Source organism: Pituophis catenifer, unplaced genomic scaffold, assembly GCF_029215685.1.
Source record: "Pituophis catenifer annectens isolate HBS135680 unplaced genomic scaffold, rPitCat1.0.hap2 SCAF_5, whole genome shotgun sequence".
Taxonomy (NCBI): Eukaryota; Metazoa; Chordata; class Lepidosauria; order Squamata; family Colubridae; genus Pituophis; species Pituophis catenifer.
Genome location: NW_027256885.1, coordinates 68887123 through 69031301, shown reverse-complemented (window position 1 = coordinate 69031301; position 144179 = coordinate 68887123). Strand labels below are relative to the sequence as shown.

The window sequence follows — 144179 nt, the reverse complement described above, 5'->3', positions numbered from 1 at the left end:
ATTATCCATGAAGATAATAAAGCAGCCATAGAAATATCAAAGGCCGATGCCGTGGGACAGAGGTCAAGACACATCGACATTAAATGTAAACATGTTAGACAATCTCGGAGATTGGTTTTATTAAGGCCATACTTACCAAACCTTTACCTCACAAACAACACGCGTACCTCACGTCAAAAATATGTGTCTATATGTAAATCATGTAATCTTGTGCATGTAACGTGTGTATGTAAATATCATGTACCGGCCATCAGTTAGACATTTAGAGGGGGTTTTGTCAGGTTAAATGTCTAACCCATTCATGTCACATCCCCTCACAGTCCTGAAAATGTTAACACAACCACACATCCCATCACTCCACCTTACCTCTGACTCCTCCCCCTGGGTATAAGAGGTCTCACCACGAGGCCATCCAGCAGTTCCAGATGTGTACCTGCAAGAGAAGGACAAGAGGTCAGTTGCTATCAGAGGAATGGGCCTAGGAACAATCCAGGCCTGCAATAAAAAAATTTCTTGAAAACATTACTCTGTCTCATGAGTTATTTATTTATTTATTTATTTATTTATTTATTTATTTATTTATTTATTTATTAAATTTATATCCCGCCCTTCTCCCCGAAGGGACTCAGGGCGATGAACAGCCGAGAATTAAAATAACATACAATATAAAAGTTAAGATAATTAAAAATAAATTAAATTAAACGGCCTCCCAATTTAAAACCCCTAGCTATACAATTAAAAAAAACTAACCCATAAAACCTATTCAGGCCAGGCCGGCTTGCTGAAATAAAAACATCTTCAGGGCCTTACGGAAAGTGCGGAGATCCGGAATCAGTCGTATTCTGGGAGGTAGCTCGTTCCAGAGGGCGGGTGCTCCCACAGAGAAGGCTCTCCCCCTGGGGGCCGCCAGCTGACATTGCCTGATCAACGGCACCCTGAGGAGGCCCTCTCTGTGAGAGCGTATTGGCTGGTGGGAGGTTATCGGTAGCAGAAGGCGGTCTCGTAAATACCCTGGCCCTAAGCCATGGAGCGCTTTAAAGGTGAGAACCAACACCTTGAAGCGCACCCGGAAGACCACCGGGAGCCAGTACAGCTCGCGCAGGAGAGGTGTTATATGGGAGCGCCATGTTGCTCCTGTAATCACCCGCGCGGCCGCATTCTGCACCAGCTGGAGCTTCCGGGTGCTCCTCAAGGGGAGCCCCATGTAGAGAGCGTTGGCGTTAGCATTATTGGGTTAGATCCATCACTATATCATCTATCCACTATTTATAGCTACAGTAGCGGCCAAAATTATGGAAACCTTTTGGGAAAAGTGTATTTTTGAGGTTTGATGGCTTTTTTTGGAGTTTCAAGATAATCATATTCCACTGCTGGAATGGTCTGGGAATAGCCCAGACCTTAACCCAATTGAAAATTTATGGGGAAGTTGACGCCCCAGCGAAACGGGACACGCAATTTCGGGGGTCCAGAATCGCCGCCGATAGCCCCGCTGCCAGACGGTCCAGTTAGGACCCCACAGTCTAGGTTTGACTGTGGTAGTGGAGGGCACCTCCTGTAGATCTCAGGGACATCGCAAAGTCCCTGACTGATCCAGGAAAGCCCTTTTTCCGGCAGCGGGGACACAGCCATTGTGGCTGCCAAGGCTGGGGCAGCTTCGGAGGAAGAAAGAGGAACGACAGCTATCCGATCTGGTGAGAGAGCTCTATTTTGACTGACAAGTTCACCTTAAGGGATGAGTGAGTGGATGATTATTAAAAGGAAGCTAAGCAGCAAATTTATTTTGAAATAGACTATTTGAAACCCGATTGCTGATTGGAACTCTTTAAACTAATTGTTTTTTTTTTAAGACCGAGGCTGGACTGAATGAGAAGAGGAGGGAAGGCATTGATCTTTGGGACTGTGTTTTGTCTAAAAAAGGAAAAGAAAGAATTCTGTCTGAATTGTGATTGATCCACTGTGAAGCCTTTTTTTTTCCCCTTTCTTTTGATTTTTTTTTCTTTTAAAACTTTTCCTTTCAATAAAGAGAATTTGGACTTTTAAAGTAGGAAAGCTAAGAGAGTGAAAGTGCTGCCATCTACTGGGGAAAAGAAAAGAAGAGAAGAAACTCAGTTGCAATGTACCCAGGCAGAAAGATTAAAGATATATTGTAGCCAAAATAATAACAAAGTGGCTCTGAGCTCCAGCTTGTTTAGCATAAGTGAAGAGAACATCTGAGACAGTATCTATCTGCATTGTTGATTCAGGTGTTCTTGGTGACTTTGAAGTAGGAGCCTTGGAAAAGTGTGAAGGGGAATCTTTCCTCTCTATTATCATCACTCTTTGGGGCAGCTACTATTATTAACTCTTTTTGAGGCTTGTATGAGAGAGAACTCTCTGTACGCTTTCCGGAAAAATATAAGGAAAGATCCTTTTTTATTTTAAGACCTTTTAAGGATTGAATCAAATTGGATTTAGGCATTCAAGAGCCTGAAGCTTTTTTCTTTCTCTTTTTCCTTTTTTTTTCTTCTTTTTTAATTTCCTATGGTTCTTTTACTCCCCTCCATATTGTTTCCTATTGTGGATTTTTGATCTTGGGCCTCTATATTTTTGTAATTTTTGTAATTTTTCTATCTCCTTGATATTTTGCTTATACAAGAATTTTTTTTCCCTTTCCTTTTTTTCTCCTTTCCTTCCCTTTTCAAGGGAATTTTAGTTGGATTAGGGTTTGGAAGAACCTGAAGAGTTGGGCTTTTTTTTTGTGGGGTTTTTTTTTCTCTCTTTTTTCCTTTTCCATATTTTTTTTCTCTTTTTCTTTTTTTTCTTTTCTTTTTTTTTTTTTTTGCCCTTTTGCCTCTCCTTTTTCTTTTTCCCTTTTTGGCCTCCTTTTTGCTTTTTGTCTTTTAATTTTTTATCTCCTCTTTTAGCCTTTACGCCAGTGGATTATAATAAAATGAGTAAAAAAACAGTAACAGTGGGAGCAGCAACCACATCTTTTGCATCTCCATCTGGAGGACAACGTCCGGTCCAGACCATGACACAACAAGAGAAAGAGAAAGAGAAAGAGAAAGAGAAAGAGAAAGAGAAAGAGAAAGAGAAAGAGAAAGAGAAAGAGAGAGAGAGAGAGAAAGAGAAAGAGAAAGAGAAAGAGAAAGAGAAAGAGAAAGAGAAAGAGAAAGAGAAAGAGAAAGAGAAAGAGAAAGAGAAAGAAGCGTCACTACAAGCAATTTTGAATGCAGTTCAGAGGATGGAACAGCAATTACTTAAGACAGATGAGAATGTTCAACGGATGGAACAACAATTAATAAAGACAGATGAAAAAGTGGTTAGCATACAACAGGCAATGTCAAAATTTGAAGGAAGACTACAAGAGCTTGAGAAGAAGGATGACCAAAAGGGGGAAAAAATGAAAGATTTTGACAATAGACTAAGAGAGGTGGAAAGCGAAAGAAGTGCAGTAGTGGAATTGGAAATGGATAGAGCAGAATTCTATCTTAGATTTCAAAATGTGGAGGAAGAGAAAGGAGAAAATCTTGCGAATGTCATGATTTCTATGCTTGCTGATGCTCTGGAGATACCTAGAGAGGAGATGGCATACAGCGTGGACGAGATTTATTGAGTTTACACTAGATATGCTATGCGCAATAAATTACCAAGAGAAGTTCATATAAGATTTACTAAGAAATCGATCAAAGCACAAATTCTTCAAGTGGCGAGAGAAAAAACATTGAAATTCAAGGAGAAGGAAGTGGTAGTCTTGAAACAAATACCAAGGAAAGTGAGAGATGCGAGAAAAGAGTATAAATTTTTGACTAAAATACTAATTCAAAAGGGTGTTAATTTTAGATGGCTGATACCAGAAGGATTGATTTTAACATGGCAACTGCAAAGATACAGGCTAGATACAATTGATAAAGCGAGAGCTTTTTATGAAGATTTTTTAAAGGAAAAGGAAGTGGCAATGGAAACAGAAACACAACCTACACTGATGTCGACAAAACCTACAGAAGAGGAAATGTTAATGATTGAATCAACGGAAGGCGCTTTTGGCGGGACTGTGGAATTCAAAGAACAACGGGAAGTAAGAACAACTAGAGCAATAAATCCTACATATAAAATTTGAATATGGATACAACGAAATTAATTTCAATAAATATAAATGGACTCAATTCGGCTGTGAAAAGAAGAAAAGTCTTTCATAAATTAGAGAAGCTAAATTTTGATATAATTTGTTTGCAAGAAGTTCACATTAAAAAGCAACACAAAAACTTATTGGCACAAACCAAACTTGGGAAAAAATTTTCATCACTATCGCAACACAAAAAGAGAGGCATTGTTCTATATATTAAAAATTCAATAAAAGCGGAACAAATATATGCAGATTCAGAGGGTAGAGTTTTGATAGTGGAGATAATTGATAATAACACGAAGATACTTTTAGTTGCAATATACGCGCCAAATAACAATCAGAGTGACTTCTATCGAAATTTACATATGAAAATAATCGAAATGGACTATGATAATATATGCATGATGGGAGACTTTAATGGAATAGCAGATGAAAAATTGGACTATAAAACAACAAAAACAGGAAAGCATAATAGAAAGACACTGCCAAACTCTTTCTTTAAAATGACAAAGGAAATACATTTGAAAGATATATGGAGAATTAGAAATGGGAAGAATAGACAATACACTTTCTATTCAAACAGGCACTTATCTTGGTCCAGGTTAGATATGATATGGACAACAATGGACTTAATTCCGAAAATTGAACAGGTGGAAATAGACACTAACTTATGGGCTGACCATAACCCAGTGATAGTAACTTGGAAAGGTCAAAAAAGGAAAGCTAGATGGACTTTGAATAATACAATTTTAAAAGAAAAAGAATTTGTACAGAAAATGCAAAGAGAGCTGGAGTTTTTCTTTAAGGAGAATAAAAAAGAAGATACAGCGATACAAAACCGTTGGGATACAATGAAGGCCTACGCTAGAGGTATAATAATAGATTATATAAAGAAAAGGAATGTGAAAAAAAGACAAACTTTTACAATATTAAAGAATGAATATAAGAGATTTGAAAAGGAACTCCAGAAAGATCCACATAAGAAAGATGTAAAAATGAAAATGGATATGTTAAAACATAAAATGGACTTACTGGAGAAGGAAGAGCTAGCCCCAAAAATAAGAAGTGTTAAACAGAACTATTTTGAAAATGCAAATAAACCAGGAAGGTGGCTAGCATATAAATTGAAAAAAGAAAGGGATTCAAAAAAAATAATGCAACTGATTGATGACCAAGGACAAAGTAAATGGGAAAAATAATACAAGAATACTATAGGCAACTTTATAAAAGAGAGCAGGTTGAAGAGGGGAAAGTTAAAAAATACTTACAGAACGCAAAACTACCTGTGATCCCTAAGAACATTGAAGAAATGCTAAACGGGCATATAACAATGATGGAACTAACAGAAGCAATTAAGAAACAAAAAAATGGAAAGACACCAGGACCAGATGGATTGCCTGTTGAATATTATAAGACATTACAAGAATCCTTATGCCTCCCACTTTTGGATGTCATGAATGAAGTAATGACAAATAAAACAATACCCCACTCATGGACTGAGGCTTATATTACACTGATTCATAAAGAAGACACAGACTCAGAGCAAGTTAAAAACTATAGGCCTATATCCCTGCTGAATTCGGATTATAAAATCTTTGCCTCAATACTGGCAGAAAGACTTAAGAGATACTTGAATAACTTTATTCATTCAGATCAAAATGGATTTCTTCCAAAAAGACAAATTAGAGATAATATAAGAATAATTTTGAATACTCTAGAATATTATGAAGCGCACCCTGAAAAACAAATGGCTTTGGTATTTTTAGATGCACAAAAAGCATTTGATAATGTGAACTGGCGATTTATGATGTTACAAATGGAAGAGATGGGCTTTGGAAGGAAATTTATTCAGGCAATTGAAGCTATATGTACAAAACAGACAGCAAAGGTAGTGATTAATGGAGAATTGACTGATGCTATTGAAATAGAAAAAGGTACTCAACAAGGATGTCCCTTATCCCCATTGTTATTTATATTGACATTGGAAGTGTTGAATAGAAAGGTTAGAGAAGAAAAAGAGATAAAGGGAATGAAAATTAGAAAGGAAGAATATAAATTACAAGCCTTTGCTGATGACCTGGTTTTTATTATTGAAGAACCACTAATATCAATAAATAAATTGATAGAAGAAATAGGTGAATTCGGGGAGGTTGCTGGTTTGAAAATTAATAAAGAAAAGACGAAGATAATGACTAAAAATATGTTAAAAAAACAAAAAGAAGAATTGAGGGAGATCTCCAAGATGCAGGTCACAAATAAGGTAAAATACTTGGGGATTCAATTAACAGCAAAATGTAGTTCTCTTAAAGAAAATAATTATAATAAGCTTAAGCAACAGATAGGACAGGATTTGGGGAAATGGGGAAACTTGCAGTTATCTTTGATTGGTAGAATTGCAACTATTAAGATGAATATTTTACCTAGAATTTTGTATCTTTTTCAGACAATTCCTATAAAGCTGGGTAAGGAATTTTTTACAGATTTAAATAAAATGGTTTTGAAATATGTTTGGCAGGGAAAGAAGGCAAGGATAAAACTTAAACTGTTACAAGATGCAAAGATGAGGGGTGGTTTTGGATTACCGGATTTTGAATTATACTATCAAGCGGTTTGTTTAATGTGGATTAAAGAATGGGTGATATTGAAAATTACTAGATTATTAAATTTGGAGGGACATGATTTGTTGATGGGATGGCATGCTTTCTTATGGTATAAAGGAACTAAAATTCAGGGGTATTTTAGAAGGCACCAGATACGTGAAGCTTTGTTTTTGACATGGGAGAAGATCAAAAAATACCATTATCTGAAGATTCCAGTCTGGGTATCTACAATTGAAGCTTTTTCTTATCCAGTGGTATTTGAAGGGGAACAAATTGTTAGATATCATGAATTATTGGATGAAAAGGGTGAACTTAAATTGAAACAAAACTTAGAAGATCAGGGAATTAAGATAGATTGGTTTTCATACATGCAAATACTTTCCAGATATCGAGAAGACTTTAAACAAGAAGGTATTTATAGTGTTTCGACTGGTTTAGACAAGATATTAATGGGTTCAGATGACCATATAATTAAAAAGCTATATGGATATTTACTTGAAGCAAAACTGGAAGAAGAACAAGTTAAAGAATCAATGATAGCATGGGGAAAAAATTTTGGTTATAGTATTGATTTAGAGAAATGGCAAAAATTTGTGGTCACATAATTATAAAATGACAATGTCAACATCATATAAAGAGAATTTGTATAAGATGTTTTACAGGTGGCATCTACCCCCAATGAGAATAGCCAGGATGTTTAAGAATAAATCGGAGAAATGTTGGAAGTGTCATCAAACTCCAGGATCGTATTACCATATGTGGTGGACATGCGTGGAAGCAAGGAGATTTTGGACTAAAATACATACGTGGTTAGAAAAAATGACAAAGAGACATATTGACTTTAAACCAGAAATATTTTTATTAGGAATTTTACCAGAGACATTTAATAAAGAATTACAATACTTAATTGTGAACATTTTAACAGCGGCCAGAATTGTATTTGCCAAAAACTGGAAAGGAGAGAAGATAATTACCGATGAAGAAATTATTATGAAAATGTTGGACTGTGCTCAAATGAGTAGATTGACATTTGAAATAAGAGAACAGGAAGATAAACAATACTATTTGATATGGGAGATATTTTATCAATGGTTTGATAAAAAAGTATGGAGATGAGATAGCATATATGAAATGTTTAAATATGTATTTTTAGTTTAAGTAAAGAATAATTGTTATATGAGGAGATTTGGAGAATTGTAAGCACGAAATGATTTTAACCGATTGAGATGCTGTCTATAATTGTTTGTAAGGATGATATTTTTATGTTATTGTTGTTGTGTTTTTTATTATTATTATTATTTTTTATTTTTAATCTAAAATAAAACTTTTTTTCAAAAAAAAAAAAAAAAAAGAAAATTTATGGAGCCAACTAAAGAAACTTGTTAGTCGGAGGCAACCCAGCAATAAAACCTAGTTAATAGAAGCAATCATTCAATCTTGGTTTCACATTATAACAGCTGCAGAACTAAAAGACTTGGTTCACTCCATGGGAAGACGTTGTAAGGCCGTAATTCATGCTAAAGGTTACCCAACTAAGTATTAACTGACATGGTGATAGTTTTTGTATATCTCGTTTTTTCTATGTGTTTCACTTTTCTTCTTTATACTGTAACTGCTATTCTAATAGCAAATCCTTCATAAAAGTTATTGCATTACATTCTTGATTAAATTATCTTTCCATTGATATATAACTTTATGGTACTACTCAAAAAGAAAGTGGTCTTATTAGCTAGTTTTAGAAAATACACTTTCCAAAAAAGGTTTCCACAATTTTGGCCACTACTGTAACAGCTAATTTGGTTTTTATTTATGTGCCTACATATGAGCTGTGTTTTTAATGAAAATCTCAAATGTCAGCAAAGTGGTGAAGCTGCTTTACTATTTCTGTATATACAGGTGAAACTTGAAAAATTAGAATATTGTGCAAAAGTTCACTTATTTCAGTAATGCAACTTAAAAGGTGAAACTAATATATGAGATAGACTCATTGTCACGAGTGTTTTCAGGATTGCTGTGACTACTTGATCAGTCACAAACAGTATGGTTTCAATCAAGCCATCTCCTGTTTGCAATTACCTGCAAGCCTTCCCCGCCCTAGATAATTGCAGGTTAACTCCCCATATAAGCAAGGACCTTTTCTCTTGCTACTCGGGCCTAAATGTGTGTTTGCTCATGAGCTGGTTCACGGTCCAGGGTACCCCTCAACCCCACTTCATAACAGTTGGTAGCAGAGGATGGTTTAACGAATCTACACTCATGTGGTAATGCGCTAGACTGAATGTCTGCAGTTGAATAGATGTTGACTAGGGCAGCAGCAGCAAAAAGCATGAAGTCACAAAGTGGACTGTCTGGGGCTCAGGCCAAAAATGCTTTGGCTGAAAAACCCTAAACCTTAATTGATTTAGAGTGTAGTGGAGCTGTAGGTTTTGAAGCAGAAGCTTTAACTTCTGAAGTGCCTAAGGCAGTGAGTAAACCATCATCACCAAAAGAAGTAGAGACTGGAAGAACGCCACTTCAGGTCTCAAAAACAAAATTAGAGGTGGATGATGAATTTAGGAAGGCAATCCTTCAATTTTTAGGATTGCCCATAACAAGTCAGAATCCGATTGCTGACTTTAGCGAATCATTAAAGAATCCAAGGTCTTTCAAGTCTTTGGGTCCAAGTTTTTCAAGATATTTCAAGAGAGGAAAGATCGTGGAGATATTTTTTGAAGCCAATTACTAAAATATTAAGAGATAGAGGTATTAAGTACAATTGGAGACCACCACAGCGAATGAAATTTTTCTATAAAAATAGAATGCATATATTTACAATAGAAATGGATGCGGTTCAATACCTCCATGAGCTTGGCTTTTTGGAAAAAGAGGAAGAACAAAATGAACTAAGATCACAATTACTCAAAATGGGTGGAATTGAAGTATATACATCAACACCAGAGGAAGAAGGAGGGGCGGTCGGAGGTTTAGGTCCAAAACCAAAGAGGAAAAGAAAACCAATGAAAGATATTTCTCCATCCTTGGAGGAGGTACAGAAGAAAAGTCGAGATGTTACTGGTGAAGGAGTGGAAAGGATGATTACATTGGATTCTGAACATAAAAGGGAAGATGAGCCCGAGTGCGGGGATGAAGAACTTGTAGTTGTTTAATTGAAACCAGAATTATGCCAATGAAGAGACGACCCGGCTGATGGACGGGGTTCCCTCTCCCCCACTCTTGGAAACGAGGCGTGTCTTAATGAAGATGGTGGGAGATGAAGATTTTATGTGGTTGTGTGTTATGTTAGTTTTTGTTTTATGTTGTTTGCATGTTTTACATTATTATTATTTTTTTATTATTTTTTTATGTTATGTGTTGTCTATATATATTTGTTTGGGTTTTGGGTCACGGAAAGGAAAAAGAGGGAATAGTTAAAATTAAAAATATTAATGGGGGTAATTAAGGTAATGACTTGGAATGTTAAAGGTACTGGGAATCAGATTAAGAGAAGACGTTTAGAATTTAAGATCAAAAGAGATTCTCCTGACATACTTTTTTTGCAAGAAACTCATCAGAAATCTGAGAATATAAACAGGATGTATTTAAAAGGGATGCAGGTTTATGAAAAAGCTTTTGGGTCCTCCAAATCTAGAGGTGTTGCAACATTAATATCAAATAGAGTCCAATTTGAAAAAAACAAAGTAATAGCGGATATCAATGGACGATATTTGATAATAACAGGATGTATTAATGAGGAAAAAATAACATTAGTTAATCTATATGTATCAAATGTGAATCAAAAAATTTTTTTGAATAAGATTACTGATTTGCTGCAAATTGAAAGGGTAGGGAAGGTAATCATTGCTGGTGATTTTAATTTAATTAGAAACCAGATGGATAGTACCAATCCTACCCGCTATGGTGGAATAAGAAAAATGGGGATACTTGCTAATTGGATGTTGCAAAATGGTGTAGTAGATGTTTGGAGGGAGATTAAAGGTAATGAAAGAATTTATACTTTTTATTCAAAGGTATTTAATTCATATTCAAGAATTGACTATATTTTTGTATCTAAGAATCTGATGGATAACGTGGATAATATGGATGTTGGAATATTTAAAGACTCTGACCATGCAGAATTGTTACTAGAATTAGATATGTTTTTGGAGAAAAAAGAAAATTGTTGGAGATACGATGAAAAATTGTATAAAAACGAGGAAGATAAGAATCGTATTCTTAAGAAATGGGAAGAAAATTGGGATTGGAATGATAATGGGGAAGTCAATTATGGAACAGTTTGGGAGACAATGAAAGCAATTTTTAGAGGAGAAAGCATTAAATTATCAAGTAGAAAGTATAAGAATTATAAAGTAAAAATAGAGGAAAAGAAGAAATTGATAAAAGAACTGGAAAATAGATTTCTAGTGACTAAGGATAGGAAATTATGGGAGGAACTTAAAAAATTGAAAAATAAACAAATAGTGGAAGATACAGAAATAGTTAAAAAAAAATAAGCTATTTAAAAAGAGAATTTTTTGAATATGGTAATAAAAATTCAAAATTATTAGCAAGAATGGCGAAAGATAAAAAAGAAAAAAGAGAAATAGGTGTCCTAATAGATGAAAAAGGTAAGAGATGTTATAAAAAATTAGAGAAATGCGAAATTGTTAAAAATTGATAATTGTAAATTAAATTTTTTTTTAGAAAAATATGGTCAGAAGAAAATTGATAATAAATATAAAGAAAAAATGGAAAAGGATATTACCTCTGAGGAAATTAAAGATGTGATTCAGAAGCTAAAACTTGGAAAATCTCCAGGTGAGGATGGGTTACCAGCAGAATTTTATAAAGAGTTTAAAGAAACTTTGATCCCAAAACTACAGAAATTGTATAATAAGATATTACATGGAGGTGATATTCCCATGTCCTGGAATAGAACAATTATATCCTTAATCCCGAAACCAGGTAAACATTTAGAAAAGATTGAATCCTATCGGCCCATTTCCTTGATTAACCAAGATGCTAAGATATTTACTGCAATTGTTGCAAATAGATTGAATAATTTTGTAGATAAATATATAAACCACAATCAAGTAGGTTTTGTTAAAGGGCGTTATATGTGTGATTTAGTTAGAAGAGTATTAAATGTTATTGATATTGCTGAGAATAATGGTGATAAGATAGGTATTCTTGCCTTGGATATTTTTAAAGCCTTTGATTCTATACAATGGGATACTATAAAAGAAATGATTTCTGCATTAGGATTTGGTAATAAATTTATTCATATTATTTCTAAATTGTACCAGAGGGGTACGGCAAGAGTGAAGGTGAATGGTATATTTACACAAGATATAAATTTGGAAGCAGGGACGAGACAGGGTTATCCCCTGTCTCCGACCCTATTCTTGTTAGCAATGGAAATTTTAACAACTTTGATTGAAGAGGATTCAGAATTAATAGGTTATAAAGGTATTAAAGTTAATTTATATGCAGATGACACTCTTGTCATTTTAAATAATATTACAAATGATATAAAAAGAGTTCACAGAGCCTTGATAGTACAGTGGTCTATGCACCCTGTTATTAACACAGCTGCCTGCAATTTACTGCTGGTTCGAATCTCTCCAAGGCTCAAGGTTGACTCAGCCTTCCATCCTTTCTAAGGTAGGTGAAATGAGGACCCAGTTTGTGGGGGCAATAAGCTGACTTTGTATAAATATACAAAAGTATGAAGGCTATTGCTTAACGCATTGTAAGCCGCCCTGAGTCTCTGGAGAAGGGCGGCATATAAATCAAATTAAAAAAAAAATACATTTGGAAGAACTTGAAGATATGACTGGTTTGAAAGTAAATTGGGCAAAATCAGAATTATTAATGGAAATTGATAGGGAAAACAAATTAGAAAAATTACAAAATCAATTTGGAATTAGGATAAAGGATAATTTAAGATATTTAGGTATTATACTTTCACTTAAAATTAAAAATTTAAAGAAACTAAATTATGACATAGTAATAAAAGAAATTGAAGAGAAAATTGGGAAATATAAAAAACTAAAGTTATCTTGGTTTGGTAGAGTAGCTATATGTAAAGTGATGTTACTTCCTAAATTTAACTTTTTATTCGAGATGCTTCCAATTTTTTTAACTGAGAAGGACATTGAAGTATATCAAAAAAAATTAGATAAATTTTGTAACGGGGATAAAAAATCAAGATTGATTAAGAAAATGTGGTATCAGAACCAAAAACAAGGTGGTTTAGGAATTCCAAAATTATTAAACTATTATAGAGCATTTAATATAAGAACAGTAGTAAAAATTTTAAAAGGAGATGTTGAACTTTGGGGTAGTTTGGAAATGAAGGAAATAAAGAAGTTTGGTTACAAATGGTTTTTGGAAAATTTTAAAGGTAAGGTTAAAATTTGTAATTATTGGTTAAATAGTTTGACTAAAAATTGGGACAGAGTAGTAAAAAAATTAATACCAGACCTATTGTATTTAGGTTAACTGAAAGAGAATTGCCCAATGAAATTAAATAGTAACAGAGAGAGGATTATAATAGAAGAGAAAGTGGAAACAATTAGTGAATGGTTGAAATTTACAGAAAATGAAATGAGGAAAGAGGAAATTTATAGAAAATTAAACATTAATTGGTTCGAAAGAATTCAAATGAATAAATGGAATAGGAAATGTAAAGAAAGGAATGATGAGAGTAGAAAGGAAACGGAATTTGAAAATTTGACATCTCGAATAATAAAAGATGAAATTGGGCCAAAGGGATTAGTTAGCAAAATTTATAAAATTATTAACTTTGATAATAATTCACAAATGGTAATGAAAGAGAATTGGGTAAAAGAACTGGGTATTGAAATTTCTAATCAAAATTGGAATATGAACTGGGTTAGCAGAATAATGAGGACATTATCAATAAGGATTAAAGAACATAATTATAAAGTTATTTGGAAGTGGTATCTGACCCCAATAAGACTTTTTCAAATGGATAATAAAGTGGATAAAATGTGTTGGAGATGTAAAGTGGAACTCGGGACATATGCTCATATGTGGTGTAAATGTAATGGGGTTGAACTTTTTTGGTCTAGGATAGAAAATGAAATATTTGAAATGATTAAGAAGAGGGTCAAATTGAAATCGGAAACCATATTATTATTAATACTGAATGAAACAACATTAACAACTGGAGAAAGAGAATTGGTGAGGATTTTGGTTATAATGGGGAGAATTATAATTGCTAGATATTGGAAATTAAATGTTGACTTAAAATTAGAAGAATGGTATAATGAAACATGGAAATTTGCATTAAATGATAAATTGACTTGTGATATTAAAATTAGAAGTGGTATATACAAAGAGAATGTTTTTTGGAATACTTGGCAACCATTTGTGGACTTTGCACTTGGGAGATTGGATGAATCGGCGCCAGTACCTTATCAAAGAGATTTCTGGAAGAATTGAAGACTTTAATTTCCTAAAACTTCCTTTCCATTTGTATAGCACGTTGGGGGGAAATTTTTTTTTCTTTCTTTACTATTGATTTTTGTATTGTTTTTTTTTCTTTCTGTTATTCTTTAACAATAAAAATATAATAAAAAAAAATAAATAAAAAAAAATAAAGACATAGTGCTTTTTAAATGTTTTAAAGTAAATTATATTTTTACACAAGACGCCTCTGTCAGATTTATTTCAGTCCTAGTGTGTTTGCTCATGAGCTGGTTCACGGTCCGGGGTACCCCTCAACCCCACTTCATAACAGTTGGTAGCAGAGGATGGTTTAACGAACCTACACTCGTGTGGTAATGCGCTAGACTGAAATGTCTGCAGTTGAATAGATGTTGACTAGGGCAGCAGCAGCAAAAAGCATGAAATCACAAAGTGGACTGTCTGGGGCTCAGGCCAAAAATGCTTTGGCTGAAAACCCCCAAACCTTAATTGATTTAGAATGTAGTGGAGCTGTAGGTTTTGAAGCAGAAGCTTTAACTTCTGAAGTGCCTAAGGCAGTGAGTAAACCATCATCACCAAAAGAAGTAGAGACTGGAAGAACGCCACTTCAGGTCTCGAAAACAAAATTAGAGGTGGATGATGAATTTAGGAAGGCAATCCTTCAATTTTTAGGATTGCCCATAACAAGTCAGAATCCGATTGCCGACTTTAGCGAATCATTAAAGAATCCAGTCGTAACGACAGCTAAAGGAAAGAAGATCGAAGACTTAGAAAACACCGGATCGGTAAGAGACTTTCAATCCCTTCCTAAAACCCCTATTTCAGATGATAAGTGGAGAATGGGGGATAATAGACTGCCTGATTCAAATGTTCCTGCTTCTTTGTTAAACCAACATGGCCAAGTTGATACTGCGCCACCTGCTGTCGAAGCCATTATAGATCAGGCCATAAAAACTTTAGCTCCCTTGATGACGTCAATGACTTCTGCTAAAAACTTAAGAGACTCTTATGTTGAGTGTAAGATTGCAAATGTGATAGAAACCTTAGCAACCATTTTGGACGATGGTTTGCAGGCGCCATCGGCTCAACGAATAATAGCTGCACGTACCAAAGTACCCCTGATGTCTGCGACTAACTCAGCGCATGCCACGAGTGGGACATATCCATCCGTGACTACATCGACATCCAGGGTGGTTCCAGAGGCTGCCTCAACTGAAGATAGGAATTTAGGAGCGCATCCGAAAATTCCTAGAAATGTGCACCAGAGAGGACCCTCGAACTCTTGTAGTCAAACCAGGACAAGCTTTGCATCCGCACAATGTGAGGTTTTAATCCCTCCCATTGGGGAGGAATGACCGTCAGAATGCCAGATGGAAGACACTGTGTTGTGTGCTTCCATTCCAATGCCTTATTGCCCGTTCCAGGACGGACCACACCCTGAACATCAATTAATGTCTGTTTCCATGTTTAATAATGTACAGGTTCTTCCTCCTAATTTTAAAAGTTTAAGTGTGAGTGGAGGAAATTTTAAGGAATGGGTTAAGAGTATTCAAGTAATGTTAATGAAAGAGAACGTTTTATCATTGTTGTTAAAACCCCCACCTAGACCATGGTCTTTGGAAGTTGACCTTTTACATCATAAGGCCTTTTGTATCTTATTGATGTCCATTAACCCTGCACTATATCCCAGTATACCTGGTAACCTGACTGTAACAGAAGTCTGGGTAAAACTGCATAAGTTATTTTATTCTAAAAGCTCCCATGCTACAAACAGAGTTTATAGGGAGTTCTATTCCGCGAGGTTGAAGGTGGGAGTAGATATTAATGAACACTTATGTGAGTTAAACAGGTTAAGGCAGGAATTGATGTTGAGGGGGGAAACAGTGTCTGAACAAACCCTCATTACTGTTATACTCAATTCCCTTGATTCTAGCTGGGATAATTTTATATCGCGACTGGATAATGTTGATTGTAATAACTTATCTTTAGAAATGTTATCTGGCAAATTAATAGCAGAAGATAACTTGCGAAAATGCAGAGCGGCTTTCCACAAAAAGGAAAAACCTTTAAGAAGGCCCGATAGTTCAGATAGAGCATATACTATCGGAGAATGCTTCAATTGTGGTTCAAGAGAACATTATAGAAGGGATTGCCCACAAAACGTGAATGCTAGGGCAAGTTTAAAGACACCTTCTGATAGTAAATGTAAAAGGAGGTCATTTCCCCCAGGCAGAAAGCCAAGTGGAAACAAAGGGAACAATCTTAGGTTTAATGATGATTCTGTAGGCATAGTGGAAACTACTGAGTCAGAGCTTACGAAGGAACAGCGAGAGCAACTATGGTTAATGGATAGTGGGGCCAGTAACCATGTTGTCAGTGACCGAAGGTTGTTTGTTAATATGAGAAGGCATCAATCCATGGTCAAAGTTGCAAACGGTAAAAAGGTGAATGTTGTTGGCATTGGAGATGTTTATATCCCTGGGATAGGAGAGATTAATGGAGCATTGTATGTACCTGAGATAGATCATAATTTGCTAAGATTAATGAGGATATGTGAGAACCCCAGAATGGAGATTCTGTTCTCAGGAGGAACAGCTGTGATCAAAAATAACGAATGTGTGATTGGGGAGGTTTTGAAGATAGGTGGTTTGCCTTATTATTCCCCCAATACGAATGCTGAGACATTTAGTGCTAGCAATTATACTATCTCATCTGGTAGTAACAATGAATCACAGTTAGAACTAGATGATGAGGATCAAGACTTTCAACAGAGGAAGCCTTGCAATGATGAATGTAAAGTTAATAAAAAGTTTACAAGTTTTAATTTAGAGTCAGATAATAGGGAACCTGAAAATGCTAATGCAATTTCTATAGGTGAGCCGTTGCACAATGAATGTGCTCACTTGATGAATCGCAGGTTAGGTCATGTGAGTTTTCCTATAGTGAAAAAGGTAACCGAACACTCAAGGGGAACCAAGATCAATGATTGTAACACATTTCTAGATTGTTCAATTTGTAGGAGTGCAAAGTTGAAAGTGAAATCTGCGCCCAAGAGGTCTCAGAGGTACTCCGAACACCCGTTTCAGCTCGTCCATATGGATTTGGTGGGTCGATTCGCACCTTCCATTGGTAAGAGACGGTACTTCCTTACCATAGTTGACGACCATAGCAGATTTGGGTTCGTTTTCCCCTTGATGTCCAAAAACGAAACGTTGACTAAGTTTAAAGAATTTTGTAACTTAGTCGAGAACCAGCATAAGGTCAGGGTTAAGAAGATCTTAACTGACAGAGGAACTGAATTTAATTCGAGTCAGTTCTCTAGCTGGTTGAGGAGTAAGGGCATAGTCCACTTACGCACCACGCGTTACTCTGCGTTTCAAAAGGGCGTCATAGAATGACGCAACGGCGTATTACAAATGATGATGTGGTGCACCCTAGAGGATGCTGAATTAAACTTCGCATACTGGGTGGAAGCAGTTAGATACCCGAATTACACCTTGAACCGAGTGTGGTCTAGCATGGTGCAGAAGACCCCATACAAGGTGCTATATGGCCATAAGCCCAGCTTGGCACACCTCCACGTTTTCGGGGTGATGGCCGATGTTCATGTCCCAAAGGAGCTCAGGAGGAAAGGAGACCGAATCTCAGTTAAGCTGAGATTCATTGATTACGAGCAGGGCTCCAAGGCATTTAGGTTTGCCTACCCTAATGGGAAACTGGTTACATCAAGGTCTGCTACCTTTCATGAAGGGGCCAATTGGAGTAAGATCCATGCCAATGAGATTATTACTCAGAACCCTTCCTGTAGTTGTTGTAAACAAACGGAGGATGTATCAGAGAACCTACCTGATGATAGGGATACATCTGGTTCTGGGAAGCGTGCATCCCAGGTACCCTTGAAAGGGATATTAAAGCGTAAGATGGGGGTGGCCGGGAAGGATAGGCACCCAGCTTTTGAGACGCATAGCAAGGGTCAGGAGGAAGATGACTCATCAGATGACTCTGATGTGAGTGACACGCCTAGAGACAGACCAGTTAGAACTACCAGAGGCAATAAACCTAGGAGGTATGACGATTTTGTTACCTCAGTCAACCAGGTTTCGGCCACACCTCAGAAATATGAGGATGTGCTGGCCTTACCTAACTATGAACGACAGAAGTGGCTTGCCGCTATGGATACAGAATCAGACAGCTTGAAAAGGCTAGACGTATTCATGCCAACAAGATTGCCCAAGGATAAGAGGGTGATCGGCACCAGGTGGCTTTTTAAGAAAAAGCCCATTGAAGATTGAGGTTTTGTCTATAAGGCGAGATTAGTAGCGCAGGGATTCTCGCAGAGATTCCCTGATGATTACGAGGACACCTTCTCGCCCACGGTGTGCCCTGAGAGCGTGAGAACAGCTCTCACTATTGCTACCATGCGAGGCGAATATGTACATCAGTTCGATATTCAGACCACGTATTTGCACGCCCAACTAGATAAAGAGCTGTATGTGAGGATTCCTCAGGGAGTAAGCCATTGGGAAGACGATGTTTGGTTGTTGAACAAGAGCCTATATGGCTTAAAACAATCTGGTAAGCGATGGTACGAATGTCTCACTAAAAGCCTGAGAGAGATGGGCTTCTCACCATCGTCGGCTGATGAGTGTGTTTTTGTCAAGGAAGATCAGGGCATTAGGGAAACGGTACTGTTGTACGTTGATGACATCTTATATATTTGCAAATCAGAGAACAGGTATAAGAAGTTCTCTGAGGACCTAAGCAAAAGTTTCGCTTTAAAACCATTAGGTCACATTAATAAATTTCTAGGGGTGCGATTCGTAAAAACCGAGAAGGGGTTTCGGCTCTCTCAGGAAGATAAGATTCTGGAATTGCTTAAAAAATGTAGCATGGTAGAGGCGAAATCATGTGATACCCCTATGGCAACAGACTTCCTTAAGAATATGTACACTGAGAGCACGGAGTTTGAGGATAAGACCCTTTACAAGTCCGTGATTGGGTCACTGTTGTACATTGCAAATTGGACTAGACTGGATATCAGTCTAAGTGTAAATGTGTTATCTAGACATTCGGAACATCCCACACAGTACCATTGGAGTGGAATCAAACGACTCCTGAGATACTTAAAGGGTACTGTGAACTATTCATTGTTGTTGGAACCAGAAACAACTAGAGAACTAAGATTGAGTTGTTTTTTGGATGCCGATTGGGCAGGGGATGCTAGATCTAGAAAAAGTACCTCGAGGTACATCGTATACCTGAATGGTAGCCCCGTGTATTGGTACTCTGGGAAGCAGAAGCTAATTGCAACTTCCACAGCGGAAGCTGAGTATGTGAGTTTGTCCAAAGCTTCCAATAACCTAGTTTGGTTTGACGATCTTTTGGTAAACTTATGGAGGCACCCCATGCATCCTATAGATATCTATGAGGACAACATGGCTGCCATTAACATATCGGAAGCCGATGCTGTAGGCCAGAGATTGCGCCATATTGATATCAAAAACAAACATGTGAGGCAATTGGTGAAAACAGGTTTCATTAAAACTGTATATTGTGAAACTAAGGAACAGGTAGCGGATGTGTTTACCAAACCGCTGCCCCGTGACGAACACCACTATCTCCTGGGTAAAATATCGATGGCTATGTGAATGTACTTACCATTGATGTGTACATGTACCCAATGATGAATGTATGTTTTGTTAACAAATCAAATAGCCGCAGAGAAGGGGATTGTCACGAGTGTTTTCAGGATTGCTGTGGCTACTTGATCAGTCACAAACAGTATGGTTTCAATCAAGCCATCTCCTGTTTGCAATTACCTGCAAGCCTTCCCCACCCTAGTTAATTGCAGGTTAACTCCCCATATAAGCAAGGACCTTTTTGCTTGCTACTCGGGCCTAACGCTGTTTAGGCCTAGATGCAGAGCTCCTGCTGGAAGCTGGATGCAGAGCTCAGTGCAACGTTACAGAAGTGAGGAGAACACAGATAAGGACTCCAGACGCTGTTACAGAGATACTCCTACGGATGCTTGCCTTTTGCTGTTTTGAAGCACGCAAGCCATCATCAGAACTGCTGCTGCTGGACATTCTTCCTCCCACAAGCTTCAAGCTACGTTTGCTGATTGAAATTGTTTTTTCTTCAGGTGACTTTTTTAGCTGTGAAGTTTATGCTGCTGCCCTTCTACTACCTCGATGATGTATAGACACCGAAGCTGCTTATTGTCATGTTAACCTTTTTCTCTTGTGAACTGTTTTGGTATTGTGGAGAGGAATCTAGGGAGATAGCCTGACTTCACATAACCAAGATAAGACTTTGTTACTAATGTGCTTTTTTAAAGACATAGTGCTTTTTAAATGTTTTAAAGTAAATTATATTTTTACACAAGACGCCTCTATCAGATTTATTTCAGTCCTAGTGTGTTTGCTCATGAGCTGGTTCACGGTCCGGGGTACCCCTCAACCCCACTTCATAACACTCATTACATGCAAAGCGAGATAGTTCAAGCCTTGATTTGTCATACTTTTGATGATTATGGCTTACAGGTCATGAAAACCCCACATTCACAATCTCAGAAAATTAGAATATTGTGAAAAGGTTCAATATTCTAGGCTCAAAGTATCCCACTCTAATCAGCTAATTAAGCCATAACACCTGCAAAGGGTTCCTGAGCCTTTAAATGGTCTTTCAGTCTGGTTCAGTAGGAATCACAATCATGGGAAAGACTGCTGACCTGACAGTTGTGCAGAAAACCATCACTGACACCCTCCATAAGGAGGGAAAGCTTCAAAAGGTAATTGCAAAAGAAGTTGGATGTTCCCAAAGTGCTGTATCAAAGCACATTAATAGAAAGTTATGTGGAAGGGAAAAGTGTGGAAGAAAAAGGTGCACAAGCAGCAGGGATGACCGCAGCCTGGAGAGGATTGTCAGGAAAAGGCCATTCAAAAGTGTTGGGGACTTTCACAAGGAGTGGACTGAGGCTGGAGTCAGTGCATCAAGAGCCACCACACACAAAAAAACTAAGATGATAGTTAAAAATATGACACAAGATCAAAAACACGAACTTGAAAGGAGGGCAGGTTTTGAGATTGTACCTAAGGTAAAATATCTAGGAGTTCAGGTTGCAGAATCAAATATGAAATTGTTTCAAAATAATTATGATGTGTTGTGGCGAGATATACAGAAAGATATGGAGACTTGGAAAAAACTGCATCTGTCTTTACTTGGAAGAATAGCAGCAGTTAAGATGAATATTTTGCCAAGATTTCTTTTTTTGTTTCAAATGATTCCGGTGCTTAAAAGTGATAAACAACTGAAAGAATGGCAAAGTGGAGTGAATAAGTTTGTCTGGAACGAGAAAAAACCGAGAGTGAAATTGAAAATTATGCAAGATGTTCCAGAAAGGGGAGGTCTTAAACTTCCAAACCTACAGTTATATTATGAAGCAGCAGCTTTGACTCAAGCAAGTGATTGGTTTGGAAGGAAAAAGTCTGGAATATTGAATATAGAAAGTTTTGATCTTGAATTTGGATGGCATGCTTACTTATTTTATGAAAACAAAGTGGATAAAGTATTTAAAAGCCATATACTTAGAGATTCTTTGATGAGAGTTTGGAAGAAGCACCGACTCAAATGGGATTACAAAATACCGCTATGGCTGGATCTTGGTCATATCATGTGGAATACAAATATAATGTCACTCGGGGGGTTTTTATATAAAGAGGTTCTTTTTACAGATGCGGGCAGATGGCAACTGAAGACATTAGAGACACTGTTGGATGAAGGGATTAATTTAACTTGGTTACAGTATAATCAACTTCAATTGAGATGGAAAGAGGACCAAAATATTGGTATTATGTTGCATGAGGAAGAATTGGTTAGACATATAAAAGAGAAAGGTCCAATGCATATTAAAAGGCTTTACAATGTTTTGTTAGAAAGGGATTCAGAAACTGAATTGGTTAAAGATTGTATGATTAAGTGGGCACAAAATTTTGCAGAACCAGTGATGTTGGAAATATGGGAAAAAATTTGGGTTCAGAATGTTAAATTCACACAGTCGCAGAATTTGAGGGAAAATTTTTATAAAATGTTTTACAGATGGCATTTAGATCCCAAGAAACTGTCGTGTATGTACTCTAATGTTCAGCCAAAATGTTGGAGATGTGATTGTTTAGATGCTACATATCATCATGTTTGGTGGACCTGTAAGAAAGTTAAGGCTTTTTGGATAAAAATTTGGTGGGTCATGCAGAATGTTTTGAAGAAAAAAATTCAATTTTCTCCACAATTGTTTTTATTGGGGATAGTTAAGGGTTTTACATTGGATGAAACAAAGTTGATATTGTATATGATAACAGCAGCGAGATTATTGATAGGTAAATACTGGAAAAATGAAGCTTTGCCCACTATCGAGGAATGGACTTTGAAGATGGCCAGCTTTGCAGAGATGGCGAAGATTTCAGCATATCTAAAAGATCGCTCACAAGAGACTTATGAATGGGAATTGAAAAAGTGGATAGATTATGTGCAGAATAAATATCAAACTAGGAAGTATCAAATAGCTTTTTACTGAAAGTATTATATAAAAATAGAAATATTTGAATTTTGTGAAGATGAAAAATTATATGGGGGTTGGAGGGGTTCAGGTTTTATAAAAAGGGGATTTTGATGGGATTATATTCTGTGGAAGTCAGGGGGGAGGGGGGGTTAGGTTGGGGGGTTTGGGGTGGGTTTGGGGGGGGAAATGGGGTGGAAATGTAATTGTAAAACTTTTGCAATAAAAAAAAAAAGAGCCATCACACACAGACGGATCCTGGACATGGGCTTCAAATGTCGTATTCCTCTTGTCAAGCCGCTCCTGAACAACAAACAACGTCAGAAGCGTCTTACCTGGGCTAAAGACAAAAAGAACTGGTCTGTTGCTCATTGGTCCAAAGTCCTCTTTTCTGATGAGAGCAACTTTTGCATCTCATTTGGAAACCAAGGACCCAGAGTCTGGAGGAAGAATGGAGAGGCACACACTGCAAGATGCTTGAAGTCCAGTGTGAAGTTTCCACAGTTTGTGTTGATTTGGGGAGCCATGTCATCTGCTGGTGTTGGTCCACTGTGGTTCATTAAGTCCAGGGTCAACACAGCCATCTACCAGGAGATTTTGGAGCACTTCATGCTTCCTTCCACAGACGAGCTTTATGGGGATGCTGACTTCATTTTCCAGCAGGACTTGGCACCTGCCCACACTGCCAAAAGTACCAAAACCTGGTTCAATGACCATGGGATTACTGTGCTTGATTGGCCAGCAAACTCACCTGACCTGAACCCCATAGAGAATATATGGGGCATTGCCAAGATAAAGATGAGAGACATGAGACTGAACAATGCAGAAGAGTTGAAGGCCGCTATTGAAGCATCCTGGTCTTCCATAACACCTCAGCAGTGCCACAGGCTGATAGCATCCATGCCATGCCTCATTGAGGCAGTAATTGATGCAAAAGGGGCCCAAACCAAGTACTGAGTACATATGCATGCTTATACTTTTCAGAGGTCCGATATTGTTCTATGTACAATCCTTGTTTTATTGATTTCATGTAATATTCTAATTTTCTGAGATTGTGAATTTGGGGTTTTCATGAGCTGTAAGCCATAATCATCAAAATTATGATAAATCAAGGCTTGAACTATCTGGCTTTGCATGTAATGAGTCTATCTCATATATTAGTTTCACCTTTTAACTTGCATTACTGAAATAAATGAACTTTTGCACGATATTCTAATTTTTCGAGTTTCACCTGTATCTGCTAAATTTACAGGTAGCCCTCAATTTACGAGCCTGAACTATGGGCTCAACTGAGCCCAAAGTTTCTGTCGCTAAGCAAGACATTTGTTAAACGAGCTTTGTCCCAGTTTATGACCTTTCTTGATGCATTGTGAATCACTTCAGTTGATAAGTGAGTCACACGGTTGTTAAGTGAATCTGGCTTCCCCATTGATTTTGCTTGTCAGAAGGTCACAAAAGTTGGATCAGATGACCCCGGGACATTGCAACCGTCATAAATATGAGTCAGTTGCCAAGCATCTGAATTTTGATCAGGTGACCATGGGGATGCTGCAATGGTCATAAGTGTGAAAAATGGTCATACGTCACTTTTTTTCAGTGCCATTAGAACTTTGAAAGGTCAGTAAATGAACTGTTGTAGATCGAGGCTTGCCTGTATTTAGTTACTTGTTTGATTTATGGCTTGACTTTCTTCCAGAAGTTGAAAGCAGGGTTCAAAAACACACTCTACTTCTGTTTTTTCCATAACAACAACCTTGTGAGATCAGCTGGTTTGAGAGAATATGTGGGCAGAATCAATCAAGGAACTCCCAAGACTGAAGCTGGACTTGAATTGGTGCATCAGAAACCTATCACAACTCCATGCTAACTCTAAATTTTGGAATTCTGAAAGTCTAGGATTTGAAATTGCTTAAGATTCTTTCCGAAAAGGACAACTTGTGTCTGTCCCAATATTGGCGAAGTACAATACCCAGCAGCCTCAGCAATCAAGTATATGGCACTGTAGTTAGGTGACATCTTTTTTATGTTGGAGGTCTTTGAGGACCGTGAGGGGCGTGGCAATGATGGAAGATGTCCACAGAGTGGGTGGGGCCACACGTTCAGCCCTCCACCACAACTTTAGAGTTTGAGGATGTCACGAGTGTTTCCAGGATTGCTGTGGCTATCTGCCTACTCACAAACAGTATGGTTTTAATCAAGCCATCTGCTGTTGGCAATTACCTGCAAGCCTTCCCCGCCCTAGTTAATTGCAGGTTAACTCCCTATATAAGCAAGGACCTTTTGCTTGCTACTTGGGCCTAGTCTTCTAGGCCTAAATGCACAGCTCCTGCAGGAAGCTTCGTGCAACACCGCAGATGGGAGAAGAATGCAGATAAGGACTCCAGACGCCGCTACAGAGAGACTCCCACGGATGCTTGCCTTTTGCTGTTTTGTAGCACGCAAGCTATCATCGGGACTGCTGTTGCTGGATCTTCTTACTCCCACAAGCTTCAAGCAATGTTTGCTGTTTGAACTGATTTTATTTCAGGTGACTTTCAGCTGTGAAGCTCGTGCTGCTCCCACCATGATGGCCTTGATGATGTATCAACGCCGAAGCTGCTTACCTTCATGCTAGCTTTATTCTTTTGTGAACTGTTTCGGTATTGTGGAGAGGGATCTAGGAAGATAGCCTTGCTTCACATACCCAGATAAGACTTTGTTTTTAATGTGTTTTCTTAAAGACATAGTGCTTTTTAAATGTTTTAAAGTAAATTATATTTTTACACAAGACGCTTCTGTCAGAATCATTTCAGTCTCAGTGTGTTTACTCATGAGCTGGTTCACGGTCCGGGGTACCCCTCAACCCCATTTCGTCTCAGAGGAGAAACTCATGTCTGAAATGTAAAAGTCTAAATGACCAACAGAGGGCAGCAAAGTCATATCAAATTCCAACCTCTGCTGCCATCTTGGGATAGTCCATAGTTTTGCGGTGATTGTGGGAACTCATTGGAACTTGCCAATACAGGTAGTTCTTGACTTAACAAACATTTAATGACTGTTTAAAGTTATAATAGCATTGAAAAAAGTGACTTAAAGACTGTTCCTTGTACTGCAGCACCCCCATGGTCACGTGGTCAAAATTCAGGCACTTGGCAACCAGCCTGTATTTATCATGTTTGCAGAATCCTGGATCATCATTTGTGACCTACAGCTGATTTCGAACAGGCGAAGTCAATGAGGGAACTTGGATTCACTTACCAACTGCAGTGATTCGCTTCACAACCATGGCAACAAAAACAAAACCATATAATTGGGTGCAACTCAGTTAACTACTACTTTGCTTAGCAGTGGAAATTCTGCATGTAAACCAAGAACTACCTGTACCAGGGGTGGTATTCACTTACTTTCCCTACCGGTTCGCAAATGTGAGCACAAGTGCGTCCACGCATGTGCCCGCCCTTCCGCTCATGTGCTTTGCTGATGCACACACCTTCCGCACATGCACCCTGCCTCAAAAATGTGCCTAAATAGGATGGCATAGAGGCGGGGCGAGTGGGCGGGGACATCCGTGATTTCCGCTACCGATTTGGGTCCGAACTGGCTGAATACCACCTCTGAACCTAAGGAACAATCCAATTGAAAAGTCACCCCCTTATTTTGTAGAAAAATGTGTGTTTGGTGGCGAGGGGATTGCACCAGGGGTGAAATGCTACCGATCCTGTGAGGGATCTCACAAAGATCGATGGTTCGTTGAGGGCGCTTCCAAGAAAAGGCAGCACGCAAGGATGCAATCAACTTAAATCTTTATTTCAAAATAAAGTAAGTAAAATGAGTTCCCTGGCATGGGGGCATCCATGCCTGGATTGAGCCCATGGTTCAGTCCTGTAGGAAGTTAGAACAAGAGCACAAAGAGCAGCCCCTGTGCAGGGGTTCTTATAGGGCCCCCTGGCCCCTCCCTTACCAATGTGTGAGGGGGCCGGAGGGCCATTAACTCTCCCCAATGGGGCTGCAGGGGCTGGAGCCCCTTGACCCACCAGTGGGATTAAAAGTCCCTCTTTGCTCCCATCTGGTGGCCTTTTAAGAAACTGCTATGGCTGGCACAAAACACCTAACAGATCCGATCCGGTTCGCCTGAACCGGTAGTAAAAAAGGCTACTGGTTTGCCGAACCGGTACTAAAAAATGTAAAAAAAAAGTTCCGACGATCAGCTGAGCGACATGCGATCGTCAGAACTTTTCCCCCCCTTTTTAAGCATTTTTTTTACTACCGGATCTCCAGAACCGGTAGTAAAAAATGCTTTTAAAAAGTAAAAAAAGAGGCTCCTACGATCACAGCTGTGTCGCACAATCGTCAGAGTCTTTTTTTTACTTTTAAAAGCATTTTTTACAACCTATGTTGTAAAAAAATGCTTTTAAAAGTAAAAAAAGAGGCTCTGAAGATCGCACACCACAGCTGATAACCCCCTCCGCATGCTATTCTACTTACCCAATGCCTCCTTTTGGTGCACCTCGCATTTCGTGCATGGTGCATTTTGTTCATACGTGCGTGTAGCGCACCTTTGGCGCACAGCGCGCCTGCGCAGCCAGTGAACTGGTAGTAATCCGATTCAGATTTCACCACTAGATTGCACTGTTAGATTTCAGTACTTCATTCCTAGCAGCTTTGTAGCTTGGAAAAATGGGGCTGAGGTATGGGATACTCCACCCCCCCACAAGAATTGACCAGTTCTGAGTTGGTTTGTTATGGAGAAGTGAGTTTTTGCAGAAAGATCTATTCCATCAACCAGCTGGAATTCTTTGTCCAGAATTCTTTGCTGTCATTCCTTGCTGTTACGTGAATGCAGCAGGATGAAGGGATGGACCGCAGACGCTGCCTTGCAGATACATAATAGGAAATCAATGTCTCCTTTTATCAGGATGTGAAACAATCTGCAGAGGCACACTGTGGTGGCCAGAATGTTCTTTGCATAGCTGGAGTGAGAAATATCGGTGTACCTTTGCTAAGTAGAACTGTGCAGGGCCGTTCAGGACCCACAAGGCGTGCTTCTGTCTGTCTGAGTACAAACGGGTCTTTTATTTTAAAAAAAACACCACAACAATCTGAAATGCAATTCAAGGAAACTCATGCCTAATTGTAATTATAGTAATAATAGCAACGGCAGTAGCACTTAGACTTGTATACCACTTCACAGATCTTTACAGCCCTCTCAAAGTGGTTTACAGAGTCAGCCTATTGCCCCCAACAATCTGGGATCTCATTTGACCCACCTCGGAAAGGATGGAAGGCTGAGTCAACCTTGAGCCTGGTGACATTCAAACTGCCCAATTGCAGGCAGCTGGCAATCAGCAGAAGTAGCCTGCAGTACTCCATTCTAGCCACTGCGCCACCACGGCTCTAATAATAATTAGTTAGGTAATGCAAACATAATAGGGAACTTTGCAAACAAAGCCATGGTGGAAAGGGAAGAAGTGGACCAGCGAGGCAGCGCCAAGGGAAAGGCACTCTGCATGTGTGTTATGTATATAGTTTTGGTGGGAGATTTAAACAACAATAGGTCACTTGTGATTGGGCAGCTGCCCGGCTGGCCAGGTATATAAGGTGGGCTGTTTGCCTGTAACTATTGCTGAAGTCTCACTATACATTAAAGAGCTGTTGTCACTACTTTGCTTCTGCCTCCTCAATTGCCCAACTCAACATTGGTGACGAGGATGGGATTGAGGCACTGAGAAGCAAGCCGAAGAAGAGCTACCTACAGCGGATTCAGCCAGGCTGACGAGCCGTACATAGAAGAACTACCACGATGTTTGCATTCGTACCACCAAAGCCTTTCGACCCGGCCAGAGAGAAGTGGGGGTCGTACATGATCCGGTTCGAGTGCGCATTGGAAGCCAGCGACATGCAAGGCCTCCTGGGGAACCGAAAGAGGGCCCTGTTCCTGAGCCACTGCGGACTGGAGGTCTTTGACATGGCGGAGTCACTTTCGGAACCGACCCCGGTCCAGACCGTCTTGTGGGAAATGCTACAAGCCATGCTCAAGGCACACTACGCCCCGGTACCATCGAAGTTTGTGCAGCACTACAAGCTCCAGCAGCGAGTACAGCGTGAAGGAGAACCGATCAGCACGTACATGGCTGCCCTGCGTAAGGCTGAGACGCACTGCGAATACCGGGATCTCGATGACGCGCTCCTAGAGCAACTAATCTGTGGAGTGAGAGATATACGCTTACAGAGAAGGTTGCTCGCGAGACAGAATCTGACTCTACCCATCGCTCTTGACGAGGCCAGGGCGCACGAGTCGTCAACCAAGTCTGCGGAGACACTGCAACGACCAGCTAACCCGAAGGAAACCCCGAGGTCGGCGCCGGTGCACCGAGAAGCCACCCAGACCAGCAGTGAGGAAGAGTCGGAAGAGGACGTCTTCCAAACTGAGAGGCAGACTCGGGGGCAGAAAGAGTGACGTGGAAGCTGTTCGAGCTGCGGAGGGGCACACCAAAGGCAAAGCTGTAAGTTCAGGGATGCCATCTGCAGGCGTTGTGAGAAGAAGGGACATTTGGTGAGAGTCTGCAGGGCAAGCATACCAGCCAGCCACAAGCCCCGGGACAGTTTCAGCCAATCAGAGCTGGCGCAGCACAAGCGGACCAGTAAAGATGGCGACCAGAGGAAAAGGCACGAATTTCAAAGCCACAAGACCTGCAGCACCTTGGTCGGCCAGGCCAGCACGACCATGGAGAAAAAAGTCCACACAACGGTCGAGATCAAAGGACAACCCTGCGAGATGGAGATCGACACCGGGTCGTCCCTGTCCATCATGTCCTGGGCTACCCTGAAGGCCGCCCTTCCCAACATCAGGAAGAGCCGGCTCCAGATCCAATGAATCCGGCTGTGAGACTACCAGGGAAACAACATCCCTGTGGCTGGAGTCGGCACATTCCAGGTCACCTATGGTGAGTACCGGAAGGAGCTACCCCTCACCGTGGTCAGCGAGACACTACCGAGCCTCCTAGGGCTGGACTGGTTCAAGGCCCTAGGAATGGGATTCATCGGCGTCCACAGCGCCAGCGGCAGCACCCTGAAGGATGACCTCATGCAGGAGTTCCAGGACGTCTTCGACGACCGGCTGGGCAAGTACGTGGGGACCCCTATTTCCTTTAGCCTAGACCCCAACGTAGCTCCGATCAGAGTGAAGGCTAGGCGAGTGCCTTTTGCACTCAAACCCAAAATTGACTTGGAATTGGATAAACTAATCAAGCAAGGGGTGTTAGTCCCAGTAGACCACGCTAAATGGGAGACCCCAATAGTGACCCCGGTCAAATCAGACGGGTCTGTGTGCATCTGCGCAGACTACAAATGTACCTTAAATAAGGCCCTTCAGCAGAGCACATACCCTGTCCTGATTGTGCATCATCTGCTCCATTCGTTGGGCCCTGGCAAGATCTTTGCGAAACTCGATCTTGCGCAGGCGTACCAGCAACTACCGGTAGATGGTGCTACCATGGAAGCACAGACTATAGTCACCCACAGAGGTGCATTCAAGTGCACCAGACTCCAATTCGGAGTCAGCATAGCCCCCGGACTGTTTCAAAGTAACATGGAGCGTCTTTTACAAGGACTGCCAGGGGTGGTGCCCTACTTTGATGATGTACTCATTAGCGCAACAGACGAGAAACAGCTAGGGGACAGACTAAGGCGGGTGTTGGCCAAATTCAGGGAGGCTGGACTGCGTGTAAAACGGACTAAGTGCATGATTGCAGTCCCCTCTGTGGAATTCTTGGGGTACCAGGTGGACGGATCGGGAATACACCCCACCGAGAGCAAAATAAGGGCCATCCAGAATGCGACCACACCAAAAAACAAAGCGGAGCTACAGGCTTTCTTGGGTCTCCTCAACTTTTACACCATATTCCTAAGAGACAAGGCAATGGTTGCCGAGCTGCTATACCAGTTACTGGCCAAAAATGCACCTTGGGTCTGGGGGAAGGCTGAAGCTGCCGCATTCAACGCAGTGAAAAAACTTCTATCCACGGACAGTTTCCTGATTCAGTATAATGCGACGCTACCGCTTGTTCTAGTCTGTGATGCGTCCCCCTTTGGCGTGGGAGCCATCTTGAGCCATAGACTACCGAACGGCCTAGAGGCACCCATCGCCTACTACTCGTGAACCATGTCCAGCGCGGAACGGAACTACAGCCAGCTGGACAGGGAAGCCCTCGCAGCAGTGTCGGGGGTCAAGAAATTTCACGAATATCTATTCGGCTGACATTTCGAATTGGTCACAGACCATCATCCACTTTTGGGCCTCCTGGCTGGGGATTGGCTCACCCCTGCTGCCTTGTCTCCACGCATGACACGGTGGACCATATTCCTGGCAGCTTACTCCTACCAACTTGTCCACCGACCGGGACTGAGTCTGGGACATTCTAACGCCCTCAGCTGCTGCCCGCTACCGGACCTCTTAGAAGACCCAACCCCGGAGGCACCAGTTCTCCTTATTGATGTTTTGGACTCGAGGCCTCTTACTTCAACGGAAGTAGCGAGAGCCTCAGCTAAAGACCATGTGCTGAGAACTGTCATGAGTTGGGTCACAAGGGGTTGGCCAGCAAAGACGGAGGGCGGGGAATTCAAAGCGTTCTTTACTAAAAAAAATGAACTGTCTATGCAAGGGGGTTGTTTGTTATGGGGTGACCGTGTCATTGTGCCCTTATGCTTAACGGAAAAAGTTTTAAAACTGTTACATGAAGGGCACCCGGGAATTGTACGAATGAAGGGTCTAGCTAGGAGCTATGTATGGTGGCCCCAAATGGATAACGACATCACCGAGTGGGTGGGGAAGTGTAACCCCTGTCAAGAGTCCAGGCCAGATCCCCCCACAGCACCGGTCAGGGAATGGGAGTATCCCCAGGGGCCCTGGTCAAGGATTCACATAGATTTTGCAGGGCCTTTCCACGGCCAAACCTTTATGGTGATCGTCAACGCCTTTTCAAAGTGGCTCGAGATCATTCTCATGCCATCCATGACTGCCGAAGCAGTCATAAAGGCACTCCGCAAACTCTTTGCCACCCACGGGCTGCCCGACACCCTAGTGTTGGATAACAGGCCCCAATTCACCGCCACACAATTCGAGGGGTACTTGGCAGAATTAGGCATCCGGCACGCACTCTTGGCCCCATTTCATCAGGCCAGTAATGGATTGGCTGAGAGATTTGTAAGAACGGCCAAAGAGGCACTGGCACGGCTGGACGCGGGAGACTGGCAAGCCCGAATAGACAAATTCTTAGCAGTCCAACACACCACCCCTTGTACAACCATGGGGCGCAGTCCATCCAAACTCCTCATGGGTAGAAAGCTCAGGTGTACCTTGGACTGATTGCACCCCAACTACTCCCCGGACAGGTTTAGAGGGGCCGGCCAGAAGTTACACGGGTTTCAGATAGGAACACCAGTGTTTGCTAGGAATTACTCAGAGGGTCCCCTATGGGTGACCGGGGTGATCTCTGACATAAAGGGGCCCAAATCATACACAGTGGACATGGGAGATGGAAGGATCTGGCATAGGCACATTGATCAACTTAGAAAGAGGTTGGCCAGACAGCCAGAAATGTACTCAGAAAGACCAGGCCCTGACTACCAAAGTTTTCCTACAACAGCTAACTCAAGCCTGAGAAGGTCGGAAGACTTAGCTGCGGACTCTGGGTTCCAGCGCCGCCCCAGCGAGACGCCACTCCCAGCCGAAGACTCCAACGCCCCCAACGAAATCCAGGAGGTTCCATTGGCAGAGCTGGGAGAAACAAAAGGTCCCTCCGACTGGTTCGACGCCACGCCTCAGACTGAACTGCGCAGGTCAACTAGGGCCCGGACACGCCCTGGTCACCTGCGCGATTTTGTATGCAAATGTATAGACTAAGTGCATTCTGGGAGGGGAAGGGTGTTATGTATATAGTTTTGGTGGGAGATTTAAACAACAATAGGTCACTTGTGATTGGGCAGCTGCCCGGCTGGCTGGGTATATAAGGAGGGCTGTTTGCCTGTAACTTTTGCTGAAGTCTCACTATACATTAAAGAGCTGTTGTCACTACCTTGCTTCTACCTCCTCAATCGCCCAACTCAACAATGTGCTCAGAGGCTTTGTCTTGTTCGGTGCGTGCCTGGCATGTTCTAGTCAGTGGACTACCTCAGATGCAAAACTCCAACTGAGCACAAGTGGCAACACATTAGTGTTTTTTTTTCCCCTTTGTTTCACTTTGCTGTCATCCAGGGGTGGGTTGCTGGGGGTTTGCAGGGGTTTGGGAGAACCTCTAGCTAAGATTCTGTGCAGTTCGGAGAACCCTCAAATCCTGGCTGGCCCCGCCTACCCCACCCCTCCCAGGAGTCCCCACATGGCCCGTTTTGGATGCAGGTGCACGCAGAGGCTCAGGGAGGGCGAAAAACAGGCCTACCAGAAATTCGGGAAGGCTGGAAATGGCCCCGTTTCCAGCCTCCAGAGGGCCTCCGGAGCTTGAGGAGGCCATTTTTGTCCTCCCGGAGGCTCGAAGAAACCCTCCGGAGCCCGGGGAGGGCAAAAACATGCCCCCCCCCCCGCCGTGGTGCAGGAGGCCGACTAGGCCATGCCCACCATGGCCACACCCACACAGCAACCAGGCAGAGAACCCCTTGCATAATTTTTTTTTATTGAAAAAGTTTTTTCTCCCTAACCCCCCCTCCCCCTCCCCTCCCCCTGTGGCTTCTCCAGAATAAAACCCAAATTAATAACAAATTATATAATACTTTACCATCCTTTTTACTCCACCCCCCATATGCTGACCCTTTCTTTCTAACAATATTATTATATCCCTCTTATACTATACATTTCAAAGCAACATTCAGCTGTAAAATTATATAATAATTTATAATTATATAATAAATCCTAATTTGGCAATTTCAACTCATAATCTATCCATTTCCTTCTCCCCCATACATATATCTCTTAATTCAAATCTTTTACGTATATTAATATAACATAACACCCCTTTTCCTAAACTAAACAATCAGTAAGCTAGCCTATCTCCACCCACTTTCCTTCAGGTCTACCATACATAATATTTTCAATATCTTTGTTCTTCTGCCCACACCACTAAAAAATATTTCCATATATAAATAAAATCCTCAAATGACTTTAAACTTGTAATCCATATGGTATCTTCTGTAATGTCTTTCAACTGGATTGTTAATTCCATCACCCATGTTAGGGTAACATCAAATTCTAGTTCCAACAGTATGTTCAGTATCTTCAATTACCATCTGCCCCCATCAATAATAAATGTTTTTGTATATAAAAAAACCACCCGAGTGACTTTATATTTATATTCCATATAGTGTCTTCTGTAATGTCTTTCATCTAGATTATTAATTCCAACCACCGTATTAGGGTAACAACCAGATCTTCTGCATGCCCCAGTCCCATAGTTCTCTTGCCTTATAGCTCAGCATAAACATAATCCATTTGTCAAAGAGTCCAAAATAGAAAGTTCCAATCCACTCAGTTAGAGGCCATCTTCCACATCCCAAAAACACAGCACTGCAGAGATCTGTCACTCTCCTCAAAATAGTATAAACCAATACTTTGCCTCAGCTATATTTTCATGTTTTTAATCGTCTCTTAAGTAACTGGCATTACACTGTTGTTTAGTCTAAAAATTTTTATTTTTGTAGGACCTGCTTCTTCTTTTCTTAACTTTTTGTGGTTTAGATCTCCATCCTGGTTGCCTTTCTAGGAGTTGTATATCAACTGATTGATTTCCATGCTGGTCTGTAACTTGATAAGTCATCACATTAGAATCCAAAGCCGCCTCTCTTGTATTTATAGGTAATCCAACTATAACCTCTGAAGGAGAATCCATAAGCGGCTCGTCCACAAAAGCCTCTGTAACTTGTTGTTTTTCCATTAGCTCCGCCTCCATCTGCTTAGCCTGGGTTTCAATCTCTTGTTGATTTTGCTTTTCTTTATTCCCCTCGTGTATTATACATGGAGATGTTGAATCCATTTTAAGAACCTTATAATAAAATTCTTCCGCTTTTTCAACAGTATTTAGTTGATATCTTTCTCCTTGATATCTCAATATTATTCCAACTGGAGCATCCCACCTAAATGGGATGTTTTGTTTCTTTAGCTCAGTCACCAAAAAACCAAAATCCTTTCTATCTTTTAACATCTTGGGCGGCAGCTCTTTAAATATCCAAATCTTCCTTCCATACATTTCAAGAGTGGAGTTAAAAGACTTTTGCACAATATCATTTCTTATTCCTTTATCGGTAAAGTAAATCACCACATCTCTAGGCAACTGCCTTTGCTTTGCCACCCAAGAATTTGCTCTGTAGGCCTTATCAATCTTACAGGATACCTCTTCAGGACTAACCTTTAAAATCCCAGCCAGAACTTCAGCAGACATCTTTCTCAAATCTTCTCTTTTATCTTCCTGTATTCCTCTAATTCTGACCGCAAATTCCATAAATCTGAATTGCATCATTATGACTTCATTTTCAATCCTTTGTTTTATATTATCTGCATTGTAAGTCTTGTAGTCAGCTTCCTTTATTTTTGACTATACTTCTGAGCTATTTTCTTGAATCATTGTTAGATCATTTTCAATTCTTTGTATTTTATTATCCAAATTATGAATCTTATAATCAACTTCCTTCATATTAGACTCTATTTCTGAATTAAACTTTTCATCCATCTTTATCATTGCGTCTAAGAAACTTATCATATGTTGCTTGAATTTATCATACTTTTGTTGAACCAACTCTTTAATTTCCTGTCTAAATTTTTCAAGGTTCTGGTTCACAATCTCATCATGTCTTGCCATCTCCTCCAATACAAATTGTGTTAGATCTTTAAAGCCATTCCTCTGCATCTGCAAACTCAAAGCTTGTTCATGTGATTTATAAATGGGGGATCCCCCCCACACAGCTTGGTTGTCTGGCTTTGTGAGTTTTAATGCCATCCTGCCACACAAGCAGATTTTCCTTTTTTTCCCCTTTAAAGAAGAAAACTTCTCTCCAAGCAATATCAATATCAAGTCTCTAAGAAGGAAGAAGCATGAAATAGGAATTTTTCTCTTCACTTCTAGACAGCACTGTTATCTCAGTTACTTTGTAACATATTAAACTAGTCAAACGGAAGGACTTTCGCTTTCAGCTTTTCTCAAGCCTTAGCCAGTCGCCATTTTAAACTTTCTTTTTCCCCCCCTTCCACTCTTCTTTGCTTTTAAAATCAGTCTTAGGGTTGTTAGAAGTACTTGCAATTTAGGGTCCCAGGTCCGGATTTCATCCTGCTTATTCAGAAAGTCTGTTAGTTTTCTTTAGTTGGTCTGGTCCCATCGCCTGGCTCTGCAAAGCGCAGAGTTCTCCCGAAGCCTGGAGCAGCAGCGAGGAAAATGGGGAGCCTCATCCTGCTTCCTCCCCAGAGGTAAAAAAGAACTCTGGGGACTTCGCAGAGGGCTCTACCTGCCCTCGCCGGCTCTGTCTCACGTTTCCTTACGGAAACGGAGTTTTTCGAGCCACCTTTCAGCTGTAAAGGCGGCTCTTTACGGGCGACGGGCCTGGCGGTCTCAAAGGACCGTCTGGCGGTGACAGAAGCCAGACCGGAAGCCTCTGCCTGTAACTTTTGCTGAAGTCTCACTATACATTAAAGAGCTGTTGTCACTACCTTGCTTCTACCTCCTCAATCGCCCAACTCAACAATGTGCTCAGAGGCTTTGTCTTGTTCGGTGCGTGCCTGGCATGTTCTAGTCAGTGGACTACCTCAGATGCAAAACTCCAACTGAGCACAAGTGGCAACACATTAGTGTTTTTTTTTCCCCTTTGTTTCACTTTGCTGTCATCCAGGGGTGGGTTGCTGGGGGTTTGCAGGGGTTTGGGAGAACCTCTAGCTAAGATTCTGTGCAGTTCGGAGAACCCCCAAATCCTGGCTGGCCCCGCCTACCCCACCCCTCCCAGGAGTCCCCACATGGCCCGTTTTGGATGCAGGTGCACGCAGAGGCTCAGGGAGGGCAAAAAACAGGCCTACCAGAAATTCGGGAAGGCTGGAAATGGCCCCATTTCCAGCCTCCAGAGGGCCTCCAGAGCTTGAGGAGGCCATTTTTGACCTCCCGGAGGCTCAAAGAAACCCTCCGGAGCCCGGGGAGGGCAAAAACATGCCCCCCCCCGCCGTGGTGCAGGAGGCTGACTAGGCCATGCCCACCATGGCCACACCCACACAGCAACCAGGCAGAGAACCCCTTGCATAATTTTTGAAGCCCACCCCTGCTGCCATCTAGCGGATGTCTATGGAGATTGTCAGAGCTGAAGAAGCTTCTTGGATGAGAAGCAAAAGTCTTCAAAAGAAACAAAAACAAAAACAAGAAAGTCCAGTTGCCTCTTGAAAAAGCACCTTGGGCACATCTAGTGGATGCTTCTGAGTTTGGTAGCAGGAGCCGCAGGCTTTGCAAACAGCTCCAAGGGCAAATGCTGGCCCAGCCATATTTAGAAAAGGTGGGATGGCTGGACTTTGGATGCTAAAATCAGGTAGGACTGGTTTTGCTTGCTGGGTGAGGAACCAGGGCTAGGCAGCATTTGTCTGTTTGCACGACTGTCACCGCACTGAACATTAGTCTTGTTGCTGGCTAAGGGCCAGCAGTAAATTTGTCCCTGCTATCATGCAAATGAGAGAGAGAAAGAAAGAAAGAAAGAAAGAAAGAAAGAAAGAAAGAAAGAAAGAAAGAAAGAAAGAAAGAAAAGAAGAATTAAAAGAGAAAGAGAGACCTGCAAAAAAGCCAGGTAACCCCCAGGATACTGTGCAATTATTTGCTAGCCTCTTGGACCCAAGTCCCAAGCCTGGGACATAATTCTAAATAAACAAACAGTTCCCTTCCTCTTCCTGTGTTGACCTCAGTAGACCGATCCTGCTGTAGTACCTTTCCACCTTTTCCTTCTGGGACCTCCCTGAGCAATGTGTAAAGAAGCTGGCAGTCCCCCAGGTTCATTTATATATTTGGCTCCTGGCTTCACAATCCAGGCAGAGCTGGGAGAATCCTGATCTCCTGGTTTTCCACTCTGCATGTCCTTCTTTGACCTTCTCGGATCTATCTTTGGTTTGCTGTGCTCTGCAGAGGGAGGAGACATGTGGACAGGGCACAGAACCACTGAGATGAGGTTTAGGCTCACTCAAGATTTAACTGCAGCTTGGGTAGGAACCTTGCTTGTCCTGGATTATTAAGGCAGGAGATTAGTAGGATAAGTGGATGGGTAGAGTTGAAATTAATCTTGATTCTTTTAGGGCAGTGTTTCTCAATCTTGGCAAGTTCAAGGTGTGTGGACTTCCAACTCCAAGAATTCCTCAGCCAGCCATGATGGTTGGAGAATTCTGGTGGTTGAAATCCACCCATCTTAAACTTGCTTGCTAGCTGGGGAATTCTGGGAATTTAAGTCTACACAACTTGCTTGCTGGTTGGGGAATTCTGGGAGTTGAAGTCCACAGAACTTAAACTTGCATGCTGGTTGGGGAATTCTGGGAGTTGAAGTCAACCCATCTTAAACTTGCTTGCTGGTTGGGGAATTCTGGGAGTTGAAGTCCACCCAATTTAAACTTGCTTGCTGGTTGGGGAATTCTGGGAGTTGAAGTCCACCCATCTTAAACTTGCTTGCTGGTTGGGGAATTCTGGGAATTGAAGTCCACACAAATTGTTTGCTGGTTGGGGAATTCTGGGAGTTGAAGTCCACCCATCTTAAACTTGCTTGCTGGTTTTGGGAATTCTGGGAATTGAAGTCCACAGAACTTAAACCTGCTTGCTAGCTGTGAAATTCTGGGAGTTGAAGTCCACACAACTTGCTTGCTGGTTGGGGAATTCTGGGAGTTGAAGTCCACCCAAATTAAACTTGGTTGCAGGTTGGGGAATCCTGGCAGTTGAAGTCCACCCATCTTAAACTTGCTTGCTGGTTGGGGAATTCTGGGAATTGAAGTCCACAGAAATTAAACTTGCTTGCTAGGTGGGAAATTGTGGGAGTTGAAGTCCACACAACTTGCTTGCTAGCTGGGGAATTCTGGGAGTTGAAGTCCACCCGTCTTAAACTTATTTCTGGTTGGGGAATTCTGGGAGTTGAAGTCCACACAACTTGCTTGCTGGTTGGGGAATTCTGTGGGGTGCCGCAAGGGTCGGTCCTCTCACCGCTCCTGTTCAACATTTATGTGAAGCCGCTGGGTGAGATCATCCGTGGTTTTGGGGTGCGATGCCATCTGTACGCTGATGACACTCAGCTGTACATCTCCACCCCAGACCACCCCAATGATGCCCTCGAAGTGATGTCCCAGTGTCTGGAGGCCGTGTGGGTCTGGATGGGGAGGAACAGGCTTCGACTCAACCCTTCCAAGACCAAGTGGCTGTGGATACCGGCGTCCCGATATAGCCAGCTGGTGCCATCGCTGGCTATTGGGGGTGAGTCACTGACCCCCACAGAGGGGGCTCGCAACTTGGGTGTCCTCCTGGACACACGGCTGTCTTTAGAAGAGCATATGACGGCCGTGGCCAGGGGGGCTTTCTATCAGGTCTGCCTGATACGCCAGTTGCGCCCCTTTCTGGATTGGGACTCCTTGTGCACGGTCACTCATGCCCTCATCACGTCACGCCTGGACTACTGCAACGCTCTCTACATGGGGCTCCCCTTGAGGAGCACCCGGAGGCTCCAGCTGGTGCAGAATGCGGCCGTGCGGGTGATTATGGGAGCGACGTGGCGCTCCCATGTAACACCTCTCCTGCGCGAGCTGCATTGGCTCCCGGTGGTCTTCCGGGTGCGCTTTAAGGTATTGGTTCTCATCTTTAAAGCGCTCCATGGCTTAGGGCCAGGATATTTGTGAGACCGCCTGCTGCTACCGATAACCTCCCACCGGCCAATACGCTCTCACAGAGAGGGCCTCCTCAGGGTGCTGTCGGTCATGCAATGTCGGCTGGTGGCCCCCAGGGGGAACGCCTTCTCTGTGGGGGCACCCGCCCTGTGGAATGAGCTGCCTCCTGCAATACGACTGATCCCAGACCTCCGGACCTTCCGTAAGGCCCTGAAGACTTATTTATTTCACCAAGCTGGCCTAGCCTAAATGGTTCTTAATTGGGATTTTAAAATTTTATAGACTTGGGGGTTTTAAATTGGGAAGCCAATGATTTAATTCTTTTTAATTATCTTAACTTTTGTATTGTATGTATTTTTAATTTTGGCTGTTCACCACCCTGAGTCCCTTCTGGGAGAAGGGCGGTATACAAATTAAATTAAGAATAAATAAATAAATAAATAAATAAATAAATAAATAAATAAATCCCTCTCTTTTAGTTCCCACCATTGTTGTCTCACAAATACCATGAAATATTAAAAGAATATCGAATAGTGATAAATAAATCTGGGTGCACAGCCAAGAATTAGAATTATAAATATTGATTAGTATATGAAACTCTGGGAAATTATAAAAAAAAAATACTAATGGCAACCACAGGCACAGCAACAACAACCAAAACTAGTAAGAAAATACCATCGAGCCAAATGATACTTATGGCCTCCCCAGCCCAACAAAAAGTAACTGAAACTACAGAAAAGGAAAAGACGGGTCCTGCCCTCAACATACAGAACATTCAATCCGCACTAGCAATGATCCAGGAAGGTATGAAACGATGCAGGAAACGATGGCACATAACCATGAGGAAACGAGAAAAAACCACGAAGAACTGAGGTCAGATGTAAGCAAAATAAAAGATAATATCAAAAATATGGACAAGAAGATAGAACAAATCCATCAAAACATAGCGGAAAATGAGCAGAGGATTAATAAAGTGGAAGAAAAAATAGAACATACGACCAACAGAATGGAAAGAATGGAACAAGATCAAGGGGCATTTAATAAGGAAACTGAAGACACATTAACTTACCTCGAGATGGAGAAGGCATCATTTTATTTACGATTTCAGAATGTAGAAGAACAAAAAGAGGAAGACCTAGGCGAAACAATGGTTGAGATACTGGCAAAGGCAACCCAGATGGACAAGGACGAACTGCGAAATGGAATTGACGAAATATATAGGGTGTACACGAACTACGCAAGAAGGAATAAATTACCCAAAAAAATTCACATAAGATTCATGAAGAAATCTATAAAGGAAGAGATTTACAGAAAAATGAGAGAAGAGGCAACCATGTATAAAGGAAGAGAAATCTTAACTCTCAAACAAACACCGAGGAGAACAAGAGTCCAAAGAAGAAATTATAACTTCCTAACTACCCAGCTGAATAAATTCAAAATAAAATTCCGCTGGTTACTACCAGAAGGTCTACTCATCTCGTGGGAGGAAAGAAAATATAGAATTGATAATCTAGAAAAGGCTCAAGACTTTTTTGAACAACATTTCGCTTGTGAGGAGGAACAGGAGATGAGAGGAGAAACAGAACCCAGGAGACAAGAGATACAGCGGATGGAGAGAGAGGAAAAAGATCAGGAAGATAAAAGAAACGCGGAGAGAGAAAGAATGGAGAGAGAGGGTACGAGGGAAAAGACCCAAAGAGTTACCAGAAACACAACAAAGTTGAAAATAACAAATAGAAAAATTCAATAGAGATGGAAGGAGAACTGAAAATCATATCGATCAATATAAATGGACTCAATTCACCAAGGAAAAGGAAATATATATTTACAAAATTGCAAAAACTGGATGTTGACATTGTAACACTACAAGAAGTACATATTAAAAGACAGCATCAAAAACTTCTGGAGAACCAAAAATTAGGAAGACTATATGCATCTTTAGGAGATAGCAAAAAGAGAGGAGTAGCAACATACGTCAAAAATCACTTAAAAGTCAAACAAATATACACAGATACGGAAGGACGTATTCTAATAATGGAAGTACAAACAGAAACAAAGATAATACTACTAGCATCTATATATGCTCCTAATGGAAACCAGAGGGAATTCTACAAGAAATTACATTACACAATCAAAGATTTGGAGTATGAGAATATCTGCATTGTCAGGGATTTTAACGCAATTGCGAACATACAAGACGATTATCGAAGTAATAAACAAAGTAAAGCTAGAAAGAGAACTTTACCGGATACATTTAAGGATATGACTGAAGAATTGCAACTACACGATGGGTGGAGAGAGGCCAACAAACAATCTAAACAATATACATTTTACTCAAATCCACACCAGTCATGGTCTAGGATCGACATGGCTTGGATGACATCAGATCTTAGAAAGGAACTACAAGAGATTGAAATCATGCCAAATACATGGGCCGACCATAACCCCGTAAAAATAATATGGAAAGGACAGCGTAAGCAAAAGAGATGGATGATGGACACTGGAATAATAAAAGATAAAGAGTATGTACGGATGATAGAGAACGAACTCAAAATATTTTATCAAATAAACACAAAGGAACAGACCTCATTACAGAATCTGTGGGACACCACAAAAGCCTACATAAGAGGCCTCACTATAGTGTATACAGCAAAAAAAAAAAAAGATAAACAACAAAAAAGGAAAAACCTATTAGAAGAACTTAACATATACGAGTTACAACTACAGAAGCAGCCTGATGATAAAACAATAAAGGCAAAATTGAACCTTACTAAACATAAGTTGAATTTAATGATGCAAACAGAAATCGCGCATAAAATAAAGATGGCAAGGCAGAAATACTTTGAACATGCAAACAAAACAGGACGTTGGTTGGCGTATAGACTGAAGAAAGAGAGGGAGAGGAGAATAATATATCAACTACAAGATGAAGCAGGACAAATATACAATATGAACCTAGATAAAAAGCGCATAGTGAAGGAATTCTATCAAAACCTTTACACACAAGATGAGATTCAAGACCAAGATATGAAGGAATACCTGAAAAAAGCAAACATCCCAAAATTGGAAGAAAACCACAGAGATATACTAAATAAACCAATCACGATGATAGAGTTGATGGAAGCCCGAAAGAAACAAAAGAATAATAAGGTCCCAGGCCCAGACGGAATTCCAACCGAATTTTACAAAAACTGTCAGACTGCAATAGATGAACTACTCCTACAGGTCCTCAACAATGCACTGCTGGAAGCAGAAACACCTAAATGTTTTTGGGGAGACTTAGTGCGGCCACATGTTTACTAGACCCGTGTCCCTCCTGGTTGGTACTGGCTTCCCGGGAGGTTACACGAGGCTGGCTCCAGGGTGTTATCAACGCTTCATTGAGTGAGGGTCACTTCCCCGCTGCCTTGAAAGAGGCGGTGGTGAGGCCTCTCCTCAAGAAGCCGTCCCTGAATCCGGCAATATTGGCCAACTATCGTCCTGTCTCCAACCTTCGCTTCATGGCGAAGGTTGTTGAGAGTGTGGTCGCGCGACAGTTTCCACAATTCCTGGAGAAAACATCTTATCTAGATCCGTTCCAGTCGGGTTTCAGGTCTGGGCACAGCACGGAAACGGCATTGGTTGCGTTGGATGATGATCTCTGGAGGGCTCAGGACAGGGGTTGCTCCTCTGTTCTGGTCCTGTTAGATCTCTCAGCGGCTTTTGAAACCATCGACCATGGTATCATGCTGCACCGGCTGGAAGAGTTGGGGGTGGGAGGCACCGTGTTGCGGTGGTTCTCCTCCTTTCTCTCCGATCGGTCGCAGTTTGTGTTGGCAGGGTGGCAGAGGTCGACCTCGAGGCCTCTCATCTGTGGAGTGCCGCAGGGATCGGTCCTCTCGCCCCTTCTGTTCAACATTTATGTGAAGCTGCTGGGCGAGATCATCCGTGGCTTCGGGGTGAGATACCACCAGTACGCTGATGACACCCAGCTGTACATCTCCACCCCAGGCCACCCCAACGATGCCCTTGAAGTGATGTCCCAGTGCCTGGAGGCTGTGCGGATCTGGGTGGGGAGGAACAGGCTCAAGCTCAACCCTTCCAAGACTGAGTGGCTGTGGCTCCCGGCATCCTGATATAGTCAGTTGACTCCATCACTGACTATTGGGGGCGAGTCTTTGGCCCCCACAGAGAGGGCTCGCAATCTGGGAGTCCTCCTGGATATGCAGCTGTCCTTGGAGGAACATCTGACGGCTGTAACCAGGGGGACCTTTTGTCAGGTTCGCCTGATTCGCCAGTTGCGGCCCTTTCTTGATCGGGATTCCCTGTGCACAGTCACTCATGCCCTCGTCACCTCTCGCCTTGACTACTGCAACGCTCTCTACATGGGGCTCCCCTTGAAGAGCACACGGAGGCTCCAACTGGTCCAGAACGCAGCAGTGCGGGTAGTGACAGGAGCAGCATGGCGCTCCCATGTAACATCACTCCTGCGCGAGCTGCACTGGCTTCCGGTGGTCTTCCGGGTGCGCTTCAAGGTGTTGGTCATCACCTTTAAAGCGCTCCATGGCATAGGGCCTAGCTATCTTCGAGACCGCCTGCTGCTACCGACGACCACCCATCGACTCGTGCGCTCCCACAGAGAGGGCCTCCTCAGGGTGCCATCAGCCAAACAATGTAGGCTGATGACCCCCAGGGGGAGGGCCTTCTCTGTGGGGGCACCTACCCTCTGGAATCAGTTGCCTCCAGAGATAAGGAGAATCCAAGACCTCAGTGCCTTCCGCTGTGCCCTTAAAACCCATTTTTTCCAGCAAGCCGGGCTGGCTTAAGAAGAAATTTTTAAATGTTTTTTTTTTTTTTTTTATATTGAAAAAGTTTTTCAAATACAAGTTTTCCCCCCCTTTTCCTCCCTTCTTCCCTAACCCCCCCTCACCACCCATCCCCCCCTGTGACTTCTTCTTCACAACAATAAGCTAATTCATAATTAATTACATAATATTTTACCATGCCCTTACTCACTCCTCAAAGTACTGACCCTTAGCATAGTATTCTTATAACTCCGCTTTTCTCCGCTTTTCACAATCTACCCTTTTTCTCCTCCCCCAAACTTATAAAATATTATTATTATTACAACAACATAACCTTTACTTTTATATATATTAATTTAACATTTCAAAGCAGCCTTCTCCAAATTTAACATTTATTCAGTTCTATCCAATTCTTCCACTCCCCAAAATATATGACTTAAAAATCCTTTTTCTTAAACTAATCAATCACTAAACTAGCCTATTTCAACCCAGTTTCCTGCAAGATTACCATGCACTACAATTCTAAATATAATCCACTGCCCACTCTGCTAAAATATACATATGTCTATATATACATTCCATTTTATAAAGAGAGAAAAGACAATAACTTTAAATTTATAATTCATTTAGTATCTTCTTTGATGTCTTTCCACTAGATTGTTAAATCCGTCATCCATAATAGGGTAACATAGCATCCTGGTGCAACAGTTTATTCAAAATCTTCAGTCATCTTCTGCCCCCATCAATAATGAATATCCTCATGTATATATAAAAGTAAAAACAACCACCCGAGTGACATTATAATTATATTCCATATAGTTGTAATTGTGGTTTTCATCAGGATTATAAATCCCCATCATCTTAGTGGGTAACAGCCAGATCTTCTGCATGCCCCAGCATGACTCTCTTGCCTTGTAACTCAAAATAGATATAATATATTTATCGGTAAAAGAAATCCAAAATAGATAGTTCAAATCCAACAATGTAAGGCTCTTTCCACATCCCAAAATCACGGCATTGCAGAGATCTGCCACTTTCCTCAAGATAGTATTAAACGATAATTCGCCTCCAATATCTTTTCACATATTCATTTATTTTTTTAAAATCCCTGGCTTCACTGTTGCTTGGTTTAGAAACTACTATTTCTACGAGATCTGTTTCTTTTCTTTTTCTTTTGCGGGTTGCATTTCCATCCAGATTTCCTTCCTACAAGTTGTGTATCAGCTGATCGGTTTTCATTCTGCTTTGTAAATTGATCTTGTTGGTTTTGTTTTATTATCTCATATGTCTTTTCCATCACTTGTATATCAACTGGTTGATTTACGCACTTGTCTGTAAGTTGATAGTTCATCACATTAGAATCAGATGACACTGCTCTCAAATTTATAGACAGTCCAGCTGGGGTATCCAAGGAGTCCAAAGACAGTTTATCTACCACAGCCTCTGTAATTTGATGTTTTCCCTTTATTTCCAACTCCTTTTGCTTGTCCTGTGTTATGCCTAAAGATGTTAAATTTATTTTTAAAATTTTTTGATAAAATTCTTCCGCTTTTTCGACAGTATTCAGTTGGTATCTTACTCCTTGGTGTCTCAATATTAAACCAACTGGGACGTCCCACCTAAATAGAATATTCCTTTTTTTTAACTCATTCACTAGAAAACCAAATTTCTTCCTCTCCATTAACATCTTGGGCGGGAGTTCCTTAAAAATCCAAATCTTTCTTCCACGAAATTGCAAAGCAGAATCATAAGAATTCTGGACAATATTATTTCTAATTTCTTTGTCTGTAAAATAAATCACCACATCTCTAGGCAATTGCCTTTGTTTTGCCAACCAGGAGTTTATTCTATAAATTCTGTCAATCCTGCAAAACACTTCATCAGGTTGAACCTTTAAAATCCCAGCCAGAATTTCAGAAGATATCTTCCTTAAATCATCTCTGTCATCTTCCTGCAAACCTCTCAGTCTAATTGCATATTCTGTAAAATTGTATTGGATCATTAAAACTTCTCTTTCAATCCTCTGTTGTACATTTTCTTCATTAACAGTCTTTTGATCAGCCTCCATTTTAAGTTTGTCTTCTGAACTATTATCCTGAATGTTTGCCAAATCCTTTTTAATTTTTTGGATCTTGTCATCCAAATTCTCCTCAGTTTCTTTCATTTTAGAGTTAGTATTTGCTTCCAACTGAGTCATAAAATCTGCTAAGCCATTAGCTACTTTTAAAATCTTTCGATCCAAAAAGCCAAACTTAGATTTCACCAATTCACCAATTTCTTTGATTTCCAACTTAAATTTTTCAAGTTGCTGATTCACAATCTCATCCCTTCTTACAATCTCCTCAAGAAGAAATTCTATTATATTAAAGTCAGGTTTCTGAGACTGGAGAGTTAAAACTTGTTGATGTAATTTATTAATGGGGGAATCCCCCCCACTGCCTGTTTGTCTAGTTTTATAAGTCTCAGTGCCATTTTTCCACGCAGACAAAATTTACTGGAAAAGAGAGAGAAAAAAAAAACTTTTTTCCAACCAAGATCAATATCAGATCCTCAAAGAGAAGAAAAAAAACAAGAAAAAAAAAACAAGTGAGAGTGAGATTTTGCCTTCAGTTACAGCCAAAAGTATTCATTCCGCTACTTTGTAATTGAAAACGGAAGGAGTTTCCCTTTCAGCCTCTCTTCAAGCCGCAGCAGCAATCGCCATTTTAAAAAAAAACTTTTTTCCCTTCACTTCACTTCTTAGGCAAAATAGAATAAAAAGAATACTTGCGCTTCAGGATCAGAGGTCCAGCTCATATCTTCTTTAATTAATTTATTTGACAGATTTACAGGCTTGCTTTTGCCCCCTAGCTCTGCGTGTAGCAGAGATTTCCCAGAGCCCGGAGCATCGGCTGGGGATACGGGGAGTCTCTTCCGCTCCCTCCCAAAAGTAAATAAAAAACTTTTGGGATTAGGCAGAGGACTCTACCCACCCCAGCCGGCTCTATCTCCGTTTCCTAATGGAAACGGAGTTTTTTCGAGCCGCCATTCCGCTGAAAAAGGCGGCTCTTACAGGCAGTGGGTTCGACGATCCCGGAGGAGCGTCCAGCGGGGACAAGCAGCAAACCGGAAGTCCCAAATTTTTAAATGTTTTAATTGGTTTGCGATTTTTAATTTCTGGGCCAAATTTATATATATTTTAATTGTTTTTTTAATATTTGTATTTCATGTTCTTAATTCTGGCTGTACACCGCCCTGAGTCCTCAGGGAGAAGGGCGGTATATAAATTGGAATAAAAATAAATAAATAAATAAAAATCCTAGGCAGAAACTATTATTTCACTTATCCCTAAAGAAGACACGGACCTGACCAAGGTTAAAAACTATAGACCGATCTCTCTGTAAAACGTCGATTATAAATTATTCATGACAATTATAGCACAAAGACTGAAAACAATTATACATACAGAACTTAAACTTGCTTGCTAGCTGGGGAATTCTGTGTGTTGAAGTCCACCCGTCTTAAACTTGCTTGCTGGTTGGGGAATTCTGGGAATTGAAGTCCACAGAACTTAAACTTGCTTGCTAGCTGGGGAATTCTGGGAGTTGAAGTCCACCCAATTTAAACTTGCCTGCTGGTTGGGGAATTCTGGGAGTTGAAGTCCACCCAACTTAAACTTACTTGCTGGTTGAGGAATTCTGGGAGTTGAAGTCTACCCATCTTAAACTTGCTTGCTGGTTGGGGAATTCTGGGAGTTGAAGTCCACCCAATTTAAACTTACTTGCTGGTTGGAGAATTCTGGGAGTTGAAGACCACCCAAATTAAACTTATTTCTGGTTGGGGAATTCTGGGAGTTGAAGTCCACACAACTTGCTTGCTGGTTGGGGAATTCTGGGAGTCGTAGTCCACCCAAATTAAAGTTGCTTGCTGGTTGGGGAATTCTGGGAATTGAAGTCCACAGAACTTACACTTGCTTGCTAGCTGGGAAATTGTGGGAGTTGAAGTCCACACAATTTGCTTGCTAGCTGGGGAATTCTGGGAGTAGAAGTCCACCCGTCTAAACTTATTTCTGGTTGGGGAATTCTGGGAGTTGAAGTCCACCCGTCTTAAATTTGCTTGCTGGTTGGGGAATTCTGGGAATTGATATATGTGCGAGGGGAACCTTTACCTTTACCAATCTTGTACCTTTCATATGGATGCTTATCATAAGACAATTTGGCCAGTTTAGTACTTTCTTGTGCACTACTCTTTTACAATTGAACACCTGTTGCAACTCACGAAAATAGGCTGCAAATTCCATTCCTAACTCACTGTCATCCATCCATCCATCAATCTATCCATCCATCCATCCATCCAGGGGTGGGCTTCAAAAATTTTAGCAAGGGGTTCTCTGCCCAGTTGCTGGGTTTTTTCACCCTCCCCAAGCCTCAGCGCGCGCCCTGCACTTCCCTGCATCCAAAATGGGCCATGTGGGGACTCCTGGGAAGGGCGGGGTGGGCGGGGCCAGCCAGGAGTGGGATTTGGGGGTTCTCCAAACTGCACAGAATCTTAGCTAGAGTTTCTCCCAAACCCCTGCGAACCCCCAGCAACCCACTCCTGCATCCATCCATCCAAGTTTCAGAATTCTAAGGGAAAGGCACACCCTTTCACTAAGCAGCAGTGAGGGATACCACAACTTCATCCCCTTTGCTGGATTTAAGAGATTTGGAAAGCTTTTAAAAATAACGGCAAACTCTTGGTGGAACCAAAGAAGAGCTAAATCCAATAAATTGGAATTTCCAAGAAGAAGAAATTTCCAGCTAACAACCTGAACAGAGGCAGCATTTTGTTTCAAAGGGTCTTACATCCCCTGTAGCCGTGATGGTGAACCTATGGCACGCATGCCAAAAGTGGCACGCAGTGCCATCTTTCCAGGCACGCCAGCTGTTGCCTGTTGCTCTTCCGGGTTCCAGTGTGCACATGCGTGCCAGACAGTTGGACTTCAGGCATGCATGCGCATGCCGGGAAGCTGAGCTTTTGGTTTCCGGCGTGCACATGCATGCTGGCCAGCTGGTCTTTGCACGCGCATGCATGCCAGAAACCGGAAGACCAGGTGACCGACGCACATGCGCCCGCCAGAAAACAGAAGCTCAGAAGGAATTGCTCTTCCGGTTTCGGCTGCTCCCGCGCGTGCATGCCGGGGAGCTGCTCTTCCGTTTTCCGGTGCACCTCCCAGGTGCGCGCTCCTGTTTCAGCACTCAGTGCCAAAAAGGTTCGCCAACACTGCCCTATAAGAATAGGAAAACATTTGGATAAGAATTGTGCTAAATTTCTTTTTCTTTTTATAAGGGTCCACTGTTCCTTTTTTTAACTCTCATCTGAGACCAGGTCTTTTTTATATATATAATTTAATTGATTTTCAGAAACACTAAATTAAAACATAAGCAAAGAAGAAAAAATAATTTAAAAAAGAAAAAAATTAAGAAGAAGAAAAAGAGAAGATAGAGGTTCAAAAAGAAAAAAAAGAAAAGAAAAATAGAACAAGAATGGCTTCCAATTTTCCTAGGTACAGATATAAACAAAAAGGAGACATCAAATTCTTACTCTAGGGTTATAATCCCTTATCATTCTGATCATCAAATTCCAAAATCGACATTTCATTTTCTTCAGGCTTTCACCAAAAAATCCCAAACTGATTTCCAAGTAGAAATAAAATTAGTCAAAGTCTTTTCTTTAATCAAAGCTGTCAATGTCTCCATCTCTTCCAATTCTATCAGCTTCCTCACTCATTCTCCCGTTGTAGGCATCTGTGAGTCCTTCCATCTTTGTCTGTATAAAAGACTCAATACTGTTATGATACATAAAAGCAAACTTCCATAAAACTATCTTCTGAGCTGAAATATAGTTTGGAAGTAGGAAGAAAGGGCTTGCTAATTGTTAACATATGAGCACCATCTTGTGGTCCATCAGTTGCATTGTTTTTGATGTTTGTATCTTTTCTTTAAGTTGCTGTCCCTAATTGGTACATTTCTAGCATCTATCTTTATCTACTTTGACTTTTGTAAGAATATTTCAAGTTAGGATAAGAGCTTCACACTTTATCTTTCCTTCTTTCTTAATAAAGCTTGATTTTGCTGATCATTGTGAGGTTAGGCATCTTTAACTGGCCTTAGTTAAGTGTTGTCAACCTAGAAATGAGTGGAAAGGCTGCAACCTCTAGTACAACATTTCTCAATCTTGGCCATTGGAAATGGATGAATTTCAACTCCCAGAATTCTCCAGGCAGCTAAGCTGGTTAAACCAAGATGTCTATAGAATTCGGGAAGTTGAAGTCCATTCATCTTCAAGTGCCCAAGTTTGAGAAACACTGCTCTGCAATGCTGCAGAGGGAGGAGGTTATAGTACAGTATAAAAATGATTCCACCTGTAACTTTGTTAATAGGTAGTAAGGCAGCACAGGCTGGGGGAGGCCAATCTCTCTCCCATATTAAATTTTGGGGGAAAGATTTAAAGAAATACATCTCCTTGAAGAGAGCTGATGGCATTAATAACTGTTCTGACCCAGCCTTAGCAGAAACAAGAAATAGACTCCTTTTCATGAAAACCCCCACTTTATTTACCATATTTTTCAGATTATAAAATGCACCAAGATTTCAAAGAGGTAAACAAGAAGAAAAAAGTTTTTGCCTTCCCCGGCCCCCAGGGGCACTCTGCAGGCCTCCCAATCCCTCTGTGTGTCCTGTTTTTGCAAAAAACAGCCCTGTTTTTCACAAAAATGGGATGCCTATAGGGTTTGGGAGTCCTGCAGAGTGCTCCTGAGGGCTGGGGAGGGCAAAAACGCCCCCGTTTTTGTAAAAATGGGCCTGTTTTTGGCCTCCCAAACCGTCCATGTGTCACGTTTATGCCCTCCCCAGCCCCCAGGAGCACTCTGCAGGACTCCCAAACCCTCTGCACGCCCTGTTTTTTTGCAAAATATGGCCCTGTTTTCATGAAACCTGCTAACTTTTGTCTTGGGTGAGATCTCTCTCTCACTCTCTCTCTCTCTCTCTCTCTCTCTCTCTCTCTCTCTCTCTCTCTCTCTCTCTCTCTCTCTCCCCCTCCCTCCCTCCCCCACACACACACGCACACACACACACACACACACGCCATCCTCCAGTGCTGGAAAAACTCTGAACAGGGTTCGCAACTTGGATGGCATCTGTCCAGACTTTCTATAGATTTGCTGTTGCTGTAAATGGCGCTTCTATTTCAAGCCTTTCCATCCATTTGCCTTGCTGCTTTCACGCGGTGGTTGGTGGGGGGTTTCCCTGACACTTTCCCCCCCTCTTTGTGACAAACGGTGGGGGTTGCGTCTTGGCTTGGATTGCACGCATTTTCTCACGATCTCTTTGCCCGCGGATTGGGGTCTGCCTACAACCAGGGGGGGAAAGGATGAGGAGATTGTGGTTTGTTCGGCGCTTGCCAAAGAAGAAGGCTGCCTTCGTTCTGCCATCGAATTTGAAAATGAAACGGCATGGGCCGGTTTTTAAACGCGTCAACTTCCAGGGTAACAGTAACAGAGTTGGAAGGAACCTTGGTTGTTGGCAGACCAGATCCTGTCCTGTTTTCCTTCTTTTAAAAGCAAGTTTAACCCGGAATGAAAATAACAACCAGGGCACGCTTTAGAGAGGTAGTTTAAATAAGCAACTCTTAAAAGACAGGATTAAAAGAGCCCAGTTTTGAAATTGGCACATTCGAAAAGGGCAGGGAAAGTGAGGAAGGAGAAAACTAATCAATTAGACTTAATTCTTTAGGGATTTTTTTTAAAATTCGGTTCTTCCTTTTTTTAAAAAAAAAAATTGAATAATATAACAGAATAACAGAACAGAATAACAGAGTTGGAAGTGACCTTGGAGGTCTTCTAGTCCAACCCACTGCTCAGGCAGGGTTGTTGTTGTTGTTAGTTAGTTGCGAAGTCATGTCCGACCCATCGCAACCCCATGGACAACGTTCCTCCAGGCCTTCCTGTCCTCTACCATCAGGGGTGGGTTCTACTTACCTTTACTATCGGTTCTCAATGGGAGCATGTGTGCATGCTTCTACGCATGCGCAGAAGCTATTGCGCATGCACAGATCATCCATTATGACGTCCAGTCAGATGGGCAGAGCCTCCTGCCACTTTTACTACTGGTTTGCAAGAACCGGACAGAACTGGGAGCAACCCACCACTTTCTACCATCCTCTGGAGTCCATTTAAGCTTACACTGACTGCTTCAGTGACTCCATCCAGTCACCTCATTCTCTGCCGTCCCCTTCTTCTTTTGCCCTCAATCTTTTCCAGCATTAGGCTCTTCTCCAGTGAGTCCTTCCTTCTCATTAGGTGGCCAAAGTATTTGAGTTTCATCTTCAGGATCTGGCCTTCTAAAGAGCAGTCAGGGTTGATCTCCTCTACGGCTGACCGGTTTGATCGCCTTGCAGTCCAAGGGACTTGCAGGCGTCTTCTCCAGCACCATAGTTCAAAGGCCTCAATTCTTTGGCGCTCAGCCTTCTTTATGGTCCAACTTTCACAGCCATACATTGCAACTGGGAAAACCATAGCCTTGGCTATACGCACTTTTGTTGGCAGGGTGATGTCTCTGCTTTTTAGTATGCTGTCTAGATTTGCCATAGCTTTCCTCCCCAGGAGCAAGCGTCTTCTAATTTCTTGGCTGCAGTCCCCATCTGCGGTGATCTTGGATGGTACCCTATACCATTTCAGACAAACAGTTATCCAATCTCTTCTTAAAAACTATCAGTGTTGGAGCACCCACAACTTCTGAGGTAAGTCATTCTACTAATTAATTGTTCTAATTATAACAAAATTTCTCCTTAGTTCTAGGTTGTTTCTATCCTTGATTAGTTTCCACTGGGGTGAAATCCAACAGGTTCTGACAGGTTCTGGAGAACCAGTAGTGGAAATTTCAAGCAGTTCGGAGAACCGGTAGTGGAAGTTTTGAGTAGTTCGGAGAACCGGCAAATGCCACCTCTGGCTGGCCCCAGAGTGGGGAGGGAATGTGGATTTTGCAGTATCCTTCCCCTGGAGTGGGGTGGGAATGGAGATTTTTCAGTATCCTTCCCCTGCCACGCCCACCAAACCACACCCACAGAACCGGTAGTAAAAAAATTTGGATTTCACCACTGGTTTCCACCGATTCTTCTCCTGCCTTCAGCTGCTTTGGAGAATAGGTTGACCCCCTCTTCTTTATGGCAGCCCCTTAGATACTGGAACACTGTTATCATGTCTCCCCATAGTCCTTCTTTTCATTTAGCTATCATATCCAATTCCAGCAACCATTCTTTATATGTTTCAGCCCCTCCGGTCCCCTAATCATCTTTGAAAATATAAAACAAAACTAATGGATAAGAGACAAACGCACACACTGTTTGTCTAATCAGATTGAACAATAGTTTTCAAAATGTAGTCATCTGTTTCCTAATAATACAAACTCTGAAACAAAAAATTGGCCGCCTTTAGAGTGACATCATTCTTATGATCTATGAGAAGTGAAATCTAAGATTTCATCAGGGAGTTCACTTAGAAGTGATGTGAAATGTGAGCAACAGGTTTTATCATCAAATTGGCAGCATGGTAGGCATATTAATGAGGTCAGAGGTGAATCCTACAGTAAGCTCGTTGAAAATATGTGTCAATGGCTTCCTAATCAGTAGCTGTTAAACTTCATATGGATTGTGATGTTCATTGTGGGCAATTTTTTAAAAAAAGTTTTGGCCTTTTGGGATGACAGTGTTTCAGTGTTGCCAAGAAAAGAGACTGAGAGAGGGAGCTTTTTAAAGTACAGATGCAAACTAAATAAAATACCTAGATTATAAGGTGCTTGGTGCTCTCTGGGTTTGGGTTGTTGTTGTTTTTTGCAGACATTTAATTATGCAACTAGATAACATCATCAGTGCTGTCAGAGTATATTCATGAACTGGAATAGGACATAGCAACAAAGTCAGCCAATGGGGGCTATTTGCTGATTCAGACAGAAAGGATCCTGGTCATGGCTTAATTGTTCTGTATTAAGCTCTGAGTTCTGAAACTGAAACTAGTCTGCTATTCTCTCCTCTGCCTGTGTTTTTTGCCTGTAACTCTCTACCACGTTGGAAGAATCTGCTGTTGATATTGTACAGGTGAAACTCGAAAAATTAGAATATCATGCAAAAATTCATTTATTTCAGTAATGCAACTTAAAAGGTGAAACTAATATATGAGATAGACTCATTACATGCAAAGCGAGATAGTTCAAGCCTTGATTTGTCATAATTTTGATGATTATGGCTTACAGCTCATGAAAAGCCCAAATTCACAATCTCAGAAAATTAGAATATTGTGAAAAGGTTCAATATTCTAGGCTCAAAGTGTCCCACTCTAATCAGCTAATTAAGCCATAACACCTGCAAAGGGTTCCTGAGCCTTTAAATGGTCTCTCAGTCTGGTTCAGTAGGAATCATAATCATGGGAAAGACTGCTGACCTGACAGTTGTGCAGAAAACCATCATTGACACCCTCCATAAGGAGGGAAAGCCTCAAAAGGTAATTGCAAAAGAAATTGGATGTTCCCAAAGTGCTGTATCAAAGTACATTAATAGAAAGTTATGTGGAAGGGAAAAGTGTGGAAGAAAAAGGTGCACAAGCAGCAGGGATGACCGCAGCCTGGAGAGGATTGTCAGGAAAAGGCCATTCAAAAGTGTTGGGGACTTTCACAAGGAGTGGACTGAGGCTGGAGTCAGTGCATCAAGAGCCACCACACACAGACGGAACCTGGACATGGGCTTCAAATGTCGTATTCCTCTTGTCAAGCCGCTCCTGAACAACAAACAACATCAGAAGCGTCTTACCTGGGCTAAAGACAAAAAGTGCTGGTCTGTTGCTCATTGGTCCAAAGTTAAGGTGACCAGATGTCCCGCTTTTGGCGGGACAGTCCCGCTTTTGAGCAATTTGTCCCGCGTCCCGCGGCGTTTTAAAAAAGTCCCGATTTTTCATTCTGCCTCCTGGTTCCCGGCTGCCTCCTGAATCCCCGCTGATGGCTAGAGGGAAAAAACCTGTTTAAACTCTTGCCGCGGGGCTTCAAAGGGCCGCCCTACATTAATTAGCTCGGCTTCCCCCTCTCAGCTGATTTGCACAGGGCTCTGCTCTTGCTAAATTGCTCAGTTTTTTTTTCCTCTTTGTGCAAACCAAGCTCAAAACGAAACTGAAAGTAAAACAGGCTGTTGGCTTTGCGGTTTGCTTGCAACGTTGGAAAATTAGGCAGCAGATTTATTTTCCTTTTCCTCACCAAAAAAGGTAAGTGCAAACAATGGAAAATTATTTAGGGCAAAAGAGGAGAGTTCAAGATTTTAAAACACAAAAGAAAAAAAAGCTCTTTTTAACTAGGGAATTGTAATAATTGAGATATTATTAATTGTATACTGTGTTGAAAGCAGAAATGGTTAAGTTGTGGTTTGGAGGAATATATGGGGGAAATTATTTGGTTTATTATTATTGGTAAGTATAATTAATTGATTTGTAAGAAATTGGATTGCATGGAAATAATTGGAATATTCATGTTCATATTGATTAATATACAAAAAAGATAGTTATATAACTAATTGATTTATATTAAAATGTTGAATTTGTATTAAACAACTGTATTACATAATTACATAATTAACCAATGTGAGGATGGATATAAAAATAGATGACAATGGGAAGGGGTATAAAATAGAATAGAAGGGAAAAATTGAATTTGATTAAGATTAGAGATGAGGATGAAGGGTAATATTGTTTTTTTAAAAAAATAGATGAGGAATAAATATGGCAAAAAGGAAATATAGAAATTGTAAATTTAATTGAAATGACTAAACACTGTTTAAATTTGTGAACCAGCCAAATATTCTGTTCAAAGAAAATACATTGTATGTATGTGTGTTTCTAATTATTGCTATTTATTCATATTTGTTCTCTTTTATTCTTTAAAGTTTAACAATTCATTCTTTATCTTAATATCTTTATATTTGTTTGGGGTTGGCTTTCTTCCCTTTCATCTTTTTTATTGTACAGCAATCTTTCTCCTCAAACCTACCACCTCTCTTTTCTTTCCTTCTTACTTTCTCTTCCCCCCCTCTTCTTCTCCTCCCTACTTCCTCTTCCTTTCTCCTTCTCCTCCTCTCTTCCTCCCTCTCTTAACCATCACTCCTACTCTAATTTCCCTTCCCTTCCTTCATCCCTCTCAATTACTGTATCCTTTTATGCATATGGACTACTCAGAGGGCTGAAAAAGTTATTTTTGACTGGTCCTCGCACTTTTGACCAGTCCTCGAACTTACGACTGTCCTCACATTTTACATTTTTGCCCTATCTTGTCATCATGGTGAAGAGAAGCAGTTGTGAAATGAGTGACGTGGTTGTTAAGAATGCTGCACGGGCATAAATGTGAGGATGGTCATAAGTGTGAGGACCAGTCAAAAGTGTGAGGACCTGTCAGAAATGACTTTTTTCAGCCCTCTGGTTAGTCCTTTTGTGCATATGGACTACTCAGACGGCTGAAAAAGTTATTTTTGACTGGTCCTCGCATTTTTGACCAGTCCTCGAACTTACGACTGTCCTCACATTTTACGTTTTTGCCCTATCTTGTCACCATGGTGAAGAGAAGCAGTTGTGAAATGAGTGACATGGTTCTTAAGAATGCTGCACGGGCATAAATGTGAGGATGGTCATAAGTGTGAGGACCAGTCAAAAGTGTGAGGACCTGTCAGAAATGACTTTCCAGCCCTCTGAGTAGTCCCTATACACATAGCCATGGCCACCCGGTCACATGACCAGCTAGCCACGCCCACCCAGTCACATGGCCTCCAAGCCACGCCCACACAATAAGCCATGCCCACAATGGTGTCCCTCTTACCAATGTTAAAATCTGTTCACCTTACCCTATACACATAGCCATGGCCACCCGGTCACATGACCAGCTAGCCACGCCCACCCAGTCACATGACCAGCTAGCCACGCCCACAAAATAAGCCACGCCCACAATGTCCCTCTTTACCAATGTTAAAATCTGGTCACCTTATCCAAAGTCCTCTTTTCTGATGAGAGTAACTTTTGCATCTCATTTGGAAACCAAGGACCCAGAGTCTGGAGGAAGAATGGAGAGGCACACACTGCAAGATGCTTGAAGTCCAGTGTGAAGTTTCCACAGTCTGTGTTGATTTGGGGAGTCATGTCATCTCCTGTTGTTGGTCCACTGTGCTTCATTAAGTCCAGGGTCAACGCAGCCATCTACCAGGAGATTTTGGAGCACTTCATGCTTCCTTCCACAGAAGAGCTTTATGGGGATGCTGACTTCATTTTCCAGCAGGACTTGGCACCTGCCCACACTGCCAAAAGTACCAAAACCTGGTTCAATGACCATGGGATTACTGTGCTTGATTGGCCAGCAAACTCACCTGACTTGAACCCCATAGAGAATCTATGGGGCATTGCCAAGAGAAAGATGAGAGACATGAGACTGAACAATGCAGAAGAGCTAAAGGCTGCTATTGAAGCATCCTGGTCTTCCATAACACCACAGCAGTGCCACAGGCTGTTAGCATCCATGCCACGCAGCATTGAGGCAGTAATTGATGCAAAAGGGGCCCAAACAAAGAACTGAGTACACATGCATGCTTATACTTTTCAGAGGTCCGATATTGTTCTATGTACAATCCTTGTTTTATTGATTTCATGTAATATTCTAATTTTCTGAGATTGTGAATTTGGGCTTTTCATGAGCTGTAAGCCATAATCATCAAAATTATGACAAATCAAGGCTTGAACTATCTCGCTTTGCATGTAATGAGTCTATCTCATATATTAGTTTCACCTTTTAAGTTGCATTACTGAAATAAATGAACTTTTGCACGATATTCTAATTTTTCGAGTTTCACCTGTATAATGTGAAACCAAGATTTATTTTTATTTATTTATTTATTATTGAATTTCTATACCGCCCTTCTCCCTGAGGACTCAGGGCGGTGTACAGCCAAAATTAAAAAACATGCAGGACAAATATTAAAAAACAATTAAAAGATATATAAATTTGGCCCAATTAAAACTCATTACCAATTAAAATGTTTAAAACATTTAAAAACAATTAAAAATTTCTTCTTAAGCCAGCCCGGCTTGCTTGAAAAAATGGGTTTTAAGGGCACGACGGAAGGCACTGAGGTCCTGGATTCTCCTTATCTCTGGGGGGAGCTGATTCTAGAGGGTAGGTGCCCCCACAGAGAAGGTCCTCCCCCTGGGGGTCACCAGCCTACACTGTCTGGCTGATGGCACCCTGAGGAGGCCCTCTCTGTGGGAGCGCACGGGTCGATGGGAGGTCGTCGGTAGCAGCAGGCGGTCTCGAAGATAGCTAGGCCCTATGCCATGGAGCGCTTTGAAGGTGATAACCAACACCTAACAGATTGAGTGATTGCTTCTATTAACTGGGTTTTATTGCTGGGTCGCTTCTGACTAACAAGTTTCTTTAGTTGGCTCCATAGATTTTTCAATTGGGTTAAGGTCTGGGCTATTCCCAGGCCATTCCAGCAGTGGAATATGATTATTAAACAGTAACAGAGTTGGAAGGGACCTTGGAGGTCATCTAGTCCATCCAGGAGACCTGTACTAGGGATTTGAACTGCCGAACTGCCTACCTTTCTGATCGACAAGCTCAGTGTCTTAGCCACATCTTGAAACTAAAAAAAAAAGTGGTGTTATTAGCCATCAAACCTCAAAAACACACTTTCCCCAAAAGGTTTCCACAATTTTGGTCCCCTCTTCTTTGTGGCAGATGGGTAGACTTTAACTCCCAGAATTCCCCAGCCAGTAGGGAATTGTCCACATATCATAAGCTTGCTGAGATCAAGAAACACTGACCAAGAGTTTGGGCTCATATTGATCAAAAATTTTCTCATCCTCATTTGACCACCAGAATTCAGTGGTTTAACCTTGGGAGATGTGCAATTTCTCAGCTAAATCTACCCCCGAGGGTTGTTTGGAGGAATAGAGAGTGAGATGAGGAATAGATTATCTTTCTGGAAGAGCCATTGTCCTCTTTTATAGGGCTCAGCAGCCGGGAAGGGTTTTACAGATGGCTCCTTCAAAGGACAGAAGTTCTTCTCCTGTCATGAGAACTGCGGTGTCTTTGTACCCATCAACCAGATTGAACCTGACAAAGCGGTTGAGGGTAGTCCAGCAGCACCTCGAAGAGGAGGGATCCGGGAGTGTACAAGAGTCCATCTTACAACAGGAGATCTGTTGTCGTCCCCAGGGCTAACCGTTGGAGACCGGGTCTTTTTCAAGATGGAAAACAGCACCCCTACTGGCAGTGTGGTATACTGCAACCATCTTGCAGGGAAATTTGAAGCCGGAGTGTTTGTGGGAATATTTCTAGTAAGTACTTGTCCAGTTGAGATACACTCCTGAACATTAATTTTTTTTTCAATTTTTTTTACAAACATATCAATGCGTGAACAGTATGGCACCTGGGTATCATGCATTCTAATACAAATAGAACTAGTAAAATTAATCATAGTTATTACATTCAATCAACTTATATATTTCTAATAATAATACACATTTATATTGAGTTACAGTCTATCATGATTCAATTATTCCATATTTTCTCTTACTATTGCTTTTATTTTATTACATAAAAGTGTGTACACTAATATTCCCCCTCTCTTATTTCTATATCTTATTCTAACTTTTAATCATATCACCCTTTATTTAAAAAAATGTTTTCTTTCTATCCTACCTAACTTCTAGTCATGTCACCTACCTAAAAAGAGAAAAGAAAGAGAGATAAAAAGAAAAGCAAATCAGAACAATAATAAAAAAGATAAATCATTTATCCATCGTCTCTTGCCCGCTTCAATACTTTAATTGCTATGCTTTTTTTGACTTGCCTCCCATATTCCTCTCTTGGATCTTTAATTGGACACACTTTTTCAATATTCAGTATTTCCCCCACTGTTTCAACATTTCTAAAAATGTTGAAACAGTGTGGGGGAAAGTTAGGTGTTTGTTTGCTCCACCATTGGAAATTTGGGCGAAAATGGAAAATGTTTGTCACGCTGAATTATCAATAGCTTTTCAATTATAACGTCATGCTAGGACTTTGTAGACTTTGTTAAATGTCATGGTTTTTTTTTCCCCAAACGTTTTGTGTTGTGGGTACATGTCTGTATAACTAACTGAAAAATATTGTTGATTCGGGCAATTATGCATATATATATATTTATTTTAAAGTAAATATTGATTACTGTATTTATTGATTAGATTTGTAGGCCTCTCAACACTGTGTTAATTCTTGGCTCCTTACAGAATAGAACCACTTTAAGAAAGCAGTTTATATAGCATAGAAAGGAACCAATATTTTTCTTATTTTTGTTGTAGATAGAGCTACAAGTAGCTGAAATGTAATAGCATTGGAGCCTTTTCTTCTTGTTTAAGAGAAATAAGCAGGAAAAAAAATTGTCAGCATTAAAAATAAAGAGGTTATCATTTTTGGATTTAGATCTCAGGGGTGTCAATTTGGCCCGTGGGGTGCTTACATTTGGCTCGTGGGACCACCCTGGAAACAGTGAAGGACCGGCCCGTGGTGCCTCTGCCAGTGAAAACGGAGCTCAGGAGGGCTGCATGCGGCCTTCCCGAGCTCTGTTTTCACTGGCAGAAGGTTGCAAGAGGCCATTGCAGCCAAAAACTGAGCTTGGGAGCCCACTTTCGCTAGTAGAGTGCTCAGGCCACTACAGGTGCCCCCGACACGAGTGCCATCGAGCTGACCATGCCCACCATGGCCACGCCCACCCCAGCCTCCCAAGGTCAAACACAACCCCGATGCGGGCCTCAGCAGTAGTGGGTTTCACGTACCTTCGCTACCAGTTCGGAACTGTGAGAGCATGTTCGCATGGACGCGCTTGCTTCCTTTGCTCGTGCATGGCGCTTCTGCGCATGGGCCGAACTTGTGCATGTGCAGAGTGTCCGTGATGATGTCAGGATGGGTGGGCAGAGCGTCCCGCCGCCGCCACTACTGATTCGCCTGAACTGGGGCAAACCGATAGAAACCCACCACTGGGTCCTCAGTGAAATCGAGTTTGACACCCCTGCTCTACATCAAACCAAGAAAGGTTTTCAGGAAAAAAAAAAGTTGAGAAAAATGGAAAGAGGGAAATGAAATTAGGGATCTGAAGCCCAAAAGACAGTTTAATGTGAGCACACAAGACGTATCTGCCAGCATCTTATCTGTGTCTTTTCCTGGACTTGCTAGGTTCCTTAACTTAAATGTCTCTTCATTCATAATTCTGGAACTACCATATGAACCCAAGAAAAAATGCAGCATCTTTAGAGAGGTGCCAAAAAGTTTGGTCTACTCCAAAACATCTGGATTTTACATCCAATGTTTTTTGATGGCTGGGGAATTCTGGGAGTTGAAATCCAAGTTTTCAAGGTTGAGAAACCCTAAATAAAGTATGGTTATTCATCTATTGATCATCTCGATTAGTTTTAAATCTTGCTATAGGATCAGCCCGTGGAATCCTGGGATGGTTACTTCAAAGGCAAACCTCTCTGTCATTTCCCATCACCCAAATATGGGATCTTGCTCCCCCTTTCTAAGGTGCATAAAGGTAAGATTCATACTCATCAAGGTTTGGGAATATTCTTGCATTTTTCACATTTTGCCAAAAATTGATCCTATGGGTTTTTTGAATGAACTTTGATTGTGGTAATAATTCATTATTGTCCCTGTTAAACACCAACATCTTCATTAGTGATGCATTATCCATTGCATATTACAATATATACAACATTTTCTGCAAATTATTTGGGCTTTCAGCCAACAATAGAGCCTTGTCTGTCTCCATATGATTTGTCTCCCCAACCAGCACATCTTTGACCAAGGCACAAGCATTCCTTATATATCTGTTCATAAAATACTGTACTTTTCGGAGTATAAGACTCACTTCCCCCCCCCCCAAAAGTGGGTGAAAATTGTGGTGCGTCTTATATACCAAATGTTGCTGAAGCCCCACCCACCTGCCGGCCCCCACCCTTTGGCCATTTTCGGCCTCCTCACATTGCGTTTTTGGCTTCTGCACGCCCCATTTTAGACCCATTCCAGGCTGCAGGGATCGCCACAGCACATAGCTGCCTCCTTGCATCGCGTTTTCGGTCTCCGTGCGCCACATTTTCGGCCTCCACATACCCTGTTTTTGGCCTCCACATGTTGCATTTATGAACCAGCCATAAATGCAACGTGCGGAGGCCAAAAACGGGTTGTGTGAAGGCCGAAAATGCGACACATGGAGGCCAAAAACGTGACGCACGGAGGAAGAGATTGGCAGCGATGTGCTATAGCGATCCACACAGCTTGAAAGAGGTCTAAAATGGAGTGTGCGGAGGCCAAAAATGTGATGCTCAGAGGCCAAAAACACATCACGCGGAGGCGGCGATGGACTGTGGTGATCCCCGCAGCCTGGAACAGCTGATTGGTGGTATTCTGGGAGGCTGATCCAACTGCCAATCAGCTGCTTGTGCTGAATCAGGCTGCGATAATGTGCTGAAGCTGACCAGGCTTTTTGCTGTTTGCTGCAAGGACGCTAGCCAGATGAATACCGATGGATATTGGTAGAGGCAGATTTTTTTGTTGTTGTTTTCCTCCCTAAAATCTAATGTGTGTTTTATACTCCAGATTGTTTTATAGTTCGAAAAATACAGTAGGTTAAATAACCAAGTGGGCTTTCACACATCCTTTTCCTTGTGAGATTTTATTAGCTACAGCAAAGTTTTAAAAGCTAGAAACTTTGATCTGGAATTGTTGAGTTTTTTTCATTTTAATTCAGATTGTTACAATCATAAACGGTGTGTCCAAGATCCCAATTGCACATTGGGAATAACTGAACACCAAATGCATTACACTCTCTTAAAAGTACAGGTATTCCTCTACTTACAACAGTTCATTTAGTGACCATTCAAAGTGACAATGGCACTGAGAAAAAGTGACTTGTGGCTGTTTTTCACACCACAGTGGCAGCAACCCCCCCCATGGTCACATGATCAAAATTCAGGTGCTTGGCAACTGGTTCATATTTATGACAGTTACAGTATTGAGATAGGTAAATCTTTGGTTTGAATAAATGTTAGAAAATATTGGGTCTGAATCTTTGGCTGGTTCCTCTTTGTCAGTTAGACAAATTGCTGTATTAGCAAGGATGTATTTTTATCTTGCTGACCCAGACAGATGTATCCTGTTGTTTCTGTAACTGCTGTCTCAGATGTCACATGCCAGAGGACGATAACATATGTTACTCCCCTTATCGTATATCTCAACCCCCATGTCTGGAAGGAACGGTTTAGTTCCTTATCATACCATATATGTCCAATGTACCAAAACCCTTGACTATGCTTCCGTATTAGATAGTATAAATATCTATCTTTGTAAACCCTTTGGGGTTCAGACATTTTGCTTGCTTTTGCTGTTTGAACCTGCGCAAATAAACTTTCCTACAATGAAGAGCTTGGCCTAGTCCTGTCATTCCTACAAAAGTTACCTGGTGACCGCGGCAGGACTACGGTCAAGGCGATATTTCGCTGAGCGCCGTTTTGACCCCTCGGGCCCACTGGGTGGTCGCTCCTGAACATTCTCCAGGCGCCACAGGGGCTTGGATCTCCAAGAGACGGCAGCAACAACCCTCTGGTACCGACGGTGCTACAAGCGAGCCCAAGAACCCTGCAGTGTAGGAAAGGAGGTCTGAACAATTCCTGTCCAGGACGTAAGAAGTGAAGACGCCTCAGGTGAGTATATATTAAAGTGTGTAGTACCTGTCTCGCTTGAAGACAGAAGAGGGGGACTGATCACCCTCCTGGACTTGGGGCGGAGGCCTTAAAGTAGTCCGTGTCAGGTTGTGTGGGTGGTTAAGCCACTGCAGTTCTCGTTAGTGACTGTGAGCTCCGGGGCTGCGAGTCAGTGGCAGTGTGATAGGATGGGGGGGAAACAGAGTGTGCCCAACCCGCCGTTGGCATGCATGCTAAAAGTAACCCCTCATATCCGAAAGGAAAAAAGGATAGATTGAGATTTTTGTGTGAAACTGTATGGCCACAGATGGGAACAGGATGGCCACCACAAGGTTCTTTCAAGAAGGAGGTAGCAGATGAGTTATGGGGTGTAATAGCAGTAAATCAGAATAAGTACCCTGACCAGTTTCCATATATAGATCAGTGGGTGAATGCTTTGACTGAAAAGTCTGATGATTTGTTACAATGTCAGGCGGAGATGGTGCGACTATGCGTAGCTCGACCAGGAAATAGGAGGGTAAAGGCGAAATCGGAGAAAGGAAAAGATAAAAAGGTTGAAAGATATGTTATGAGAAAGAAGGTTCTGGCAGAGGAGCCGGAGGAAACTATGAGGCCCCCTCCGTGTGCTCCGCTGCTGCCACCCGTGCCCCAACAAGCACAGGGGCCGGTTGGAAACAGGAATGGGCAGCAAAGGAGAGATAGTAGTGATGATGGAGGAGTAAAGGTTAAGATGGGTCCCTCTGCCAATAGTAGTGGGCAAAGTGAGGATGATGAAGAGATTTTAGGGGCAGTAGGCGGAGAGGTAGTAGTGGGAGTGCAAACTCGGTCAGCTACGGCGAAGGCGGAAGCCGCTGCTAAACAAGAGTTTCTTGCGCCACTGCACCAAGTGGATCAACAAATAACAAATGCACAGGGGCAGATGGAATATATAGCTCTTTTTCAATATGTGCCGTTTACCACTACCGATCTTCTGAATTGGAAACAGCATTATGGGCCACTGACCACTAAGCCTACAGAGATGGCTGATTTATTCCAAACTATTATGCAGACACATAATCCGACTTGGCAGGATGTGCAGCAATTGTTGAGTACACTGCTGACCCCTGAGGAGAGAGAGAAATGGAAGGCGGCTGTTCGGAAATGTGTAAGGGTTAGATTCCCAAATGATAATGATGATGCTTTTCTGCAGAGGTTGGCAGATCGGGCCCCAACAACAAACCCAGGATGGGATCCCAGGGATCCTCAGCAGATGACCCAATTGAGAGAGTATCAAAATTTGGTGGTAGAGGCTCTGAGACAGGCAGGAAAACCTCCGGTGAATATGTCAAAGCCTTCGTTGGTAACCCAGGGAGCAGATGAGAGTCCGGAGAGTTTTCTTCAAAGGTTGATAGAGGCATATGAGCTCTATACTCAGGTGGATCCGAGGCATGCGGATAATGTAAGGATGTTAAATGAGAGGTTCATAGCTCAGAGTTATGATGATATTAGAAGGAAATTGCAGAGAGTAGAGGGAGCCTTGGGGAAAAATACGACAGAGTTATTGGAGCTTGCCAGGAAAGTGTATGTGAATAGGGACAAGGTGGAAAAGAAGGAGAAGGACGCAAGAATGCAAAAGAAGGCTGATGTTAGGTTCAGCTTGTAGCTTACTCCTAACTTGTTGGTCAGGCAATATATCTGTTTCTTTAAGAAACAACTGAGCCACGTAATCAGGGTTTGCTGAACCCTGTAATTAGGCTACAGTGCATAAATAAGCAGTGCAGAGAAGTGTTCCTTATTCCTGATTGATCCTGTTTCTGTTGCTTCCTGCGTCTTTCTGCTGATTGGTGTTAGACTGAATTGTTATATGGTACTTTATACCGAGAGTTACTAAAGTCTGTTTGCTTTGGTAAGGGAAGATACTTACTGGACTGATATTACTGTTTATGACCTTGGACTGTTTTACTTACACCGAGACTGCTTATTATCTTGTATATAAAGTATTTTTCTCACACGAGCTGCACGTTTATCTCCTTCCCTGTGTGTTTCTGCTCTGCTCGTTGCACAAGCAACAAATACTTTTTACACACACCCTAACAGCTGAGTTGTTGGCATTGGCTTTACAAGGAGGAATGGCCATAAGCCCTACTCAGGGTGAGCCCTTGGGCCCAAATCAATGTGCTTATTGTAGAGGAGAAGGTCATTGGCAGAGAGAATGTCCCAGGAGAATGATGAGGGGAAAGGGAATGATGCGAAGACCAAGAGGCAGATTGAATGCTGGATTTGGAACACGTGGGGGAATGCTAGCAGGAAGGTTCCAAGGAAGAGGGGGAGAACGAGGATGGCACGGAGGCAGAGGCTTTGGCAGAGGCTTTGGAAATGCTACTCAAGGACAGGAGGCAGAAAGTATTGGATTAGCTGAAATGGGCTAGTCAGACTGATGGGGACCAGGCTTGGAGGAGGCCCCACCCGAGCCATTGGTTACCGTAAACATAGGAGGCCAGCAGACAACATTTTTGGTGGACACAGGGGCAGGAAGATCAGTTGTAAATAAACAAGTTTCAGCACCTGGACCACATAAAATTCAGGTCCAAGGAGTATCTGGACAGGTCCTGGGGCATCAGGTCCTGAAACCTGTTACATGTGATTTTAAAGGGACTGAAGTCCAACATGAATTTCTTTACATTCCAGAGTGTCCAATTCCGTTATTAGGAAGGGATTTGCTTTGCAAGTTGGGTGCAACTATTGCATTTGATGAAGGTCGGCAGAGGGTGACAGTCAGACACTCACCAGAAGAAACTTGGAGGTTAATGGTGGGGAGACAGGTTGACATAGGAGAACAAGAAGAGAAGTGGATCCAGTTTGATGTGCCTGGATTATGGGCAGAGGATAATCCACTGGGCTTTGCGGCTCATCATCCCCCTGTGGTGGTAGAGGTAAAGCCTGGGGCTATGCCGGTGCATATAAGCCAATGACCAGTCTCCAGAGAGGCCATTTGTGCTATTTACGAAAGCATTCAGAAATACTTAAAGGCAGGTGTTTTGGTACATATTCAGTCCCCCTGGAATACTCCAATAATTCCAATTAAAAAGCCTGATGAGTCTTATCGCCCAGTGCAGGATCTAAGACCCATAAACAGTCTGACGGTGACCCTACATCCAGCAGTGCTGAACCCCTATACACTCCTCAGCCTGATCCCCCCACAAGCGGGCTGGTTTTCAGTAATTGATTTAAAAGATGCCTTCTTTACCATCCCAATACATCCCATAAGCCAGCCTTTGTTTGCCTTTGAGTGTGAACACCCTTGCACAGGAACAAAAATGCAATACACTTGGACTCGGCTTCCCCAAGGGTTTAAGAATTCCCCTGCCTTATTTGGAACAGCATTGGCCACTGATCTGCAATATTATGTCCCTCGATAGCAAGGGGATACAGTTTTACAATATGTTGATGATGTGTTAGTAACAGGACAGTCAGAGGATTTATGTTGGGACAATACAAAGGCATTGTTAAAGTTGTTGCTTGAGTGTGGGTACCGGGTGTCAAGGAAGAAAGCTCAGTTGGTGAAAAAGCGTGTTAGGTATTTAGGATATGACATTGAGAAAGGAAGTCGGGCTCTGGGACCAGAGCGGAAGCAGGCGATTTTAGCTTTAGCCGAGCCCCGAACTAAGAGACAGCTGAGAAGTTTCTTAGGGTTGGCAAGTTTTTGTCGTATCTGGATTCCTAACTTTGCTTTGATAGCAGCTCCTTTATATGCCGCCATAAAGGGACCAAATGTGGAACCCCTTGAATGGGGAGGGGAACAGAAGAGAGCTTTTAGTGACATTAAAGAAGCTTTAACACAGGCACCAGCTTTAGCACTACCAAATTTACAGAAGTCTTTTAATTTGTATGTAGACACCAGTAAAAATATTGCTTTGGGGGTACTTACCCAGCCTCTAGGTAGTTGGCAACAACCGGTAGCTTACTTATCAAAGCAGTTGGATGGAGTAGCAAAGGGATGGCCTCATTGTTTGAAGGTGTTGGCTGCAATTGCAGAGTTGATACAGGACTGTAATAAGCTTACCTTCTCCTGTCCCATCAATGTGCATTCCCCACATGCTGTGCAATCCATACTAGATACTAAAGGTCATTTGTGGATAAGCAGTCAGCGGTTAGCAAAGTATCAAGCAATAATGATTGAGAATCCCCAGGTAAGGCTGATTGTGTCCAATCGCTTGAATCCAGCAACCTTGTTGCCTACTGAATCAGTACCCACACATGACTGTCTACAGGTGCTTGACAAGGTTTATTCCACCCGACCTGATTTAACTGATATTCCATTGATTGATGCACAATTGAATTGGTATACTGATGGTTCTAGCTATGTTATGGATGGAAATAGGCTATCGGGATATGCAGTTGTGGATGATGAGAAAGTAATAGAAAGTGGCCCATTGAGTAAAGGTTACAGCGTGCAAGTAGCTGAATTGTGGGCACTGATAAGAGCTTTAGAGCCGGCGGAAGGAAGAAGTTTGAATGTATGGACAGATAGCAAATATGCATTTCTTACTCTGCATGCACATGGAGCAGTGTATAAAGAAAGAGGTTTTAAGGACTCAGCAGGCAAAGACATTTTACATGGACATCTTATCAGCCGCTTGATCGAAGCTGTTAATAAACCAAAGAAAGTTGCAGTGATGCATTGTAAGGAACATCAGAAAGGAGATGACAAGGTGGTGTTGGGAAATAGAGCCACTGATGTGGAGGCTAGAGAGGCCGCTAAGCGGGAAGAACCTTCTACAGACTTGTTTGTCCAAGTTGCTATGATCTTGGGGGTTTTGCCTCCAGAAATTAAACCTTCATATACACAACAGGAGAGCGTAAAGGCAGTTACTGACTTAAAAGCAAAGATAGAGGATGGGTGGTATGTATTACCAGATAAAAGGATTTTTGTGCCGTCGTCAGTAGCCTGGACGCTAGCTCAACTAGCTCATAACACTACTCATATGGGGAAAACAGCTTTGGAAACAGCATTAGGCAGGGATTATTATATTAATGGTCTTGCTGGTATTGCTGCAGGGATTGTTGCCAAGTGTGTTACCTGTGCAAAGGTCAATCCGAGACAAGGACCGCTGTTGCCCCCTGGAGCAATACCCAAGTCTTACATTCCAATGGAGTATGTCATTATAGATTTTACTGATATGCCAAGGTGTGGGCTCTACAAAGCAATGTTAGTTATGGTTGATATGTATACGGGTTGGCCAGAAGCATTCCCTACTAAAACTAAGCAAGCAAGGGAAGTGGCTCGGCTTTTGTTGAAGGAGATAATTCCCAGATTTGGAATCCCTGGTCATATAACTTCAGATAATGGCCCTGAATTTGTCCACCAAATTAATCAAGCGGTGGCTAATGCAGTAGGTATACATTGGAGGTTTCACAGTGCGTCTCACCCCCAGTCGGGAACTTCTATAGAATGTATGAATCGGACTTTAAAAGAACGAATTACAAAAATATGTACTGAAAGCCACCTTAAATGGCCAGATGTCCTTCCCTTGGCTCTTTATGCAATCAGAAGCTCTTCTTGAGGGCAACATAAGTTATCTCCCTATGAATTGATGTTTGGCTATCCTCCGCACCTCTTGCGAAGGAATTTAACTGGATGGCCAGATTTAGGTCATAAGGGGGGTGTATGGAATTTAGAAATGGTACAGGAACTTAATAAACAGGTGGAGAAGCTCCAACAATATGTGATGGAACAGGTACCCCCAAGATTGATTACACGCTGTCATCCCTATAAACCGGGAGATAAAGTTTGGGTGAAGCACTGGAAGAAGGAACAGTTAGAGGGAAGATGGAAGGGACCATACACTGTTATTATGGCCTCCCCGCTTGCTATTAAAATTGCAGAATGCAAGTCGTGGATACATTGGACACGTGTCAAAGCAGCTGCTGATCCTGGTTGGACGGTGACTGTGGACAAGCAGAGGCCAACTAAATTGACCTTTAACCGCAAGTAGTTCCAGTGGGCAGCCCTGCTGGAGCCTTACTGGCAATAGGCTTCTCTACGCACGGCAGTGAAGAAGCCCCTGCTAAGCCACCCCTGGAAACTGGCTTTCTACACACGGGTGAAGATTAAACGACGATGGAGCTGCTACTGGCTATGTGTTATATTTTATTGTATGGAATGAATGTGCAAAGTAATAATGTATGTATCACCAATTTAGGTCAATGGAGCAACCCCGATGAACGACCCCGCATTGTGCAGGCCTATACGGTAGGATCCGGTAGCTGTGATGGAGGTCCACCCTTGTCATTTACTCCTGAATGTTGGAATGGTATTTTACCACACCCTTGTCAAAGTCCGCAAGCCTTTGATAAGATTATAATGATAGCTTGCCAGATCCGTGGTTACTCAAACCCAGGGGCCTGTCAATATGTGGGTTATGCTTTTAGAATTGGGATATGTGAGAAGGCCCCTTATAAAGACGGGAGTCCTCCAATTGTCGTGGAATGCGGGAATCCATTGTATTGGGGATGGGAGCGAGTTACTACCTTCACTCAGTTGAGACTTGGGTGTCAGGGAACTTGTGTCTTACATCTGAAGCAAATAGAATATGGGGTGACCTTGAGAACTTCTAAGAAAGGTAATAAGAAAGGGCGGAGACCTAGATAAATTAAGTTGGGACAGGGCCCTTGTGTCCCGTGTATGCGGGAAAATTATGCAACCATCTATTTACAAATTGGGAGACCAGAATCTTGTATCTTTGACCTTACTACTTGTGTCTGGGGATGATCTGTCCCCGTACCCACACACACACAAACACAGCCAGTCGAGGGTTAAGGAAACACTTTGGAATGCACCCAGGTCTTATCTCCCACTTGGCAGCGATAGACACACCGTCTGCCAAGTGACTTTATTTTCAAAGTAAAACAGAAAGATAAATACTCAAGAGTCCAAATGTCCGACACTTTAAATCTTTCTCTCAGCAGTTCCGGACGAGGCTTTAGTGACTATCCAGGGTTTGCTTTGTTCGTCACAAAGATCCTTGACCACCACCCTCTATTATATAGTCTCTGGGGTGTGGTCCAGTGACTCAGTTCTAATCCCTAGCATGCCTCCTAAACTGCTGCAAACGTTTATCACGCCTTCGGAGTCGTGCGTCCAGGAATGATGTTTCCTCATCACTCTGATCCAAATCAGCTGTCTCCTCTCCCTCGGCCGGCACTTGAGACAATGCCAGAGGGGAGGGGCCTGGAGAGGGAGGCCTGGCTGACTCCTCTTCCTCATGCTCGGAGCTTTCTTCCTCCGATGGGACAGGCTCAGAGGGTGGGGCCACAACAGGGGAAGCAAGAATGAGTTGATTTATAGGTGTAATGGTACGGAGGGAGTTTTGTGTTATAGACTAAGTAATGATAATAGGTTTCTGGGAAGCCCGACCCCAACATCACTTAACATTTCTAGAGTCTCTAGAGAGGTTGAGGATAAGGAAAGAAGAGGGAAAGAAGTTCATCAAGAACTAGATGCGTGTGCTCCCTGTGTAACAAAAGCGAGGATGGGAGAAAAAGTCATCAATACATTAATATACCATACACAGGCACCAAAAGGATGTATGGCTTCAGGAACTACATGTGTACATAATCACACCATGTATAGCTTATGCTTGCTTAAGAACAAAACTATATGCTATAATCCAGCAGTGCCCATTCGTCTTAATGTAACCTTGTGGGCCGGCTTAGCTAAGGATGGAACTCGTCAGAAACCAGAAGGTGAGGGACGGTTATATCTGTTGAATTATACCCTCCAGTTGAAACAAGGGAAGCAGCCTTTGACATTAGCCTTTGATGCTTGTGTGGCAATGAGTAAAGGTAAAGGAACCTCATGTGGAGATCAAACATGGGTAGATTCATACATACATAATCACAAAAATTTATGTCACTCTAACCTTAATTGGGCATATGGAAACCCGAATCAATGGCTTCCGTGTGCTGGTAGTACTCAATGTTCTGGTTGGAAGTGTGTGTGTGATTACACCAGAGGAGGCTATGCAGGTTGCAAACATATTAGTTCATTCAGAAGAGGTCATGGTAATAGAGTGGAACTGGAGATAGCTCGTACCCACCCATTGGTAGCAAGCTATGGGTTTGGAATTGATGGTACAGGAAAAGATCCGCAGACGTACCTAACAATTAAAATTGTACAAGTTTTTGAAGGGGAGGTGAGGTCATTAGGATGGTCGGTGTATGATACCTTGCAGAAGTTACATAAGCCGTTACCTGTTAGTACCAAAGCAAACATTTTGTTCATAGAATTGGCTGAAGAGGTGGCAAAAACACTGATGGTCAAGAACTGTTTTGTTTGCAGAGGCACGAATATGGGAGAACAATGGCCTTGGGAGGTGATGGAAGCCAATCCTGTAATTTACAACAACCTCTCACGTGCCGGGAACATTACAAAAAGGACACAACTCTCAGGTATTGTGTGGACACTTACCACCAACTTGGTAGGAAGAAATTGTTTTGTCAGGGAAGGATCAGAATATGTTGGGGAATTGATTTGTTTAGGGTCTTGGAATACCGGGTACCGGCAATGGACGTCTCCTAGTAATTTATCTCAACCTGATAAATTTGACCTCACCTTTTTAAGTTACCTTGCTGATGTGCAACCTACACAGGAATGGATAGCACCAAACAACATGTATTGGATTTGTGGTAAGTTAGCTTATGAGGAACTCCCTTACAACTGGTCAGGCTCATGTGTTTTAGGTTGGATAAAGCCTTCCTTCTTCCTCCTTCCTATACAATCTAGGCAAATATTAGGGATTCCAGTATATGAACAACTTGGGCATAGGAAAAGGAGGGAAATCTCTACTGCTTTTTCGGACTTCCCATGCAAAGAGCTGTCTGCCTATGAAAAGGAAGAAGACGTATGGACAAATGAATGAATAGTCTGTACGTATGGTAGAGCAACCTGGGCTGAAGATGGTTCGTGGGGATATAGAACACCAATATATATGCTAAATCGAATCATTAGGCTCCAGGCAGTGTTGGATTTGGCTGGGATAAGAATAGATAAGGCACTTAATATCTTGTCTGAAGTCACCGACAAAATTAGGACAGCTGTATATCAAAACCGACTAGCTCTAGATTATTTATTAGCTAAGGAAGGAGGAGTCTGTGGAAAGTTTAATTTGTCCAACTGCTGTTTGCAAATTGATGAAACTAGGAAAGTTGTTAAACAACTTACAACTGAAATTAGGCATCTTACACATAATCCATTCCAAGTGTGGAAAGGTTTTGGTCTTAAAGGGATGTTTGGTGAATGGTTCCTGAAGCTTCTGGGCTTACAAGCCATAATGGCACTCATTGGACTGATTGCAGCTGGATGTGTTATAATACCCTGTGTGCTACCGATTATGATTAAAACCTATCCAATAGTTTATCTATGTTAGTGGAAAGGAAAGCTACTGCTCAAGTAATGGCCATGTGGGAATATGAACGTCTCCAGAGAGAAGAACCTGAGTATGTGACTCTTCTGGAAACTTCAGATGAGTCACAAAGGGGGGAAATGAGATAGGTAAATCCTTGGTTTGAATAAATGTTAGAAAATATTAGGTCTGAATCTTTGGCTGGTTCCTCTTTGTCAGTTAGACAAATTGCTGTATTAGCAAGGATGTATTTTTATCTTGCTGACCCAGACAGATGTATCCTGTTGTTTCTGTAACTGCTGTCTCAAATGTCACATGCCAGACGACGATAACATATGTTACTCCCCTTATCGTATATCTCAACCCCCATGTCTGGAAGGAACGGTTTAGTTCCTTATCATACCATATATGTCCAATGTACCAAAACCCTTGACTATGCTTCCGTATTAGATAGTATAAATATCTATCTTTGTAAACCCTTTGGGGTTCAGACATTTTGCTTGCTTTTGCTGTTTGAACCTGCACAAATAAACTTTCCTACAATGAAGAGCTTGGCCTAGTCCTGTCATTCCTACAACAGTATCCTGGGGTCATGCAATTACCTTTTGAGACCTTCTGACAAGCAAAGTCAATGGGGAATCCAGAGCAGGGGTGGGCTTAAATTTTTTTAGCAAGGGGTTCTCTGCCCGGTTGCTAGGTGGGCATGGCCTAGTCAGCCTCCTGCACCACAGTGGGGTGGGGGGATATTTTTGCCCTCCCTGGGCTCCGTAGGCTTTCCTTGAGCCTCCGGGAGGGCAAAAACTGCCTCCCCAGGCTCCGGAGGCCCTTTCTGGCCTTCCCAAACTTCCGGTAGGCCCATTTTTTTTAATTTATTTATTTTATTTTATTTTGAATTTGTATACCGCCCTTCTCCCTGAGGACTCAGGGCGGTGAACAGCCAAGTAAAAACATCAAGTACAAATATTAAAATACAGTTAAAATATACATATATAAATTTGGCCCCATTAATTAAAAACAATAAACAAAACACTTAAAAACACTTAAAAAAATTAGGCCAGCCCGGCTTGCTGGAAAAGGAAGGTTTTAAGGGCACGGCGGAAGGCACCGAGGTCTTGGATTCTCCTTATCTCTGGAGGCAATTGATTCCAGAGGGTAGGTGCCCCCACAGAGAAGGCCCTCCCCCTGGGGGTCACCAGCCTGCACTGTTTGGCTGATGGCACCCCGAGGAGGCCCTCTCTGTGGGAGCGCACGGGTCGATGGGAGATTGTCGGTGGCAGCAGGCGGTCTCGAAGATAGCTAGGCCCTATGCCATGGAGCGCTTTAAAGGTGATAACCAACACCTTGAAGCGCACCCGGAAGACCACTGGGAGCCAGTGCAGCTCGCGCAGGAGCGGTATTACATGGGAGCGCCAGGCTGCTCCCGTCACTACCCGCGCTGCTGCATTCTGGACCAGTTGGAGCCCTCCCCGAGCCTCTGTACGTGCCCTGCACTTACCTGCATCCAAAACGGGCCGCTTGGGGACTCCTGAGAGGGGGAGCGGGTGGGGTGGGGTCAGCCAGGAGTGGGATTTTGGGGTTCTCCGAACTGCACAGAATCTTAGCTAGAGGTTCTCCCGAACCCCCACAAACCCCCAGCAGCCCACCCCTGATCCAGAGTCACTTAACAACCATGTTACTGACTTAACAAATGCAGTGGTTCACTTAAGAACTGCGGCAAGAAAAGTTGTAAAATGGGGCAAAATCACTTAACAAATGTTTCACTTAAGCGACATAAATTTTGGGCTCAATTGTGGTCATATCTCGAGGACCACCTGTATGTTGGCATGAGATTATGGTTAAAATATCTAATGTTCTCCCCCCCCCCCCCCCGGTCTCATTCAAGAACAAGTTGATAAAAGTCAAGAAGTCCTGAACAGCAACTCCTTCACCCCTACCTCTGATGAATATGAAGACTGCCCATCCCCTTCCTCCATCAGATATCCTCCACCGATGAAGGAGTGTTTATCCCAGAACTCTCTTCCTTTAGCTTCCTTTAGCTGTCAAATTTGGAGGACCTGAAGGAAGAAATAGCACAAGTTTTTGAGAGGAAGAAGAAGAAAAGCGAGGCAGAAGGATCCGAGAAGGACCAGGACAGCAGAGAATATGACCACCATCTCTTGGAGATCAATTCCATGGTGGAGGTTTATAATCCATCCATCTATGGTGTGATACGTTGGATTGGAGACCTACCAGATGCAGATGAGACAGTTGCTGGCTTGGAGCTGGTGAGAGTAAAAAAATGGGAGAAGAGGCCCACCCAAAGGTGCTTTTCCAAAATGCAACTGGACTTTCTTGTTTTTTCCCTTGAAAACATTTCACTTCTCGTCCAAGAAGCTTCTTCAGTTCTTCAGTTCAGAAGTGAAGAAGTTTCTTGGATGAGAAGTGAAATGTTTCAAAGAAAAAAACCAAGAAAGCCCAGTTTGCCTGTTGGAAAAACACCTTTGGGACTACCATGATCAGGATGGTTGAGAATCTCCATAGACAAGAAGAGGCACATTTGCATATTTTATTCTTACTAGTCTAGCTTTCCGTAGATATGCAGCAGGGTTGAAATGCTCCCGGTTCAGACTGGTAGCAATGGCGGCTGGTGGTTCGGAGAACCGGTAGCAATGGCAGCGCGAGGCTCTGCCCACCCGCCCGGTTGTCATGTGTTTTTTTTTCCCTCTGCGCATGTGCAGAAGGGTTTGTGCATGCGCAGAGGGTCCTAGCACGCATGTGACACGTGCGCGCACTTCCGAACCGGTTGGGAAGGTAAGTAGATTTCACCTCTGATATGCAGTGATTCCACATCACCTTCAGAAGGTTATTTCCCAGATGAGTTAGATGCTAATTCCTTGAGGCTAATCAAAATACATCACTAAATCAAAATCAGGCCTATTATGGCCATTCCACTAGAGAATAATAACATAGTGTTTCTCAACCTTGGAAACTTGAAAACGTGCTGATCGCTTGCTGGTTGGAGAAATTGAAGTCCATACATCTTCAAACAGATAAGTTTGAGAAACACTGGCATATTTTAACATATTATGAACATAGGGTCATCTGAATCCTCCTTTCCACTTTAGGTCAACAAGATGTTCTTTTGAAGTAGTCCTCCACTTATGATCATAATTGAGACCAGAAATCCTGTTGCTAAACTTCAGAATATCTAGACTGTTGGTTTGAGCTCTGAGCTTGGTAATTTGATTGCAAACATTTTATCACCATTCGAGGAGACATCGTCAGGGCATTTTGAGTTGTGCTTGTCGGTCAGAACACGGTGTTGTGGCCCACCAGCGGCCTGCGTGGATTATTGCTGATCCCGACGACGAGGAGGCTGGTGTGGTGCTGCGCCAGCAGCCTGTGCAGCCGGCGCTCGAGTCGGACAGCGAGGAGGCTGAAGAAGATGTGGTGCCAGAGGCAGGGATTCAGTCAGGGCCTTCAGAACCTCCAGAGGCTCCTTTAAGTGAAGAGGATGAAGAGGAGGAGCCTCTTCTCAATGCACGGGCACGCAGAGCTGCCAAAAGGCAGGAGTGGTTCCTCAGGAGGAGGTCTCCTCGAGAGTAAGGCTTGGGGCTAATTGGCCACTCCCTTAGCCTATTTAAGAAAGTACGCAGCTTGTAACAAGCTGCAGGAAACAACTTTAGTTCGCTAATCATCGCGTTGGGACATCTCTGTAACCTTGCTTCTGGGCTTTCTGCCAACTCCAGTAAGACTCTGAATATCTTATCTGTGGAATTCTGGCAGGCTGTTAAGAACGCTTTATTAACAGCCGGCATTTGCTAAAACTGCGTTATTTGAGTAAACTAAGTTTTGTTCAGAGTTTGTGTGTGCTGTGTTCTTTGGGATCCATAGCTGGGGCAGAACACACGGATCTTTAAATACCTTTTTTATGAGATGTGTTTTGACTGACGAGCACAACTTAAAACGCACTGACGATGTCACCTTCAATGGTGATGAAACATTTGCAATCAAATTGCCAAGCTCGGAGCTCAAACTAATAGCTTAACTACCAACCCGAGCTACTAATATTAAAACACATTTCAGTATTTCTGAAGCCCTACCCAAAAATATTTAAATGCATGCTCAGCTGGTCCCCACCATTTCCTCTAGTTAGGGTTAGGGAGACAGAGCTGGAAATCAGGTAAGATGGCAAGAGGAGCCCCGTCTTGCTCCACGCGCCCCAAAATACTGTGTTTCCCCAAAAATAAAACCCTGACTTATATTTTTTTTAACCCCAAAATAAGCGCTTGGCCTTATTTTCGGGGAGGTCTTATTATTTTGGGGCACGTGGAACAAGACAGGACTCCTCTTGTTGTCTTACCTGATTTCCAGTTCTGTCTCCCTAACCCTAACCAAAGGAAATGGCGGGGTGCCATTAAATATTTTCAGGGAGGGCTTATTTTTGGGGAGGGCTTATTTTAGGGGGGGCTTATTTTAGTGCATGCACTCAAAAGCGTGATTGGGCTTATTATCAGGGGATGTCTTATTTTCGGGGAAACAGGGTAATAAGACCTCCCCGAAAATAAGGCCAAGCGCTTATTTCGGGGTTCAACAAAATATAAGACAGGGTCTTATTTTTGGGGAAACACGGTATACATCTGTGTTGGAGAGATGAGGGAAGCTCAAGTTCAAGTTTTCACTTGACCATGGTGGCTATCAGAATGGTGTATGACAGTGATGGCTAACCTTTTTGTCGTTGCGTGCTGGCACCCATAATGCAATGCGTGCATGATGCCCCCCCACCCCTTGCACATGCGTGCGCAACCCCCCCATGTTTCCCGCCTGTGCATGTGTGTGTGACCCATGCGCTTCCCCACACCCCAGCAGATGCGCATGCCAGCCCCCCATGCCCTGTTTTGGGCCTAGCAGGCCTCCCTGCAGCCTCCTGGGAACAAAAATGGGCTGTGGGGGGAACCTGACACAGCCCCACTCCCCATTTTGGGCCTAGCAGGCCTCCTTGCAGTCTCCTGGGACCAAACACGGGCCATGGGGGTGTGCTGCACCCTGTTTTTGGCCTAGCAGGCCTCCCTGCAGCCTCCTGGGACCAAAAATGGGCCGGGGGGGCGCAGCACCTCCCTACGCCCCATTTTGGTCCTAGCAGGCCTCCCTGCAGCCTTCTGGGACCAAAAATGGGCCACAAGGGGGACGTGCGTCTCCCACATGCGCCCTGCGCCCTGCACGTGCATGACAGAGACCCTGAAAACCAGCTGGCCAGCGGGAGGCGTGCACACATGTGTGGTTGAGTTGAGCTGGGACGACAGCTCATGTGCCCGGAAAGAGGGCTCTGCATGACACCTGTGGCATGCATGCCATAATTTCGCCATCCCGGGTGTATGCTGTCTACCTTCCCTTAAGCTCTCAGAGCACAGAGATACACATGTTGCATTATGTCAAGCTCCCATGTTCAGGGCTTTACATGACTTCTCCGTGGTGCCTCCTGCTGACCAATGTAACATGACTGTGGAGCTCTCTGGGTGAATAAGTAAGTAGTCCAGTCAATCAGTCCAGTATGAACAATTAGGAATCTTATTTAGACAAGATTTCCCCTACTAATATGTATAACCATATGAATGCAGTATCAGTATTGTATCTATTTCTTTCATTGTTCAATGAGGTCTGGCTAGATTATTTTGCAAAATACCTCACTGAAAAACAATGGAGGTAGTCCTCAATTTATAACAGTTCATTTGGTGACCATTTGAAGTTACAACGGCACTGAAAAAAGTGACTTATGACCATTTTTTCACACTTATTGCCATTACAGCATCCCTATGTGATTTACATATGGATGCTTGACAACTGACTCACTTTTATGACAGTTGAGTGTCCCTGGGGTCATGTGATCCCCTTTTGCGACCTTCTCTCAAGCAAAGTCAACGGGGAAGCCAGATTCATTTAACAACCATGTTACTAATTTAACAACTGCAGTGATTCACTTAACACATCTGGCAAGAAAATTGGGCAAAACACACTTAACAAATTTCTCACTTAACAACAAAAATGTGCTCAGTTGTGGTCATAAGTTGAAGCCTACCTGTATTATCCAATTTTTCCTTTCCTCAGTTTCCCTTATCCCAGTTTGTAACCACTAGACCAGGGGTGTCAAACTCAATTTCATTGAGGGCCGAATCAGGGCTGTGGTTGACCTCGGGGGGGCTGGACGGGTGTGGCCGATTGAGTGGGTGTGGCCAACAGGCTGGGTGTGGTCAGCTTGACACCACTCACTGGGAGTGGCTGACTGGGTGGACGTGGCCAGTTTGATGCCACTCCCCAAACTGCTGGTATGTTTCCTCTTCGTATTGGGTAGACCGGGCCGAAGCGACACAGGCTGGCCCCTTACATTTTCCAGGACAGCCCCGTGGGCCAGATCCGACCACATCACGGGCCAGATCCAGCCTGCGGGCCTTGAGTTTGACACCCCTGCACTAGACCTTCCGCTGCTCTTTAAAGCAGGGGGAAAACCTCTGAAGATCCCATTTTTCTCTTCTGCTTACAGCATGTTCTCCTTTACTTCTGTGTTAGATTCTATGCTTCTACGCCCAGCAGACAAGAACGATGGGGAATCTTACACTGAGACACGAGATCTCTTAAGAACGGAGATTGTCAACCCTTTGCAAAGTGAGTTTGGGTATATCATCTGAAAAAAGCCCAGTCGTTCTTGTTCTGACCTAGGCCTCCCAAGATCATGAAGCAGACTCCTCATCCCGATAAAACCTCTTTTATTTAGGTTAAAGGGAAATTCCTCTCCACCAAAGTCCCGGCAAATAGTTTTTCATGAGATTTCACAACTACAGACCTTTATCAGGCTTGGAGAGTTGCCAGGACGATACCTTCCAAACGCCATGCTGTAGCAGCAATTACTTGGCAAGAAGTCAGGAACAGATAGATCTTCACCCTAATGAATTGAACTAATTGTCTCCTGCAAACTCCCCTCCCCTTCGCTCCTTTTTATTCCCTATGGGAGGGTGTTAGGAAGTGGGGTTGAGGAGTACCCCGGACTGTGAACCAGCTCATGAGCAAACACACTAGGACTGAAATAAATCTGACAGAGGCGTCTTGTGTAAAAATATAATTTACTTTAAAACATTTAAAAAGCACTATGTCTTTAAAAAAGCACATTAGTAACAAAGTCTTATCTTGGTTATGTGAAGCCAGGCTATCTCCCTAGATTCCTCTCCACAATACCGAAACAGTTCACAAGAGAAAAAGGTTAACATGACAATAAGCAGCTTCAGTGTCGATACATCATCGAGGTAGTAGAAGGGCGGCAGCATAAACTTCACAGCTAAAAAAGTCACCTGAAGAAAAAACAATTTCAATCAGCAAACGTAGCTTGAAGCTTGTGGGAGGAAGAATGTCCAGCAGCAGCAGTTCTGATGATGGCTTGCGTGCTTCAAAACAGCAAAAGGCAAGCATCCGTAGGAGTATCTCTGCAACAGCGTCTGGAGTCCTTATCTGTGTTCTCCTCCCTTCTGTAACGTTGCACTGAGCTCTGCATCCAGCTTCCAGCAGGAGCTCTGCATCTAGGCCTAAACAGCGTTTAGGCCCAAGTAGCAAGCGAAAAGGTCCTTGCTTATATGGGGAGTTAACCTGCAATTAACTAGGGCGGGGAAGGCTTGCAGGTAATTGCAAACAGGAGATGGCTTGATTGAAACCATACTGTTTGTGACTGATCAAGTAGCCACAGCAATCCTGAAAACACTCGTGACAGAGGGGCCATTCACCGTCCACCTGTGCTTTTACTCCTGAGTCGGCCCTTGTTCCTTAGCTGTTCTCTTCTCCTGGCAGCTCTGCACATGCGCACATCGGGAACAGGCTCCAGCTGTTCTTCTGCCGCACTAATATCCGACTCCGAAGGCAGCTGATAACTGTTGGACGGCCCTGGCCCAATCTCTGCCTCCGACGTAGAGCCCTCATCAGAGCCTTCCCCAGACTCCAGGACTGGCCCATGTTCCTCCGTGGTGGGCCACAACAGCTCTCTTTTATTTATATATATTCAGCAAGCCAGAGAACAGCTGTGAACTTCTAAGATTGCCAAACATTTTTTGTGTGATGTGAGAATGCAGTGGTGGGTTAGTGCAAGACGGGGTAGTTTCCCAAGTGGATGAGTCATCCTGAGTCTGTCTCTCATTCTCCCTGAAATAGACTTGTAAATTCTGAAAGTCCAGCACATAACAATACCTAGTAGACATCATAGGGAGGGGGTATTACTTTATTTAGAGGGACGTGGTGGCTCAGTGGCTAAGACACTGAGCTTGTCGATCAGAAGGTCGGCAGTTCAGAGGTTCAAATTCCTAGTGCCGCATAATGGGGTGAGCTCCCGTTACTTGTCCCAGCTTCTGCCAACCTAGCAGTTCGAAAGCACGTAAAAAAATGCAAGTAGAAAAAATAGGGACCCCCTTTGATGGGAAGGTAACAGCGTTCCGTGCGTCTTTGGCATTTAGTCATGCCGGCCACATGACAACGGAGACATCTTCGGACAGCTCTGGCTCTTTGGCTTTGAAACGGAGATGAGGGGTGAAATGCTCCCGGTTCGGACCGGATCACCCGATATGGTAGCGATCGTGGCGGGTGGTTCGGAGAACCAGTAGCAAAAATCCCTGTGCCCCCCCCCCATGCCCAGCTGAGTGGCACGATCATCAGAGGCTTTTTTTTTTTTTTTTTTTACTTTTAAAAGCATTATTTCTACAACTTCTTCCGCCGAAAAAATGCTTTTAAAAGTTAAAAAAAAGCATCTGATGATCGTGCGGCTCAGCTGGGATCGTCAGAGCGACTTTTAAAGCATTTTTTATGCTTTGAAATGGGAAGAAATAGTTCTTCCCATTCCGAGGCATCTGAAGGATAAGGCATGAAGGGGCCTGCCAAGAAGAACAGAAGGAACCCAGATGAGATTGGGAGGAAGAATAGATGAGGACTACTGATGGGGCCCCCATTTTTGTACACACAACTCAAAAAAAAAGAGGCAGATCTCAGGTTTTTCAAATCTTTTTCAGGAAACCATGGAAAAGTACAGGTAGTCCTTGACTTACAACTGTTTCTTTAGTGACCATTCAAAGTTACAATGGCACTGAAAAAAATGAGTGTCCTAAAGGTGCTTTTTCAAGAGACAACAGGACTGTCTGGTTTTTTAATTTATTTAATAACTTTATTGTCATTGTACGTATATACACAGTATACCCATCCAACGAAATTCACTTAACACCCAAAGACCAGGCCCAACACACATAACAATCCCCAAACACACCCCTACTCACCACAAATTCCCCACCCCTAAACCACCCAAACATCCACACAACAGACCAAGTAATGCTGTCTAGCAGCTCACTGATGGTGGCCCTTAAGTTCATTGTTGAGTGCAATTATAGCTCTGGGATAAAAACTATTCAGAAAATGTGTGGTCCGAGTTTTAATTGTTCTGCATCTTCTGCCAGAAGGCAACAGTCCAAAAAGATTGTAAGCAGGATGGGAAGAGTCTCTGAGAATGTTATGCAACTTCCTCAAACAGCGAGATGCGAAGATGTCGTCCAGGGCTGGTAGCTGGAGCCCGATGATATTCTGGGCAGTTTTAATGATTCTCTGTAGAGCTTTTTTGTCCACTACAGAGCTGCTCCCATACCATGCAAGAATGCCATATGTCAGGACACTCTCAATGGTGCTGCAATAGTAGGACAGAAGTAGATGCTGAGATAGATTTATCTTCCTGAGCATTCTCAGGAAGTACAGCCTCTTCTGTGCCTTCTTCACAAGCATGTTAGCATTCATAGTCCATGAGAGGTCCTTTGAGATATAAATGCCCAGAAATTTAAAACTACCAACCTTTGACAGCGTTTCGCTTCCCATCCAAGAAGCGTCTTCAGCTCTTCTGAGCTTCTTCAAGAAGCTTCTTTGGAGCTAAAGACATTTCTTGGATGAGAAGCCAAACACCTTCAAAGAAAAACAAGAAAGTCCATTTACCTCTTGGAAAAGCACCTTTGGGACAACCATGACCTGGATGACTGAGAATCTCCATAGACATTTGACTTATGAGTGTTTTTCACACTTAAGGCCATTGCAACATCCCCATGATCAAAGTTCAGATTCTTGGCAACTAACTCAGATTTTTGACGGTTGCAGTGTCCCTGGGTCATGTGATCCAATTTTGTGACCTTCCGACAAGCGAAGTCAATGGGGAAACCAGATTCATTTAGCAACCGTGTCACCAACTTAACAACTGTAGTGATTCACTGAATACCTTTGGCATGAAAGGTCATAAAATGTGGCAAAATTCACTTAGCAAATGTCTCGTTTAGCATGAAAAATTTTGAGCTCAATTGTAGTTGTAAGTCGAGGACTAATCTGTACTGCATACAGTAACTGCTTGGACAAGATTACTCAAGGCAGTCCGGCTTTAAAAATTAATTTGAGTTAGTTAATTTTTGTTCTCTCCGCAGTGATAAATGTGCTGATAATTTTATATCCCCAAGATATAACCATGAATTTTTAAAAAACAGTTACTGTATTTTTCGGACTATAAGACGCACTGGAATATAAGACACACCTTAGTTTTTGGGGAGGAAAATAAGAAAAAAGCTGATTGGCGGGTGGATCGGCTTCTGGGAATACCCCCAATCAGCTGTTCACAGAGGTGAATTTTAGCAACAGGTTTGTGGTTTTGAGCTCTGTGCCTTGCTTTTTTCAGCCTCTGAAACCTCCATTTCAGAGGCTTTTTTTCTTCCTCTGAAACCTCTGTTTCAGAGGCTTTTTTTCTGAAGCTCCATTTCAGAGGCTTTTTTTCTGAAGCTCCATTTTGGAGGCTTTTTTTATGAAGCTCCGTTTCAGAGGCTGGGTGGGGCTACATTCAGAGTATAAGACGCACCCAGATTTTCACCCTCTTTTTTGGGGGGGAAAGGTGCGTCTTATACTCCAAAAAAATTTCTTCACATTGTGTTTCTTGGATGAAAGGAGAAAAAAAGCACAATTGCAATTAAAACATAATTTAAAGAATTGGGAATGGCCAGATGAGAAATTACAATTGATTCCATTTTATTTACAGCTACAGTTAACTAAAATAGGACTATATTACTTATATGTATATAGTACAACATAATTTTTAAATTACTTTTTTTTTAAAAAAAAATCCCTTTTATGTGTTCCAAAAAGGGGCATTCCTTAGCATTTATTTATTTATTATATTTACAATAGCCATAATAATGGCACTTAGACCTATATATCACTTCACAGCCCTCTCTAAGCGGTTCACAGAGTCAGCCTCTTGCCCCCAACAATCTGGGTCCTCATTTTACCGACCTCGGAAGGATGGAAGACTGAGTCAATCTTGAGCCGGTCAGAATCGAACTCCTGGCAGTGAGCAGTGAGTTAGCCTGCAGTACTGTAACAGTGACAGTAACAGAGTTGGAAGGGACCTTGGAGGTCATCTAGTCCAACCCCCTGCTCACACAGGAGACCTGTACTAGGGATTCGAACTGCCGAACTGCCGACCTTTCTGATCGACAAGCTCAGTGTCTTAGCTACTGAGCCACCTAGTCAGGCTAGTCAGTACTGCATTCAAACCACTGCACCACCACAACTCTTTGGGAATGAACCAAACCATTTAGTGACTACATGGAGACTTGTTGAAACCTTATCCTGGCAGTTTGGCCCAAAACAGGAACATCTAATATAATAGGGGGCGAGACATTGGCCCCCACAGAGAGGGCGTGTAACTTGGGCGTCCTCCTGAATGCACGGCTGTCTTTAGAAGAGCATATGACGGCCGTGGCCAGGGGGGCTTTCTATCAGGTTCGCCTGATACGCCAGTTGCGCCCCTTTCTGGATCGGGACTCCTTATGCACGGTCACTCATGCCCTCGTCACTTCCCGCCTGGACTACTGCAACGCTCTCTACATGGGGCTCCCCTTGACGAGCACTTGGAGGCTCCAACTGGTGCAGAATGCGGCCGCGCGGGTACTTATGGGGGTGACATGGCGCTCGCACGTGACACCTCTCCTGCGCGAGCTGCATTGGCTTCCAGTGGTCTTCTTGGTGCGCTTCAAGGTATTGGTTCTCATCTTCAAAGCGCTCCATGGCTTAGGGCCCGGTTATTTACGAGACCACCTTCTGCCTCCGATAACCTTCCACCGGCCAATACGCTCCCACAGAGAGGGCCTCCTCAGGGTGCCGTCGGTCAGGCAATGTTGGCTGGCGACCCCCCGGGGAAGATCCTTCTCTGTGGGGACACCCGCCCTCTGGAATGAGCTACCCCCAGGGATACGACTGATCCCGGACCTCCGGACCTTCCGCCGGGCCCTGAAGACTTTTTTATTTCAGCAAGCCGGGCTGGATTAAAAATCTTTTAATTGGTGAATTTTATGGGTAAGGGGTTTTAAATTGGGGAAGCCAAAGATAAATTTAATTTCGTTTTAAAGTATTTTAATGTTTGTATTGTGTGTTTTTAATTTTGGCTGTTCACCACCCCGAGTCCTTCGGGAGAGGGGGCGGTATAAAATAAATAAATAAATAAATAAATAAATAAAAATAGTCTTTGACGTATGACCGTAATCGAGCCCAAATTTCTATTGCTAAGTCAGACAGCGGTTAAGTGAATTTTGTCCCATTTTACAACCTTTCTTGCCCCAGTTGTTAAGTGAATCACTGCAAATTGTTAAGTTGGTAACACGGTTGTTAAATGAATCTGGCTTCCTCATTGACGTTGCGTGTCGGAAGGTCACAAAAGGTGATCATGTGACCTCAGGACACTGCAACCATCATAGATATCAATCAGTTGCCAAGCAACCAAATTTTGATCATGTGACCACGGGGATGCTGCAACGGACATAAGTGTGGAAAATGGTCGTAAGTTACTTTTTCCAGTGAAGTAACTTTGAACGGTCACTAAACAAGCTGTTGTAAGTTGAGGACTACCTGTAGTCAGGATGGTGGCTACAATAATGGAACTAAATTGCTCTGATCGCACAACCACCATCTTGTCGATGTGTCTGACCTTAGATCAGATGTGTCAAACTCAAGTCCGGTAGCTGGAGCCAGCCCACAGGGTGGTTAGATCTGGCCCATGGGGCCACCCTGGAAACAGTGAAGGACTGGCCCATGGTGCCTCTGCCAGTGAAAACAGAGCTCGGGAGGGCCACAAGCAGCCCTCCCAAGCTCCGTTTTCACTGGCAGACGGTTATAGGAGGCTGTCGCAGCTGAAAACGGAGCTCGGGAGCCCCGTTTTCTCTGGCAGAGTGCTCGGGTCACCACAGGCGCCCCCGACATGAGTGATGTCGAGCTGGCCATGCCCACCCTGGCCACGCCCACTCTGCCCCCGGGGCCAAACACAACCTGAAGAGGTTGCAGAAAAAAATGCTTTAAAAGTCTCTGTGATGATCCCAGCGGAGTTGCCTGATCGTCAGAGAGACTTATAAAGCATTTTTTCCTGCAACCTCTTCAGCGGAAGAGGTGGTTAAAAAATGCTTTGAAAAGGCTCTGATGATCCCAGCTGTGTTGCCTGATCGGCAGAGCCTTTTCAAAGCATTTTTTTGCATTTGCAGAAAAAATGCTTTGAAAAGTTGTTTTAAAAAAACAGTTGGCCACGCCCACCCAGTCACATTACCCCACCACCACCAAGCCACGCCCACAGAACAGGTAGTAACAAATTTTACATTTCACCCCTGGCACCGCCCCCTAGAGTCAGGAACAACTAGCACATATGTGTGAGGGCAACCTTTACCTTGACCTTTACTTTTACCTTTATTACTTTATTTCTATTCTACTCTTCCTTTCTTTGCTCAAGGGAAGGCAGGTTTGTCTGAACTGGGTGTACAAGGGGGGTGGTCATCAGGAAAAGATTGCCTCTCCATTTTTGCCTTCTTTCTCTCGACAGATCTAGAAGTTTTCCTCACCCTGCTGTTCCAAGTGCTAAAGATGGAGCCCCTCTTTCAGATCCGGTGAGAAGGATGAAGGATGCTTTCTATTTCGTAGTCCAATGCTGTATATTTGTGGTGTGCAGAACACTTCAAATTCAGACTTGTCGCAGATTCAAGATGCTCCATTTGGGGCCCAAAAACATTTATTTCGGCGGCAAAAGAGGTCTGTTTTGTATTCAAAATGAGGTGGTTTCAATTACTCGGAATTAACAGAGCAGCCCCATTTCATCTGTTTCAAACTCAAAATGGGGCATTTTGGAAATAAAATGTATGTGACTCTGATGAATATTCATGCAATTTTACACCAAGGTAAGTTAAAATAGGGAGTCACAGATATTTGTATATATATTCTTTGATTAACTGGGATAGGTACAGGATAATAATATATAACATTTTTAGTTATATAGAGAGCAATGAACTTACTGTGACCACAAACCACCCCTAAATTTCTATTTGGCCTTGGAATGGAATGGAAGAATAGAGTAGAGTAGAGTAGAGTAGAGTAGAGTAGAGTAGAGTAGAGTAGAGTAGAATAGAATAGAATAGAATAGAATAGAATAGAATAGAACAGAACAGAACAGAACAGAACAGAACAGAACAGAACAGAACAGAACAGAACAGAATAGAATAGAATAGAATAGAATAGAATAGAATAACAGAGTTGGAAGGGACCTTGGAGGTCTTCTAGTCCAACCCCTTGCTTAGGCAGGAAACCCTATACCACTTCAGACAAATGGTTATCCAACATCTTAAAAACTTCCAGTGTTGATTGTTTTGATTGTTCTGTTTTGCTAGGCAGTATCTCTGTACTCCTTAGAATGGTTTTGCAACCCTGAGGGATAGAAATTTTAATAAAATAATCCATGGTAGAAAATAATCCATGTTGCTTACATTATTTTCCTACATTTACACATTTTCTCCCGGTTTATTCCAGACCAACTAGTATCCCTTTAATCTAATTCTCTTTTTCTCCCATTTGAACCCAGCTCCGCTGGCCAGGACCCTCATGGCTGCATATTCTACCAGATATTTACTGAGGACCATCCAACTTGATACAGTGATGGATCTAACCCAATAACTCATGAGACAGAGTAAAGTCTTCAAGAAATTCTTTTATTGCAGGCCTGGATTGTTCCTAGGCCCATTCCTCTGATAACAACTGACCTTTTGTCCTTCTCTTGCAGGTACACATCTGGAACTTCTGGATGGCCTCATGGTGAGACCTCTTATACCCAGGGGGAGGAGTCAGAGGTAAGGTGGAGTGATGGGGTGTGTGGTTGTGTTAACCCTTGCAGGACTGTGAGGGGATGTGACATGAATGGGTTAGACATTTAACCTGACAAAACCCCCTCTAAATGTCTAACTGATGGCCGGTACATGATATTTGCATACACACGTTACATGCACAAGATTACATGATTTACATATAGACACATATTTTTGACGTGAGGTACGCGTGTTGTTTGTGAGGTAAAGGTTTGGTAAGTATATCAGCAGTTTGCTCCTCAGTGTCACAGTGTATGGCCTTAATGAAACCAATCTCCAAGAATTGTCTAACATGTTTACATTTAATGTCGATGTGTCTTGATCTCTGTCCCACGGCATCGGCCTTTGATATTTCTATGGCTGCTTTATTATCTTCATGGATAATTATTGGGTATGATGGTTCAGTCCAAATATCACTGAGTAAGTCATCAAACCATATTAGGTTATTTGCGGCTTTGGATAAACAGACGAATTCTGCCTCGGTGGTTGATGTGGCTACTAGTTTTTGTTTCCCCGAGTACCAATGTATGGGGCTATTGTTGAGGAAAAGTACATACCCAGAAGTGCTTTTCCTACTTTTGATATCTCCCGCCCAGTCAGCGTCTGCATAACAGTTTAACTTTGGTTTCATGGACAGGTCTGGTTCAAGGCATAATTGGGCATCAATACTGTATTTTAGGTACCTGAGTAACCTTTTGATGGCATCCCAGTGTAGAGTTGTTGGCTTACTCACATGTCTAGATAGTAGGTTGACAGCTAAAGCGATGTCTGGCCTTGTCATGTTGCAGCTTCGTTATATACATTTTTTAGAAAATCTGGTTGCATGGGGGTCTCGCTGGGTTTTGCCTCAGACATATTACATTTTGATAATAGTTCTACGATCTTTTCTTTTTGCGAGAGTCGGAAGCCTTTGTCAGTTTTGGTTACTTGGACCCCTAAGTATTTGTCTATTTTCCCTAGTGATTTTAATGTGAAATGACTTCCTAATTCAGCGGCAAACCTGTCACATTTGGTTTTTTGTTTCCCTATGTATAATATATCGTCCACATAGACAAGGATGCCTTCAAATGATTCCTTTTCTCGCTTTATGAAGAAGCATTTATCTGCTGAAGTGGCGGTGAAGCCCATAGAGTTGAGGGCTTTGGCTAGACAATCGTACCACCTTTTACCTGACTGTTTAAGTCCATATAAACTTTTATTCAGAAGCCACGTGTTGTTTTCTCCTTCGTTGTATCCTGGTGGGGCCTTGACGTAAATTTCCTTATCCAATTCCACATGAAGATATGCAGTTTGTACATCGAATTGAAATACTTCTAGTCCCAGGATGGTGGCTACTACTAGGGCGCTCTTGACGTTCTCAGCCCTGACCGTGGGCGAGTAGGTGTCAGTGTAGTCCTCTGGGTACTTCTGGGCGAAGCCTTGTGCGACTAACCTCGCTTTGTACAATACTTTATTGTTTTCTAGTGTTTTGACCTTGAACACCCACTTGGTCCCTATTGGTTTTTTGCTCTCTGGTGCTTGAGTTGGTGAGTATACTCAAAGGTCCCTAAGGCTCTCCATTTCCCTTTCCATGGCTTGTTTCCACTTTTCTGTCTCTTCCTGGGGAAGGTCAAGTATCTCTTCATAGGAGCTGGGTGTGATATTGGCTGTGTGTATAGACATGATGTAATCCTCAAGTCTCTTTGGTATTTTGTTTCTATTCACCCTGACTGGTCTGTCAGGAGGTGTGTTTGTTTCATGCAGGTGCTCGGCTTCTTTGTTAGTGAGGCTATCTAAGTTCAGAGTGGGGTGCCCTTCCTTCCATTCCTTGGCCTTTAGTTTGTGGTTTTTGGACCTGTGTGTTATGGTTTCATTTGCTTTTTCAGTGATTGGTTCCTCATCCCTTTGTTTATGTGAGTGCGCGTCCCCGCCAAGGAAAATGTCGTTGGAATGAAGCCTTGACCAATTTGAGTGTTCATGAAAGTCCGCAGATCTGGACACAATGAACTTGTTGTTGCAATCCACGAACCTGTAACCCTTTGTTCCTGGTTCGTACCCCATGAATCTTAGTCTTTTGGATATCTTTTCTCCTTTCTTTCTTAATTGTCTGGGGATAGGAACGTCCGCTGGGACACCAAATATATGCAGGTGGGCTAGGTTAGGTTTTTTCTTATACATTATCTCATATGGGGTTTTATTAATTGAACTTGACCACAATCTGTTCAGTGTATAGTTGGAGTAATGCAATGCCTCTGACCAGAATGATTGGCTCATCCCTGCGTCTTCTAGGACACATCTTACCATTGTTTGGAGCACGCCGTTTTTACGTTCTATGACTCCATTTTGAAAGGGGGAAAAAAGTTAAGAGGTGAAGTGCAATATGCCCTTCCCTTAACCATTTTGTAAAGTCTCTGGCCATGAACTCTGTACCTCGGTCAGTCATTACCTGTCTAATTTTGGTGCCATGTTGTAATTCCACTCTTTTATAGAACTCTTTGAATTTTTGGAATGTTTCATTTTTATGTCTGAGTGAGTATACATAACTGTATCTACTATAATCGTCCACTATGGTTAGAAAAAACCTTTTTCTATGCCTAATGGATGGCTTCAATGGTCCCACTAGGTCCATGTGTACTAGTTGAAAGGTAGAGTCAGTAGTCCGCTCTGATTTCTTAGGCCTCGCTTTGACCTTAATTTTTGAGCATTTACACACGGAACACTCTAAATAATTCTCACAATCTTTTACTCTTAAACCCTCGGTACAGTCCAACATTTTCTTAACAACTGGGAAACTGATATGCCCTAGCCTTCTGTGGAGAAGGTGTGCACAATTATCATGGATGGGCTTTCCCATAGATACCGTGTTTTTACCTGGTGGCATGCAATTGGTTTCCCTCTGGTGTATCCCTCCTGTTTCTGTGTTTCCCTTTTCTTCATTGGCAGTGCTTGTGTTTACACTCCCTTCGTCATTCTCGCTAGGTGCAAAATAAGGTAGACCGTCGTGTATGGTTACCTTCCCAACCTTTCTACCTTGATTGGATAAGTATACCCTGCCTTCTTTGAACATTATTTCGGTGTTTGTGTCTGTTGTGAGTTTAGTGGTAGCTAGCACGTTATAGGGTATTTCTGGCACATATAGCAGCCCCTTTATTTCACCTATTCCTGGGATACGTACACTTCCCTTTCCTATTACCTTGGCAATGCTCTGGTTGGCCACTCTGATCTCAAAATCTGTCTCTATGAGGGAAATGAATAAATTTGGGTTATGTGTGGTGTGGTTAGTGGCTCCTGAGTCTAAGAGCCACATGTTCTTGCTTATTTTCTGTTTGGAGTCTGGCTTCTCATGTCTGAACCTGTACATGGACCCTGGGTTACTGTCCCTGGAACTGTCCCTACGCTCACTGTTTCGCCTGGGGTTGGGGGACCACCCGGGCCCTCATTCCCTAAAAGGCCTGCGGTCTGGTGATTGTCTCCCTCTTCGATCATTGTATCCCCTGTCCCTATTGTTTCTGGGGCAATCCCTTTTTAAATGGCTCCTGGAACCGCAAGTAAAGCATTCTGGAGTACCTTTTGCCCTATCCTGGAACTCAACCCTCTTGGTGGGCCTAGGATCTCTCCTGGATAGATGGCGGTCCCTCCTTAGGTTATCCTCTGCAATTAGGCAGTTGGTGAGTATGTCTAAGGATAAGTGTTCTAGACTGAGACTGTCCAGTTGTGTCACAAAGTTGTCCCAGCTATTGTCTAATGAGTTTATGACTATGCTCATCATACTCTCCTCGGTGATTGCTTCCCCTCTCTGCATTAATTCAGCCCTGGTAGCATTCAGCTTCAACAGGTGCTCGCTCATGGGAACCCCTGGCCTGAGCCTGGCAGAGTGAAAATCCCTGGATATCTTTGTAGTGGTGGCTCTACTTCTACTGTAAAATAGGCTATAAAGTTTTTGCATGACCTTGTGTACCGTCATGTGATCACCTATGCTTGGGTACATAGTAGGTGAGATGCTGGTTAACAGTATACAAAAAGCTCTGTGATGAATACAGTCAATTTCAAATGTCCAAGGTTTCTGGGGTGGGTTTGAAATTAGAAAAAGCATGTTTTCTTTCATAAATGTTATTTGCAGTTGCTGACTCCATTCTAAAAGGTTTCTCCCATCTACCTGTAGTTCAAGAAAGTTAGCAGGTAATGTTCCAGAATTATTTGGGTAATTACTTACTGGGAGCAGCTGTCCATGGTCCTGGATGTGAGTGAATTCACAATAAGGCAATGGGATGCTTGAGCTTAGGTTAAAAAAACTGCTAGACACTTTTTTTTTCTCCTCTCCCTGCAGGTGAAGACTGGGCATGCGCGAAGCTCATTTCGCTCTGGAAGTCGTCGGGTGAGGAGCTCGTGGTCACGGCTCCCAGGCCTAGGCCTAGGCCTGCCAGGGGGAGGTTGGACTCACCCCTGGCGTATCTGGACTCCACGCTGGGCGTCAGAGCCTGTTGCTGGGTGGCTGGATTCCCCGCAGACATCAGTGGAAGGCGTGGGGGCATTGCGGTCGTTGGTCGAGGACTTCCGAGGTCTGGTGGCTTGGCGGTGGCGGCAGCGGCGGCGGTGGGTCCCGATCCATGGATGCTGGTTCCTGGGTGAGCAGAGAAGCCCAGAGGAGGTCGTGGAGCAGGTAAGTAGCTGGCTTGGTTTTCTTCCCTCGGGTCTCGCGCCAATAGTTGGGGGGGGTGGTGAGTTTGAGTCCTGCCGTGTGGCCAGTCCATAGGTGGTCGATGTTCTTTGTTCGTCGCGGAAGTGAGTCGCTTTTCTTGGGAGTGGCAGGGTCGGTGTTTGGTTGTCGATGGTTGCTCTGAGGTCCCTTCGGGTCCCAGGGGCTTCCTCGCGGTTCGTGCTTGCCACGGGAGGTTTGAAAGCGGAGCCGAAGGCTGCTTCGAGGATCTCCATTGCTTTCTCGATCTCGATCTCAGTAGGTGAGCTCCTGGATTTTTGGTTTTTATTTCTATCATTGTTGTTGGATGAGTCTTTATTTGTTTTAGGGCTTGGGCAGGTTCGCGCCAACGGATTTGAATCTGGGCTTCCCATTGGTTGCTGACGATTCCAAGATGGCCACCAGGAAAAGGGCGTGAAAACAGATCCTGCCATCTCTAGCTCGTCCGGTTGGGGTGATGTTTCCCCTACTGGATCTGGGCCCTCGCAGGTCAGTTCCTTCTCCTCGTTCGCTGCTCCATGGTCCCTTAGCAGTCTCTGGAGGTTCGCGATGAGGTCCTCATCTGTGATGGGTAGCTCCATGATTTTCAAGACGGCCGTCTTGAAGTCGTTGTTTCTGAGTGGGGTGGTGCTGGTACCATTCCCTTCATCTCCCCTGTGTGGCTCAGCCCTGGATGGGGTGCATGGATCATCCATCTGCTCTCTCCCAGCTGAGGTGGTCTTCGGGATGGCTCCAGAGGGAAATAGTTGTGCAGCCATTTGTCTAGTGATGGCTCTTGTGTTTATTCTGTTCTTCTTCTCAGAATAAACATTTGATTCAGTGATTATTCAGAGTTATGGGTAACCATCCTCTGCTACCATTTGATACAGTGATGGATCTAACCCAATGACTCACGAGACAGAGTAAAGTCTTCAAGAAATTCTTTTATTGAACTTCCGGTGGCTCCGCAGACGACGAGGACGGTCTCCATAGACCGCCAGCCACCCGATCTGTTAAAACCGCCCTGACAGCGCTAAACAGCTGTCCGGCGGTTTGAAAAAACTCTCCTTCGGGCAAAGAAGGAGAGGAGAGTCGGAGGGGGTGGGTAGAGCTCCCCGAAAGTCACTGGATTAACTCCAGGGACTCGGAGGGTGAGAGCTCCCCAGTTCACCCCTCCCATCGCTCCGGATCACTGGTGCCTCTGTTATTCAGAGCAAGACGTCTGCGTCCAATTCTGCCAGCAAACAGTGAGTTTTAATGAGTTCTAACAAGGCAGACAGAGCGGAAGCAAGAGTGCAAGCTTTTTAAGAGAAACAGAACTTAACTCCGTGAATACATTGTTGCAAACGGAGCTCTCTTGAGCTGGAGGCTGGAGAGGAAGCCTTTGTTATGGGTGGAAGGGAAAGTGAAAGTTAAAGGGAAACTGCTTGTTAAGAGCCCTCTGCCTGAAGAGAAAACTGCTGGGGATTGAGCATAGCTTGAAGAGAGGATTGTTTATTTTGGAAAAACTTTGAAATATACTTTGTAAGACTGTTTATAAGATTTTGTGGCTGTAAAAGGAAAAAACTTTTCTTAAAAAAAAATGGCTGCTAAACAACTAAAGCCACCAACTTCTAAAGGGGGAGGTGGTTCCCCTGTAGTGACTCAAAAACAACAACTTCTGGCTGATACACAGTCACAAGACCTTAAAGAATTTATAATGGGTGCCCTGAACAATCAGACAGAAATGATGAAAGAATTTTCAGAGGAGCTAAAGAAACTTACAAGTGTGGTGGAGGAAAAACATGATGAAATAAGAGATGACATTGTTTATGCAGTTTCAGGATTGGCTACTCACATGTTAAAGATTGAGGAGAGAGTACGGGAAATTGATGATGCCAACTTGGAGCTTGCAACTAAACTAGGAGAGGTTATGATACAGACAGAGAAAGTGGATGACGAAATGGTTATGTTACAATACAGATCAATGGAATTTGCCCTGAGGCTGAGAGGTTTGAAAGAAAAGAGTGGTGAAAATTTAAAAGATGTTTGTTCCAATGCTTTAGCAGAGCTGATCTCAGAAAGGCCAGAAGATGTGGCAATTCAAATGGACAAAATTTACAGGGTCAATTCCTGGCTGGCAAAACAAAAGCAGCTACCAAGAGATGTGGTGATTTATTTTACAACAAGGAGACTTAGAAATGACATTTTGCAAGCATCTTACAGAAACAAGACTAAAGTGGAGGGACAAGAGTTGGTGGTCCTGAAAGAGCTTCCTCCTAAAATGTTAAGAGACAGAAAGCAGTTTGGTTTTTTGGTGAATGAGCTCAGAAATCAGCAACTCCAGTACAGATGGGATGTCCCATTTGGGATAATAGTGACATACGCTGGGCAAAGACATCGTTTAAACACAGTTGGAAAGGCAAAAGATTTTTATGCCAATGTTTTAAAGGCTGGAAGGCCACCCTCACCAGGGGGTGCTAGAAAGCAATTGGAAATCACACAACAAGAGAAAGATGGAGGGCAACCACAAACTTATGCTCAAGCACTAGCTGGAGGAGCCATTCTGGAAGAAGATCCACTATTGAGTGGGGGTCCACCACCAACCCTTGAGTCATTAACGATGATACAGCTGCCAAAAGATCAACGATTGACAAGAGCTACTTACAAACAACATCTGGCACAACAGCCTCAAGATCCAACCCAACAAGCCCAAAAAACACAAGCAGTGGGAGGAGCTAGGCCGAAGTCTAAAATGGCGGAGGAGGTTCAGCTGATGCTCTCAAAGCTTGGAACGCCCAGAGATGGCAAATAAATTTTTATCTTGGAATGTTAACGGTTTAAATTCTCCACAAAAAAGAAAGAAAATATTTCACTATTTGAAGCAATTTCAGAACGATGTCATTTGTTTGCAAGAAACGCATATTAAATTCTCAGATCAAAAGTACTTGATAAATTCGAAATTAGGTACACATTTTGTGGCATCAGCACCAGAAAAGAAAAATGGCCTAGTTATATACGTTAAAAGAGGCTTAGTGGCCAATTTAATTGAGGCTGACACTCAAGGTAGATATATTGCAATTGAATTAACAACACAGAATGGGAAGCTGCTTGTAATTGGAGTATACGCACCTAATCAACAACAAGATAAATTTTACAAACTTTTACATACCAAAATATTACAATGGGACTATAGATCTTTACTTTTAATGGGTGATTGGAATGGGGTATTAAATACCCAGAAAGATAAAAAAAGTCTTTCCAAAATTTCCATGCGTGCTAAGTTGCCTAAATCTTTTTTTGATATCTTGGAGGATATGGAGCTCAGAGACATTTGGAGAGAAAGGAACGTATTGGAGAGCGATTTTACTTTTTTTTCAGATAGGCATCAATCCTTTTCTAGGATTGATTTTATATTAACTACAAATGATCTTTTTTCTAGGGTGAAGAGTACGAAGATATGTCCAAGAACTTTAACTGATCACAGCCCGGTTTGGGTGGAACTAGAGCAGGAAAGAGGGGAAAGGAGGTCTTGGAGGTTAAATGAGAATTTATTTAGATATGAAGATAATTTGTGTGAGCTTAAAAAACAAATGAAAGAATTTTTTATTAACAATATGAATAAAGGAACTTCAATGGAGATGGTATGGGATGCGTGTAAGGCATATATGAGAGGAACATTAATTTTTTTGAATAATAAATATAGATTAAAACAACAAAATAGACGGAAAGAGATAGAGGAGGAAATTAAAAAGAAAGAACAACTGCTTATAATTAACCCGGGAGATAAAAAGGCAAAAGATATGATTAATATTTTAAGAGAGCAATTTAATATGTTAATGGCTGGGCAAGTAGCAACCAGCATACAATATGCCAGACATAACACATTTTGTAATGCTAATAAACCTGGGAGATGGTTGGCTTACACGATGAGGAAAAAACAGAAATCACGTGTTATAGATAAGATAGAATTTAGAGGTAAAGAGATTTATCAACAGAATTTAATAAAAAAGGCTTTTTTGGAGTTTTATACAAAATTATATGCTAAAGATGCAATTCAAGATGCTGATATTGATAGATATTTAAAGATGGAGATTCCTGAATTAACGCTGGAACAGAGAGAGAGATTGAATCAGCCAATAACTTCCGAGGAAATTGTTGGGGCAATTAAACAATTAAAAATAGGTAAGGCTCCGGGAACAGATGGACTAACAGCTGTTTATTATAAACATTTACAATCTGAAATGTTAGAACCACTAAAAATTTTATTTAATAAAATACAAGTAGGAGGAGGAGTACCACCTTCTTGGAAAACAGCCTTTGTTTCACTAATTCCAAAGGAGGACCAAAATTCCATTAAACCTGAGAATTTCAGGCCAATTTCACTTCTGAATACTGATTATAAGATTTTTGCTAAAATATTAGCTAATAGATTAATGCCAGTTATGCAACAAATAATTCACAATGATCAATCAGGGTTTATAAAAGGGAGACAAATGAGATATAATGTTAGACAAATTGTAAACTTACTGGAATATTTGGAGAAAAATAATCAAGTCCCTGCAGCGTTTATATTTCTGGATGCAGAGAAGGCATTTGATCGTTTGAACTGGCAATTTTTGTTCAAAATAATAGAGAAAATGCACTTTGGGGAATATTTTACACAATCAATTAGAGCGATATACCAGCAGCAAACAGCACAAATCATAGTTAATGGAGGTTTAACAGAGGCTTTTAAAATTGAGAAAGGAACAAGGCAGGGGTGTCCTCTGTCCCCACTATTATTTATTTTGACTTTGGAGGTACTATTGAACAAGATACGTGACTCAGAAAAATTGAAGGGTATTGTAATTAGACAACAAGATTATAGATTAAGAGCCTTTGCAGATGACTTGGTTATTACTTTATCTCAACCTATAGAGTCGGCTCCATATATATTGGATATAATTGATCAATATGGGAAAGTATCAGGATTTAAAGTTAATTCACATAAGACAAAGATGATAGTTAAAAATATGACTATACTTGAAAGAGATAAACTAGCAAGATTAACAGATTTTGAAATAGTTAAAAAGGTTAAATATCTAGGGGTATACATAGCAGCTTCAAATACAAAATTATACAAAAATAATTATGAGGTACTTTGGCAGAAGGTACAGAAGGATATGGAAAATTGGAAAAAATTACAGTTGTCTTTATTGGGAAGAATTGCAGCAATTAAAATGAATGTTTTACCTAGATTTTTATTTCTGTTCCAAATGATACCTGTGCTTAAGAAGGATGAAAATTTGAGAGAATGGCAGAAAGGTGTTAATACTTTTATTTGGGCTGGGAAAAAACCCAGAATAAAAATGAAAATTATACAAGATACACGTGAAAGAGGGGGTCTTAAAATGCCTAATTTAAGATTATATTATGAAGCAGCGGTTTTATCACAAATCAGTGATTGGTTTAATCTAACTGAGGGGAGAATTTTGAATTTAGAAGGTTATGATTTGTTATATGGATGGCATGCCTATTTGTTATATGACAAAAAAGTGGATAAAGTATTTAAGGTTCATATATTAAGAAATGCTTTGTTAAGGGTTTGGAAAAAATATCAATATAAATTAAATTATAAGATACCTTTATGGGCAAATCCTAGACATGCAATAGAAAATATAAGTATAGAACAAAAACAGGAGGTGATTACCTATAAAGAGCTTCTTATTATGGAAAGGGGGGTAATGTATCTGAAATCTTTAGATATACTGAGAGAAGAAGGTATAATTTATACATGGTTTCAGTATGGTCAACTTCAGGCTAGATGGAAGGAAGATCAAAAAACTGGCTTTGTGCAAAATGAGGAGAATTTGGTAAAACAAATTAGAGATCAAAAACAAATGCATATTAAAAGGTTGTATAATGCTTTATTGGAAATAGATTCTGAGACGGAATTGGTTAAAGACTGTATGATTAAATGGGCACAAAATTTTCAAGAGCCAGTAATGATGGAAACTTGGGAAAAGATTTGGATTAGAAATGTGAAATTTACACAAGCACAAAATTTAAGAGAAAATTTTTATAAAATGTTTTATAGATGGCATTTAGATCCTAAAAAATTATCATGTATGTATTCTAATGTGCAAGCTAAATGTTGGAGATGTGACTGTGATGATGCAACTTATTATCATATATGGTGGACTTGTAGAAAAATCAAAGCATTTTGGATAAAGATTTGGTGGGTGATGCAGAATATTCTTAAAAAGAGACTGAAATTTACTCCACAGTTGTTTTTACTGGGTATAACTACGGACTGTACAGTTGCAGAGACTAAATTGATTTTGAACTTGATAACAGCAGCAAGATTGTTGGTAGCACAATACTGGAAGAAGGACTTTTTGCCTACTATTGATGATTGGATATTGAAAGTAACTAATTTAGCTGAAATGGCTAAAATTTCAGCATATCTGAAGGATCACACACAAGAAAGGTACATACAGGACTGGAGAAGATGGATTGATTATATACAAAATAAGTATCAGACCAAAAAATATCAAATAGCTTATGAATGATTTCTTTTATTTGTATAAGCGTTATATAAGTGATATTAGAAGTATTATGTTTAAGAAATAGGATTTTATATATGGGGGGTTAAGAAATTTTTTTATAGGGGTGTTAGTTTAATGATTGGTTATGCATTTTAGATTATTGTTAAAGATCAATAGAAATACCTTGTATTCTGCTCTGGGAAGTCGGGGAGGGGGAGGGGGAGGGGGGGTTGGGAGGGGGGGTTGTGGGGAAAATGTGTTTGTTTTAAAACTTTTTCAATAATAAAAAAAAAAAGAAATTCTTTTATTGCAGGCCTGGATTGTTCCTAGGCCCATTCCTCTGATAACAACTGACCTTTTGTCCTTCTCTTGCAGGTACACATCTGGAACTGCTGGATGGCCTCGTGGTGAGACCTCTTATACCCAGGGGGAGGAGTCAGAGGTAAGGTGGAGTGATGGGATGTGTGGTTGTGTTAACCCTTGCAGGACTGTGAGGGGATGTGACATGAATGGGTTAGACATTCAACCTGACACAACTCATGTGGTCCCAACAGTTCAAGAGCTTCTGGAGGGATCACTGGTGATCGGGATCTCAAATTCACAGAGGTGAGATACAGGACCAGGAAGATAGGCAGATGTGACCTTCCTATCCCCTCAGATATTGTTTACAGCAAGACAACTTGTATCACATTTGAAGGACCGCAGGGTACAGAAGGTTGTTCTAAGGCAGGAATGTCAAACTCAATTTCATTAAGGGCCGCATCAGGGTTGTGTTTGGCCTCGGGGGCAGAGTGGGCGTGGCCAGGGTGGGCATGGCCAGCTCGACATCACTCATGTCGGGGGTGCCTGTGATGACCCGCGCACTCTGCCAGAGAAAACAGGCTCCCAAGCTCCGTTTTCAGCTGCGACAGCCTCCTATAACCGTCTGCCAGCGAAAACGGAGCTTGGGAGGGCTGCTTGTGGCCCTCCCGAGCTCTGTTTTCACTGGCAGAGGCACCATGGGCCAGTCCTTCACTGTTTCCAGGGTGGCCCCATGGGCCAGATCTAACCACCCTGTGGGCTGGCTCCAGCTCCTGGACTTATTTATTATTATTTATTATTATTTATTTTATTAGTTCAATTGATATGCCGCCTTTCTCCGGAGACTCAGGGCGGCTTGAGTTTGTCAAACTTGAGTTTGACACACCTGATCTAAGGTCAGACACATCAACAAGATGGTGGTTGTGCGATCAGAGCAATTTAGTTCCATTATTGTAGCCACCATCCTGCCCCCGAGGCCAAACACAACCCTGATGCGGCCCTTAATGAAATTGAGTTTGACATCCCTGCCTTAGATCAACCTTCTGTATCCTGCGGTCCTTCAAATGTGATACAAGTTGTCTTGCTGAAAACAATATCTGAGGGGATAGGAAGGTCACATCTGCCTATCTTCCTGGTCCTGCATCTCACCTCTGTGAATTTGAGATCCCGATCACTAGTGATCCCTCCAGAAGCTCTTGAACTATTGGGACCACATGAGTTGGATGGTCCTCAGTAAATATCTGGTAGAATATGCAGCCATGAGGGTCCTGGCCAGCAGAGCTGGGTTCAAATGGGAGAAAAAGAGAATTAGATTAAAGGGATACTAGTTGGTCTGGAATAAACCGGGAGAAAATGTGTAAATGTAGGAAAATAATGTAAGCAACATGGATTATTTTCTACCATGGATTATTTTATTAAAATTTCTATCCCTCAGGGTTGCAAAACCATTCTAAGGAGTACAGAGATACTGCCTAGCAAAACAGAACAATCAAAACAATCAACACTGGAAGTTTTTAAGATGTTGGATAACCATTTGTCTGAAGTGGTATAGGGTTTCCTGCCTAAGCAAGGGGTTGGACTAGAAGACCTCCAAGGTCCCTTCCAACTCTGTTATTCTATTCTATTCTATTCTATTCTATTCTATTCTATTCTATTCTATTCTATTCTATTCTATTCTATTCTATTCTATTCTATTCTATTCTACTCTACTCTACTCTACTCTACTCTACTCTACTCTACTCTACTCTATTCTTCCATTCCATTCCAAGGCCAAATAGAAATTTAGGGGTGGTTTGTGGTCACAGAGCAAAAAACCAATAGGGACCAAGTGGGTGTTCAAGGTCAAAACACTAGAAAACAATAAAGTATTGTACAAAGCGAGGTTAGTCGCACAAGGCTTCGCCCAGAAGTACCCAGAGGACTACACTGACACCTACTCGCCCACGGTCAGGGCTGAGAACGTCAAGAGCGCCCTAGTAGTAGCCACCATCCTGGGACTAGAAGTATTTCAATTCGATGTACAAACTGCATATCTTCATGTGGAATTGGATAAGGAAATTTACGTCAAGGCCCCACCAGGATACAACGAAGGAGAAAACAACACGTGGCTTCTGAATAAAAGTTTATATGGACTTAAACAGTCAGGTAAAAGGTGGTACGATTGTCTAGCCAAAGCCCTCAACTCTATGGGCTTCACCGCCACTTCAGCAGATAAATGCTTCTTCATAAAGCGAGAAAAGGAATCATTTGAAGGCATCCTTGTCTATGTGGACGATATATTATACATAGGGAAACAAAAAACCAAATGTGACAGGTTTGCCGCTGAATTAGGAAGTCATTTCACATTAAAATCACTAGGGAAAATAGACAAATACTTAGGGGTCCAAGTAACCAAAACTGACAAAGGCTTCCGACTCTCGCAAAAAGAAAAGATCGTAGAACTATTATCAAAATGTAATATGTCTGAGGCAAAACCCAGCGAGACCCCCATGCAACCAGATTTTCTAAAAAATGTATATAACGAAGCTGCAACATGACAAGGCCAGACATCGCTTTAGCTGTCAACCTACTATCTAGACATGTGAGTAAGCCAACAACTCTACACTGGGATGCCATCAAAAGGTTACTCAGGTACCTAAAATACAGTATTGATGCCCAATTATGCCTTGAACCAGACCTGTCCATGAAACCAAAGTTAAACTGTTATGCAGACGCTGACTGGGCGGGAGATATCAAAAGTAGGAAAAGCACTTCTGGGTATGTACTTTTCCTCAACAATAGCCCCATACATTGGTACTCGGGGAAACAAAAACTAGTAGCCACATCAACCACCGAGGCAGAATTCGTCTGTTTATCCAAAGCCGCAAATAACCTAATATGGTTTGATGACTTACTCAGTGATATTTGGACTGAACCATCATACCCAATAATTATCCATGAAGATAATAAAGCAGCCATAGAAATATCAAAGGCCGATGCCGTGGGACAGAGATCAAGACACATCGACATTAAATGTAAACATGTTAGACAATTCTTGGAGATTGGTTTCATTAAGGCCATACACTGTGACACTGAGGAGCAAACTGCTGATATACTTACCAAACCTTTACCTCACAAACAACACGCGTACCTCACGTCAAAAATATGTGTCTATATGTAAATCATGTAATCTTGTGCATGTAACGTGTGTATGCAAATATCATGTACCGGCCATCAGTTAGACATTTAGAGGGGGTTTTGTCAGGTTAAATGTCTAACCCATTCATGTCACATCCCCTCACAGTCCTGCAAGGGTTAACACAACCACACACCCCATCACTCCACCTTACCTCTGACTCCTCCCCCTGGGTATAAGAGGTCTCACCACGAGGCCATCCAGAAGTTCCAGATGTGTACCTGCAAGAGAAGGACAAAAGGTCAGTTGTTATCAGAGGAATGGGCCTAGGAACAATCCAGGCCTGCAATAAAAGAATTTCTTGAAGACTTTACTCTGTCTCATGAGTTATTGGGTTAGATCCATCACTGTATCAAGTTGGATGGTCCTCAGTAAATATCTGGTAGAATATGCAGCCATGAGGGTCCTGGCCAGCGGAGCTGGGTTCAAATGGGAGAAAAAGAGAATTAGATTAAAGGGATACTAGTTGGTCTGGAATAAACCGGGAGAAAATGTGTAAATGTAGGAAAATAATGTAAGCAACATGGATTATTTTCTACCATGGATTATTTTATTAAAATTTCTATCCCTCAGGGTTGCAAAACCATTCTAAGGAGTACAGAGATACTGCCTAGCAAAACAGAACAATCAAAACAATCAACACTGGAAGTTTTTAAGATGTTGGATAACCATTTGTCTGAAGTGGTATAGGGTTTCCTGCCTAAGCAAGGGGTTGGACTAGAAGACCTCCAAGGTCCCTTCCAACTCTGTTATTCTATTCTATTCTATTCTATTCTATTCTATTCTATTCTATTCTATTCTATTCTATTCTATTCTATTCTGTTCTGTTCTGTTCTGTTCTGTTCTGTTCTATTCTATTCTATTCTATTCTATTCTATTCTATTCTATTCTATTCTATTCTATTCTATTCTATTCTACTCTACTCTACTCTACTCTACTCTACTCTACTCTACTCTACTCTACTCTACTCTATTCTTCCATTCCATTCCAAGGCCAAATAGAAATTTAGGGGTGGTTTGTGGTCACAGTAAGTTCATTGCTCTCTATATAACTAAAAATGTTATATATTATTATCCTGTACCTATCCCAGTTAATCAAAGAATATATATACAAATATCTGTGACTCCCTATTTTAACTTACCTTGGTGTAAAATTGCATGAATATTCATCAGAGTCACATACATTTTATTTCCAAAATGCCCCATTTTGAGTTTGAAACAGATGAAATGGGGCTGCTCTGTTAATTCCGAGTAATTGAAACCACCTCATTTTGAATACAAAACAGACCTCTTTTGCCGCCGAAATAAATGTTTTTGGGCCCCAAATGGAGCATCTTGAATCTGCGACAAGTCTGAATTTGAAGTGTTCTGCACACCACAAATATACAGCATTGGACTACGAAATAGAAAGCATCCTTCATCCTTCTCACCGGATCTGAAAGAGGGGCTCCATCTTTAGCACTTGGAACAGCAGGGTGAGGAAAACTTCTAGATCTGTCGAGAGAAAGAAGGCAAAAATGGAGAGGCAATCTTTTCCTGATGACCACCCCCCTTGTACACCCAGTTCAGACAAACCTGCCTTCCCTTGAGCAAAGAAAGGAAGAGTAGAATAGAAATAAAGTAATAAAGGTAAAAGTAAAGGTCAAGGTAAAGGTTGCCCTCACACATATGTGCTAGTTGTTCCTGACTCTAGGGGGCGGTGCCAGGGGTGAAATGTAAAATTTGTTACTACCTGTTCTGTGGGCGTGGCTTGGTGGTGGTGGGGTAATGTGACTGGGTGGGCGTGGCCAACTGTTTTTTTAAAACAACTTTTCAAAGCATTTTTTCTGCAAATGCAAAAAAATGCTTTGAAAAGGCTCTGCCGATCAGGCAACACAGCTGGGATCATCAGAGCCTTTTCAAAGCATTTTTTAACCACCTCTTCCGCTGAAGAGGTTGCAGGAAAAAATGCTTTATAAGTCTCTCTGACGATCAGGCAACTCCGCTGGGATCATCACAGAGACTTTTAAAGCATTTTTTTCTGCAACCTCTTCAGGTTGTGTTTGGCCCCGGGGGCAGAGTGGGCGTGGCCAGGGTGGGCATGGCCAGCTCGACATCACTCATGTCGGGGGCGCCTGTGGTGACCCGAGCACTCTGCCAGAGAAAACGGGGCTCCCGAGCTCCGTTTTCAGCTGCGACAGCCTCCTATAACCGTCTGCCAGTGAAAACGGAGCTTGGGAGGGCTGCTTGTGGCCCTCCCGAGCTCTGTTTTCACTGGCAGAGGCACCATGGGCCAGTCCTTCACTGTTTCCAGGGTGGCCCCATGGGCCAGATCTAACCACCCTGTGGGCTGGCTCCAGCTACCGGACTTGAGTTTGACACACCTGATCTAAGGTCAGACACATCGACAAGATGGTGGTTGTGCGATCAGAGCAATTTAGTTCCATTATTGTAGCCACCATCCTGACTACAGGTAGTCCTCAACTTACAACAGCTTGTTTAGTGACCGTTCAAAGTTACTTCACTGGAAAAAGTAACTTACGACCATTTTCCACACTTATGTCCGTTGCAGCATCCCCGTGGTCACATGATCAAAATTTGGTTGCTTGGCAACTGATTGATATCTATGATGGTTGCAGTGTCCTGAGGTCACATGATCACCTTTTGTGACCTTCCGACACGCAACGTCAATGAGGAAGCCAGATTCATTTAACAACCGTGTTACCAACTTAACAATTTGCAGTGATTCACTTAACAACTGGGGCAAGAAAGGTTGTAAAATGGGACAAAATTCACTTAACCGCTGTCTGACTTAGCAATAGAAATTTGGGCTCGATTACGGTCATACGTCAAAGACTATTTTTATTTATTTATTTATTTATTTATTTATTTTATACCGCCCCCTCTCCCGAAGGACTCGGGGTGGTGAACAGCCAAAATTAAAAACACACAATACAAACATTAAAATACTTTAAAACGAAATTAAATTTATCTTTGGCTTCCCCAATTTAAAACCCCTTACCCATAAAATTCACCAATTAAAAGATTTTTAATCCAGCCCGGCTTGCTGAAATAAAAAAGTCTTCAGGGCCCGGCGGAAGGTCCGGAGGTCCGGGATCAGTCGTATCCCTGGGGGTAGCTCATTCCAGAGGGCGGGTGTCCCCACAGAGAAGGATCTTCCCCGGGGGGTCGCCAGCCAACATTGCCTGACCGACGGCACCCTGAGGAGGCCCTCTCTGTGGGAGCGTATTGGCCGGTGGAAGGTTATCGGAGGCAGAAGGTGGTCTCGTAAATAACCGGGCCCTAAGCCATGGAGCGCTTTGAAGATGAGAACCAATACCTTGAAGCGCACCAAGAAGACCACTGGAAGCCAATGCAGCTCGCGCAGGAGAGGTGTCACGTGCGAGCGCCATGTCACCCCCATAAGTACCCGCGCGGCCGCATTCTGCACCAGTTGGAGCCTCCAAGTGCTCCTCAAGGGGAGCCCCATGTAGAGAGCGTTGCAGTAGTCCAGGCGGGAAGTGACGAGGGCATGAGTGACCGTGCATAAGGAGTCCCGATCCAGAAAGGGGCGCAACTGGCGTATCAGGCGAACCTGATAGAAAGCCCCCCTGGCCACGGCCGTCATATGCTCTTCTAAAGACAGCCGTGCATTCAGGAGGACGCCCAAGTTACACGCCCTCTCTGTGGGGGCCAATGTCTCGCCCCCTATTATATTAGATGTTCCTGTTTTGGGCCAAACTGCCAGGATAAGGTTTCAACAAGTCTCCATGTAGTCACTAAATGGTTTGGTTCATTCCCAAAGAGTTGTGGTGGTGCAGTGGTTTGAATGCAGTACTGACTAGCCTGACTAGGTGGCTCAGTAGCTAAGACACTGAGCTTGTCGATCAGAAAGGTCGGCAGTTCGGCAGTTCGAATCCCTAGTACAGGTCTCCTGTGTGAGCAGGGGGTTGGACTAGATGACCTCCAAGGTCCCTTCCAACTCTGTTACTGTCACTGTTACAGTACTGCAGGCTAACTCACTGCTCACTGCCAGGAGTTCGATTCTGACCGGCTCAAGATTGACTCAGTCTTCCATCCTTCCGAGGTCGGTAAAATGAGGACCCAGATTGTTGGGGGCAAGAGGCTGACTCTGTGAACCGCTTAGAGAGGGCTGTGAAGTGATATATAGGTCTAAGTGCCATTATTATGGCTATTGTAAATATAATAAATAAATAAATGCTAAGGAATGCCCCTTTTTGGAACACATAAAAGGGATTTTTTTTTAAAAAAAAAGTAATTTAAAAATTATGTTGTACTATATACATATAAGTAATATAGTCCTATTTTAGTTAACTGTAGCTGTAAATAAAATGGAATCAATTGTAATTTCTCATCTGGCCATTCCCAATTCTTTAAATTATGTTTTAATTGCAATTGTGCTTTTTTTCTCCTTTCATCCAAGAAACACAATGTGAAGAAATTTTTTTGGAGTATAAGACGCACCTTTCCCCCCCAAAAAAGAGGGTGAAAATCTGGGTGCGTCTTATACTCTGAATGTAGCCCCACCCAGCCTCTGAAACGGAGCTTCATAAAAAAAGCCTCCAAAATGGAGCTTCAGAAAAAAAGCCTCTGAAATGGAGCTTCAGAAAAAAAGCCTCTGAAACAGAGGTTTCAGAGGAAGAAAAAAAGCCTCTGAAATGGAGGTTTCAGAGGCTGAAAAAAGCAAGGCACAGAGCTCAAAACCACAAACCTGTTGCTAAAATTCACCTCTGTGAACAGCTGATTGGGGGTATTCCCAGAAGCCGATCCACCCGCCAATCAGCTTTTTTCTTATTTTCCTCCCCAAAAACTAAGGTGTGTCTTATATTCCAGTGCGTCTTATAGTCCGAAAAATACAGTAACTGTTTTTTAAAAATTCATGGTTATATCTTGGGGATATAAAATTATCAGCACATTTATCACTGCGGAGAGAACAAAAATTAACTAACTCAAATTAATTTTTAAAGCCGGACTGCCTTGAGTAATCTTGTCCAAGCAGTTACTGTATGCAGTACAGATTAGTCCTCGACTTACAACTACAATTGAGCTCAAAATTTTTCATGCTAAACGAGACATTTGCTAAGTGAATTTTGCCACATTTTATGACCTTTCATGCCAAAGGTATTCAGTGAATCACTACAGTTGTTAAGTTGGTGACACGGTTGCTAAATGAATCTGGTTTCCCCATTGACTTCGCTTGTCGGAAGGTCACAAAATTGGATCACATGACCCAGGGACACTGCAACCGTCAAAAATCTGAGTTAGTTGCCAAGAATCTGAACTTTGATCATGGGGATGTTGCAATGGCCTTAAGTGTGAAAAACACTCATAAGTCAAATGTCTATGGAGATTCTCAGTCATCCAGGTCATGGTTGTCCCAAAGGTGCTTTTCCAAGAGGTAAATGGACTTTCTTGTTTTTCTTTGAAGGTGTTTGGCTTCTCATCCAAGAAATGTCTTTAGCTCCAAAGAAGCTTCTTGAAGAAGCTCAGAAGAGCTGAAGACGCTTCTTGGATGGGAAGCGAAACGCTGTCAAAGGTTGGTAGTTTTAAATTTCTGGGCATTTATATCTCAAAGGACCTCTCATGGACTATGAATGCTAACATGCTTGTGAAGAAGGCACAGAAGAGGCTGTACTTCCTGAGAATGCTCAGGAAGATAAATCTATCTCAGCATCTACTTCTGTCCTACTATTGCAGCACCATTGAGAGTGTCCTGACATATGGCATTCTTGCATGGTATGGGAGCAGCTCTGTAGTGGACAAAAAAGCTCTACAGAGAATCATTAAAACTGCCCAGAATATCATCGGGCTCCAGCTACCAGCCCTGGACGACATCTTCGCATCTCGCTGTTTGAGGAAGTTGCATAACATTCTCAGAGACTCTTCCCATCCTGCTTACAATCTTTTTGGACTGTTGCCTTCTGGCAGAAGATGCAGAACAATTAAAACTCGGACCACACATTTTCTGAATAGTTTTTATCCCAGAGCTATAATTGCACTCAACAATGAACTTAAGGGCCACCATCAGTGAGCTGCTAGACAGCATTACTTGGTCTGTTGTGTGGATGTTTGGGTGGTTTAGGGGTGGGGAATTTGTGGTGAGTAGGGATGTGTTTGGGGATTGTTATGTGTGTTGGGCCTGGTCTTTGGGTGTTAAGTGAATTTCGTTGGATGGGTATACTGTGTATATACGTACAATGACAATAAAGTTATTAAATTAAATAAAGTTATTAAATAAATTAAAAAACCAGACAGTCCTGTTGTCTCTTGAAAAAGCACCTTTAGGACACTCATTTTTTTCAGTGCCATTGTAACTTTGAATGGTCACTAAAGAAACAGTTGTAAGTCAAGGACTACCTGTACTTTTCCATGGTTTCCTGAAAAAGATTTGAAAAACCTGAGATCTGCCTCTTTTTTTTTGAGTTGTGTGTACAAAAATGGGGGCCAACTCCACTCAAGGTTGACTCAGCCTTCCATCCTTCCGAGGTCGGTAAAATAAGGACCCAGATTGTTGGGGGCAATATGCTGACTCTGTAAACCGCTTACAGAGGATTGTAAAGCACTGTGAAGCGATATATAAGTCTAAGTGCTATTGCTACTGCTATTCCTGCTGTGTTCCTTTTGTCTGTTGGTAAATTTCAAGTCACCAATTGATTCCCCCCCCCCCCCCCCAGTTTTCTAGGCCTGGAGAGGGAAAAAACATGTTTGTGCTGAATGCCTTCCTCTTTGTACTGAATGTCATTTCTCATAATCCACAGCCTATGTGTTGCTTTTAACTTCTAACATACTCCAACATTTCTGACTTTACCACTGCAGCTCCCCGAGAGTGTTCTGTATGCCAAGGACTGGCTGTGATGGAGTGTCCAGATTGCTACCGGGACCCTAGTTTTGGCATGTGACACATCAAACAGTTCTGCAAGATTTGCAATCAGAAGGTATCTTTGTGCCAGCTTTCCAACCCAGGATACTCCCTTAAACTAGGTTTGTCTGACAAAGAATATATAGCCAAAGGATGGCTCAAAGTTTTTCTACTTAAGATCCTCCTGTACTTGATGCAGAAAAATTGGAATGTCTTTGACAGATATAATTCTGCTGAGGCTCTTGTGAGGGCAAAACCATGAGTATCATTGTCAAAACTGCCCTTTCTGGTGTCAGTTGCATCTACTAAAATTAGCAATTCAAGGTTTGAGCCCAACACACCAAAACCATGTTAAATAAGATTCCTGTGCTTGCCTTGTCTTTTTTTTTGTATTAATTTATTTGTTAAACTTATTTGCCGCCTATCATGCCATGGGCCTACTCTACTTGGCTTATTCTGGTTATGTATAGTCTTTAAAAAGGTGAGTGAGGAGGGATATAATTGTTGTGACCTAGGCTTCCTGAGTCATTAAAACACACGAGTAGTCCCAAAAACCTCTTTTATTGCAACAGCTGTGAATTACTTTAATTCACAGCTGAGTCCCAATTAGTTGCAAAAAGTCCTTCGGGAGAAGTCCTTCGGGATAATCAACCTTTATCTCCCTTGACACGCTGCCAAAGACCTACTTGGCAAAGCCACACCGAGTCCAGAATCAAACATAGATGCCGACTGGGAACAGAATTAACAATGTTGCTTTCCTGCAAAGGGCCCACATGCCTTTGCTCCTCTTTTAAATCTTAGGGGAGGGGCCAATCATCTCCAGGCCTTACTCCCGAGTCGTCCCTTTTGTTTTAACTGTTCTTGCCTTCTGGCAGCTCTGCACATGCGCGCACTAGGAACAGGCTTCTCCTGTTCATCTGCCTCTCTGATGTCCAACTCTGGAGGTTACGGAGTCTGCGCATAACTCCCAGATGGCCCTGGCCCCATCTCTGCCTCCGACACAGAGCCCTCATCTGAGCCTTCCCCAGATTCCAGGGCTGGCCCATGTTCCTCCCCAGCCTCCTCACTATCTGACTCCGCTGCCAGCTGGTGGACCACAACAATAATTCTCTTCTTCTAATATCTGAGAACTCATTGAACAGAATACCTGTGTTCTGACCCGGCTGCCAAACAGGACAGGCCTTCTGTAGTTAAATAAATGTTTCCTTTATTAGCAGCACCAGCAGCCCTGGCAAAAAGTCTCTCTCTCACACACACAAGTCTGTCCAGCAGGGAGATGAATAGTTGTCTGCCACACCTATTCATCTCTGCCCCCTGCCTTTTATCCTCAGAGCTAGGGTGCGGCTTCGCTAGCAGCGGTGGCTCTTCCGTCCCAAAGACCGGCCCATAGATTTCCACTGCTCTCCTCTCCTCTGCCTTCTGTGCATCCATGTGTCAGGCACTGGACCCAGCTGTCCCTGCTGTTCCTCATCAGCCACCTCCAGACCTTGGGGTTGTTGACTGTGGCCCATCTGAGGACTGATGGATGGCCCAGGCTCCGTCTCTGTCTCTGTCTCTCTCTCTCTGACACCTCCATTCCTTCTTCCCCCTTGGAAGGAAGATCCTTGGGAAGGAAGAGCCACTGCTACTAACAAAGCCCCACCCTAGCTCTGGGGATAAAAGTCAGGGGGCAGAGATGAATAGATGTGGCAGACAACTATTCATCTTCCAGATGGACAGACTTGTTAGCCTGCGTTGAGAGAAAAACTTTTTGCCGGGTCTGCCGGCACTCCTAATAAATGAATCTTTGAGTTAACTTCAGAGGGTTTGTCATGTTTGGGGAGCTGGATCAGAACAATATGGTTGCCCAACTGGAAAGACTCAAGGCAGATTTGCTTAAGATTTCTTGGTGTTCTTTGGCCACTACTCTACAGGTTCACAAGCACCGGGCCCGACGGTACCATAAGCCCCGTCCACTGCATCTTCCTGAGGAGCTTTCTCACTTTGGCTCTGATCTGTCCCCGTACCCACACACACACAAACACAGCCAGTCGAGGGTTAAGGAAACACTTTGGAACGCACCCAGGTCTTATCTCCCACTTGGCAGCGATAGACACACCGTCTGCCAAGTGACTTTATTTTCAAAGTAAAACAGAAAGATAAATACTCAAGAGTCCAAATGTCCGACACTTTAAATCTTTCTCTCAGCAGTTCCGGACGCGCCTTAAGTGACTATCCAGGGTTTGCTTTGTTCGTCACAAAGATCCTTGACCACTACCCTCTATTATATAGTCTCTGGGGTGTGGTCCAGTGACTCAGTTCTAATCCCTAGCACGCCTCCTAAGCTGCTGCAAACGTTTATCACGCCTTCGGAGGCGTGCGTCCAGGAATGATGTTTCTTCATCACTCTGATTCGAATCAGCTGTCTCCTCTCCCTCGGCCGGCACTTGAGACAATGCCAGAGGGGAGGGGCCTGGAGAGGGAGGCCTGGCTGACTCCTCTTCCTCATGCTCGGAGCTTTCTTCCTCCGATGGGACAGGCTCAGAGGGCGGGGCCACAACAGGCTCTTTGCCAGAGACCATCCCCTGCCAGACAATGCAGCTCTTCGCAGTTCTCTGCATTGAAACAAGTCATTATGTGGGCTTTACCCACCATGACCCAGATGTCCACCAGTGGCTTTTCTTTGACAGTATGGCTGACTGTGAGGGTGAGTTGCTTCAAAAGTTGTTTTACAAAGAAAACCAAGGTTTGCTTTTATCAATGCTATGTTTAGCTTGTGGAGTGGTACGGTGGCCTAGTTGTAGAGCTCTCGCCTCACAATCAGGAGGCTGTGAGTTCGATCCTAGGTAGAGACTGATATTTCTCTCTCTGGGCCCAATGAGAATATATCTGCTGCATTATTCAGATGTGAATACAAGGAAATCAACCTCAGGAATCACTATATTTCTGGGAAAGTCTTTGATACGATGGCGTTCAATTAGACAGAAGCATTTGAGTATGTCTACAATAGAGGCAGAATTTTCTTGTTTATCTTTATTATGTACTGATCTGATTAGTATTAAGCAACTGATGCTAGATATAGGAATAAATATAAGAGATCCTATAACAGTATACGAAGATAATCAGACAGCGATTCAAATGGCAACGAATATAGCTGTGAAAACTAGAACGAAGCATACAGATCTTTGGTATCTAAATGTAAGAGAGTGTATAATGAACAAGATGATAGAACTTGTATATTGTGCATCGGAAGACAATGTGGCTGATCATTTCACGAAAGCACAAGGAAGTAGGAAGCATAAAGATACATGTGAACAATATGGTTTGAGATTGTAAATATATTAAGCTACCCAAAGGGGGGAATGTTGGATATTTATCCTACGGTTGGGTAGGTAATATATAGAAAAACTATGTTTGTGACTTTAAATGATATAAGAAGAATGATTGGCTGTGCTATTATCAGGCAGCCATAAAAGTAGACAGGAAGCCCGGGAGCTCCTGCTCCTGCTATTTGATGATTGATCTCCTGAAGAGGGACTGTGTGTGACTGAAGAGAACTGTAAGCAAACTATGTTTTGTGTTGGAGAGTGATTATTCGAAGACGTGTTATCATTGTTTTGAAAAACCAAGTTTGTTTTTCACTAAGAGTAAAGAATGTTTTTTTTTTTTCACCATTCAGAGTCTGTGAGTATCTGTGTGTTTAACCAGCAACGTATCTCTTTGCTGTCCGGTCTGTTGCCTACTATGCAGAGGGAAGTTTTACCCTCAACAGTTGAATCATTCTCACACCCTCTACCATTATTGCTTATAGACAAGATTACTTGCACACAAATGAGATTTAAAAAGTAAATGGAAGCTTTAATAATCTGGACATAGTTAAATTGTATGTATAGTAACTTAAAATGAGTAACTTAAAATGAGCCATAACAGGTGTTAGCCCCTAATTAACCCTGGCTGATCTTTAAAATGCTAAATCTGGTCAGACCTGGTTCATACTTGGATGTGAACCTCTAGAAAATCCCATGGCTTTTGGTTGGACCAATGCTTTTCATCACTGACCATTTGAAGAGGTGTGGACTTCAAACTGCCAACGTTGAGAAACACTGGGTTATCCTTAAAAATAATCAATTAATAATGGATTAATTAATCAGAAAGTGGCAATGGCAAGCTACTTCCATACCAGGCATCGAGCTTAGCTGAAAGCAGGGGTGGGCTGCTGGGGGTTCGCAGGTGTTCGGGAGAACCTCTAGCTAAGATTCTGTGCAGTTTGGAGAATCCCCAAATCCCACTCCTAGCTGGCCCCGCCCACCCTGCCCTGCCCCTCCCAGGAGTCCCCATGTGGCCTGTTTTGGATGCAGGTAAGTGCAAGGCGTGCATGGAGGCTCAGGGACAGTGAAAAACGGGCCTACCGGAAGTTCAGGAAGGCCAGAAACAGGCCCGTTTCTAGCCTCCAGAGGGCCTCTGGAGCTTTGGGAGGCTGTTTTTGCCCTCCTGGAGGCTCAAGGAAAGCCTCCAGAGCCCAGGGAGGGCAAAAACGACCTCCCCCGCCGTGGTGCAGGAGGCCAACTTGGCCACACCCACTATGGCTACGCCCACCCAGCAACCAGGCAGAGAACCCCTTGCTAATATTTTTGAAGCCCACCCCTGGCTTAAAAAAATCTTTATTTTTCTCTTACTTTTGAGAACTTAAAACATACAGTTCAAGTGAACAGAAGCCATGTTATCAGCTGCCTGAAATCTAAACCAGATGTTTGTTGCTTGGATAAATATCTTATAATGGTCTTATAAGCAAACATGGGGGACTCAATGGGAATTTTTGCTTGGCCTGGAGGAAAAAAAATCTTCCAAATTTCAGGAAAAAATAGTAATGGGGGACGTCTTCAGAGATGCTATTGTTTATTGAAAGTGTTTCTCAGTGCCGAAATCTCACTGATCAAAGGTTGGAATTCCAACAGTAAGTTGATTTACTTTCCTCTTCTGCTTCTTTCCACACATACCCTCAATCCTTAGGCCTGTCTTTTTTTTTCCTTTTCCCCAAGGTGGATTGAATGGCTTTAACATCCCTCGTATCACACCCTGTTCAGAGGTAGCAGATTACTTGGAAATGCCCATTGAAGCTCTGCAAAGCTTGGATCCCAAATCTTTGCCCTCTTATGCCCGTCGCTTGCTCTGCGATGCTTACATGTGCTTCTACCACAGCCCTTCCCTCAGCCTCTACAAATAATGGTTTGGATGAGAGACAGGACATAGTAGAAGGGAGAGAAGCTATGTGGCTGCAGGGATCCTGTGGCAGATGTGGTTACAAATCTGAGAGTTTAAACCAGAACCCTGTTCTGACCTAGGCTTCCCAAAAGCACAAAGCCGACTCCTTGTCCCGATAAAACCCCTTTTATTTAGTTTAAAGGGAATTCCTCTCCAGCAAAATCCCAGCCAACAGTCTTTCAAGAGATTTCACAACTACAGATCTTTATCAGGCTTGGAGAGCTGCCAGGCCGATATCTTCCAAATGCCACTCTGTAGCAAGACAATACTTGGCAAGAAGTCAGGAACAGACCTTCACTCTAGTGAATTGAACTAATTGTCCCCTGAAAACTCCCTCCCCTTTCGCTCCTCTTCATTCCCTCTGGGAGGGTGTTCTGCCCCAGCTTCAGATTCCCAGAGAATGTGACACACACCAAGCTTCGCAAACACTGTTTAATTCCAAACAAACTCCTTTCAAGAATGCAGGCTTCCCGTGCAAAGGGTCCTTATCAAAGTTATTAAGAACAAAGTCTGACAAAGGTTGGCAACCAGCCCAGAAAACCAGATATGAGAAGTCGCTCGCTCTCCAAGATGCTCTGTAGTAATGAGACGTTGCTTCTAGCAAGAAAGCACTAGCTGCGTGTGACTTAAATAGGCTAAGGGAGTGGCCAATTATCCTCAAGCCCTACTCTCGAGTAGACCTCCTCCTCCTGAGTAGCCACTCCTGCCTTTTGGCAGCCCTGCGTGCCCGAGCATTGAGGAGAGGCTCCTCCACTTCGCTGTCTCCACTGGAAGGAGCCTCTGGAGGTTCTGAAGGCCCTGGCTGAGTCTCTGCCTCTGGCATCACATCTTCTTCGGCCTCCTGGCTGTCCGACGCGAGCGCCGGCTGTGCAGGCTGCTGGCACGACACCACACCAGCCTCCTCGTCGTCAGGATCAGCCACGATCCGCGCAGGCCTCTGGCGGGCCACAACAGAGGGGCCATTCACTGTCCACCTGTGGCTTTACTCCCGAGTCGACCCTTGTCCCTTAGCTATTCCCTTCTCCTGGCAGCTCTGCACATGCGCACACTGGGAACAGGCTCCAGCTGTTCTTCTGTTCCACTGATGTCTGACTCCAAAGGCAGTTGACAACTGTCAGACGGCCCTGGCCCCATCTCTGCCTCCAATGCAGAGCACTTGTCAGAGCCTTCCCCATGTTCCTCTTCACTGTCTGAATCTGCTGCCAGATCCGCTGGCAGGCCACAACAAACCCAAAGGTGCTTTTTTCAAGAGGCAACTGGACTTTCTGGTTTTTCTTTGAAGATGTTTTGCTTCTCATCCAAGAAGATTTTCCAGCTCCAGTTGCCTCTTGAAAAAAGCACCTTTGGGACAACCATGACTTGGATGATTGAGGTTTGCAAGGGTTCAGGAGAACCTCTAGCTAACATTTCGTGCAGTTCAGAGAACCCGCAAATCCCACTCCTGGCTGGCCCCGCCCACCCCTCCTAGGAGTCCCTACGCGGCCCGTTTTGGATGCAGACAAGTGCAGGGCATGCACGGAGCCTCAGGGAGGATGAAAAACAGGCCTACCAGAACCAGAGGGCCTCCGGAGTCTAGGGAAGCTGTTTTCGCCCTCCCGGAGGCTCGAGGAAAGACTCTGGAGCCTAGGGAAGGCAAAAATGCCCCCCCACCATGGTGCAGGAGGCCAACTAGGCCACACCCACCATGGCCACACCCACCCAGCAACTGGGCAGAGAACCCCTTGCTAAAAGTTTTGAAGCCCACCCCTGTTCTAAACCACTCCTGAAGAGACTTTTTCTACCACATAAAACTTTTGGGCTGTTCCAGTCTTTTCACCAAGTCACCACACTCTCAGATTAAAGAAATGGTGGCCCAAAAACAGGGTCTTCTTAGTGGTGATACCTTGTCTCCAGGCACACAGACCTGATGCCAGTTCTGAGGTCCTTTCAAAATCACGTGGAGATTAGAATATGAATTGGAGATTTTTTTTTTCAAGAGAGATTAAAAAGATGCTGTGATATGGAAAAATTGGATGGAAAGAGGGCTACTGAATTTGGACCAACCGATAGAGCAGTGGTTCTCAACCTGTGAGTTGCGACCCCTTTGGGGGTCGAACGACCCTTTCCCAGGGGTCACCTAAGACCATCGGAAAACCGGTTCTGGGGCCCCACCAACCCCCCGTGTTATTCTTACCTTTTATTGGGCCCCACCCCCAATCTATTGCTGCCTCCTGAGTCCCAGCTGATGGCTAGAGGGAAAAAAAACTGTTTAAACTCTTGCCGCGGGGCTTCAAAGGGCCATCCTACAGCTGATCAGTGTTAAAAGAAAACAAATGAGTAGACCGGTGTCTGCAAAAATAAATGGGTAGACCCAGTGGTGGGATTCTACTTCAGTAGAACCAGTTGTTAAGTACTTAAGTAGTTAAGCCAGTGGTTCCCAAAGTGGGTGGTACCATGCCTTAGGGGGCGGTAAGAGGCAAGGGGGGCGGCAGGGGGGCACTAAAGGCAAAAGGGGGTGACAGGGGGACGCTAAGTGGCAAGGAGGGTGGCCCCCACCCTTTGGCCTGTGCCTCGCAGCAGTTAACTCCTTGCAAGCAAACAGCAAGAAAAAACAACTCCTTTCAGCTTCAGCATAGGCTAATTAGCCCGTTGATTAGATCTGCCTCCCGACTCTCAGCTGATTTGCTCTCAGCTGTTTTGTGCAGGGCTCTGCAGCTTGCTGCAAAGAGCTAAATTGCTGGAGCAGATTTTTTTTTTCTCCTTATGCAAATCAAGCTGAAAACGAAACTGGAAGTAAAGCAGGCTTTGGCTGTTACGTTGGAAAACTAGGCAGAGGCAGATTTCTTTTCTTTTTCCTCACCAAAAAAGGTAGGTGCAAACAATGGGAAATTTAGGGAAAAAGAGGACAGTTCAAGATTTTAAAACACAAAAGAAAAAAAGCTCTATTTAACTAGGGAATTGTAATAATTGAGATATTATTAATTGTATATTGTGTTGAAAGCAGAAATGGTTAAGTTGTGGTTTGGAGGAATATATGGGGGAAATTATTTGGTTTCTTATTATTGGTAAATATAATTAATTGATTTGTAAGAAATTGGATGGCATGGAAATAATTGGAATATTCATGTTCATATTGATTAATATACAAAAAGATAGTTATATAACTGATTTATATTAAAATGTTGAATTTGTATTAAATTACATAATATTACTTAATTAACCAATGTGAGGATGGATTTAAAAATAGATGACAATGGGAAGGGGTATAATATAGAATAGAAGGGAAAAATTGAATTTGATTAAGATTAGAGATGAGGATGAAGGGTAATATTGGTTTTTTTAAAAAATAGATGAGAAATAAATATGGCAAAAAGGAAATATAGAAATTGTAAATTTAATTGAAATGACTAAACACTGTTTAAATTTGTGAACCGGCCAAATACTCTGTTCAAAGAAAATAAATTGTATGTTTGTACGTGTGTTTCTAATTATTGCTATTTATTCATATTTGTTCTCTTTTATTCTTTAAAGTTTAACAATTCATTCTTTATCTTAATATCTTTATATTTGTTTGGGGTTGCCTTTCTTCCCTTTCATCTTTTTTATTGTACAGCAATCTTTCTCCTCAAACCTACCACCTCTCTTTTCTTTCCTTCTTACTTTCTCTTCCCCCCCCTCTTCTTCTCCTCCCTACTTCCTCTTCCTTTCTCCTTCTCCTCCTCTCTTTCTCCCTCTCTTACTCTCACTCTTACTCTAATTTCCCTTTCCTTCCTTTCTCCCTTCTCTTCCTTCCCTCTTCCATCTCTCTTCTCCTTCCTTCATCCCTCTCTATTGCTGTATTCATTTTCAATTTTATATTTTCCACTATGGAGTCCAGGCAACCCCGGTCTTCCTTTCATTTATCAAGTATATTTCTCAAAATTTCCCCTCATCTTTTTAATAATTACCAGTATATTTCATCTTATTCCATTTTTTCTATCGAACCCAGTGTAATCATCTTTATCTTTTTTTTCAATTATTTCTTTTTCAATATTATCTCCTTGTTTCTCTTGCTTCTCATTCATCTTTTCTCTTTCTTTTTTTGCAAGCTAACCAAGTCTCTGCTTCTTTATTTCCCTTAAATGCCTCCCTTACTTTTTGAAACATCTCCCTTAGTGTCTCAAATTCATCCTCCCAATTCTCCATATTTTCAATTTTAAAAGGCTAGGATTTTTAAGCTTATTCTTTTCATTTACATATGTGGGGGGGATGCTTTTCAAGGAGCCACAAGGGGGGCTGAGAGCAGAGTCATTCTGACAGTGTCTTTTAACATTGCTTGGAAGACCCATTTAATGGTTTGTATACTTTGGAATAAAACATATACCTGGAAAAAGTACTTGCAAAACTTGGACAGAAGGAAAAGAAAGGCAGGACTGGACTCATTATCAGTAGCTAGTTAGTTCATTGTTATCAGTGACTCCCACTGATTCTAAACTCATTTTAAGACTGGGATTGGTGACTACTGAGATTTAAGTATTCACCATTGGTCTCAGAAATCTTTGATTTGCGAGGACCTGTCAGAAATCACTTTTTTCAGCCCTCTGGGTAGTCCTTTTGTGCATATGGACTACTCAGAGGGCTGAAAAAGTGATTTTTGACTGGTCCTCGCACTTTTGACCAGTCCTCGAACTTACGACTGTCCTCACATTTTACGTTTTTCTCCCTATCTTGTCACCATGGTGAAGAGAAATAATTGTGAAATGAGTGACATGGTTGTTAAGAATGCTGCATGGGCATAAATGTGAGGATGGTCATAAGTGTGAGGACCAGGCAAAAGTGTGAGGACCTGTCAGAAATGACTTTTTTCAGCCCTCTGAGTAGTCCCTATACACATAATCATGGCCACCTGGTCACATGACCAGCTAGCCACGCCCACCCAGTCACATGACCTCCAAGCCACGCCCACAGAACTGGTAGTAAAAAAATTTAGAACCCACCCCTGGCTGGGGGTCACCACAACATGAGGAACTGTATTAAAGGGTCGCGGCATTAGGAAGGTTGAGAACCACTGCGATAGAGGATGATGACATTTTTAACATAGTCTGTGTTAAGAGACAAAAATTATCTACCTTATGTAACTGAATGGTTACATTTACAGTTACGTTATTTGTTAATAACATTGGACAAGCAATATTTTTTAGCTTTGAGACACTTGAGATACTACAACAACTTGTGAAATCCTTTACATTAAAACAAAACTATTCTTCATTTTTAAAGGTATTTTTTATCAATAATTAAATATGATGTGAAGATCCTAAGACCATGATGGTGAATCTATGGCACGTGTGCCACAGGTGGCACGCGTAGCCATATCGGTGGGCACGTGAGCACATGCACGCCGGCCAGCTGATTTTCAGGCCTTCTGGGCCCACCAGAAGTAGGGAAGCAGGCTGTTTCCTACCTCTGGAGAGCCTCGGAGGGGGGGGGGAGGCCGTTTTCACCCTCCCCAGACTCCTAGAAAGGCTCTGTAGCCTGAGGAGAGTAAAAAATGGGCCTTCCGGTCCCACCGGAAGTTGACAAACGGGCCATTTCTGGCCTCTGGGGGGGGTGGGGGTGGGGAAGGCCGTTTTCGCCCTCCCCAGACTCCTAGAAAGGCTCTGGAGGCTGGGGAGAGCAAAAAATGGACCTACCGTGCCATCGCCTGCCAGGAGCAGGGAGAGCATGGGGAGGTTGCACGTGCATGCGTGGTGGTGGGCAGTGGTGGCATTCAATTTTTTTAACAACCGGTTCTGTGGGCGTGGCTTAGTTGGGGGTGTGGCTTGGTGGTCATGTGACTGGGTGGGTGTGGCTATGTGCATAGGGACTACTCAGAGGGCTGAAAAAAGTCATTTCTGACTGGTCCTCGCACTTATGACTATCCTCACATTTTTGCCCGTTACGACGTTCTTAACAACCTTGTCAGTCATTTTACCACTAGTTCTCTTCACCACGGTGACAAGATAGGGCATAAAATGTAAAATGTGAGGACAGTCGTAAGTTCAAGGACTGGTCAAAAGTGGGAGGACCGGTCAAAAATAACTTTTTCAGCCCTCTGAGTAGTCCATATGCACAAAAGGACTACCCAGAGGGCTGACAAAAGTGATTTCTGACAGGTCTTCGCACTTTTGACCGGTCCTCACCCTTATGACTGGTCATCATTTATGCCCATTGTAGCATTCTTAACAACCGTGTCACTCATTTCACAATTGCTTCTCTTCACCATGGTGACAAGATAGGGCAAAAACGTAAAATGTGAGGACAGTCGTAAGTTCGAGGACTGGTCAAAAGTGTGAGGACCAGTCAAAAATAACTTTTTCAGCCCTCTGAGTAGTCCATATGCATAAAAGGATACAGCAATAGAGAGGGATGAAGGAAGGGAAGGGAAATTAGAGTAGGAGTGAGGGTAAGAGAGGGAGGAAGAGAGGAGGAGAAGGAGAAAGGAAGAGGAAGTAGGGAGGAGAAGAAGAAGGGGAGGAAGAGAAAGTAAGAAGGAAAGAAAAGAAAAGAGAGAGGTGGTAGGTTTGAGGAGAAAGATTGCTGTACAGTAAAAAAGATGAAATGGAAGAAAGGCAACCCCAAACAAATATAAAGATATTAAGATAAAGAATGAATTGTTAAACTTTAAAGAATAAAAGAGAATAAATATGAATAAATAACAATAATTAGAAACACACATACAAACATACAATTTATTTTCTTTGAACAGAGTATTTGGCCGGTTCACAAATTTAAACAGTGTTTAGTCATTTCAATTAAATTTACAATTTCTATATTTCCCTTTTGCCATATTTATTCCCTATCTATTTTTTTTAAAAAAAACAATATTACCCTTCATCCTCATCTCTAATCTTAATCAAATTCATTTTTCCCCTTCTATTCTATATTATACCCCTTCCCATTGTCATATATTTTTATATCCATCCTCACATTGGTTAATTATGTAATATTACAGTTGTTTAATATAAATTCAACATTTTAATATAAATCACTTAGTTATATAACTACCTTTTTTGTATATTAATCAATATGAACATGAATATTCCAATTATTTCCATGCAATCCAATTTCTTACAAATCAATTAATTATATTTACCAATAATAAGAAACCAAATAATTTCCCCCATATATTCCTCCAAACCACAACTTAACCATTTCTGCTTTCAACACAATATACAATTAATAGTATCTCAATTATTACAATTCCCTAGTTAAATAGAGCTTTTTTTCTTTTGTGTTTTAAAATCTTGAACTGTCCTCTTTTTCCCTAAATTTCCCATTGTTTGCACCTACCTTTTTTGGTGAGGAAAAAGAAAAGAAATCTGCCTGCCTAATTTTCCAACGTTGCAGCAACAGCAAAGCCAACAGCCTGCTTTACTTTCAGTTTCATTTTTCAGCATAGCTAGGGGGAAAAAAAATCTGCTCCAGCAAGCAGCAGAGCCCTGAGCAAAACAGCTGAGAGCAAATCAGCTGAGAGTCGGGAGCTGATCTAATCAAGGGCTAATTAGCCTATGGTGAAGCTCCGCGGGCCAATAAAATTACAAAAAAACACCAAACCGTTTGTTAAATTGCTGGCTCGCCTGCCCCTCGCCCACCACTATTTATTGGCAATAAATATTGACCTCTGGGAGACCTTTGGATTGGGTGATTGATGATGGACAGTGGGAGGGGATGCTTTCTATATGCAACTTTCGCGCCTATTGCTTTAGTTTCAGCTTTTCCTTGGTAGCGTTCATTTCATTTTCCAGTAAAAGTACATTATTCTATAAATAATGGAGTTTGGCTCATTCTTTCCTGGACTTTGAAGGAAGCACACCTGACATTAAGCTGAAACTCACTCCAGTCATCCCGGATACCACCGAGGGGACTGAGATCCAGATCATGTCGGACCAGGAAACTGAAGAAGGACAGATGGGAGCATCGGGTTCTACGATACCTTCACTTCAAGCTGAGAAAGAAGCTGCCGAATGGTTGGAAAAACTCCGGCTGAGAGAGGAGCCTGAGGAAGCCAGATGGTCGAAAGGAGTAGGAAGACTGCCAGACTGGGGGGGACCCCCCAGGAAGTAACCAGCTCCAGACCCCGTAAGAGAGAGGTGGTGTGGCTGCAAGAGCAAAAAGAAAGCCTCATGTTGGCACAGGCATTGCAACTCCTCCGTGATGTTGAAGAAAGCCAGAAAAGCCGTGAGTCTTATGGGTTCCCTGTAGAGAAGGGAGGAGACGGCCCCAGGGGGGAGCCGGAAGAAACAGCCTGTGGGGGAGAGGATGAGGAAGCTGAGGAAAGAACATCTCAGGCTTCTGGAGCTCAAGTGAGGGATGCAGCAGGTCAGGGACCCCCAGCCTTGCAGGCCCCCCCCAGACGTAAAAAACCAAAGATTCCCCCCCCCAACCGGGAAATATGATGGGAATCTGAAGACCTTGGGGTATTTTTTGACTCAAGTGTGGAACCACATGCAGGACTGGGGGGAGGACTACTTATCAGATGCCGCTCGAGTGAGATGCGTCACGAACGTATTAGAGGGAGCAGCAGCTGACTGGATGGTGGTCCTCCACAATAATAACTCCCCCTTGCTGAGAAACTACAACCAGTTCATGGGGGCTCTTAGGAGGCAGTTTGAAGACCACCTAGCCGAATGGAAAGCGAGACTTAGAATGAAAGGCATCCAGCAAGGCCGGAGATCAGTGGCAGAATATACCCAAGAATTCCGCGAGCTGGCACCCTACATGACAGGGTGGTCAGAAGCGGCTCTACTGGAGAGCTTCAAAGATGGGCTGAATGAAGAGATATACAAGGACTGTGGAGGCCAGGGGGTCCCCGAAGACTTGCAGAGTTGGTATATAGCAGCTGAGGATGTAGAGATCGAGCTGGCCCAAAGCCGACTCCGAGGGGGGCGTGCTGGAGACTCGTCATCCTCCTTTCACCGTAAAGGAGCACCTAAGATGGCCGAGGGGAAGGCGGAATTCAAACCAAAGTCGAAGCCCTTCACCTGTTTCCAATGTGGGAAGGAAGGACATTGGGCTGCCGAATGTTTCTCCAAACCAGTACCAAAGACCACCGGCTTGGGACCAAAAAAGGCCGACAAACTACCCGCAAAAACCCACGGCACCGCCCTGAAAGGAGAAGTCGTTGAGTTCGCTCCTCGAAACAAGGGTGAGCTGGGAACTCCGACCACCGACGACGACAGCGGGACGGACTCCGACTCGGATGAACTGGTGAGTCACACAGAGGACCCCATGCTCATCCCCGTAAAAATAAGGGTGCCATCCACAGGGACACAAGCACAGATGTTAGCCCTACTAGACTCTGGGTGCACCAGGTGCATAATCAGCCCGAAGGTGGTGGAAAAGATGGGCCTTAGACTAAAAACGTTAAAAAGGCCCATTGCGTTCTGTCAGTTGGACGGATCAATTGCAGGAGGGGGCCCAGCCAGCTTTGTGACCGAACTCATTGAAATGCAGTTGGGGGATCATGTAGAGAGTCTCAGATTTATTGTGGCCCCTGGCATGGAACGAACCCTCATACTTGGGCTGCCTTGGCTCCGTAGATGGAACCCACGGATTAATTGGAAGACGGGGGTCTTGCGTATTTGCACTGGAAAACCGAGATTAGAGAGGGACCCCCCCCCAGAGGACAGGACAGGACCCGAAATGGCAGAAGTGGCAGTAGGCCACATTGAAGGGGAGGAGAAGATTCCAAAAGAGTATTGGGATCTCCGTGAAGTTTTTAGTGAAAAGGCCTTGGATGTACTGCCTCCCCACAGAGCTACGGACTGTACCATTGAAATACTCCCAGGTGTGAAGCTCCCTAAGCCGAAAATCTACCCCATGACCCCTCGAGAATTAGGGGAATTGCGAAACTTTATTGATAAAAATCTAGAACGGGGGTTTATCTGACCTGCCAAACCAAAGGTGGCGGCACCGGTATTTTTCTGAGAAAAGAAGGATGGCTCCTTTCGCTTGGTAGTTGATTATAGAAATCTGAATGCAATTTGCGTGGAAAACATTTACCCCCTACCACTTATGAAGGACATGCTATCTCACCTAGGGAAGGGGAAAATCTTCACCAAACTTGACTTACGGGAGGCTTACTACTGAGTGAGAATTAAAAAAGGGGATGAATGGAAGACAGCATTTAGTTGCCCACTTGGATGTTTCCAGTTTAGAGTGCGCCTGTTTGGACTACAGGGAGCCCCTGATGTGTTCATGCAATTGATTAACGAAGTACTGCATGAGCACCTGTTTAAGGGGGTCCTGGTCTACTTGGACGACATTCTTATCTACTCAGAGAACATGGACGACCATGTGAAGTTGGTGCGAACGGTCCTGAAAAAACTCAGGGCTGCTGAACTATATGCTAAACTTTCTAAGCGCGAGTTCCATCAAAGCAAAATTGACTATCTTGGATATCGCATATCGCATGAGGGAATAGAGATGGACCCTGGAAAGGTTCGGGCTGTATTGGAATGGGCCGCCCCACGCACCCGCAAACAACTACAGAGTTTCCTGGGATTTGCGAATTTCTATAGACAGTTTATCCCCTCATTTGCAAAAATTGCTTTGCCTATAACAAACCTTCTGAAAACTAAAGGTGAGGCAAAACCAAGGCCCTCACGACCTCTTGAATGGACTATGGACTGTCAAGCAGCTTTCGAAAAGTTGAAACGACTGTTTGCTGCTGAACCGGTCCTCAAACATCCAGACATGGAAGAGCCTTTTGTAGTACAGGCTGACGCGAGCGACGTGGCTGTGGGAGCAGTACTTCTGCAAAAGAACGCAGAAGGGGAATTACAACCCTGTGCTTACACGTCCCGTAAATTATCAGAAACCGAGAGGAGATGGGCCATATGGGAAAAAGAGGCTTTTGCAGTGCGATGGGCATTGTTAACGTGGAGACAATTTCTGGAAGGAGCACAGCACCCTTTTGAAGTTTGGACAGATCACAAAAATCTGGAGGCGTTGAAAACACCACGTAAACTGTCACCAAAGCAAGCTCGTTGGGCCCAGCACTTCAACCATTTCAATTTCACTCTATGCTACATTCCTGGTGGAAAGAATTTCATGGCGGATGCACTCTCCAGACTGCCTCAATACAACAGTACCAAGAAAGAAGTGGTTCAACCCATCATCCCTTCAACACAACTGGCAGCACCAATGACTACCAGAGCGCAGATGAGGGCCGATCCAGCCCTTTCGGGCGACCTACTCCAAAAACTGCAAGAAGCCCTAAAAACTGATGAATGGTTTAAAACCCATTAAAATGAATGTACACTCTGTGATGGTCTAGCTTGGATAGGGGCTAAATTGTATGTCCCTGATAGTTTAAGACTAACAGTATTACAGTATGCTCATGATGCCAAGGCAGCGGGACACTTTGGGTTTGTTAAAACTCTACATCTTGTTAAAAGACAATTTTGGTGGCCTGCCCTCAAAAAGGACATAGAGGCATATGTGGCTAGTTGTCCGGTGTGTGCCTCAGCTAAAAGACCTCCGGGGAAGCCACCTGGTTTGCTGCAGAGTGTGGCAAGGCTGGATGCCCCTTGGAAGGAAATATCCATGGATTTTATTGTTGACCTACCAGAAAGTGAAGGGTGCACAGTCATTTGGGCAGTAACGGATTTGTTTTCCAAACAAGTGCACTTCATCCCCTGCTCTAAAATCCCTTCAGCTAAAACTCTTGCAAAACTGTTTATTTGTCATATTTACAGATTACATGGAGCTCCAAAACGTATAATTTCGGACAGAGGTGTACAATTTACTTCCAACTTTTGGAAGGAGTTCTTAAGGTTAATAGGCTCTGCCCAAGGGCTAAGCTCCGCCCACCACCCCCAGACTAATGGCGCTTGTGAGAGAACCAATGCTGTGTTAGAACAGTACCTGAGATGTTATGTAAATTACCAGCAAGACAACTGGGTGGACCTATTGCCATTTGCGGAGGTGGCATACAACAACTCTATCCATAGCAGCACCGGGTTCACTCCATTTAAGGTAGCATCAGGTCAGGAATTTGTGCCGATCCCTGAGCTACCACAAGACACCCCACAAAACCCATCTTTGATTGAGTGGATCGAACAGTTACGGAGCACTTGGGCTGCAACTCGAAAAGCCCTAGATCAGTGGTTCTCAACCTTCCTAATGCCGCGACCCTTTAATACAGTTCCTCATGTTGTGGTGACCCCCAACCAGGGGAGGGTTCTAAATTTTTTTACTACCGGTTCCGTGGGCGTGGCTTATTTTGTGGGCGTGGCTTGGAGGTCATGTGACTGGGTGGGCGTTGCTAGCTGGTCATGTGACCAGGTGGCCATGGCTATGTGTATAGGGACTACTCAGAGGGCTGAAAAACGTCATTTCTGACAGGTCCTCGCACTTTTGACTGGTCCTCACACTTATGACCATCCTCACATTTATGCCCGTGCAGCATTCTTAACAACCATGTCACTCATTTCACAACTGCTTCTTTTCACCATGGTGATAAGATAGGGCAAAAAACGTAAAATGTGAGGATAGTCGTAAATTCGAGATCTGGTCAAAAGTGTGAGGACCAGTCAAAAATAACTTTTTCAGCCCTCTGAATAGTCCATGTGCACAAAAGGACTACCCAGAGGGCTGAAAAAAGTGATTTCTGACAGGTCCTCGCACTTTTGACCGGTCTTCGCACTTATGACTGGTCATCATTTATGCCCATTGTAGCATTCTTAACAACTGTGTCACTCATTTCACAACTGCTTCTCTTCACCATGGTGACAAGATAGGGCAAAAACGTAAAATGTGAGGACAGTCGTAAGTTCGAGGACTGGTCAAAAGTGTGAGGACCAGTCAGAAATAACTTTTTCAGCCCTCTGAGTAGTCCATAAGCATAAAAGGATACAGCAATAGAGAGAGAGATGAAGGAAGGGAAGGGAAATTAGAGTAGGAGTGAGGGTAAGAGAGGGAGGAAGAGAGGAGGAGAAGGAGAAAGGAAGAGGAAGTAGGGAGGAGAAGGAGAGGGGGAGGAAGAGAAAGTAAGAAGGAAAGAAAAGAGAGAGGTGGTAGGTTTGAGGAGAAAGATTGGTGTACAGTAAAAAAGATGAAATGGAAGAAAGGCAACCCCAAACAAATATAAAGATATTAAGATAAAGAATGAATTGTTAAACTTTAAAGAATAAAAGAGAATAAATATGAATAAATAACAATAATTAGAAACACACATACAAACATACAATGTATTTTCTTTGAACAGAGTATTTGGCCCGTTCACAAATTTAAACAGTGTTTAGTCATTTCAATTAAATTTACAATTTCTATATTTCCCTTTTGCCATATTTATTCCCTATCTATTTTTTTTTAAAAAAACCAATATTACCCTTCATCCTCATCTCTAATCTTAATCAAATTCAATTTTTCCCTTCTATTCTATATTATACCCCTTCCCATTGTCATATATTTTTATATCCATCCTCACAAATTATGTAATATTACAGTTGTTTAATATAAATTCAACATTTTAATATAAATCACTTAGTTATATAACTACCTTTTTTGTATATTAATCAATATGAACATGAATATTCCAATTATTTCCATGCCATCCAATTTCTTACAAATCAGTTAATTATATTTACCAATAATAATAAACCAAATAATTTCCCCCATATATTCCTCCAAACCACAACTTAACCATTTCTGCTTTCAACACAATATACAATTAATAGTATCTCAATTATTACAATTCCCTAGTTAAATAGAGCTTTTTTTCTTTTGTGTTTTGAGCCAGGCTAAGATTCGATATTGGGATAAAACTCAAATATTAGAAATCCAAATCTTTGGTCAAGACAGAAGTGCCTCTTCCGTGCCAAGGTGCTGAGATGACAAACGGTATTTGACGTAGGTACAGAATTGTAAAAGGGCAAACTGACCCTAAACAGATACATCCTGTTGTTTAATGTTTATTGCATCCCAAATGTCATGCATATCCCTGGATAAGGGGTGCTGCTTCCTTATTGCCCTTGAGGCGTCTCCTAGCCTCTTATCTCCTTTTGTTATGTCTTGAGCGCCGGAGCAGAGAACCTGAGTATGTGAGAAGAAGATTGTTATTTCCTTTCCCAGAGATAGATGAAAGGGCAGCTTCTACGTGTGAAATGCATCACTCTCTGTAATAATTTTGCCTTTAAACTGTATAAATACATGGCCAGAAGAAGCCATCGGCGTTCAGACCTTTCGGACTGTTTGAACCTTGCGCAATAAACTCTTTCCTGCATTGAAGAGCTTGGCCTGGTCCGTTTTTCCTATAACAGTTTTAAAATCTTGAACTCTCCACTTTTTCCCTAAATTTCCCATTGTTTGCACCTACCTTTTTTGGTGAGGAAAAAGAAAAGAAATCTGCCTGCCTAATTTTCCAACGTTGTAGCAACAGCAAAGCCAACAGCCTGCTTTACTTTCAGTTTTGTTTTTCAGCATAGCTAGGGGAAAAAAAATTGCTCCAGGACTCTTTGCAAACAAGCAGCAGAGCCCTGAGCAAAACAGCTGAGAGCAAATCAGCTGAGAGTCAGGAGCCAATCTAATCAAGGGCTAATTAGCCTATGCTGAAGCTCTGCGGGCCAATAAAATTACAAAAAAACACCGAACCATTTGTTAAATTGCTGGCTCACCCGCCCCTCGCCCACCACTATTTATTGGCCCTTTGAAGCCCCATGGCAAGAATTTAAACAGGTTTTTTTCCTCTAGCCATCAGCTGGGACTCAGGAGGCAGCAATAGATTGGGAGTGGGTGGGGTAAGCGAACGGCCGGCGATCCAACAGAGCAGAGGGTGAGAGTGAGTGAAGGCATGGGGGGGGCGAGAGAGGGCTTTGGCGACCCCTGTGAAATGGCCGTTCGACCCCCAAAGGGGTCGCGACCCCCAGGTTGAGAACCACTGCCGTAGATGATGCACACCGAGCACATAAGACCCAAGCAGATAAAAAACGGTCCCCGGCACATGTGTATAAAGTGGGTGACAGAGTTTATCTTTCCACCAAATACTTACAGACTTCACAGAAATCAAAAAAGCTTGGACCCAAGTATGTGGGCCCTTTCCTGGTCACTAGACTTATTAATCCAGTAACAGTTGAATTGGAGTTGCCAAAAACTTTGAGACGAATCCACCCTGTGTTTCATGTTAGCTTGTTGAAACCAGAACACTCGTCCCCTTTATGACCAGACCAAGATTCCCCTCCGGTCCCCATACTGATAGTAGGGGAACAACATTTCAAAGTCAAAGAAATTTTAGACTCTAGGAAGCACCACGGTAAGGTGCAATATCTGGTGGCTTGGAAACATTTTCCTCTGTCTCAAGCTGAGTGGGGGAACAAACGTGATGTCCAGGCACCAAAGAAAGTACAGTTGTTTCATACCAAATATCCTGATAAACCTTAATGCCTGTATTGCAATTTTTCTTTTCTTCCTTTTCTTTTCCCTGTTTAGGACTAACGTCTTTTCTCTGGAGGGGCTGAATGTCAGCCTCCGACTTACTGCTTTGGCTGCCATAAGAAATGGGTGGGAGAGAATTGGAGAGTGTGGGGGGGGGAAGTGTGCTGGAGGATTTTGAAGAAACGAAACCTAATCTCCGAAGTGGCTATCGGGTCAACCGTCATCGTGTTCCTGATTGATGACGATGCCAGACGTGCTTCCACCTGACCTCTGGGAGACCTTTGGATTGGGTGATTGATGATGGACAGTGGGAGGGGATGCTTTCTATATGCAACTTTCGCGCCTATTGCTTTAGTTTCAGCTTTTCCTTGGTAGCGTTCATTTCATTTTCCAGTAAAAGTACATTACTCTATAAATAATGGAGTTTGGCTCATTCTTTCCTGGACTTTGAAGGAAGCACACCTGACAGAGAGGGAAAGGGAGAAAGAGAGAGAGAGAGAAGGAGGGAGAGAGGAGGGAGAGGGAGATGGAAAGAGAGAGAGAGAAAGAAGGAGGGAGAGGGAAAGAGAGAGAGAAAGAAAGAAGGAGGGAGAGAGGGAGGGAGAGTTTAAATCTGTTCATTTATTAAATTTATATCCTGCCATTCTTTCAGCAGCTCAAGGCTATGTATGAGGTAGTCTTTCCATTTTCCCCGCAAGAACCCTGTGAAGTAGATTTAGCTGAGGGGGAAAAATTCAGAGAGAGAAAGAGAGAGGGAGAGAGAGAAGGAGGGAGAGGGAAAGAGAGAGCGAGAGAGCGAGAGAGTGAGAGAGCGAGAGAGCGAGAGAGAGAGAGAAGAAGGGAGAAAGAAGGAGGGAGAGAGAGAGAAGGAGGGAGAGAGGGGGAGAGAGAGAAAGAGAGGAAACCCTGAAGATTCCTAGTAGAACAGAACCATCCCCTCCGTTGGATGGTTAATTTATTGGATTTTTGATGGCACTTACATGGACTGATGACCGACTTGGACCTTCTCGGTTATTTCCTCTTTTGTGGAGAAGCAAGTTGCTTTCTCTCGCTTGGAGAAGCCGTTGCTGATAGCCTCGCCGGCTGTGTCTCCCCACGCTTATGGCGTTTATCACGCCCATAGACCCGGTGCCGACTTCGCTTGGCACCTGGAGGTCGGAGGAGCGAGCTCGAGGATGAGCTCAAGTGCCTCTTTCTCTTGCAGGCTGGATGGGACGGAAAAAGCCGGAGGACTTGGAAGTCAGGCTGCCTTTACTGCCGGTGGTTGGCGCGCTCACCACGCCCTTAGATGCGACCGGCTGAAGGAGCGGACAGGTGAAGGGGTCGGAGGAGAAGCCAGCGGCTTCGGTTGTAATTCTGTAATTCTGGGCTAGCCGGTTCTGTTTCTGGAAGCGTGACGCCGGCTTGTCACTCTTCTCTTACCTGCGGGCCGGTGGATGGGCTTTACTTACACCTGGCCGCGCGAAGAGTCAACCTATTTTCCAAAGCACCTGAAGGCTGGACAATGGATGGAAACCTGATCAAGGAGAGATTCAACTTAAAAATAAGGAGAAATTTTCTGACGATGGGAACAATCCACCAATGGAACAGCTTCAAAAGTTGTGGGAGCTTCATCCCTGGAAGCTTTCAAGAAGAGACTGGATTTCCATCTGTCAAAAATGGCATAGGGCAGAGGTCTTCAAATTTGGCAGCTTTAAGACTTGTGGACTTCAACTCCACAAGTCTTAAAGTTGAAGTCCACAAGTCTTAAAGCTGCCAAGTTTGAAGACCTCTGGTATAGGGTCTCCTGCTTGGGCGGGGGTGGGGGTGAGGGGCTTGCACTAGATGACCTACAAGGTCCCTTCCATCTCTTTTATTCTGTTATTCTCTTGCAGCTTCTGCTGTCTGCTTTTCTGCTGCCTGTATCTCTCAATTTCTTTGGACTGTAGCACTGCTACTAACTCTAACAGTGTCGGCTGCTGCTAGGAACCGTTGAGAGTTACATTCTGGCAACCTCTTACCTGAGAGGCTTATTGGGACTATGGAAATTTAGAAGTGTTGGTGGTGGCTGGGCCGAGGGTCTGTGTGTGTGTGTGTGTGTGTGTGTGTGTGTGTGTGTGTGTGTGTGTGTGTGTGAAGGGGGGGAGACAAAGTAGCTGTAGAGTAGCAGAGCACTACAGACAGGAAGTCCCTTCTCCTTTCCCTCAGCCAATTCTAGAGGAGAACATCTCTGCATTACAAGCCTGATTGTGTGGGTTTTCCCACTGAGTAATAATTCTCTCTTTGAGGTGAGAGTTGGGGGGGAGTAGTTAAGTTGGGCGTATGGAAGGGAACCCCTGAAGTGAGACTGTCCTCAGCCCTTTTTAACTTTCCAGAAATCCCTCAGGATTTAGTTATCCCCTCAGGTTTGGGCACCTGAAGAGATGACTAAAGAAGTATCAACATGGCTCCACAGTAATTAACACCTAACTCTTCGCCTATTTTTTTCCTTTCTTTTTTTTAGCTGTTGTGCCTTGTATAATTTAAAAGTTTTTAATCATAATCATTCTTTATCTATTTTTTTAGCCTTAGTTCCACAGCACCCACAGTCTGAGATTGGTGACCGAATAAATATGACCAATGTGTTTATTTATGTTCAGGGATATCTACCACAATGCAAATTCCTCATGTTTTTTACCTACATTGTGATGTTCCACACGCTTAAACAATTCCATCTCATTGCATAGAATAGAATAGAATAGAATAGAATAGAATAGAATAGAATAGAATAGAATAGAATAGAATAGAATAGAATAGAATAGAATAGAATAGAATAGAATAGAATAGAATAGAATTCTTGATTGGCCAAGTGTGATTGGACACACAGGGAATTTGTCTTTGGTGCATATGCTCTCAGTGTACATAAAGAAAAATAAAATAGAATACATTCATCAAGAATCATAAGATACAACACTTAGTGATAATCATAGGTTACTAATAAGCAATCAAATTATTATAGAAAACAAATAAAACAATATAAATTGTAAAGATACAAGCAACATGATTATAGTCATAAGTGGGAAGAGATAGGTACTAGGAAGGAAGAGAAAAATAATAGTAATACAGTCTTAGTAGATAATTTGACAGTGTTGTGGGAATTAGTTGTTTAGCAGAGTGATGGTGTTTGGGAAAAAGCTGTCCTTGTGTCTAGTTGTTCTGGTGTGCAGTGCTCTATAGCAGTGATGGCTAACCTTTTTGCCGTTGCGTGCCAAAAGTGTGGGGAGCGTGGGGGGGGGGGGTCACGTGCATACAGACCCACACCCATAATTCAACGCACCCCTCCCCCCGTGCATGCGTGCATGACCACCCCGCGCTCCCCCGCTTTTGGCATGCGATGGCACGATGGGACCAGAAGGCCCGTTTTTTCGCTCTCCCCAGGCTCCAGAGGCTTTCTTGGAGCCTGGGGAGGGTGAAAACAGCCTTCCTCACACCCCCAGAGGCCCTCTGGAGGCCAGAAACTGCCCATTTCCTGACTTCTGGTGGGCCCAGAAGGCCCAAAAATTAGCTGTCCGGTGAGCACACGTGTGCTGGAGCTGAGCTATGGCAACCCTCGCGTGCCCACAGATATGGCTCTGCGTGCCACCTGTGGCACGCGTGCCATAGGTTCGCCATCATGGCTCTATAGCGTCGTTTTGAGGGTAGAAGTTGAAACAGAATATGTCCAGGATGTGAGGGGTTCTGTAAATATTTTCACAGCCCACTTTTTGACTCGTGCAGTATACAGGTCCTCAATGGAAGGCAGGTTGGTAGCAATTGTTTTTTCTGCAATTCTAATTATCCTCTGAAGTCTGTGTCTGTCTTGTTGGGTTGCAGAACCAAACCAGACAGTTATAGAGGTGCAGATGACAGACTCAATAATTCCTCTGTAGAACAGAATCAGCAGCTCTTTGGGCAGTTTGAACTTTCTGAGTTGGCGCAGAAAGAACATTCTGACCGAACACTGGTGAGGTCTTATATCAAGACCTACCTAGTGGCGATAAAAGCGGCAAAATTTAATTATTTTTCCGCTCTTATCACATCTGCAGAGAACCGCCCAGCTGCTCTGTTCAGGGTGACCCACTCCCTTCTTCGGGGGGGAGTGCGGGAAGATCCCTTGCAGGGTCGAGCTGAGGATTTTGTGCAATTCCTGCATGATAAAGTCGCTCAGATTCGGGAAGGCCTGGACTCTGACTGGGTGAGTCCAGGGGAGGAGACGGGGGTAGGTCTTGAGAATATTATATGGGAAGAGTTTGATCCTGTGGCTCCTGAGGACATGGACAGGATTCTGGGTAGGATTACTGCTGCCACATGTTTATTGGACCCGTGTCCCTCCTGGTTGGTACTGGCCTCCCAGGAGGTTACACGAGGCTGGCTCCAGGGGACTATAAATGCTTCTTTGGGTGAGGGTACCTTTCCCACCGCCTTGAAAGAGGCGGTGGTGAGGCCCCTCCTCAAGAAGCCATCCCTGGACCCGGCTATATTAGCTAACTACCGTCCGGTCTCCAACCTTCGCTTTGTGGTGAAGGTTGTTGAGAGTGTGGTGGCACGACAACTTCCCCGGTACCTGGATGAAGCTATCTATCTGGACCCGTACCAGTCGGGCTTCAGGCAGGGGTACAGCACGGAAACGGCATTGGTCGCATTGGTGGATGATCTCTGGAGGGCTCAGGACAGGGGTTGCTCCTCTGTCCTGGTCCTATTAGATCTCTCAGCGGCTTTTGATACCATCGACCATGGTATCATGCTGCAGCGGTTGAGGGGGTTAGGAATAGGAGGCACCATGCTACGGTGGTTCTCCTCCTTCCTCTCTGGCCGTTCGCAGTTTGTGTTGGCAGGGGGGCAGAGGTCGACCTCGAGGCGCCTCACGTGGGGGCTCTTCTCCTCTCACCCCTTCTGTTCAACATTTATGTGAAGCCGCTGGGTGAGATCATCTGTGGTTTTGGGGTGAGAATCCAACAGTACGCTGATGATACTCAGTTGTACATCTCCACCCCAGACCACCCCAATGATGCCCTTGATGTGATGTCCCGCTGCCTGGAGGCCGTGCGGGTCTGGATGGGGAGAAATAGGCTCAGACTCAACCCTTCCAAGACCGAGTGGCTGTGGCTTCCGGCGTCCCGATATAATCAGCTGGTGCCATCGTTGACTATTGGGGGTGAATCATTACCCCCCACAGAGAGGGCTCGTAATCTGGGTGTCTTCCTGGATGCACGGCTGTCTTTAGAAGAACATATGACGGCTGTGGCCAGGGGGGCTTTCTATCAGGTTCGTCTGATCCACCAGTTGCGGCTCTTTTTGGACCAGGATGCCTTACGCACGGTCACTCACGCCCTTGTCACCTCCCGGCTGGACTACTGTAATGCTCTCTACATGGGGCTCCCCTTGAAGAGCACTCAGAAGCTCCAACTGGTCCAGAATGCGGCCACGCGGGTGGTTATGGGCGCAACTCGTTGTGCCCATGTGACACCTCTCCTGCGCGAGCTGCACTGGCTCCCAGTGGTCTTCCGGGTGCGATTCAAGGTGTTGGTTACCACCTTTAAAGCGCTCCATGGCTTAGGACCTGGATACCTTTGAGACCGACTTCTGCCACCAGTAGCCTCCCACCGGCCAACTCGCTCCCACAGAGAGGGACTCCTCAGGGTGCCATCGGCCAAGTTATGTCGGCTGGCGACACCCAGGGGAAGGGCCTTCTCTGTGGGAGCTCCTGCCCTGTGGAACGAACTGCCCCTGGAAATACACAAGATCTCCGACCTCCGTGTGTTTCGCTGTGCCCTTAAGACCCTGCTGTTCCGCCAGGCAGGGCTATCTATGTAAATGATTTTAAATTGGGTGTTTTAAATTTTGGGTTTTAAATTCGGGCCAAAATTGTTTAATACTTTTAATTATTTTAAAACTGTTGTTTGTATCTTGTGTTTTTAATTGGCTGTACACCGCCCCAAGTCCTTCGGGAAAAGGGCGGTATATAAATTAAATTATAAATAAATAAATAAATAAATTCTTTGTTGTGCTTTTATGATGATGTTTTTGATGTTGGGTGTCCATTTTAAGTCTTGAGATATGATAGAACCTAGAAATTTGAAGGTCTCTACTGTTGATACTGTTGAGTATTGAATGGCAGATTTGAATGGACCAATCAGGGACGTGAGCGGGAAATTCAGAGTAACATCAGTGGCTGAAGCCGCGGACAGCTCCAAGCTATAAAAGGAGCTGCCACGGCTAGGATTTCCCATTGCGATTACAGAGCTAATAAAAGGTGTTTGATTCTACTGTGTCCTGTCCATTCTTGCGCCCACAACTTAACACTGGTGACAAAGGTGGGATTCTAGGACAAAGAACGAAGCACTGAACCTCCAACAAGCAATCATCAGCCACCCAGATCAACAGCCACGAGCAGCGGTAAGATCATCGGCTACCACTATGCCTTCAATCAGCCCACCTGCATCTTTCAACCTGGCTGGAGAAGACTGGGAATCTTACATGGAAAGATTCCACATGTACATGGAAGGAAACGACCTGTTAAGCCTGTCGGAGCAGAGAAAAAGAGCAATATTCCTCACACACTGCGGAGCCGCAGTGTTCAAGATGGCAAAAGTGCTCGCAGCCCCTACTGAGCTGAGAACGATGTCCTGGACGGATCTGCAAAGCATCCTCAAAGCACACTACACTCCCCAAGCCTCATCCCTGGTAAGGAGACATGAATTCTACCGGAGGGACCAGAGGGAAGGCGAATCAATCAGTGAGTTCGTTGTGACCCTAAGGGAGATAGCTGCAGCCTGCAACTTCTTAAATCTAGAGGAAGCTATGAGGGACTGGCTGGTGTTGGGATTAAAAGACCTCACCTTACAAAGTAGGCTACTGGCCAAGCCTCAAATAACATTCAAAGAGGCGATGGAAGAAACCACCGCATCAGAGGCATCCCAGAAATCCGCGGCAGCCATGAAAAAGATGAACAAGGGACCGCAAGGAAAAGAGAAATCCTCAATCCATTATGAGGACGTGGAAATGGAGTCAGAGGAAGAAGAAGAAGATGAGGTCCATCACCTGCAAACAGACCGAACGGGCAAGCCATGAGGAAAAGGGAAGCCAGAGTTCTGGACACATAGCGAGAGCCTGCAGGGCATCTCAGCCAGCGTCCCGAAGGAGCCGACCAAACCGCCCACCAAGCTCACTGCCCCATAACCGACCATTCAAGACAAGCGGAAAAAAACAACCGTTTGGAAGAGGTCGCAGAAGTGAGGATTCTGAATCAGAGCGAGGTGAAACCCACCAAACGTTAATAGTGGGTCATGCAAGCACGGGAAAATCGAACAAGATGGCAGTGACCGTACTCATCGAGGGGAGACCCTGCAAAATGGAGGTTGATTCGGGGTCCTGCCTATCCATGGTTTCCTGGACAATGATCCAACAACTGGTTCCCGGCATCAAGCCCAGCACACTTAAACGCCAAAGACTGACTCTCATAGACTACCAAGGGAATCAAATCCCAGTAGTTGGCACAGGAAGATTCAATGTCGCCTACAAAACCTTCAGGGCAAAGCTACCCCTCACCATCGTGGACCGAGATAGACCTAGTCTATTAGGTCTGGAATGGTTCGAGCCGTTAGGACTGGCTGTAACGGGCATCGACCACATCGACGACTGCAGCTGGGAAGAAAAACTGATGGCAGAATTCGTGGAGGTGTTCAACGGCGAATTAGGCAAGTACACAGGGTCCCCAATATCATTTAATCTAGACCCCCCAGATTGCCCCTGTCCGGATTAAACCCAGAAGGGTCCCATTTGCTCTAAGGCCCAAAATAGATGAACAGCTAGACAAGCTAGTTGCCCAGGGAGTTTTAGAGCCTACCGACCATGCGAAGTGGGAGACACCCATCGTTACCCCTGTTAAGCCAGATGGGTCGGTACGCATCTGTGGTGACTACAAAAGTACAATAAACAAGGCACTACAACAGAGCGCATACCCAGTGCCAGTGGTGCAACATCTGCTCCACTCTTTGGGCTGAGGGAAAATATTTGCAAAACTGGACCTAGCGCAAGCATACCAGCAGCTTCCTGTGGACGATGCCACAGCTGAGGCCCAGACGATCGTGACACACAGGGGTGCCTTCAAGTGCAAACGGTTACAATTTGGAGTCAGCGTAGCCCCGGGGTTGTTCCAAAGCCGGATGGAACGCCTGTTACAAGGGATTGAGGGAGTTGTTCCATATTTCGACGATGTGCTCATCTTGGCAAGGAATTTAGACCAGCTACAGCAGCACCTAAGAGAAGTGCTAGCTATATTCCAAGAGGTGGGGCTTAAAGTAAAAAAGAACAAATGCAACTTGGCAAAAAGGCAAGTAGAATTCCTGGACTACTTAATCAACGAATCAGGAATACAATCCACTCCGGGAAAACTGAGGGCAATTAAGGAAGCACCTACTCTGAAAAATAAAACGGAGCTGCAAGCTTTCATAGGATTACTGAACTTTTATAATATTTTCCTACCGCAGAAAGCTACAACTGCTGAACTGTTCCACCGGCTACTGGATAAAACAACGGAATGGAAGTGGGGAAAGAAGGAAAGAGCGGCATTCGAAGAAATAAAGAAATTACTAACATCAGACAGAGTTTTAATCCAATACAGCAGAACATTGCCAATCAGGCTGACTTGTGACGCATCACCTTTCGGCATTGGAGCTGTGCTGAGCCATTGCATGCCAAACGGAAGAGAAGCCCCCATTGCATTTTATTCCAGAACGTTGTCAAAGCCAGAAAGAAACTACAGCCAACTAGATAAGGAGGCATTGGCTGCAGTAGCCGGAATAAAGAGATTCCACAAGTATCTGTATGGCCGGAGATTCGAACTCATCACCGACCATAAACCATTACTTGGCATCATTGCCGGAGACAAACCCACGCCTCCGATATTATCACCAAGAATGATTCGCTGGATAGAGTTAACAGCCTACGATTACCAGCTGAAATACAAGCCTGGCAAGACAATCGACCATGCTGACACTCTCAGCAGGTGCCCACTCCCAGAAATAGGAGAAGACCCAGCTCCAGCATCAACCACACTGCTAATCAAATCAATGGAAAGTGCTCAAATCTCCGCTGCAGACATCGAGAGAGCCACAGTGAAAGACAAAACCCTGGCGCGCGTTTTGAATTGGATCTGGAAGGTCTGGCTGGAAGCGAACGTGGACACGGAATTCCAGCCATTCAAATCAAGACAAACCGAACTGTCGGGACTAAAAGGGTGCATATTGTGGGGAGACAGAGTCATAATTCCGGGGGTGCTGAGACAGGACATTTTAAACTTGTTACATGAGGGGCACCCGGGAATAGTGAGAATGAAGGCACTGGCTAGGAGCTATGTATGGTGGCCCGGAATGGATAAGGAGATAGAGGCGTGGGTAGCAACATGCACACCCTGCCAAGAATCATGACTGGCACCCCACACAGCACCCACACATGATTGGGAGAACCCAGGAACACCATGGCCGAGAATACATATAGACTTTGTGGGGCCATGCCAGGGCAACATGTTCCTAATCATAGTGGACACATTCTCCAAATGGCTGGAAGTGTCTCTAATGCCATCAACAACCACAGACGCCGTTATCCGAATCTTAAGGAGATTGTTTGCAACACACGGGTTGCCTGATTTGTTGGTATCCGACAATGGGCCCCAGTTTACGGCTAATGCGTTCGAGATGTTCCTGGCCAACCAAGGAATCCGGCACGCATTGTCAGCGCCAAGAAAGCCATCCACGAATAGGCTTGCTGAAAGAATGGTGAGAACGACCAAAGAGACGTTGGCAAGGCTGGGCCCCGGGGACATGCAGGCCAAAATAGACAAGCTACTCACTATTCAACACATCACACCGAGCGCGTCCACACACCGAAGCCCGGCTGAATTGTTAATGGGAAGAAAGTTGCGATCCCCATTAGACAGGCTGCACCCACAGTACAGCACAGAAAAGCCAACGGATTCCATAAGCAGAATCCAGCAATTCCAAGTGGGGGACAAAGTTTACGCAAAGAACTTCAGCAGCAACCCCCTATGGATACCGGGAGAAATCACCCAAGTCACAGGACCCCTGTCGTACAGACTACAGACCGAGGATGGCCAACAGTGGAAGCGACACATTGACCAGATCAGAGGCAGAGTGACAAGGAACAAACTTGGCCCACCAGAAAAATGCATAGAAAAAAACCAGACCCTACCACAGGCACAAGACAGCACAGGAAAAGACTTACCTGAAGTCCAGGAGGAAGAACCGAACAGCAGCTACAATCCACCGTGTCATCCGGGGGAGGAAGGAAGTAACACCCAAGAAAATAATTCCTCACCGGCGAGTGAGTTCGACAGTTCCAGAGGTGGAGCCAGCAGAGCCATGGAACTCGACCTCTCACTCCAAGAACGCCAGGACGACTGATCTGCGCAGGTCAAGTCGCGCATCGAGACGACCTGCCTACTTACATGACTACATTGCCTAGAGACTTCAGGATTGGTTATGCTAACTAGAGGGGAGGGGTGTTGAGTATTGAATGGCAGATTTGAACGGACCAATCAGGGACGTGAGCGGGAAATTCAGAGTAACGTCAGTGGCTGAAGCCGCAGACAGCTCCGAGCTATAAAAGGAGCTGCCGCGGCTAGGATTTCCCATTGTGATTACGGAGCTAATAAAAGGTGTTTGATTCTACTGCGTGTCCTGTCCATTCTTGCGCCCACAACTTAACAGATACTGTGTTGTCTAGTATTGTAAGAGGTGGTAGTATAGGAGGGTTTTTCCTAAAGTCTACCACCATTTCTACAGTTTTGAGTGTATTTAGTTCAAGATTGTTCAGGTTGCACCACAAGGCTAGTTGTTCAACCTCCCATCTGTATGCAGATTCATCGTCTCAGATGAGAACAGAGAATCATTCTCAAAAGGGATGAAGTGCTTCCAAAATGGGTTTGGTGCCCTTTCTCTTTATGTTGGTTTATGATATAATCTGTAAATTGTCTTAACCATTGGGAGACATTAACATTATTTCTTCCTTCTAGAAAACTTTATGGAGCTCTCATCAGTTAAAATTCTTCTCTTGCTTTCAGTCACCAGAAACATCTGCATGTTTTACAACTACACTATGAGATGCTAAAAGTAATCTCAGCAAAATTGGCAAAAACATGTTTCCTTGTTCAAAGTTTCCCAGGCTGAAACCAGGGACTTTTCTATTGTAATTATCAATCCCTATGTAATTACTTCAATTTCACCTCTAAATCCAGGGAGATGGCTGAGCCATTAGCTCAAGTAGAATTATATTTAATGAAAGAGAATGTTGCAGCAGGGAAATTGGCTTACAGAAGAAATGATATTGTTGGAAGCAGTGGTGAAATGTAAAATTTGTTACTACCGGTTCTGTGGGCATGGCTTGGTGGTGGTGGGGGTAATGTGACTGGGTGGGCGTGGCCAATTTTTATTTTTAACTTTTAAAGCATTTTTTCTACAACCTTAAGAGGTTGCAGAAAATAATGCTTTTAAAAGCCTCTAACGATCAGGAAACTCAGCTGGGATCATCAGAGGCTTTTAAAGGCATTTTTTTTCCTACAACCTCTTCAGCCAAAGAGGTTGTAGAAAAAATGCTTTTAGAAGCCTCTGATGATCCCAGCTGAGCCGTGCGATCATCAGAGGCTTTTTTTTTTTAACTTTTAAAAGCATTTTTTCGGCCGAAGAGATTGTAGAAAAAAAATGCTTTTAAAAGTAAAATAAAAGCCTCTGATGATCACGTGGCTCAGCTGGGCATGGGGGGGGGCGGGGAAGGCAGGGATTTTTGCTACCGGTTCTCCGAACCACCCTCCGTCATCGCTACTGGATCGGGCGATCCAGTCCAAACCGGGAGGTGATGATATTTGCAGTTTTGGTTATTCTGCCTTTACCTCAAATGATGTGCAAAATTCGCAGGGCTCAATGCAGCATCAGTGACCCTCTGCCATTTCTTCACAAGCAATACCAGTCAGGAGATCATATTGTTGTGAATTTGCTCCAGGGATGAAATGCTACCGGTTTGCTCCGGTTCGGGCAAACTGGTAGTAAAAAAAAAGTTACTGGTTCAGGTGAACCGGTAGTTTAAAAAAGCTACCAGTTCCTCCAAACTGGTATTTCTAACGATCAGCTGTGCATCAGGGTTTAGCTTTGCTAGAAAGCAGAAAATCCTGCTTTCTAGCAAAGCTAAACTGCGCTGTACAGCTGATCCCCCCCCCACTGTTCTACTTACCTTCCCAAGCCTCCTTTTGGCACGTATTGCGCATGCGCACGTGTGCAACACACACCAAAAGGAGGCTTGGGAAGCTCAGTAGAACAGCGGGGGGGATCAGCTGTGCAGCGGGGTTTAGCTTTGCTAGAAAGCAGGAAATCCTGCTTTCTAGTGAAGCTAAATCACACGCCACAGCTGATCCCCCCCCCTGCTTCTACTTACCTTCCCAAGCCTCCTTTTGGCATGTTTTGCACATGCACGTGCACGCAACACACACCAAGAAGAGGCTTGGGAAGCTCAGTAGAACAGCGGGGGGTAGGGGGAATCAGCTGTGCAGCAGGGTTTAGCTTTGCTAGAAACCAGGAAATCCTGCTTTCTAGCGAAGCTAAATCGCACACCACAGCTGATCCCCCCTGCTTCTACTTACCTTCCCAAGCCTCCTTTTGGCGCATACTGCGCATGCGTGTGCACACACAGAGCGTGCCTTTGGCACACAGTGTGCATGCACATGCAGCGTGCGTTTGGTGTGCAGTGCGCATGCGTGGCCAACGAACCGGTAGCAAACCTCTCTCAGCTCTATGTCTTCCAGACAATGATAGACTTCAGCAAACATCCCTCTAAAGTTTTATACAGAGAAAACCAGTTAATTTAAAGCCATAAATCTTTTCATATTCACGTTAGCATTTCTTACAATGATTGACATCATCTTTTCTTTCCTGGATCTTCATCCTCCCAGTCTTCCTCCTTTTCCATCAACATTTTCTCCTGCTGTTCGGTTTCATAAGCCTCCTCCATAAACCATTATCCTTTATGAAATGATTAGAAAATATAGAGCTTCTCCTACAGTTTGTATTTCTACTTGTTATGCATGCAGTGATTGAAGCTTTTTATAAGAATAAAAGATTTTACTCACTGAAAATAAATTAATTAGAATTCAAACACCTTTTCATATTGATATTAACCTCATTTCCAATGATTAGCAACGTATCTTTTTGTGTCACTTTTCCAATATCTTCCCGGGTATTGCTGTTAGGCTGATTGGTCTGTAGTTTCCTGGGTCTGGTTTTTTTTTCCTTTTTTGAAGATGGGAACCACATCAGCTCTTTTCCAGTCCTCTGGTAGTTCACATTCACATTCAGCAACCAGTCTTTCAAAGGTGAATTTATGACCACAGACCTTATCTAGCTTGGAAAGCTGCCATGTA

At 43.2% G+C, this 144179-nt stretch overlaps 1 pseudogene; it reads left to right on the top strand.

Moving 5' to 3' along the window:
• The first annotated feature begins 31466 nt into the window (after nucleotides 1-31466).
• Nucleotides 31467-115346, top strand: LOC139317704 (ubiquitin carboxyl-terminal hydrolase CYLD-like; annotated as a pseudogene).
• The last annotated feature ends 28833 nt before the right edge of the window (nucleotides 115347-144179 follow it).